The sequence below is a fragment of the Helianthus annuus genome, chromosome 7, assembly GCF_002127325.2.
Source record: "Helianthus annuus cultivar XRQ/B chromosome 7, HanXRQr2.0-SUNRISE, whole genome shotgun sequence".
NCBI lineage: Eukaryota > Viridiplantae > Streptophyta > Magnoliopsida > Asterales > Asteraceae > Helianthus > Helianthus annuus.
Window position 1 is genome coordinate 117,953,980 of NC_035439.2, and position 144,179 is coordinate 118,098,158.

At 36.8% G+C, this 144,179-nt stretch overlaps 9 protein-coding genes, 3 long non-coding RNA genes and 2 pseudogenes across 22 annotated transcripts; 8 read left to right on the top strand and 6 right to left on the bottom strand.

Moving 5' to 3' along the window:
- Positions 1-48,359: 48,359 nt before the first annotated feature.
- On the top strand, positions 48,360-50,664 carry LOC110868274 (O-methyltransferase MdmC). Of its 2 annotated transcripts, XR_002552331.2 has the most exons (11): positions 48,360-48,500; positions 48,618-48,908; positions 48,983-49,036; positions 49,113-49,196; positions 49,283-49,408; positions 49,489-49,556; positions 49,787-49,856; positions 49,932-49,997; positions 50,071-50,148; positions 50,292-50,452; positions 50,487-50,664. XR_002552331.2 is itself a non-coding variant. In XM_022117401.2 (10 exons), the coding sequence occupies exons 2-10, from the start codon at positions 48,636-48,638 to the stop codon at positions 50,331-50,333; spliced, it is 861 nt and encodes a 286-aa protein (XP_021973093.1). In that variant the 5' UTR covers positions 48,360-48,500; positions 48,618-48,635; the 3' UTR covers positions 50,334-50,664. The 2 variants fall into 2 exon arrangements, 1 of the variants encoding a protein (XP_021973093.1); XM_022117401.2 differs by having other exon boundaries at positions 50,292-50,664.
- Positions 50,560-52,894, bottom strand: LOC110868275. Of its 3 annotated transcripts, none has more exons than XM_022117403.2 (5): positions 52,829-52,894; positions 51,380-51,445; positions 51,134-51,274; positions 50,944-51,017; positions 50,560-50,854 (listed from the first exon to the last, which is right to left on the bottom strand). In XM_022117403.2, the coding sequence occupies exons 2-5, from the start codon at positions 51,422-51,424 to the stop codon at positions 50,719-50,721; spliced, it is 396 nt and encodes a 131-aa protein (XP_021973095.1). In that variant the 5' UTR covers positions 51,425-51,445; positions 52,829-52,894; the 3' UTR covers positions 50,560-50,718. The 3 variants fall into 3 exon arrangements, with proteins under 3 accessions (XP_021973095.1, XP_021973094.1, XP_021973096.1); XM_022117402.2 differs by having other exon boundaries at positions 52,779-52,885; XM_022117404.2 differs by lacking the exon at positions 52,829-52,894 and adding an exon at positions 52,631-52,703.
- Positions 52,895-54,239: 1,345 nt separating this feature from the next.
- LOC110868276 (protease Do-like 10, mitochondrial) lies at positions 54,240-65,213 on the bottom strand. Of its 3 annotated transcripts, XM_022117406.2 has the most exons (12): positions 64,896-65,213; positions 63,220-63,433; positions 63,048-63,131; positions 62,734-62,802; positions 62,528-62,611; positions 62,305-62,454; positions 62,134-62,220; positions 61,965-62,069; positions 61,768-61,890; positions 61,537-61,689; positions 61,396-61,461; positions 61,010-61,316 (listed from the first exon to the last, which is right to left on the bottom strand). In XM_022117406.2, the coding sequence occupies exons 1-12, from the start codon at positions 65,138-65,140 to the stop codon at positions 61,233-61,235; spliced, it is 1,464 nt and encodes a 487-aa protein (XP_021973098.1). In that variant the 5' UTR covers positions 65,141-65,213; the 3' UTR covers positions 61,010-61,232. The 3 variants fall into 3 exon arrangements, with proteins under 3 accessions (XP_021973099.1, XP_021973097.1, XP_021973098.1); XM_022117407.2 differs by lacking the exons at positions 61,010-61,316; positions 61,396-61,461; positions 61,537-61,689; ... (5 more) ...; positions 63,048-63,131; positions 63,220-63,433 and adding exons at positions 54,240-54,659; positions 54,743-54,793; positions 55,636-55,839; ... (3 more) ...; positions 57,701-57,946; positions 58,950-59,057 and having other exon boundaries at positions 61,860-61,890; positions 64,991-65,157; XM_022117405.2 differs by lacking the exons at positions 61,010-61,316; positions 61,396-61,461; positions 61,537-61,689; ... (7 more) ...; positions 63,220-63,433; positions 64,896-65,213 and adding exons at positions 54,240-54,659; positions 54,743-54,793; positions 55,636-55,839; ... (3 more) ...; positions 57,701-57,946; positions 58,950-59,388.
- Positions 65,214-66,902: 1,689 nt separating this feature from the next.
- LOC110868277 lies at positions 66,903-68,617 on the top strand. Its single transcript, XR_002552332.2, has 2 exons — positions 66,903-67,115; positions 68,174-68,617. It is a non-coding gene; the product is annotated as an uncharacterized LOC110868277 (long non-coding RNA).
- Positions 68,618-69,013: 396 nt separating this feature from the next.
- LOC110868279 lies at positions 69,014-70,659 on the bottom strand. The gene is made up of 2 exons (XR_004862484.1): positions 70,480-70,659; positions 69,014-69,956 (listed from the first exon to the last, which is right to left on the bottom strand). It is a non-coding gene; the product is annotated as an uncharacterized LOC110868279 (long non-coding RNA).
- Positions 70,660-71,929: 1,270 nt separating this feature from the next.
- On the top strand, positions 71,930-73,878 carry LOC110866896 (tubulin beta-1 chain-like). The gene is made up of 6 exons (XM_035974988.1): positions 71,930-71,960; positions 72,111-72,304; positions 72,422-72,437; positions 72,558-72,762; positions 73,462-73,566; positions 73,854-73,878. Exons 1-6 carry the CDS (start codon positions 71,930-71,932, stop codon positions 73,876-73,878), a joined length of 576 nt encoding a protein of 191 aa, XP_035830881.1.
- A 2,940-nt stretch (positions 73,879-76,818) lies between these two features.
- LOC110868280 (multifunctional methyltransferase subunit TRM112 homolog A) lies at positions 76,819-77,536 on the bottom strand. The gene has a single exon (XM_022117408.2). It carries the CDS (start codon positions 77,408-77,410, stop codon positions 77,039-77,041), a length of 372 nt encoding a protein of 123 aa, XP_021973100.1. The 5' UTR covers positions 77,411-77,536; the 3' UTR covers positions 76,819-77,038.
- Positions 77,537-82,639: 5,103 nt separating this feature from the next.
- On the bottom strand, positions 82,640-88,128 carry LOC110868281 (mitochondrial proton/calcium exchanger protein). Its single transcript, XM_022117409.2, has 15 exons — positions 87,970-88,128; positions 87,235-87,813; positions 86,840-87,152; positions 86,003-86,149; positions 85,834-85,922; positions 85,654-85,746; positions 85,391-85,517; positions 85,247-85,311; positions 84,548-84,722; positions 84,273-84,458; positions 83,618-83,665; positions 83,371-83,517; positions 83,183-83,265; positions 82,997-83,112; positions 82,640-82,912 (listed from the first exon to the last, which is right to left on the bottom strand). The coding sequence occupies exons 2-15, from the start codon at positions 87,717-87,719 to the stop codon at positions 82,839-82,841; spliced, it is 2,148 nt and encodes a 715-aa protein (XP_021973101.1). The 5' UTR covers positions 87,720-87,813; positions 87,970-88,128; the 3' UTR covers positions 82,640-82,838.
- A 4,121-nt stretch (positions 88,129-92,249) lies between these two features.
- LOC110868282 lies at positions 92,250-95,111 on the top strand. Its single transcript, XM_022117411.2, has 5 exons — positions 92,250-92,388; positions 93,782-93,954; positions 94,386-94,473; positions 94,653-94,719; positions 94,793-95,111. Exons 2-5 carry the CDS (start codon positions 93,831-93,833, stop codon positions 94,844-94,846), a joined length of 333 nt encoding a protein of 110 aa, XP_021973103.1. The 5' UTR covers positions 92,250-92,388; positions 93,782-93,830; the 3' UTR covers positions 94,847-95,111.
- Positions 95,112-96,425: 1,314 nt separating this feature from the next.
- LOC110868284 lies at positions 96,426-101,253 on the top strand (annotated as a pseudogene).
- An 894-nt stretch (positions 101,254-102,147) lies between these two features.
- On the top strand, positions 102,148-108,699 carry LOC110866794 (annotated as a pseudogene).
- Positions 108,700-113,336: 4,637 nt separating this feature from the next.
- LOC110868283 (pentatricopeptide repeat-containing protein At3g22470, mitochondrial) lies at positions 113,337-116,188 on the top strand. 3 transcript variants are annotated; one of them, XM_022117414.2, is made up of 4 exons: positions 113,337-113,555; positions 113,788-115,479; positions 115,572-115,656; positions 115,804-116,188. In XM_022117414.2, the coding sequence occupies exon 2, from the start codon at positions 113,828-113,830 to the stop codon at positions 115,346-115,348; it is 1,521 nt and encodes a 506-aa protein (XP_021973106.1). In that variant the 5' UTR covers positions 113,337-113,555; positions 113,788-113,827; the 3' UTR covers positions 115,349-115,479; positions 115,572-115,656; positions 115,804-116,188. The 3 variants fall into 3 exon arrangements, with proteins under 3 accessions (XP_021973106.1, XP_021973104.1, XP_035831106.1); XM_035975213.1 differs by having other exon boundaries at positions 113,339-115,010; positions 115,100-115,479; XM_022117412.2 differs by having other exon boundaries at positions 113,338-115,479.
- A 3,745-nt stretch (positions 116,189-119,933) lies between these two features.
- LOC110868285 (S-adenosylmethionine synthase 2) lies at positions 119,934-122,520 on the bottom strand. Its single transcript, XM_022117415.2, has 2 exons — positions 122,402-122,520; positions 119,934-121,423 (listed from the first exon to the last, which is right to left on the bottom strand). The coding sequence occupies exon 2, from the start codon at positions 121,416-121,418 to the stop codon at positions 120,246-120,248; it is 1,173 nt and encodes a 390-aa protein (XP_021973107.1). The 5' UTR covers positions 121,419-121,423; positions 122,402-122,520; the 3' UTR covers positions 119,934-120,245.
- Positions 122,521-132,787: 10,267 nt separating this feature from the next.
- On the top strand, positions 132,788-135,336 carry LOC110868286. 4 transcript variants are annotated; one of them, XR_002552335.2, is made up of 3 exons: positions 132,788-133,245; positions 134,046-134,125; positions 135,018-135,336. It is a non-coding gene; the product is annotated as an uncharacterized LOC110868286 (long non-coding RNA). The 4 variants fall into 4 exon arrangements; XR_002552336.2 differs by having other exon boundaries at positions 135,034-135,336; XR_002552337.2 differs by lacking the exon at positions 135,018-135,336 and adding an exon at positions 134,881-135,011.
- The last annotated feature ends 8,843 nt before the right edge of the window (positions 135,337-144,179 follow it).

Here is a 144,179-nt window from a genome sequence, read left to right on the forward strand (position 1 = left end):
TTCGATTCGATTTTCGATTGATTTGCTTGAATGCCACACCAAACATAAAGTAAACACGCACAAGTAACACATAAGGCACACACACACGTATAATAATACCACAATTCGCGTAATTCGAGTCTCGAGTGTGATGATTGTTAGATCGGTTTGATTATTGATTGGTTATCTTTATCGCATTGTTACTTCCTATCATTCGCAGTCGTAGATCGGCTCGCGTTAACATACATTGATTACTTCGGTTCTTGCTGATTACAACACTTACTCCACATAATACAACTAAAACACAAAATCGACTATCTACAGTCAAAGAAAGTCAAAGTTGACTTGGACTTTGACTTTGACTTTGACATTCGAAAACACGGGGTGTTACAGCCTCCCCTTGTTTAGGGAATTTCGTCCCAAAATTAGGCTCGCAGGCTACACGACACCGGGATTTACCAATTTGATGCTTCAGATCTATTTATTTAAACAATTGCGGGTACTTGGCCTTCATGTCGCTTTCGAGTTCCCAAGTGAACTCCGCGCCTCGTTTGCCTTCCCATCGGACCTTCACGATCGGGATGCGAGAGCGCCTGAGCTGCTTGGTTTGGTGATCCATGATTTCGACAGGCTTTTCCACGAAGTGTAACGTTTCGTTGACCTGAAGATCGTCGAGTGGTACGATTAGATCATGATCAGCAAGGCATTTTCGGAGGTTAGAGACGTGGAAAGTCGGGTGGACGTTACCAAGTTCTTCCGGTAATTCGAGTCTGTAGGCGACTTTTCCGATTCTTTCCAGAATCCTAAAAGGTCCAACATATCGAGGCGCGAGTTTCCCTTTCTTGCCGAATCGGACTACACCCTTCCAAGGTGATACCTTTAGGAGTACGTAGTCACCAACTTTAAATTCAAGGGGCTTGCGTCTTTTATCGGCGTAACTTTTCTGTCTGTTCCGAGCTTTTACCAAGTTATCTCTTATTTGGTGGATTTTGTCAGTCGTTTCTTGTAGAATCTCGGGACCGGTTAGTTGCGAATGACCGATATCGTGCCACTCAATAGGCGATCGACATCTTCTACCATACAAAGCCTCGAAAGGTGCCATTTGGATGCTGGCATGATAGCTGTTATTGTACGCGAATTCGACCAATGGCAGGTGTTTGTTCCAACTACCACCAAAATCTATAACACACGCTCTGAGCATGTCTTCAAGAGTACGGATCGTTCTTTCAGTCTGTCCGTCGGTTTGATGATGGAATGCAGTACTTAGATTAAGCGACGTACCAAGGGCCGCTTGAAATGTTTCCCACAATCGCGAAGTGAACCGAGCGTCGCGGTCTGAAATGATGTCACGAGGCATACCATGATTGCGAATGATCTCGTCGGTGTAGATTTGGGCTAGTCGTTCCACCTTGTAGTCCTCTCGTATAGGCAAAAAGTGGGCTGACTTCATTAGACGATCAACTATGTCCCAAATGCTGTCGTGACCTGATGGCGTGGGCGGGAGCTTTGTTATGAAATCCATAGCTATACTCTCCCACTTCCATATAGGTATCGGCGGTTGTTCGAGTAAGCCAGAAGGTCTTTGATGTTCAGCCTTGACTCTTGCACAAGTTAAACAGCTTCCAACGTACAGAGCGATATCCCTTTTCATACCCGGCCACCAGTATTTATAACGCAGGTCCTGGTACATCTTATCTGCACCGGGATGAATAGAATACCGGGATTTGTGGGCTTCGTTCATGATAATCTTTCGCAAATCGGTCCGCTTAGGGATCCAGATTCGGTCCAGATAATAGAATATCCTATCTGGTTTGCTTACTAACTGAGCTCCATCGTGATCGATCCTTTCTCTCTTCAATGTACGCTCGATAAAGCAAGCATGTTGAGCTTCTCGGATGAGGGTTTTGAGGTTGTGCTGTGCTTGGATGTTTCGAGTACTGAGCACGTAACTCTTTCTGCTGAGAGCGTCAGCAACCACATTCGCCTTGCCTGGGTGATAACGAATCTCACAGTCGTAATCATTGAGAAGTTCTACCCATCGGCGTTGATGCATATTAAGCTCTCTCTGATTAAAGATGTGTTGTAAACTCCTGTGATTAGTGTAGATTGTACACCTAGTGCCATACAGGTAGTGTCGCCAAATCTTCAATGCAAAGACAACCGCGCCTAGCTCGAGGTCATGGGTTGTATAGTTCTTCTCGTGGATCTTGAGCTGACGAGATGCGTAGGCTATAACCTTGTCTTGCTGCATGAGAACACAGCCGAGACCAAGGTTAGAAGCATCACAGTAGATAGTGAAGTTGTCGCTTCCGTTGGGCAGTGTAAGAATCGGTGCGTTGCACAGCATATGTTTAAGGGTTTGAAAGGCAGTCTCTTGTGCGTTTCCTATAACAACCCTCGGTAAAACCGACACCCTCATAATATTTCTGACACCCTAATATATCTTTAAATATATCAATATGTCTTTATATGCAACCCGTATGTGAAAACCGAGCCCAAATTAGAATATAATATATAAAATAAATTAAAAACAATAATTATTAAGCTGAGGCGGGTCGCGTAGGACCTCACCTCAACTTAACGCGGGCCGTATGAAGGTGTAACCGGACTCCGCTGAATTCTTTAGTTGACGCGGGCCGCATAAGAGATTCCATTAGTTAACGCGGGACGCGAGTGTCGCAAATGGTGGCGCAGCCTGGTGATGACACGTGTCATCATCGTGGCGGACCTATACGCTGACCCAGCCAAGCTACGCGTTGACCCAGCGTTGACGCGGGCCACGTAAGCTTGGTCTGTTCTTCACGCGGGCCGCGAGAAAGTGCGATTACAGCCCTATAAATAGAAGGCAACGGCCTTCAGTCCGTCTCGCTTAAATCTTTCTTTCTTTCTTAATTTTCTGTAGTGGCGTTACTATACCCGGGCATTATACCCCCTAAAATAGCGAGGTTCTGCTACGATGTAAGTATTATAACCCCTGGAGACGTATTAGATACGCTGCCCGATTGATCTAGGGTTCCGTAACGGCTGTCGTGGTTCTGCCCGACGTAGTCGTTGGAATACCGTCTCGGGGAGGGTATTACTAATGTTAAAATGGGTTATTATACTAACACACGTGCATTTGTGTAAATTATAGATATTCACCAGGAAACCCTAAAGAATAACCTAAAACAGCAATGTGAGTGATCCATCTTTTTATATGCTCATTTTTGTGAGTAATCTCCTTTTTGTTAACTGTTTTTACAAAACCTTACATACTTTTCCATGCGAATGACAGTTATTGAGTATTTGTAAGAATACAATTATCGTGGGTATGTTGGGGTTTTGTATACAAAATTTGTTACAACCTGGTTAAGGAGTAACATTTCCACAAGTCGGGTGTCGACAGTACCAACGGGTGATAATTGATATAACTTGGAAACAAATGTAATTGCGGGATCGCCCTCAATACTGTTCACTGTGAATTTTATTTAAATTTGATTAAACTGGGATTCACTCACCAGTATTTCCCACTGACAAAATGTTTTAAAATGCGTTTCAGGTAACAAAATGTGAAAGCCAAATAGAAGCCAGCTGGACAGCACTGGAGGCTTGGAAAAGTGGCAATAAAGTTACCTAAGAAGAAAATGGATGTTTTATTAAATAACTAGGATTTATTCCTATGAAACGTGTGTATTGAAAACTTGGGTTTTTACCCATATGTTTAATGTTATAAAACATGGTGGTTTACTCTGATTAAATATTTCCTAACTACGGTCCTGATGAAAATTTACGCTGCCAAATTGGATAAATAAATGTGATACCACCGAAACTGGCTCACGGCCGCCCGTTCCCGGGAACTAGGGACCGGGGGTTGTGACAGAAGGTGGTATCAGAGCTATGCCACTGATTCAGCCACAGAAGTGTTCTGCTGACATCGAAATACAAAAGTGTTAGGAAATAAATTATGGAAATACGTGTATAATTGTATTTCTTGCTATGTGTTATCTGACTATTTGTTAGTTTACAGTATGAGCGACCAAGGACCTTCTGACGCCTATCGTCAACTGTCTGGTTCGCCTAGGAGCGAAGGCACCTCCTCTTCTCAGCTTGCCCTCTCGGGGTATTCTGCTGACACAAAAGAAGGAATCTTTGTGTTTAAGGCTCAGTCTGAAGAGCCATTTCCTCAGAAAAAGAGGGGATGGTTCAGTAGGGGAGCGCACGAGCGTAGGAAAAGAATGAAAAAGTTGCAGGAACAGCGAGTGTTAGCCGCAGCAAAAAGAGAGACTGATGCTTATAATCAGGACATGCTCAATAGGGGTATCGCTAATATCCATATTTTAGCAACCACTGCTGCTGACCCAAACCTGGAACAAATGCTAGCACCACAACCACAAAATCGTGACCAACCCATGGAAGTAGAAAACCAGATAGAAATGCCTGATTACAACCCGGAGGAGATACCTAGGGTACCTGCACCAGATCCCCTAGACCCAAACAATTACGACCCCTGGTGGGACGATGTTAGGGACTACGTGCAACAAAACCCAATACAGGAAAATGTGCCAATGCCCAACTTAGGAGCTTACCCAGGGTTAGATCCTCAAGATCCCTACAACATTAGTGATGCATATGTTAGGGAAATTTTAGAGAATCCATACCCGTACCAAGCCCCTATGCCTCCGTATCAGGAACCCGTACCCCAGTTTCCAAACCCAGTCCTAGAACCTGCACCCCCAATGAGTGCAGAAAATGTCCAAGAACTTAGGACTTTTGGGGAGGAAATTTTAGAAAGCAGTGATCGAATACGACAGGTGGGGGAACGCCTCGTATGGAAATACGATGAGCGTAATATGGATTTTTGGATAAATCCATATCAGTGAAGGTGAAGGCAGAAACGGTAGTAGTAATAATAATAATAATAAAATAAAATATATGTATGTATGTGTTAGAAAAAAAAAACAATACGGATGTCTACTATTAGTATCGTAGCTTTACATTTCAGTCAGTATTGTAATTTAAATTTCAGTACTAGTGTGTAATGATGCATACTATATAAATAGAGTAAAAGTCGCAACGCTCGACGCTTTTGGTTAAAAGTGCGTGTCGTATGATTGGCTATATTCAAATATTAATTGTGATATTAATATTTGGTAAATTATTTAAAATTCAGATGGCCGACGAGGAAAATCAGGATAATCTGAATAACGATAACCAGAGTAACATTAACGTGGTTAATGAGAATCCGGACAACAATAACAATGGAAACCAAATGGATAACAGTGTCGTTCAACATATAGTGGCACAAGGAATTATAGATGCAATGCCATTTATTATTCAAACAGTTCAAGAAGCGAATAATAAAAGTAAGCATAGCAGTAAACGACCAAGTGAACTGGAAAACAGCGTGAACAATGGACCCGTACTTCAAGCGCCCATTCCCCAAAGAAGAAGAACCATGCCATATGGTTGTTCTTACAAAGAATTCTGGTCCTGTAAACCAATAGAATTCTCGGGCAATGAAGGACCCATTGCAGCCCTACGCTGGATAGAGAAAACTGAGGCCGTTTTAAAAATAAGCAAATGTGCTGAAGAAGATAAGATAATGTTTGCTTCAAATCTGTTTAAAAACGCAGCCTTAGAATGGTGGAACACTATCCTCCAGTCAAGAGGAAGTGATAAGATTTATAACATGGAATGGGAGGAATTTAAAAATATGGTAGAAAGGAAATTCTGCCATCCCAATGAAAAGGAACAGATAGCAAATAAGTTTCTGAATCTTAGAATGACCGGGGTAGACAGTAAAGGTTACACTACCACATTCTTTGAGTATGCTAGGATAGTACCAACCCTTGCATCACCTGAACCGGTATTAATCTCCCGTTATATCTGGGGATTAATTGGAGAGATTAGACATGTAGTCAAGGCAGCTAGACCCCAAACTATAGAAGAAGCTGTAGAACTAGCCAATACCTTGACAGATGAGTTAATCCGTACTAGAGAAGAAGACCAGAGGAGAAACCTAACCCAAAGGCTTACCCAAGAATTCCGTTCTGGGAATTCCAACCGTAGAAATATAGGTTCTACCTCTGCACCATACTGCAGGAACTGCAAGAAGAAGCATTCTGGAAGATGCTCTACTTACTGCAATTACTGTAAGGCGCCAGGACACAAGGAAGAAAATTGCAGAAGAAAAGCCAGTAATGGAATGTGCTACAACTGTGGAGAAAAAGGTCATATTAAGACAAACTGCCCAAAATTGACTCCAGCTGCAAACAACAAGAATACTAAAAATGCTAGAGCATTCGTTTTAACTGCAGATGAAGCCAGGATGTTTCCAGATGTAATTGCTGGTACGTTTTTAGTTAATGATATTTTTGCTAAAGTATTATTTGACTCTGGTGCCAACCAAAGTTTTATTAATACTTCATTTTGCAAACTCCTAAATCATTCATTAACTAAACTACCACAAGAATGTTTAGTAGAAACCGCAAATGGAGAAACCGTTAGAATTTCTGAAATCTTGCAGGGAGCAAGAATAGAAATTTTTAATCAAAAATTTATTGCAAACCTTTACTCAATGAATCTGGTAGGATTTGATGTCGTATTAGGAATGGATTGGTTAATAGCCAATAAAGCAAATATCTTATGTGATCAAAAGTCAATACAGATAAAATCACCAAGAGGTGAAAAGATCACAATTAAAGGAGATAAGCCATCTAGACCCACTAAATTCATCTCTGTGATGAAAACTGCAAGTTGTATAAGGAAAGGATCTATAGTGTATTTGATTTCTATAATCATTAACACTAAAGGAAAAGAGCTAAAAGACATTCCAGTAGTGTCCCAATTTCAGATGTCTTTCCAGAAGAATTGCCAGGACTACCGCCAGACAGGGAAGTTGAATTCAGAATTCACCTGTTACCAGGGACAACACCGATTGCCAAAGCACCTTATCGTTTGGCACCCGCTGAAATGCAAGAACTAAAGAAACAATTAGACGAATTGTTGGAGAAAGGATTTATACAACCAAGCTCATCGCCATGGGGAGCACCAATTTTATTTGTCAAAAAGAAGGACGGATCAATGCGTATGTGCATTGACTACCGTGAATTGAACAAAGTCACGATTAAGAACCGGTATCCATTACCAAGAATCGATGATTTGTTTGATCAACTTCAAGGAGCTCGATTTTTCTCTAAAATCGATTTAAGATCAGGATATCATCAATTAAAGGTACAGGAAGAGGACATTCCTAAAACCGCATTCAGAACAAGGTATGGTCATTATGAATTTGCTGTCATGCCATTTGGTTTAACCAATGCCCCAGCCGCATTTATGGACATGATGAACCGAATATGTAAGCCATATTTGGATAAATTCATAATTGTTTTTATAGATGATATTCTAATTTACTCTAAAAGTAAAGAAGAGCATGCAAAACACTTGCACTTACTTTTAAGTTTATTGAGAAAGGAAAAGCTTTATGCTAAATTTTCAAAATGTGAGTTTTGGATAGAACAAGTACAATTTTTCGGACATTTAGTTAACCATGAAGGAATTCATGTAGACCCAACAAAAATCGAGGCAATTACCAAATGGAAAACCCCAGAGTTACCAACTGAGGTTAGAAGTTTCTTAGGATTGGCCGGTTATTATAGAAGATTTATCCGAGATTTTTCTAGAATAGCCATTCCTTTAACTAAGTTAACCTGTAAATCTGTTAAGTTTGAATGGGGACCAAAACAAGAAGAAGCCTTTAGAATTCTTAAGCAAAGATTAACCCATACACCGATACTAGCGTTACCAGAAGGAACTGAAGACTTTGTAGTCTTTTGTGACGCTTCTAAGTTAGATTATGGATGCGTATTAATGCAACGCCAAAAGGTTATAGCTTATGCATCTAGACAGCTTAAGAGTCATGAAGAAAATTATTCGACCCATGATTTGGAATTAGGAGCCATAATTTTTGCCCTTAAGATTTGGAGACATTATCTTTATGGTAGTAAGTTTACCATATTCACGGATCATAAGAGTTTAAGATAATGTCTTCGGGCAAAAAGAGTTGAATATGAGACAGAGACGCTGGATGGAGTTACTTAGTGATTATGATTGTGATATCCAGTATCATGCAGGAAAAGCCAATGTGGTGGCTGATGCTTTAAGTCGAAAGTATCATGAAAAGCCAAAAAGGGTACATTCTCTTAAATTAAATCTACAAGTAGATTTAAACAATCAGATTAGAAAAGCACAAGAATCAGTAATCAAGGAGGATACTGAAAAATTAAAGGGAATGATTAAGGAATTAGAACAAGGAACAGATGGAATTTGGAGGTTCCATAAAAAGAGAATGTGGATACCTAAATTAGGAAATTTACGTCACCATATATTAGAAGAAGCTCATAAGTCTAAATATACGATGCATCCAGGAAGTGATAAAATGTACCAGGATTTAAGGAAAAATTTCTGGTGGATAGGAATGAAAAAGGATGTAGCAGCTTATGTTTCTAAATGTTTAACTTGCTCACAAGTTAAAGCTGAACATCAGAAACCCTCAGGTTTGTTACAACAATTAGAAATACCAGTTTGGAAATGGGAATTGATAACAATGGATTTTGTTACCAAATTGCCTAAAACAAGGAAAGGTAATGATACAATCTGGGTGATTGTAGATAGGTTAACCAAGTCAGCTCATTTCTTACCAATGAAGGAAACCTTTAGTATGGAACAATTAGCTAAATTGTATGTAAATGAAATCGTTTCTTTACATGGCATTCCTTTATCAATTGTTTCCGATAGAGATAGCCGTTTTACTTCTCATTTTTGGTCAAGTTTCCAAAAAGCAATGGGAACCAGGATAAATCTAAGCACAACTTATCATCCTCAAACGGACGGACAAAGCGAAAGGACAATTCAGACAATGGAGGACATGCTTAGAGCTTGTGTAATTGATTTTGGAGGTAATTGGGACGAACACTTACCTTTAATAGAATTTTCTTATAATAACAGTTATCACACAAGTATCAATGCTGCACCATTCGAAGCACTTTATGGACGAAAGTGCAGAACCCCAGTCTGTTGGGCAGAAATTGGGGAAAAACAATTATCTGGACCCGAGATAGTACAAGAAACAACTGATAAAATCATTCAAGTCAAGGAACGACTGAAAACAGCACGTGATCGACAAAAGAGTTATGCCGATAACAGACGCAAACCATTAGAATTTCAAGTGGGAGATAAAGTATTATTGAAAGTCTCTCCCTGGAAAGGTATGGTAAGATTCATCAAAAGAGGAAAGTTAAGTCCCAGGTATATTGGACCTTTCAAAATTCTTAAAAGAATAGGACCTGTAGCCTATCAGCTACAACTGCCAGAGGAAATGGTAGGAATACATGATGTATTTCATGTATCTAATCTCAAAAAGTGCCTAGCTGATGAATCACTCGTAGTACCTCTCAAAGATATAGAGGTTAATGAACAACTCAAATTTGTAGAGAGGCCTCTACAGATTGAAGATAGAAAAATTAAAAATCTCAAGCATAAGAGATTAGTTCTGGTCAAAGTGAAATGGGACTCCAAAAGAGGACCTGAATATACATGGGAACTTGAATCAGAAATGCAAAAGAAATATCCACACTTGTTCCAGTAGATCTCGAGGACGAGCTCTAAAACAAGGTGGGGAGGATATAACAACCCTCGGTAAAACCGACACCCTCATAATATTTCTGACACCCTAATATATCTTTAAATATATCAATATGTCTTTATATGCAACCCGTATGTGAAAACCGAGCCCAAATTAGAATATAATATATAAAATAAATTAAAAACAATAATTATTAAGCTGAGGCGGGTAGCGTAGGACCTCACCTCAACTTAACGCGGGCCGTATGAAGGTGTAACCGGACTCCGCTGAATTCTTTAGTTGACGCGAGCCGCATAAGAGATTCCATTAGTTAACGCGGGCCGCGAGTGTCTCAAATGGTGGCGCAGCCCGGTGATGACACGTGTCATCATCGTGGCGGACCTATACGCTGACCCAGCCAAGCTACGCGTTGACCCAACGTTGACGCGGGCCGCGTAAGCTTGGCCTGTTCTTCACGCGGGCCGCGAGAAAGTGCGATTACAGCCCTATAAATAGAAGGCAACGGCCTTCAGTCCGTCTCGCTTAAATCTTTCTTTCTTTCTTAATTTTCTGTAGTGGCGTTACTATACCCGGGCATTATACCCCCTAAAATAGCGAGGTTCTGCTACGATGTAAGTATTATAACCCCTGGAGACGTATTAGATACGCTGCCCGATTGATCTAGGGTTCCGTAACGGCTGTCGTGGTTCTGCCCGACGTAGTCGTTGGAATACCGTCTCGGGGAGGGTATTACTAATGTTAAAATGGGTTATTATACTAACACACGTGCATTTGTGTAAATTATAGATATTCACCAGGAAACCCTAAAGAATAACCTAAAACAGCAATGTGAGTGATCCATCTTTTTATATGCTCATTTTTGTGAGTAATCTCCTTTTTGTTAACTGTTTTTACAAAACCTTACATACTTTTCCATGCGAATGATAGTTATTGAGTATTTGTAAGAATACAATTATCGTGGGTATGTTGGGGTTTTGTATACAAAATTTGTTACAACCTGGTTAAGGAGTAACATTTCCACAAGTCGGGTGTCGACAGTACCAACGGGTGATAATTGATATAACTTGGAAACAAATGTAATTGCGGGATCGCCCTCAATACTGTTCACTGTGAATTTTATTTAAACTTGATTAAACTGGGATTCACTCACCAGTATTTCCCACTGACAAAATGTTTTAAAACGCGTTTCAGGTAACAAAATGTGAAAGCCAAATAGAAGCCAGCTGGACAACACTGGAGGCTTGGAAAAGTGGCAATAAAGTTACCTAAGAAGAAAACGGATGTTTTATTAAATAAATAGGATTTATTCCTATGAAACGTGTGTATTTAAAACTTGGGTTTTTACCCATATGTTTAATGTTATAAAACATGGTGGTTTACTCTGATTAAATATTTCCTAACTACGGTCCTGATGAAAATTTCCGCTGCCAAATTGGATAAATAAATGTGATACCACCGAAACTGGCTCACGGCCGCCCGTTCCCGGGAACTAGGGACCGGGGGTTGTGACATTTCCCCACACAAAAGGCTTGTTCTTATGGGTAAGAGCGGTAAGCGGCACAGCGATCTTGGAGAATCCTTCGATGAATCATCGATAATAGCCCGCTAGTCCGAGAAAAGAACGAACTTCTGACGGGTTCTTAGGCGTAATCCAGCTTTTGACAGCTTCAATCTTCGCAGGATTGACATGGATACCCCGACTATTCACTATGTGACCCAGAAACTGAACCTCCTCCAACCAGAATTCGCACTTGGAGAATTTGGCATAGAGTTGGTTCCACTGAAGTAACTCGAGAACCAAACGTAGATGTTGCGCGTGTTCGGCTTTCAATTTGGAATAGATCAATACATCGTCGATGAACACGATGACGAAACGGTCAAGGTATGGCTTACACACGCGATTCATCAGATCCATAAAAACCGCGGGTGCGTTGGTTAAACCAAAGGGCATGACAACAAATTCGTAATGGCCATAACGGGTTCGAAAAGCGGTTTTAGGAATGTCTTCCTCTTGAATCCGCAGCTGATGGTATCCTGAACGTAGATCGATCTTAGAGAAGCATGCTGCACCTTGTAGTTGATCAAACAAATCGTCAATTCGTGGCAAGGGGTATCGGTTCTTGATGGTTAGCTTATTCAATTCCCGATAGTCGATGCACATCTGGAACGACCCATCCTTCTTTTTGACAAAAAGGACTGGCGCACCCCAAGGAGAGGTGCTTGGGCGAATAAAGCCTTTTTCGGGTAATTCCTGGAGTTGGTTCGAGAGTTCCTGCATTTCGGATGGAGCGAGTCGATAAGGGGCTTTGGCAACGGGGTTGGCTCCAGGAATGAGGTCGATACGAAAGTCGATATCACGACTTGGTGGTAGTCTGGGAAGATCATCAGGGAACACCTGAGGAAATTCACGAACCACTGGAACATCTATGACTTCAACTTTCTTTTTCTTTCCCTTCTCCGCTACTACAATGTTGGCCAAGAAGGCTCGGTATTCCTTGCGAAGATACTTGCTGGCTTGAATACATGACATAAGCTTGAGACCCTTCGATGCTGTTTCACCATATACACATAGGAGATCACCATTCGCGAGCGAGAATCGAAACATCTTTTCAAAGCACACAACTTCAGCATGGTTTTCACGAAGAAAGTCCATGCCGATTATGACATCAAAACTTCCAAGTTGCATCGGAATAAGGTTGATTGGAAATATGTGGTTGTTGAGTTCGAGAGTACAATCACGGAGTACTGAGTTAACGGCGATAGTTCTCCCTGTAGCAACTTCGACTTCGAATGACGAGGATAGATAAGAGCGCTGACGACTAAGGAGCTTCTCGAATTCAAATGACACAAAGCAGTTATCGGCTCCAGTATCAAACAAACATGATGCATAAATACCATTCACAAGGAACGTACCATTAACCACGTTGTTATCCGCCTGAGCCTGGCGGGCATTGAGGTTGAAAGTTCGGGCATGGGTTGCTTGCTGCTGCTGCTGAGGCTGCTGTTGTTGCTGTTGCTGCTGGGGCTCTTGCTTGACTACCCTGTTCGGGCATCTGTTGGCAAAGTGGTTAGGGTCACCACATGCATAGCAGACTCGAGCATTGACTGCCGGTGCTGGAGCTGCTGGTTGGCCTTGAGGAGCCGGGAGTAGAGCTTGGTTGACAGTAGCTTGAGCTGGGACTTGGCGAGGACCATAGCGGCAGTTCGCAGTGAAATGACCGTAGAGGTTGCAGTGAGCGCAAAAGCGACAAGCTAGACCCACTGGATGATGATACGAACATGTCGGGCAGAGTGGGTGAGGGCCTGTGTATGCACGCTTTGCTGGCGGTGCATTGATCACTGGAGCTGAACGCTGGTGCTGCTGCTGTTGAGCTGGTACAGATTGTAGGGGAGCAGCGGTGGTTGCGGCAGCACAGCTCTTGTTGCCGGAGCTGTTGTTGTTGTTCTTCTTCTTTCTTCTTGAAGACTTGGAGGATTGGGCAGATGAGTCGGTGGGTGTTGCAGTGGCTTGATGCAGAGACTTGGTTTGCTTATCCCAAAAACCAGACTTGACTCGCTTATCGTTGATCTCAGCGGCGAGTAGGTAGGTTTCCTCGATCGTTGCAGGCTTGGCGGCGTGAACAAAGTCGGCTACACAGTCGGGTAGAGCTCGGATGTACTTCTTGATGGCTTGATCTGAGGTCTTGACTTGATCAGGACAGATAATGCTAAGCTGCTTGAAGCGAGCAGTGAGAGCAGCGTTGTCTCCGTCCTTCTGCTTGATTCCCCAAAACTCGTCCTCCAGCTTTTGGCGCTCATGAGGAGGGCAGAATTCTTCGATCATAATCGCTTTCAACTCCTTCCATGATAGCCCGTAAGCTGCATCATTTCCACGCTTGTTTCGTTCGGCCGTCCACCAGTCTAGAGCACGGGACTGGAAGACGCCTGTTGCATTGAGAGTACGGAGATGCTTAGGACATCCGCTCTGGCGCAGAGTGACTTCGACCGAGTCGAACCAGTGAAACATGGCTGTCGGACCATCTTCGCCAGTAAACTCTTTTGGCCCGCATGCTTTGAACTGCTTGAAGCTGAAAGCAGCCTTGCTTGAATCCTTAGGGATTTCAGCTCGTGATTCTTCAGACGACTTGCTGGCGTTCTCATACACCTCACTCACAGCTTTCGCCACAGTTTTGGAGATGATAGCAGCGAGACGTCTGTCCCTCTTTTCCTGGCGGGTAAGTGGGGCTCGGGGTCGGGATCCAGACGACGACATGGTCTGCATTAGACATCGTCACGAGTCTCAACACAACGAAATCGAATCTCGCCTCGCACGTCTACTACTATCTAAAGCTTAGAATCACGTTGAACCACATATCACGTAAACACATATGCACAAAACCACAGATGCACGTAAGCACAGAAGCACATAAGCACAGAGTCACGTAAACACGAAAACACGTAACCATTTAATCACAGAAGCAGTCAGAAAACAGAAACCTATCCTTCAAAGTTCGAGTGTCGTTCGAATATTGTATCGAATAACCTAACTTAGTCGTATAGCACAGTATAGTATGATATTGTCTAGATTTGCGATAGCTGGGTGTCGATTAGGGATAGAATAACAGTACGAGTCGCGTGGTGTGGATTAAAATGATAGGAGAATCGAATATCATCCCAAAATAAAACAGAGAAGCAAATATAAACACAAAACAGAGAAAGCACACATAAACACATAAAATCAACAAGTGTACCTGATGATTTGTCAAATTCGAAACATATAAAACCGAGAGATAGATTGTCTGCGGCTACTAGACATCGACTAACCAAGGCAACTCGACTATTCACAGTAGACTTGTCATCATTTCCGACTCTAGAGGTTGTGTTTCTGCCTCGATTCTCGGGCATTCCACACGCGCCTCCTAGGTCATACTGGTGAGTTAAGGTCGATGGAGTCCGTCGTAGCCTTGGTGAGATAAATAAAATCCAGAACAAATTGCCAAGATCAGGGTTTCACCCCTTGGCTTAGCAATTTCTTCCTTGTTTTTAATAAAATAAAGGAGGTTATTCGTCAAAATATGGATTTCACTCCTGATTTGGCATAACCCCCTTGGTTTGTTGGTGAAAATAATGGGATGAGCATGAATAAGCGAATAGAATCGGCATAAGTCAGGCAGCTTGGTCAGGAGTTTGCGGCTTTCACACCTACTCCCAACTAAACCTACCGACTTTTATTTGAAAACTCGAGTGCAGTGATAGGGAAGAGTTACAGAGTAAGGCACACAAACTGGGTCTGATGGTTCCTAACTATAGTCTAGGTCTCTAAGACATCGACCCGGACTAGGTCGTGTCTGCCTAATTCCCTATAGTTATGGCTCTGATACCAATCTGTCACACCCCAACCGATGGCGGAATCATCGGGGCGCGGCACTGAGCGAAACAGATTGTCCAGAAGTTTCCACAACAACTATTATTACAAATTCAGTTAAGTGATACGTCCCATACCGTATCCCAAATAAATAAATAAGTTATCATAGAATACAACTAAACAAACAGTACTGTTTCGACAACTCAGATTCAATTTATTACAAACCAAATGTTTAAAAGTACTGCCCAGAGTCATTAAGACTCGTCCGGACAAGATCTGCAGACAACTAATGCCATAGATGCTTGATCGAACAACTCCAACGGCTCCATGGCTATAGTTTATTCGCTTCTAGAGACCCCTAGGTAGGCTACGACCTACAACTGCTAGATGGGCGCTAAAGCTTTATTATTGCCTCGCTTTCCTAGCAAGCTAACACCTTAAACACCTGTCACATACGTTAAAATAAAGTCAATACATGAAATGTAAAGGTGAGCACACAAGTTTAGTAATAGCATATAGAGTTCGAATAGTTTACGCATAACCAGGCACGTACACAGAGGAAAACGATGCATGTTAATTATCGACGTGGGACCATTGATACCAACGACTGCGGGTTGACCGTCCGAGACGGTTCGCAATACATGATTACCACCGTAATCCATGCAAGTATTTGTCCTTAACAACCCCCGTGTGGACGGGTGCTGAGTCCAAACTATAGTACTATGTAACTAAGGCAGGTAGATAGCATTCCACGTGTAAACATAATAAACAGCATTCATTTAGTCAAATAGCACATGCAAATGGTTACCGTTCAAATAGTTTGTGTTTGATTGTGATTTGATAGGTAACGTATGTAACACCCAAAAGTGCTAACAACAAAAAGGGATCGAGTATACTCACAGTGATTGATTGTGGATTGAAGGGAGCGCTGAGAGTAAGATTAGCCTGAATAGTTCGATAGCATAACGATAAGTAACGCGGAAAAGTAAACAAATATGGATGGATCGAATGGGCTGGTCGATCGAACGGCAGGTTCGATCGGACGGCCTGTTCGATCGGCTAGTATATCCGATTGGACAGTCCTGTTCGATCGGCCGGTTGGCTCGATCGGCTGGACCATTCGAGTGGATTGTTTCTTCCTCTGGTGTGTTTGTGTTAGAGGATTTGAACTCTTGAAGTTTTTGTTGCAGTATTTGAGAACACTGAAGTGTTCCTACCTTTCAAGTCGGTCGATCGAGCGGTTCGCTCGATCGGCTAGCTCACTCGATCGGCTAGGAGTTTCAGGATTAGTCCTCAACTGAATGTCACTCGATCGAATAGTCTGTTCGATCGGCTGGCATTCCCTACTACGAACAAGTTGTGAAAACGATTAAGTGTTGAAGCATAGTATCTCATGATCCGAACAGTAATGTTTACCCATCGAGTGACCCATTCGATTGATCATTACTTCGTCAATACTATACTTCGAAAGTTTGGAAGTGTGGGACCATATGCTAACCGATCGGCTGGCCCGGTCGATCGGCTGGCATGTCCGGTCGGCTAGGCTGTTCGAACAGCCTAGCCGTTCGGCCAGCATTTCTGACCTGGTCGGCCTTTCGTCTAACACTTGGTTGTTTGTTTATTTGTCATTCTTTTAAGGCATCTTGGCAACGGTTTGGAATGTCGGTTTAGAGTTTAACCCGAAATCGGTGAACCTTGTTCATAGAACCCGAATCTTGAACCTTTTAATCTATTTGAATGATTAGAAAGTCGGAAATCCTTCTTTCAATCCTTCACATCATGAAAATGTTTAGATCTATGATGGATCTTAACTTGTTTATGTGGAAATCGGTTAGATCTAAGCTAATCATAGTGGAATGAGGTCAAAACATGATGTTCTTCAAGAACACCATGATGACATCACCCAAGAACACTTAGATCTTGGTGATTTCACGGTTAGAATCCAAGTTTTGAAAGATAGAAAGGTGTAGAATCAAGTAATGATCAAGAACGTACAAGAATTGAAGTGAAAACTTACCGGGATTGAGAGAAATCTGAGAAAAGGTGAAGAAGATAGCTGGTTCGGTCAGAGCTTTCCAAAAATGGAAAGTATGACAATGACAGCCCTATTTATAGGCTTCCAAAAGAGGAAAGTGGCAGCCGATCAGCTGGGAGATCCGATCGAGTGGGCTGCTCGATCGGCTGGCAAGGTGCTAGCCGATCGGCTGGCCTGTTCGATCAGGATGCTTCATGTTCGATCCGCCACGCACTTCGAGTATTTTGCGACGATTTTCGACGTTTCGATTCCGATGTACGATGATACGATTTCGATGGAGTTCTTAGTCAAATTACTTTTAATCCCAACCACTATATCTAACATACAATCTTCTATAAGTCACGCTTCGATGTCGGTTTCGATTGAGTTCGATTGCTTTTTGAGTTTCGATTTGATTTTCGATTGATTTGCTTGAATGCCACACCAAACATAAAGTAAACACGCACAAGTAACACATAAGGCACACACACACGTATAATAATACCACAATTCGCGTAATTCGAGTCTCGAGTTTGATGATTGTTAGATCGGTTTGATTATTGATTGGTTATCTTTATCGCATTGTTACTTCCTATCATTCTCAGTCGTAGATCGGCTCGCGTTAACATACATTGATTACTTCGGTTCTTGCTGATTACAACACTTACTCCACATAATACAACTAAAACACAAAATCGACTATCTACAGTCAAAGAAAGTCAAAGTTGACTTGGACTTTGACTTTGACTTTGACATTCGAAAACACGGGGTGTTACGGCCTCCCCTTGTTTAGGGAATTTTGTCCCGAAATTAGGCTCAAAGGCTACACGACACCGGGATTTACCAATTTGATGCTTCAGATCTATTTATTTAAACAATTGCGGGTACTTGGCCTTCATGTCGCTTTCGAGTTCCCAAGTGAACTCCGTGCCTCGTTTGCCTTCCCATCGGACCTTCACGATTGGGATGCGAGAGCGCCTGAGCTGCTTGGTTTGGCGACCCATGATTTCGACAGGCTTTTCCACGAAGTGTAACGTTTCGTTGACCTGAAGATCGTCGAGTGGTACGATTAGATCATGATCAGCAAGGCATTTTCGGAGGTTAGAGACGTGGAAAGTCGGGTGGACGTTACCGAGTTCTTCCGGTAATTCGAGTCTGTAGGCGACTTTTCCGATTCTTTCCAGAATCCTAAAAGGTCCAACATATCGAGGCGCGAGTTTCCCTTTCTTGCCGAATCGGACTACACCCTTCCAAGGTGATACCTTTACGAGTACGTAGTCACCAACTTCAAATTCAAGGGGCTTGCGTCTTTTATCGGCGTAACTTTTCTGTCTGTTCCGAGCTTTTACCAAGTTGTCTCTTATTTGGTGGATTTTGTCAGTCGTTTCTTGTAGAATCTCGGGACCGGTTAGTTGCGAATGACCGATATTGTGCCACACAATAGGCGATCGACATCTTCTACCATACAAAGCCTCGAAAGGTGCCATTTGGATGCTGGCATGATAGCTGTTATTGTACGCGAATTCGACCAATGGCAGGTGTTTGTTCCAACTACCACCAAAATCTATAACACACGCTCAGAGCATGTCTTCAAGAGTACGGATCGTTCTTTCAGTCTGTCCGTCGGTTTGAGGATGGAATGCAGTACTTAGATTAAGCGACGTACCAATGGCCGCTTGAAATGTTTCCCACAATCGCGAAGTGAACCAAGCGTCGCGGTCTGAAATGATGTCACGAGGCATACCATGATTGCGAATGATCTCGTCGGTGTAGATTTGGGCTAGTCGTTCCACCTTGTAGTCCTCTCGTATAGGCAAAAAGTGGGCTGACTTCGTTAGACGATCAACTATGACCCAAATGCTGTCGTGACCTGATGGCGTGGGCGGGAGCTTCGTTATGAAATCCATAGCTATACTCTCCCACTTCCATATAGGTATCGGCGGTTGTTCGAGTAAGCCAGAAGGTCTTTGATGTTCAGCCTTGACTCTTGCACAAGTTAAACAGCTTCCAACGTACAGAGCGATATCCCTTTTCATACCCGGCCACCAGTACTTATAACGCAGGTCCTGGTACATCTTATCTGCACCGGGATGAATAGAATACCGGGATTTGTGGGCTTCGTTCATGATAATCTTTCGCAAATCGGTCCGCTTAGGGATCCAGATTCGGTCCAGATAATAGAATATCCCATCTGGTTTGCTTACTAACTGAGCTCCATCGTGATAGATCCTTTCTCTCTTCAATGTACGCTCGTTAAAGCAAGCATGTTGAGCTTCTCGGATGAGGGTTTCGAGGTTGTGCTGTGCTTGGATGTTTCGAGTACTGAGCACGTAACTCTTTCTGCTGAGAGCGTCAGCAACCACATTCACCTTGCCTGGGTGATAACGAATCTCACAGTCGTAATCATTGAGAAGTTCTACCCATCGGCGTTGACGCATATTAAGCTCTCTCTGATTAAAGATGTGTTGTAAACTCCTGTGATTAGTGTAGATTGTACACCTACGGAACGGAAAAAGCATGAGAAAAGAGGTCCCAGGTATGTTTCTTGGACACTTAGAAAAAATTTTGTGGGTTTTGGATGGTTTGGGAAAAAGTTGAAAAATTTTCTAAGGCTTGAACCAAGAAATTTTCCGCAACCTTCTGTGAAAAACGGCCCTTGGCGTGACGCCAAGGGCCTTCGCGTAACACGAGGCCTTAAGGTTCAAAATCAATTAAAATCGACCCCGCCGCGTTACGCGAGGCCTTCCACCTGACCCCTGGCGTCACGCGACGCCCTGCTGAACCGACTTAATTTGTTTAAACTTGAACCTGTTGCTGAAATGCTTGCCTTTTCACATCTACAAACCCTAACTCGCGAATTTCACACAAATCACCATAACTCACTCGTTTTTCCACCAAATCACTCCATTCTTCTTCCTAAATCACCACAATCACATTCCCCACAATCTTAACCATCAATTTCACCCGAATTCGCACTCCATTCTCGCGTTTTTGGACAAATTCGTGCACCACAAGTTCAAGGCTTCATTTTTCTTGCTAAATCCGAATCCAAGGTATGATTTCTGTGATTTCTCGCTAGTAGGTAACTTTATTGCTTAGTTGTAGTGTCGGGTCAGTCATGTTTTAGATCTAGGGTTTGTGTAGGTTGATAAAGTTAGGATTTTTGAGCCTTTATTCATGTTAGTGGTATGCGGGTGGTTATGTTTGGGATGTTTACATACAATGGGGCTTGCGGATGGTTCGGGTTGGTTTGCTTGAGGTTGTTTAAGACTTGTGGGGTATGTTTGGACAACTAGACAACATGTTTGAGCTTTACGGGTTTGTTTGGCTATAACTAATGAATTTTTGCTAAAAAAAATAGGTTTTTGAACTGATTTTTGCAAATGTGATTAGTTTTCTAAACGGATTTTGTTGCCACAAACGTTGCGTTAAGGTTTAAAAAGTCAAACTCTCACGTGTTTCGCCTCAAGTGTGGGGATATTTTGGCACTTATGCTTAATTGAGGACAATTAAAGTGCCGGGTGGAGATAGTGTACATTGAGTCTTAGGTCGTTCGAGTCATTGAGTCTAGTAGTTTCTTTAGAGTAGTATTTCGAGTTTAGTGTCGGGTTTACTTATATGCATGTACAAGTTCACAACATTTTGCCCGTACTCAATCTCCATTCGGGTAGAATGATGTGTAACTTAAGCTTTTGTAAACGGTAACCCATGTTTTCGAAATTAGCCGCGAATGAAATGCTATACGGCTATTTCATGTTTTTTTTTTAAAAAAAATTAAAAAAATTAAAAAATTAAAAACACCAAAAATAGCTTGTGATTACTAACAGTTTGCATTGTTTTTATTGTCAAATCTTTCTTGTTTTGCAGAACATGTCGGGCGAAGGTTCATCGTCAAACCCAAGGAAAAGGAAGATCAAGTATCGCGGGAACGATAGGAGAGTGTATTCCCGAATTGAGAGGTTGGTCGATCACCCGATTTTGGATTTTGAAGAGGATACTGAAGAGAGGGTAAAGCTCAAGAAATATGTGGTAACTCAAACATTGGAGCATCGTACTATTGATTGGGAGTGGTTACAAGGTATGGGAGCAAGTGAGCGTGTGGCAGAATTATTGGGGCCGAGGTTGAGAGCGGCAATGGATTGTGATTGGCCGCAGTATACTGAACTTACAATTGAGTTCCATTGTACCTTTCATCATAAAGAGGATACTTTTGCTAAAAAGGATGCGGTATCGTTCTCATTGGGCAGAAATCTGTATGAAATGAGTATTGCTCAGTTTGGAGTGGCTCTGGGTTTTTACACATCGGACGAAGTGCAGACAGAGGAGTTTGTCAATGGTTTAAGGGGTGTGTACAATCATCCTCGGCCGAAGTGTTTGGATCCGGCGGATTTGGAAAGATTTTGGGACACAATTGCGACTCAGCCGTTCGCCTAAACGAACCTTATCACATCGGTTCGTGATCCGATATATAGGTATATTTTGAAGTCATTGGCGACTATGATTATGGCTAGGAAGTCGGGCGAGAATAAAGCGAATTGGTTGGAGATTTTTGCATTGATGTGTATGGTTGAAAAGCGGAATTGGAACTTGGCAAGTTTCTTTGCATGGTCGTGCAATAGGCCTCGTCGGGGAGGAAAACGGGCTGCTATGGATCTTGGGCCTTACATAGCTAGATTGGCAGGGAATATTCGGGCCCTTACAAAATATAAGCTTGAGCAGATGCATGAGGGTATGCCAACGGTTCATTGGGATGTTGCGGATCTACAGTCAGCGGGTATTCTCACACATTCAGACCCGCCGGAGTGGAACTTCGCACATGGCACTCCTCCGCCACGACAGCCGGCACCTCAACAGAGGCGTGCAGTCCCAGCGCCACAGCAGCCAGTTAGACAGCCGAGACCCGACCCGTTCACTCCTGAGGCTGCTTTTGACTACACGCAGCAGAGGTTTGCTCAGATTGAAGATAGGATGCGGGTTGACCACCAGTGGACGATGCAGAGCCACTCCCGACAGGACGACATGCTCAGATACATGATGTCGGGTATGTCACTAGATGCTCAGATACCTCCACCCTTTGCGGGATTATTACCTCTACCAGTTTATGGAGGCGAGCAGCAGACCCCATATGTTTATTGTCACACCCCAACCAACGGCGGAAACATCGGGATGAGACGAAGTGTGAAGATTGCTAGAGACTTCATAACACTATTTGCGTCGATATTTAATAAACCGATTTCATTTCATAAACTAAATTGTCAACAATACAAGGAATTCAAATAACCACAAGTTCAAAAGGAATACATAACAACATAATCAAAATTGATACAACATTTAAACCTAAACGTCTATATGTGTATCTAGGCATCAACGCTACTTCGTTTCATAGCGTCATCATGATCAACCTGTAACATGTTAAAATAAAATTCAATGCAAAAGCAAAGGCGAGTACACAAGGTTTAAATAGTATAGCATAAGTAAAAAAGCATTTTACTCGAATCCACATGGCAATTTGTATACACGGTAACTAGCATGCATAACATTACGTCTAAACCCAAAGTGTCCACTAGTATTTAGCATCCCTCGCCACAAATGTGACGAGACCGTTTAGTATATTGACTTAACAAACCCCCGTTGGGTGGTGTGCTACTCCTATAGCGCTATAATTGTTAAGCGAGGGTATAACATAGTAATGGCATAAAGCATGTATTATCTAGCATAACAAGTAGCATGTATAACGGATTGAGTTCACAAAGTATGTTTAAGTGTGTGTAAGTGTAATTTTTGTATGGTAACATGTTACAACCCAAAAGTGGTTTAAAATGTAAATGGGTCGAGAGTACTCACAAAGTTTGCATATGCTTTCCGATTATCCAATTGTTGACGAGTAGAGATTTAGAGTCCGAATGTATAAGGGTTAAAGTTCAAGTATGTTTAGAGTCGAGATTCGGAATAAAACAACATGAAAATAACATATGAGAATAACGTGTGAAAATAATCATCTAATACATATGATACTTGTTTTTGACACTATGTACTCCAAGGAGTTTATATGGTTTCATGGAACAAGGTTCCATTAGAATCGTAACAAGTTATCATACTATAGGATGATATAATCTAGTACTTGGACATATGAACACTAATTCATCATCTAAGATTCGATTATTTGGATTATGTGTTTATATATTACATATATTATATACATATTATTAAGTCCAATATTTCAAGCATGAGGTAGAAGATTAGGATCTTCATTTAGGTACCTCTAAGTATCATGGAAATCATGTAGGAGGTAGGAAGAACAAGCTTCCATTTAGGTACCTCTAAGTGTTCACCACTACACTTGTTGTAAAAACATACAAGGAGGGTCATGAACTAACATCAATACAAGAATAAGAAACATCTACACTATGAGAAATCATCAAGGGATGTGGGGATTTTATGTTGGACAACCCAAGTTAGTCCTAAATCACACCTACATCAAGTCTTGAACTTGAACATCACTTATGGGTTAAACCCTTGAACAAAACAGAAAGTTTGTGAGGATTAATCCTCTAATTTTGAATGTCTCAACCTTGTTTTTAAGCCTAACTAACCATAGAAGTGGTTATAAGCATAAGGACATAGGTTTGAGATGAGTTTTCTCAAGTTTACACAAGTTTAGCAAAGATTAAATGAAAACAAAAATGAACAGCCTACTTTGGAGCCTTTTTGGCGACGTTCCAGGGACTAATTTACTGTGAAAAAACCCATGGAATCGAAGTTAAGGTCAAACCAAGCATGTAGGAAAAAGAATCGAGTAAATCGGACAAGAAATGAGAAAGTTATGCTTGTTTTAGTGAAGGATGGTAATTCTACTCGAACTTCATATTGGCAGCTGCTTGGAGACGGATTTGAGGGAGCTTGGAGTGATTTGTAAAGTATAAGGAGGCTGATTATAAGTGGTATTTATAGGGAAGGAATTAGGGTTTAAGTGGTTGGGTTATTAATGCAATTAGTTGGGAGCTTTTGTAATAAAAACAAAACCAAAACAGCAATATTACTTGCGGCCATAGTTGCTGTCTTTCTTGTCTGTATTTTTCTTTGTTTTATTAACATAGAATTTATTCGTTTGTAGTGTAATCACAAAATGTATTATTTATTAACATGAAGGAAGGCCAACATGCAACTAATCACAAAATAAGAATGGATTTGATGCCTTCTGTTAAAGTCCGACCACTAGCTGTGAATTTTTAATTCTTTTCCTTTTTTTTTAAATAAAATAGCTATTTGAATATTACATCAACTTTACGTTGATGTTAGATGTTAACATATTTTGTTTTTTTTTATTATAGTATATTATTACTATTATTATTATTATTATTATTATTATTATTATTATTATTATTATTATTATTATTACTAGATTTATTATTATTATTTAATCACACATTTAATAGCTAACAAGTACGTATAACTTATGAGTATCAGTATGTCGAGTATCGGTTGCACGTATGTGTTAAAGATTGGTAACGTATAACCCGAGTATTGTAACACGTACAAGCTTGTATAAAAAAAATAGAATTTCATTACGATCGAATTCTCGGATTTACAATGGTTTGAAACTAATACGAAAGATAAAAGGAACAGCTTCTAAAAATAGAAATACGAACAAGACTTGCTATAAATGGAAAGTACAAAGAAGCAGGGCGTTACAGTCTCCCCTCCTTTAGGAAATTTCGTCCCGAAATTTGTTCAAGAGGAAGGTTTGAAAAGGTTTTAGCACAAAGGTGGTTATTTAAATTTGAGACTTGAAACTTTTTTGAAACGTAAAAAGTACGAAATTTTTGAAGAATCGACAAAATAGGTTTGTAAGAGAATTTATTTTGCTAAAATGGTTTTGAGGCATAAGCATGAGTAAAACGTGTAGGTAAAACGATTTTTTTTTAAAGCAAGGTTTGAATACTAAAGTGGAGACGTATTAAAATGTGTTGTATTAGGAAGGAAATTTTTTTTGTATAGAAGACGGTTTGTATTTAATGAAAAGTGAGGTAGTTTGTAGGGGAAGTTTGAAGAATAGCCAGGTAGTTTTGAAAGTAAGGAATAGGTTAGGATCCGAACGTTCAAACAGACTAGATTGTAAACAGGGTTCGAATAAGGACAAGGATAATGGAGAATAATAGGAGTATGGGGCGAACGATTTGCTCTTAATGAATGTAAGTATATGAATGATATAAGTATTAGATAGACGAAAGTAGCATGTTAAGAATGAAGTCTCGTCGTGGATAATCGGATATAATGCGTTTGTGAGTTGTTTAAAGTTCATATTAGGTCTAAATAGGTCTGCAAAACACTGAATTTTCCTAGCACGTCTTACGAAAGTTTGGTAACATGGTGAAAACACTTATGTATAGGAAGTACCAGCGGTGTATCCACCATGTTTTGACCACATTACGTCCCTTTCGTATTCGGTGTCATGTTACGTTCCGTGTCTTACCATACACAAGAGTACACTCTATGGTTTTCACACGCCTATCACTATAACCCCGTGTGCACCCACGATTATTTTGATCGTCGCATGATCCGCATAGCGTGTAATAGTTGTGTATGAATCAGGGTATACATAATTTAAAGAAAATGTAAGAATGTGTACGTATAAGAATATAGTAAATAAGCAAGTCCATGCTTAAGTATGTATGGGACCCACGTAAGCGAATCCCTCGGATCACGCTCACGTACGGGTACGAATGTATGAATCATGTGTATGAATATGCAAGTAAGTATGAGTATAAACATAAACGTATGAGTGGTATGAGTATACGTATAAGCATGAAACGTATAAATATAAGTATAAGCATAAAACGCATGAGTATAAGTATGAATACGATTATAAGTATGAGCACAAAATGTATTGTTATGAATATGAACGTGAGTGTGAGTACGAATACTAATGATTGCGTATATAGTATTTATTGACACATAACAAAGTTAAGCATGTAAAAGTGCTCGAAAGGTTGAGCATGTAAATACGAATGATATAATTGAAATTGTTGCGATGCAATGACTAAAACGTGTATGATGATATGCATGTATAGTTGCTTAAACGAAATGTTGAGTTTATCGAATCAAAATTAGATTGAGTTTGGTTTCAATTAAGAATGGAAGTCTCTAGAATGACAATATAATGCGAGCATATTTTAGTGATTAAGTCGAAGATGAAGTTCATGGGCAAGAGTTTCATTGGACCGATTAAATTGATAGGTAGCATTTCGTAAGGTTTGGAAATTTGTGTAGTAAAACGTTTAAGATATGTTTAAGAATCTCGTGTATATGAGTAAGTGAAAGTAGGTTGTAGGATAAGAAATACGCTTGATAACACAATGAAATTTTGAATTTAATATAGGTAGGTATTTCGATAAATGATAAATGACTTAGGTATAAAACATGATCGGATTTGCATAATAGGCAGGGAATCACCCCTAACTCGTCGGTGAGGTCGTTTTAAGAAAAGAAGGGGTGGAGCTAATCGTCAAGGTAAGGAAATCACTCCTATCTCGAAGATATGCCTCCATTTTGGTGTTACAAAGAATGTAAACAAAATTGAGTGACGTTTTGAAATCATGCATATGTATAAATGTATGAAAGGGATTTAATATGTTGTGTGTGTGAGAGGAGTAAATATCGAAAGTAAATTCGAATTCGAAAGATTGCATCGTATAAAATAAATAGTAGAACACATGTTTGATTAAAATTTGGGATGGTTCCAAAACGGAACTTTGACTAACCAAAGTGGTCGAAAAGTCTTTTGAGTTTGAGGAGCATGCTTTGGCCTAATAGGTGAAATACTCTCGCCTACAAGTCGGTTAACGGTATTTACCCTTTCGGTTACTACTTGTCCCCAAATCAATTGAAATTTCGAGACTTGGCGGGATTAATGAAAATCAAGGAGTGGAACTAGTCGACAAGGTGCAGGTTTCACCCCTAACTTGGCGATTTAGTATCCTAAGTGTGGTTGGTACTCGTCGGGTCAAAAGTTAATTTCGACACTTTGACGAGGGTCCACTAGAATTTGAAATTTGAATTTCTCCATCAAGGTGAGGATTTCACTCCTAACTTGATGGTGAATTTCGTGTAAGAAAAGAAAAGTAGATTGAGAGTCGTTCACCAAATTGTGGGTTTCACGCCTATCTTGGTGAAGTTGTCCCGTTTGTGTATTACAAGTGGTTTCAATTTTATTATAAAAGAGTAAAAGACGTATGTTCAAAATAATAATAAGTATAAGCACATAAAGCATCTTAAGAAAAATAACACGTAATAGACATTTCAAAAATAATATGTAAAGATATTTCATAAAAGTAGCATGTGAAGCAAGTATGGTCGAATTTTGGTGCTTAACTATAGACTAGGTCAAAAGCATGGCAATTTTTCCTAATTCCCTATAGTTATGGCTCTGATACCAATCCGTCACACCCCAACCAATGGCGGAAACATCGGGATGAGACGAAGTGTGAAGATTGCTAAAGACTTCATAACACTATTTGCGTCAATATTTAATAAACCGATTTCATTTCATAAACTAAATTGTCAACAATACAAGGAATTCAAATAACCACAAGTTCAAAAGGAATACATAAGAACATAATCAAAATTGATACAACATTTAAACCTAAACGTCTATATGTGTATCTAGGCATCAACGCTACTTCATTTCATAGCGTCATCATCATCAACCTGTAACATGTTAAAATAAAATTCAATGCAAAAGCAAAGGCGAGTACACAAGGTTTAAATAGTATAGCATAAGTAAAAAGCATTTTACTTGAATCCACATGGCAATTTGTATACATGGTAACTAGCATGCATAACATTACGTCTAAACCCAAAGTGTCCACTAGTATTTAGCATCCCTCGCCACAAATGTGACGAGACCGTTTAGTATTTTGACTTAACAAACCCCCGTCGGGTGGTGTGCTACTCCTATAGAGCTATAATTGTTAAGCGAGGGTATAACATAGTAATGGCATAAAGCATGTATTATCTAGCATAACAAGTAGCATGTATAACGGATTGAGTTCACAAAGTATGTTTAAGTGTGTGTAAGTGTAATTTTTGTATGGTAACATGTTACAACCCAAAAGTGGTTTAAAATGTAAATGGGTCGAGAGTACTCACTAAGTTTGCATATGCTTTCCGATTATCCAATTGTTGACGAGTAGAGATTTAGAGTCCGAATGTATAAGGGTTAAAGTTCAAGTATGTTTAGAGTCGAGATTCGGAATAAAACAACATGAAAATAACATATGAGAATAACGTGTGAAAATAATCATCTAATACATATGATACTTGTTTTTGACACTATGTACTCCAAGGAGTTTATATGGTTTCATGGAACAAGGTTCCATTAGAATCGTAACAAGTTATCATACTATAGGGTGATATAATCTAGTACTTGGACATATGAACACTAATTCATCATCTAAGATTCGATTATTTGGATTATGTGTTTATATATTACATATATTATATACATATTATTAAGTCCAATATTTCAAGCATGAGGTAGAAGATTAGGATCTTCATTTAGGTACCTCTAAGTATCATGGAAATCATGTAGGAGGTATGAAGAACAAGCTTCCATTTAGGTACCTCTAAGTGTTCACCACTACACTTGTTGTAAAAACATACAAGGAGGGTCATGAACTAACATCAATACAAGAATAAGAAACATCTACACTATGAGAAATCATCAAGGGATGTGGGGATTTTATGTTGGACAACCCAAGTTAGTCCTAAATCACACCTACATCAAGTCTTGAACTTGAACATCACTTGTGGGTTAAACCCTTGAACAAAACAGAAAGTTTGTGAGGATTAATCCTCTGATTTTGAATGTCTCAACCTTGTTTTTAAGCCTAACTAACCATAGAAGTGGTTATAAGCATAAGGACATAGGTTTGAGATGAGTTTCCTCAAGGTTACACAAGTTTAGCAAAGATTAAATGAAAACAAAAATGAACAGCCTACTTTGGAGCCTTTTTGGCGACGTTCCAGGGACTAATTTACTGTGAAAAAACCCATGGAATCGAGGCTAAGGTCAAACCAAGCATGTAGGAAAAAGAATCGAGTAAATCGGACAAGAAATGAGAAAGTTATGCTTGTTTTAGTGAAGGATGGTAATTCTACTCGAACTTCATATTGGCAGCTGCTTGGAGACGGATTTGAGGGAGCTTGGAGTGATTTGTAAAGTGTAAGGAGGCTGATTATAAGTGGTATTTATAGGGAAGGAATTAGGGTTTAAGTGGTTGGGTTATTAATGCAATTAGTTGGGAGCTTTTGTAATAAAAACAAAACCAAAACAGCAATATTACTTGCGGCCATAGCTGCTGTCTTTCTTGTCTGTATTTTTCTTTGTTTTATTAACATAGAATTTATTCGTTTGTAGTGTAATCACAAAATGTATTATTTATTAACATGAAGGAAGGCCAACATGCAACTAATCACAAAATAAGAATGGATTTGATGCCTTCTGTTAAAGTCCGACCACTAGCTGTGAATTTTTAGTTCTTTTCCTTTTTTTTAAATAAAATAGCTATTCGAATATTACATCAACTTTACGTTGATGTTAGATGTTAACATATATTTTTTTATTATAGTATATTATTACTATTATTATTATTATTACTAGATTTATTATTATTATTTAGTCACGCATTTAATAGCTAACAAGCACGTATAACTTATGAGTATCAGTATGTCGAGTATCGGTTGCACGTATGTGTTAAAGATTGGTAACGTATAACCCGAGTATTGTAACACGTACAAGCTTGTATAAAAAAATAGAATTTCATTACGATCAAATTCTCGGATTTACAATGGTTTGAAACTAATACGAAAGATAAAAGGAACAGCTTCTAAAAATAGAAATACGAACAAGACTTGCTATAAATGGAAAGTACAAAGAAGCAGGGCGTTACATTTATGGTCAGTATCCGAGGTATGACCAGGGGGCAAAGTGGTTATGCGTATAGTGGTCAGTTCGGGTGGCAGCAGGCTGGAGGTTCAGGGACCCAGCAGATGGAGGAAGATTCAGAGGACGAGTGATGTAGCAGACTGCAGCAGCATATATATCCTTTCATGTTTTATTTTATTTATGCTATTTCAGTAGTTCGATGTGGTTGTATCCGTAGGACATATATTTTATTTTTCATTTGAACTCTGGATGATGGTATGTTGAAGTACTCGTATGTTTGGTATGGTACTTATGTTTTAGGTTGATGATGTGGAGCCGCTTTCCGTTCGTATGTGAAAGAGTTTGGTATTGTTTGCTGAGTTATGTTTTAGGTTGATGATGTGGAGCCGCTTTCCGTTCGTATGTGAGAGAGTTTGGTATTGTTTGCTGGCACTTTGACAGTCTCACATATTCAAGTTTTCCTTTTTGTTGTTGTTGTATATTTTTTTATTTATTTCGTTGGTAGTTTTTATTTTTAGGTAGTTGTCGAGTCGTGTTTTCGTTCTTGCATTAGGGACAATGCAATCTCTAAGTGTGGGGATGGGATACATGTAAATAATCGAGTCTTTATTATTAAAAACAATACAAAAAAATTAAAAATTGAAAAAATTCCAAAAAAAAATTGAAAAAATCAGAAAATGTCTTTCGAATAAAAAAGAAGTTTGCATTTTTGAACGGAAAATGATAGAAAAGACAAATTCTTGCTCGGGTTTGAATAATAATAATATGAGAGTTAAATAAATCGAGCTTGCGTCTAGTTAGGGATATGTGGATAGGCCCGGGTTTGGTTTTAAGTCCCTTTGAATTAATATACCTTAATTGTCGGTCTGTTAGTGGGTTTTCGCCTGGGAGATATGGGAAACTAAAACCGCAAATAATAGTATAAGGGGCACTGTTATAAGTTAAAACCGTTAGAGTTTGTGATCATGAAAAAAAATAGAATAAAAAGTGAGCTAGAAACTAAATGAAAGTAATGCATTCCTATGTAGTTTGGGTTGGGGATAGCGACTCTACAGCTGAATTCCCGCTAGGGTGTGTGAAATCAACTATGCTGAAAAGAAATAATAAATAAATAAGTACCGAAACCTAAGTAATATGTGGTTGGGGATAGCGACTCTACAGCCGGATTGCCTCTTGGTTAGGGAAAGCATCGTCTAGACTCACGAATGAAAAAAAAAAAAGCGGAACAAATGGAAAAGAAAAAAAAATTGATTGTAAACTCTATTGGTTTTGATATAAAACGGTTGGGAATTGGTCAAGTGATCGTTCTTTTAGCCCTATAAGCTTGAGGCGGGAGTAGGTGTGTGACAACTCGAACTTTCGACTTTCACTTTCGCATTAAATGCACGTTGACTTTGACTGTTTGATAGTTGACTTGTTGACTTGTAACTGTACATGTTATGTGTTAATGAAACGTATTGTATTGTGCATATATGTGATTACTGTCATGATGTGAGAATTAGTATAAAACACTTAGACTTATTCACCAATCAAACCATCTCGACGAATCAGAGTTGTGATTCGCCAAGGACCACTCAACGAAACAGAAGCACTGTTTCGTCAACCCATTCTCGACGAAACACAATGTGATTCGCCGGCCCATTAATTCGCCAAGCCCATTACGGGCCCAAACCGTCTGTATGTGTTTAAAACATGAAACGACCTCCTGTTTCACAACTTTGACAAAACTGAAACCCTAGAAGCTTTCCTGTGCACGTCGGCAGCCCCTCTTATCCGAGAATTCACCCTTTTCGTCCGTATTAATCGTTTAATTCTCCGGTTAGTCATTGCTAATGTTTATTGGTCTACGTATTTTTGATGAATATCATGATGATCTGTGAATGCATGAATTGTATGATTTATTGTTAACCGTTAGGATGAACTAGGGTTGATTATGAATGTTGTGATCTTATTTTCGGTATGCAATGTGAAATATGGTGTTGATTTAGGGATATCAATAAACTGATCGGATTGATGTGATTACGTGATGGGTAGATCTAGAACTAACGATGCTCATGTCGGTTTAATGTTGTTAAACTTTGTTGATTTTGATTTCTGAGTTACGACAGTTGTACGTTGATCTGATGATGATAGTATGATGATTGTTCTTGATGGTGTTCTAGGCGGCTGCTAGAATGATTAGGGTTTCCATAATCGACTGCATGATTTTTGTAACTGACATGTTGACGTAACTGATGCCTTGACGAAATAGAATGCTTGACGAATTAGAATGCTTGACGAAATGGAACTCTTGACGAATCAAGATGTGTTTCACCAAGGAGAAATCGACGAAACAGAAAGTGTTTCGCCAAGGACAGCTTGACGAAATAGAACCTTGTTTCGCCGAAGGTAGTTGACGAAACAGAATGTGTTTCGTCAACACGTGTTTCGCCGACTTGAATATTTTGCACAGTAAACTGACTTAACTCTGTTAGAAGTTAACTGAGATATGTAACTGCTGTTAGGTGATATGCATGACTTATGTGATAATGGTTACATGCTAGTACTTCTATGATTATACCTATACGTGAATAACTTGGATAAAAACTGATTATGCATACGTACGTATTTAGGACGTGATTGATTTACTTCGAGCACATACTTAGCATACCGAGCAAACCCAAGGTGAGTTCACACAGCCAAGGCATGGGGTTCCCGGGTGGGAATGGGATTTGATGAATTATTGTGTATACTCGGATGATAGAACCTAACGATAAGACACGGCTAGACTAGTAACACTTATTGAACTGATCTTCGCACACCTGCCAAGGGTTGGCCGCGATATTATGACTGACTTCGCACACCTGCCTTAGAAAGGCCGCGAACTAAATTTACTAATCTTCGCACACCCGCCTGGGAGGCCGCGATACAAATAAACCTAGTCTAGAATACTTGGGAAAAACATCCCCTAGTATCTTTGCATACCTGCCTGGGAGGCCGCGATGGGAAACTAATACGATACTTGACATAACGAACGAACATACTACTACTCACACTATACTATTACTGAACTATTAACTGTGAACTCGCTCAACTAGTTGTTGACTCTCTGCTGCATGCCTTGCAGGACCTTAGGTACTTTTGGAGCTTGCACTAGGAAGGAGCAGGTCGTTGTGGAGCACAGATCATGAATACTATGTTTAACGTTTCGAATATTTGAACTTATGATTTATTTTGGGTTTACAAACTTATGCTTCCGCTACTTAACTATGTTTGGTTTGAACATCAATTGTATTGAATTGGGTTTTACGAACTTCTTTGATTATTATATACTACGTTCAATATGATTGATGGCTTGATCCTGGTCATGTCACGCCTCCAAGCGGTGGTACTCCGCGTGTGGTTTTTTTGGGGGGGTGTGACAGATTGGTATCAGAGCCATTGGTTATAGAGAACTTGGTTTTAATATGGGAAAAACGTTTTTATTAAAACCAGACTATAACCAGAACAGTGCTCTCAACGATCCACAACGACGCTTCGCTCCACGTGCAAGACTCAACACCCTAGGTAATAAGGTTTACGTTTATTACCTGCTTGCTAGAACTATATAGAACTTTGCTCGTAGTATGCTCGATTACATTGCTTACTAAACGTCGTTACATGAGAATACCTATGTGCTTACACTCTTCTGTCATCGCACTACTCGCGAACCTTTCTCACTCACTCTACTTTTACTATGAAGATCATGTCTGGACGCGTGAACATGACTCAAGCCCAGTTAACGGCTCTTATCAATGAACGAGTAGCTACGGCACTTGCAGCTGCACCAGCAGGTAGTATACCCTGCAGTTGGGATACACACTAGGATCTTTGAATTCTACATTCCTAAATCAACCCTTGTATTTAACATTGTCCTATTCTATGCACAATAGGTCAAAACGCTCCGTAACCTGTCTGCACTTTCAGTGGCACCGAGGGGGCAGTGGGACTCCTCCATTGGTTTGAAAAGCTCGAGTCGGTATTTGAGATGTGTGAATGCCCTGAGGCTCGCAGGGTCAAGTATGCCACTGGCACGCTGAAAGGGATTGCGCTAACTTGGTGGAACGCGCAAGTTCAGATCCTAGGGTTGGCAGCTGCTAACGCCACACCCTGGGAAGATTTCAAAGAACTGATCAAACGAGAATACTGCACGTGAGACGACATCCACAAGTTGGAGGATGAGTTATACCACTTGAAGATGACGGGGTCAGAGATTGAGGCTTACACGAAACGGTCAAACGAACTGGCCATCCCGTGTCCAACGATGGTGGACCCTCCAGTTAAGCGCATTGAGTTATATCTCAAGGGGCTTGCACCAGAGATTCAGAGCCACGTGACGTCTGCTAACCTCAACAACATCCAAGACATTCAGCGTCTTGCTCATCGACTCACCGATCAGGCAGTGGAACAGAATAAGCTGCCAAAACGTATCAGTGCTACCACTACTGTTGTCACCACTTCTGCTACTCCCAGTGACAACAAGAGAAAATGGGAGGGGGATTCCAGCAAGGGATCAGTTTCTGTTCAGTCTCAAGCACAGCAGCGCAAGACTAATGACTACCAGAGTCCGAATCAGCAATCATCAGGCAGTCAGGGGCAGAGTGGATATCGGGGAACTCACCCATGGTGTAGCAGGTGCAACAAACACCACAGTGGAAGATGTCGCAGGGAACGTTGTCAAAGATGCCTCAAGATGGGTTATGAGGCTAAGGATTGTAGAAGCTCACGGCCAGCAAACCAGAACCAGCAACTCCCACCGCCAGCTCCACAGAACCAGCAGCAGCAGCCACAGCGTGGAAACCGGGGATGTTTCCAGTGTGGGGCTGAAGGCCACTACAAACGTGATTGCCCTCAATTGAACCAGAACCAGAATCGCAACAACAACAATAACCAGGGCAACGGGAACAACAATAACAGGGGAAACAACAACAACAATGGCAACGAAGCTCGGGGTCGTGCTTTTGTGCTGGGTCGGGGTGACGCAATGAATGACCCCAATGTGGTTATGGGTAAGTTTCTTCTCGACGATATTTATGTTACTGTCTTATTTGATTCGGGTGCTGATACAAGTTATATGTCCTTGAAAATGAGTAAATTGTTAAAACGTACACCAACACCCCTAAACACCAAACATGTCGTAGAGTTAGCAAATGGTAAAAGTGTAGAAACCGCACATGTAATCAAGGGTTGTAGCATCGTTTTAGCTGGTCAGACCTTCTCGATTGATCTTATACCCATAGTTCTGGGTAGCTTCGACGTTGTCATCGGTATGGGTTGGTTATCCCAACATCACGCAGAGATTTTATGCAAGGAAAAGATCATTCGTATTCCTCGCTCTAGTCAAGAACCTCTCGAAGTTCAAGGCGACAAGAGTGGTGCTGTGGTTGGCATCATCTCTTTCTTAAAGGCGCAGAAATGTTTACGAAAGGGGCACACTGCAATTCTGGCACTTGTCACTGACGCATCAGCAAAGGAAAAGAAGCTGGAGGATATTCCAGTTGTACGTGACTTCCCTCAGGTGTTTCCTGAAGATTTACCCGGTTTACCGCCTCACCGCCAAGTCGAATTCCAGATTGAGTTAGCTCTTGGAGCCGCACCAATAGCCCGCGCACCGTATCGTTTAGCTCCAACCGAACTGGAAGAACTGTCGAAGCAGTTACAAGAGCTCTTGGAAAAGGGCTTTATTCGTCCAAGCTCATCGCCTTGGGGAGCTCCAGTACTTTTCGTGAAAAAGAAGGATGGCACTTTCAGGATGTGCATCGACTACCGTGAACTGAACAAGGTGACGGTGAAGAACCGTTATCCTCTTCCGCGTATAGACGACTTATTCGACCAGTTGCAGGGGTCGAGTTACTACTCCAAGATAGAATTGAGGTCAGGGTATCATCAGCTGAGAGTCCGGGATGAGGACGTCTCCAAAACCGCATTCAGAACTCGTTACGGTCACTACGAGTTTCTTGTCATGCCATTTGGGTTAACGAATGCGCCTGCCGTATTTATGGATCTGATGAACAAGGTGTGCAAGCCGTACTTAGACAAGTTTGTGATTGTCTTCATCGACGACATTCTGATTTACTCCAAGAGTCAAGAGGAACACGAACAGCACCTACGATTGATCTTGGAACTTCTTAGAAAGGAGCAATTGTACGCCAAGTTTTCTAAATGCGACTTCTGGCTTCGTGAAGTCCACTTCTTAGGCCATGTGGTGAACAGGGATGGGATTCATGTCGACCCATCCAAGGTAGATTCGATCAGGAACTGGCCTGCGCCGCGTACACCGACAGAAATACGCCAATTCTTGGGTTTGGCGGGTTACTACAGGCGATTTATCAAAGACTTCTCGAAGATCGCACAGCCGCTCACACTGCTGACACAGAAAGGTGTCACCTACCGCTGGGGAGATTCCCAGGAAACCGCTTTTCAGTACCTAAAGGATAGGCTTTGCAGCGCACCTATTCTCTCACTGCCAGAGGGCACGGATGATTTTGTGGTTTATTGTGACGCATCGATACAGGGGCTTGGTTGTGTATTGATGCAACGGGATAAAGTTATTGCTTACGCTTCTCGTCAACTCAAGGTTCACGAACGGAACTACACGACGCACGATTTAGAGCTGGGAGCTGTTGTTTTCGCGCTTAAGATATGGCGACACTACCTGTACGGTACCAGGTGCACGATTTACACCGATCACAGGAGTCTCGAGCATATCCTTAAGCAAAAGGATTTGAACATGCGTCAACGAAGATGGGTTGAACTTCTGAACGATTACAAATGCGCTATCAAGTACCATCCAGGCAAAGCCAATGTTGTGGCTGACGCTCTCAGTCGAAAGGACACTCTACCTAGACGCGTACGAGCCTTGCAGCTCACTATTCAGTCCAGTCTTCCTGCACAGATACGAACTGCTCAGATGGAAGCACTAAAACCAAAAAACGTCAAGGCTGAAGCCTTACGCGGCTCAAGGCAACGATTAGAACAGAAGGAAGACGGTGCTTACTATGTAACGGGGCGTATTTGGGTCCCACTTTATGGCGGTTTACGAGAGCTTGTGATGGATGAAGCACACAAGTCTCGCTACACGGTACATCCAGGTTCGGATAAAATGTACCATGACATCAGAACCACGTATTGGTGGCCTAGCATGAAGGCCCACATCGCTACTTACGTCGGCAAGTGTTTGACATGTGCAAAAGTCAAAGTGGAATATCAGAAACCAGCGGGTCTACTTCAGCAACCCAAGATACCGCAATGGAAATGGGAAGAAATTTCCATGGATTTCGTTACAGGCCTACCCAGATCCCAGCGTGGGAATGACACCATATGGGTGATCGTGGATCGACTCACCAAGTCTGCACACTTCCTGGCTATAAAGGAAACGGATAAGTTCTCCACTCTCGCAGACATCTATCTCAAAGAAGTTGTTTCAAGGCACGGGGTGCCCACCTCCATCATTTCGGATCGGGATGCACGATTCACGTCAGAGCTATGGCAAGCGATGCACAAAGCTTTTGGCTCTCGTTTAGACATGAGCACAGCTTATCACCCTCAGACGGATGGGCAGTCTGAGCGCACTATTCAAACCCTGGAAGACATGCTTCGGGCGTGTGTTATTGATTTCGGCAACGGCTGGGAAAAGCATCTCCCTTTGGTGGAGTTCTCATACAATAACAGCTATCACACCAGCATACAAGCCACTCCATTCGAGGCATTGTACGGACGTAAATGCCGGTCACCTCTCTGTTGGGCAGAGGTGGGGGATAGTCAGATCACGGGTCCAGAGATTGTAGTGGACGCCACAGAAAAGATTGCACAAATACGACAACGCATGGCGGCAGCACGCGACCGTCAGAAAGCCTACGCGGATAAGCGTAGGAAGCCTTTGGAATTTCAGGTCGGGGACCGGGTTTTACTTAAAGTCTCACCCTAGAAGGGTGTGGTACGTTTTGGCAAACGGGTCAAACTAAATCCGCGGTACGTCGGACCATTTGAAATCATTGAGAAAATAGGCAAAGTGGCCTACAAGCTAAACCTACCAGCTGAACTCGGTGCAGTTCACAATGTATTTCACGTGTCGAATCTGAAGAAGTGCCTATCAGATGAGACCCTCATAGTTCCTTTTAAGGAACTCACTATCGACGAGCGGTTGCAGTTCGTTGAAGAACCAGTTGAAATCACGGACCGGGATGTAAAGGTCCTCAAAAACAAGAGAATCCCTCTTGTTCGAGTTCGTTGGAACTCCCGTCGTGGCCCACAGTACACCTGGGAACGCGAAGACCAGATGACAGAAAAGTATCCCCAGTTATTCGAAACCAATACAACCACTGCTGAGGCTGAAGCTACTACCACGGAATTTCGGGACGAAATTCCAGATCAACGGGGGGAGGATGTGACACCCCAGGAAAACCAGTGAACGATGCAACCTATCTAGCTTCCTCAGTGGGTACGTACCAAATTTCGGGACGAAATTTCTTTTAAGTTGGGGATAATGTGACAACTCGAACTTTCGACTTTCACTTTCGCATTAAATGCACGTTGACTTTGACTGTTTGATAGTTGACTTGTTGACTTGTAACTGTACATGTTTTGTGTTAATGAAACGTATTGTATTGTGCATATATGTGATTACTGTCATGATGTGAGAATTAGTATAAAACACTTAGACTTATTCACCAATCAAACCATCTCGACGAATCAGAGTTGTGATTCGCCAAGGACCACTCAACGAAACAGAAGCACTGTTTCGTCAACCCATTCTCGACGAAACACAATGTGATTCGCCGGCCCATTAATTCGCCAAGCCCATTACGGGCCCAAACCGTCTGTATGTGTTTAAAATATGAAACGACCTCCTGTTTCACAACTTTGACAAAACTGAAACCCTAGAAGCTTTCCTGTGCACGTCGGCAGCCCCTGTTATCCGAGAATTCACCCGTTCCGTCCGTATTAATCGTTTAATTCTCCGGTTAGTCATTGCTAATGTTTATTGGTCTACGTATTGTTGATGAATATCATGATGATCTGTGAATGCATGAATTGTATGATTTATTGTTAATCGTTAGGATGAACTAGGGTTGATTATGAATGTTGTGATCTTGTTTTCGGTATGCAATGTGAAATATGGTGTTGATTTAGGGATATCAATTAGCTGATCGGATTGATGTGATTACGTGATGGGTAGATCTAGAACTAACGATGCTCATGTCGGTTTAATGTTGTTAAACTTTGTTGATTTTGATTTCTGGGTTACGACAGTTGTATGTTGATCTGATGATGATAGTATGATGATTGTTCTTGATGGTGTTCTAGGCGGCTGCTAGAATGATTAGGGTTTCCATAATCGATTGCATGATTTTTGTAACTGACATGTTGACGTAACTGATGCCTTGACGAAATAGAATGCTTGACGAAATGGAATTCTTGACGAATCAAGATGTGTTTCGCCAAGGAGAAATCGACGAAACAGAAAGTGTTTCGCCAAGGACAGTTTGACGAAATAGAACCTTGTTTCGCCGAAGGTAGTTGACGAAACAGAATGTGTTTCGTCAACACGTGTTTCGCCGACTTGAATATTTTGCACAGTAACCTGACTTAACTCTGTTAGAAGTTAACTGAGATATGTAACTGTTGTTAGGTGATATGCATGACTTATGTGATAATGGTTACATGCTAGTACTTCTATGATTATACCTATACGTGAATAACTTGGATAAAAACTGATTATGCATACGTACGTATTTAGGACGTGATTGATTTACTTCGAGCACATACTTAGCATACCGAGCAAACCCAAGGTGAGTTCACACAGCCAAGGCATGGGGTTCCCGGGTGGGAATGGGATTTGATGAATTATTGTGTATACTCGGATGATAGAACCTAACGATAAGACACGGCTAGACTAGTAACACTTATTGAACTGATCTTCGCACACCTGCCAAGGGTTGGCCGCGATATTATGACTGACTTCGCACACCTGCCTTAGAAAGGCCGCGAACTAAATTTACTAATCTTCGCACACCCGCCTGGGCGGCCGCGATACAAATAAACCTAGTCTAGAATACTTGGGAAAAACATCCCCTAATATCTTCGCATACCTGCCTGGGAGGCCGCGATGGGAAACTAATACGATACTTGACATAACGAACGAACATACTACTACTCACACTATACTATTGCTGAACTATTAACTGGGAACTCGCTCAACTAGTTGTTGACTCTCTGCTGCATGCCTTGCAGGACCTTAGGTACTTTTGGAGCTTGCACTAGGAAGGAGCAGGTCGTTGTGGAGCACAGATCATGAATACTATGTTTAACGTTTTGAATATTTGAACTTATGATTTATTTTGGGTTTACATACTTATGCTTCCGCTACTTAACTATGTTTGGTTTGAACATCAATTGTATTGAATTGGGTTTTACGAACTTCTTTGATTATTATATACTACGTTCAATATGATTGATGGCTTGATCCTGGTCATGTCACGCCTCCAAGCGGTGGTACTCCGCGTGTGGTTTTTTTGGGGGGGTGTGACAAGGTGGACTGTTGATTCTAGTGGGAGACCCTAGGTGGATTGACCGCACTTAAATTAAAATCACATGATAAGGGCTTAGGATTGAGTTCGGGTTTAAAGGGATAAGTATATTCGCAATCGCAGCTAACGCAAGCTTTGGTTTTAATTAAGTATATCTATGTTGTCGGTCCGAGTGATTATTTGTCTATGATTCCGTTGCATAATTCTTTTTCGAGGACGAAAAAAGAGTAAGTGTGGGGATGTTTGATGTACTGCAAAGTACATATGTTTATAGTGTATATTTTGGTCAGTTTTCAGTTGTTTTGAGTCTAGTTTAGGTTAGAATTTCGATACTGCTGACGTTAAGCTTTGATTTCAGGTCCCGTAGCTTAAAGCAATGAAAAACGAGTAAAAACGAGCAGTTTAGAAGAAAACCGGGATTCGTACGCGCGTCGGATAATCTGGAAATCGAAATTGAATACAAAAATAATAAAATCAAGGCTTGGAGGTGCCGCGCGACGCGACACCCCCTTGCCGTCGCGCGAGGGGTCTAATTTCCTGGAAAAGTTGTTCCCAGCTAGGGTTTTGATAAGGATTTTCCAAGAAACTTAACAGACAACTCTGATTACGAATCAAGAAACCCTAGGCGACTTTGGAGAGGAGATTTTGAGTATTTTGGAGTGCTTTAGCTCACGGGAATCATTCGGTTGAAGCTTGAAGCGTGGAAGTGAAGATTGTTTGGGTTTTATCTCCTGGTGTTCTTTAATTTCGTGTTTTTGATCTTTTCCGATGAATTCTTGTTTTGAACTTAATTTGTTTATTATGAACAACATGTTTCTTGGCTAAACCCTAGATACTACCTAGACAAGATGATAGTTTGATTAACGTTTGGATCTTTTAACGGTTTATTGTTTGATTATGGATTGATTTCTGAAAGTAAAGAGTTCTAGTATTCTTGATTTGGTGCATGTGCGTATTTACTTTTGGTTGTTGATTATTTACTGTTTCACATAGATTTTGGTGAATGTCTTTCACATAATAAATTTGTGTTGATTATTTGCATCCTTGCGGGTTCGGGTGATCTTTGGGTAAATCGGCCGATAGCCTTAGAAACAGTAATTAAAATACAATTGGAAGTAAATATTCTGCTTAACTTATCGCTGAGAGGCTTGAGTTAGTTATTAGGTCTCGGTGCAATACATAGCTAAGATAGATTTTGAGAGAAGTCGGTTTTAGTTCCCTAATTGCATTTGTGTCTAGTAAACCAAGTCAGAACCTAGAATTGCCTTAGATTGTCGCGCTGAGAGGTAGATAGTCGTACTAGGGCACTTTTAGAGTCGTTAGAGGACTGAGAGGAAGTCTAACAGTCGGTATACACAACAGCCTTGTAGGGTTTCCTAGGTTTCTTCCTGAGAAGGGTCGATAAGTCTTAGCATTGAAATACCTTAAGGTTCAGTACTTTACGATCCCGGCTCCATACAACAATAATTAGAAGTCCATTCATAGTTAAACTGGATTCAAGTCTAGGTAGTCGTTAATCTCATCTGAATCAAACCCTAGTCTTCGTTCGTGTCTTAGTTTAATTTCATTTTAATTGCAATTTTAGGATTTTAGTAAAAACCCCCCTTAAAACACAACAATCGTTTAGTCGTGTCAGTGTCTAGTCTAAATAGAGTCGTTAACGTAATTCATTAGAGTCCTTGTGGGTTCGACATCCGGACTTACTTTTCTGTGCTAGAGTCGACCGGCTCACTTGCTGGTGAGTAGTTTAGCCAGGTTAGAGAGTCTAGATTTTTATTACTTGAGTCTTAATGTAGGGTAATTTTAGTTTATTTAGTTGAACTACTTTTTCCACATCACCGAGCGAACAACCCATCCGATCGAACCTGCTGTTCGATCGACCAGGCTGTTCGACCCTCCATCATTTGTTTCCATTCTACGTGTTACTCATCGTTATGATATCGAACTATTCAGGCTAACCCTGCTCTCAAGCGCTCCCTTCAATCCATCAATCAATCGCTGTGAGTATACTCGAACCCTTTTTGCTTTAGTACTTTTGGGTGTTACATACGTTACTTATCTAAAACACAATCGAACACACTACTCAATTACTTTATACGCTAACCAATATGCATGTATTACGAGACTAAATGAATGCTTGTTGATTGTGTTTACACGTGGAATGCTGTCTACCTGCCTTAACGACGTAGTACTATAGTTTGGACTCGGCACCCGTTCACACGGGGGTTGTTAAGGACAATTACTTGCATGGATTACGGTGGTAATCATGTATTGCGAACTGTCTCGGACAGTCAACCCGCAGTCATTGGTATCGATAGATCCATGTCGATAATTAACATGCTTCGTTTTCCTCTGTGTACGTGCTGGTTATGCGTAAACTATTTCGAACTCTATATGCTATTATCAAACTTGTATGCTCACCTTTACATTTATGTATTGACTGTATTTTAACGTATGTGACAGGTGTTTAAGATGTTTGCTTGCTAGGAAAGCAAGGCTAGAATAAAGCTCTAGAGCCCCCCAACAAATAGTTGTCTGTCAGGAACAAGCATCTATAGCATAGTTGTCTGTAGATCTTGTCAGACCGGGTCCCTAGAAGCATTTGAACAATATTTATTTGTTTCATTTAAATCTGAGTTGTCGGAACAGAAATTACTTGACTAGTTGTTGTCTGTAATAATATATTGTATTATTTGGGATACGGTATGAGACGTATCATTTAACTGAATAGTATTAGTAGTTGTTGTGGAAACTTCTGGACAATCTGTTTCGCTCAGTGCCATGCCCCGATGATTCCGCCATCGGTTGGGGTGTGACAATGATGGTGGTGGTTGGTGTCTATCACACCCTGGCTTTGCGGAAGCGTGGGTTTATTTGGTGTGACTTCTTAATACCATAGCTTAATCACAACAAAGCTATATGAAAGTAAAACCATGATGATCATCCATTGATTCAAGTTTTAAAATAAAAACACGACAACATTGTTTTAAGAGTTGACACATGCAACGGGATTACAACACAACATAATAAAAACATTGTTCATAAGACACTACCATAAAACACGAAACAAACACAGTTCAAATCTTGTGACTCGTCCAGGCAAAAGTCACAATCCCTAAACTTGGATGACATCACTTCTCCTACGCAGCATGAAGACATAGCATACCTTGCCAGATCCCCAATTCCCTGAAATACATGTAATTTGAAAAGTCAACAAAAGTTGAGCGAGTTCATGTAAAAGTGAGTATGTAAAAACCTTTGTAACATGTTTGTATGTATGAAAATCCCTGGTATGTAGCAAATAAGGAAAAAGAAATCACCATTGGGTTGCAAAGCCAATGATATGTGTGAAGTGCTGTAGGAAGACTCAAACCTAGCAGATTTTTGCGTCGGGCTCAAAGTCACCCCAAGGTCCGTACAGTGGGCCTGGAGTTGGGCTCGCTACACCCAGATAGATCTACCACTACTGACCCTCGGTCCTACTATGAGGATTAATGGCCTCAAGTTCCCGCCTACCCACTCACATGATCTAAGTAGTAACCCTCCTTAAGCTAACCATACCATGTATAAAAGTATCCGTAATTACTGTAACATGTATTCCACCCCCGAAGTATAAAAACTGAAAACAGCTAAGAGAAAAGGGGGACATGAACTCACAGAAGTGCGTCTCGAAATAGTCAATCCCAATCAACCTGCTGCGTAACGACCTACACGTACTAACTTCTATTAGACGGACGGCTGTGCCTTGGCTTAAGGTTTAACGTTTTTGGGAAATAGTTAGACAACTATTTCATATTTACACTTCTTAATTATTTTTATAAATATATTCCTTCCCAAGGATGGGGGTCTTAATACATGTGTGTTTTATAATTCCGAAAATATATTTTTAAGTCTCACTTGAAAATATATTTTAATTACTTGGTCTAAAATGTTTTAATTTCCAATATATATATATTTTTCCCAAAAATATTATATTTTATTCCATACAATTTCCAAAATAATACTTTATCAAAATACACATTTAAGAGTATTTTCCGAAAATACATAAGTTACATTTTAAAGTTCGCGTTGTAATAACAATACCGATGTAACTTAAATATTTATTTGTGAGGGCGTTGGTATTATTTTGGAGTCGTAGTTTCGTGATATTTTCAAGTTATATTATTTTTACCCTAAAAATAATATATCTAGTTCACAAAATAATCACATAATCACACAAGCGTTTTATTATGAAATATATATTCTAAATATATATTTAACAAGTTTTATTTACGAAAATCCACCTCCGGTACTTGGTTATTTTGTAATAAAAATCATGGCGAAGTTTATTTTGAAAACCAAGTCAAAAACACATTTATAAACATTTGTTACAAAAAAATATTCCTAAGTGTTATATTTCTAGAAAAATTTCGCCAGAGTTTCCTCTGTAACTGGAGATGGCCACGCTTACAAGCGTATCATTTTCTTTTTAAAAATGAAATCAAACAATTTAACAATCATCAATCAACAATATTTAAACATCGAACTTGACAAAACAAGCCTAAATCACAACCTCATGAACTTGAAAGTTTTGTAAAAACATGTAGTAAGTTGCTAGCGTATTTAGTAGGTTTTGTTATCTTTAAAAATACAATTAGTTTCTTAAAAACTTTATTTTTAAAGAACTTGAAGTTTAACAACTTCTTGTCATAATTTACAAAAATATTTCTTTATGAAATTTCATTGTTACACAAGTGTTTACACACTAGTTTAGTTACTAAAATGCTTTTAGTTTATGTAAGATTCGGGTTTTAACAAAACTAGCATTTTCCGCTTGGTTCTTCCGAAAAACCACTTGTAGATCTTTAGATCTACTAGTTTAGAACCTTATTTTACAAGAAAAATTACATTTACTCAAGTTCATGTTTCATGGATGGAAGGTTTCATCATCTTTTACATTCCTAGCACTAACATACTACTAGTTCATGTTCTTGAACATGATCTAGTAGGTCTAGATGATGATCCATCCCACTTTTAACAACAAACAACATGAAATAATCACAACTAAACAAGATTTGCATGATTTACATAACTAGCTTCTCTTTATCCAACTTGTTCATCTTATGTTCAAGACTTTATGTTATGTTCTTTAGTGTTTCAAATTTTCAACAATTAAATCACTTATTAACCACCTTAAACAAGATCAAGATGATGTTTAGATGCACTTACTACTAGCTCGAGGCTAGAGAAGAAACAAGACGTAAACGAGGTGGATAAAAGAAATCTAGAGAGGTTCTTGAGCTTCCGAGTGCACCGGGCTTGTTTGTATGTCACCTTGCACCTTTGAGTGTATGTGGATCGCCTAGAATGAAGCTTGATGGTGGATGTATGGTGGTTGGTGGTTTCGGCCGGACTCAAGCAAGAGGGAAGGAGGAGAGCAAGTTTGGTGTTGTGTTTGAAGTGAGAGACTAGTTAACCTATGAGTTTATTTATAATCCCCATTCCACCATTAACCATCATATAATATGTCATCTAGATACCAAGCATCAACTAATAAAATAATCAAGAAATGAGGGTGTGTCCCCACCCATGGGAACCGTCGCAAGAGAGGGGGGTAAGGGTTGGTTTGCAATGGTTAGTTAAGTTCTAGTTAGGATTAGAATGATAAAGTTAGTGTATTTTAGTGTGTGTTACAATATAAAGGGTGTTAGGGTGTTCGGGGACCCTAACTAGTTCAGAAAAGTAAAAACAATGTCTTTGGCAATATTTTCATGTTCCGGGTAAAGTCCGGTTGTTCGGTTGGATATTGATCTGTTAAAGTGTTGAGTAAAGCTTTAAAGTGTCTTTTGTAGTGTTTTTAGTGACACAATAAATTACCAACACTTTGGAAAGTGTCTAGAATTGTTTTACCAAATTATTGCACTTTACTAGTTATGTTAAATGCTGAATTTTTGTATAAAGTGCAGAATTTTGTGATTAAAGTATGTTTTAGGCACATCCGGTCACTATAACTACCACCTAGTGACGCAGTTTTATAATCCTCATCTCCCTACACTCCCTACTAGTGTAGTAATCTATTCCCGGCTCATACTGGCCTCAGAGACAATGTCTGTCTAGTGCTGGCAATGTCAGCATGTTTACTGGGTTATCCGCTCACTGTGCTAACTGTGCTTTTGTGCATCAAGTTTGTCACTATAGTTTTGTGTGTAATAAATGGAGTGACAGTAATACAGTATGATGCATGGATATGTATGTATCAGAAATCAAGAAGCAGTTTAACCACAATTGTAAGCAAGCACAGTAATTAAGCACTAATTAAATATTAATTAATTTGTACGGATATCTGGTTTGATGAGGGTTGCCACAGTGTCTTTGATGGTGGCCACTGGCCAGTGGTTGATGATGGTGATGTTAAGTAAATAAGGGATAGAAATTGTATAGATTTGAAATTTGGAATGGGCTGTAATAATTGGACAAATCACAATAACGAAAATAGCAGTTAACTCAATTAAAAATATACAATGACGTTTTTACCACTCATTAAACAGAGAAAATTAACAACTAACCCTAAAAATAAAATATGTTTCTACTTGCTTTTTCCAACTAACCGCCTAGCTTTTATTTTCTTGGCTTATGCTTATATTTTAAAGTAGCTTATGGTTATTTTCTTTCATTTGATAAGCTATTTTAAAGTGTTTGGATTAGCTTATGTTCTACAAGTTGATAATTAATAATTAATCTTTAGTTGTTTGTTAAGTTATTTTGTATTATGAGGAGGGGTATAATATCATTGTGTGTAATGAGTAAAAAAACCATCTTCTTCAAATAAGCTAAAAAACTATGTTCCCATAAGCTTATTGGAATTAGCTTATATAAGCTAATAAGCATAAGCTTAGGGGCTGTTTGGTAGTCTCTTAATGACCATTCAGATGCAACCTCTTAATGGTTTAAAACCTCTGAATGAATAAGAGGTAACCTCAAGTCTGAATGGTTAAGAGGTAACATCTAAATGGTAAATCATCACATGTCACATTCTTCTACCTTCTCATTGATAAAATTCTTAATGGTTCCATTAAGAGGTAGCCTCTTAATGACCTTCAGAGGCTACCAAACAGCCCCTTAAAAAGCTAAACCAAACACCATTGGTGCTTATTTTGTAAAAATAGGGTAAAGTTCTTGTACAAATAATCTTAACATACTAAACATACAAATTGAAGGAAAACTCAAAAAGACAAGGTGGCATTTTTGTAATTATCAATAACTATCAAAGTTACTCTACAAATATACCTAAAAAAACCTAACCACTCCCCCCACCCTCAAAAAAACCTAAACCCCCACCCCCCAAAAACCTAAAAAAAACCTACCCCCCACCCCCCACCCCCCAAAAACCTAAAAAAACCTAACCCCCCCCCCCACCCCCAAAAACCTAAAAAATATCTAACCCCCCCCCCCAAAAAAAAAAAACCTAAAAAAACCTAACCCCCCCCCACCCCCACCCCCAAAAACCTAAAAAAAACCTACCCCCCCCCCCCCCACCAAGCTAAAATGCTAAAAACTAAACCCCCCAAAAAACCTAAAAAAATCTAAAAAAAAACACACAAATTATTTTATTTTGTTTTTTTAACATTTTTTATTAAAAAATCGCTACTTTTAGTAGCAGCCAAAAAAAAAATTTTTTTTTTTTTTGCTAACGAAATGTAGCGATTTTTTAATAAAAAATGTTAAAAAAAATTTGTGTTTTTTTAGGTATTTTTGGTTGTAACTTTGATAGTTGGTGGTAATTACAAAAATGCCACCTTGTCTTTTTGGGTTTTCCTTCAATTTGTATGTTTAGTATGTTAAGATTATTTGTATTTGATCTTTTGCCAGCAAAAATAATAAGCTAAAAAAGATATAAGTTTAGATAAAAAAGCTAGGCCAAACACCCCCTAAAAATAAAAAAATCCAGAGACCGAAGCTTGCATCCGTTCGTTCATCTAAAACCCCAACGAAACCTGCAACTTTGAAGTTTCCTCTCTTTCAATTTGCTATCATTCATCCAACTATTTGATTATTTCAACTTTCAAGAGGTAATTAAGTAGTGAATAAAACCCTTAAGATGTAATTTTTCTCAAATCATTCAACACAATTGTATGAATTACATGAAACTAACCACAATATGTTTTTTTAATTTCACTTAAATGCAGTTGTTTGGTGTGTAATTAATGACTGCTTCAGTGATTTATGCTGGGTGGATGTTTCCACCGTTATCCACCTTTGTCCCTAACAGACTGTGCTGCACTCATTGCACTACCTTTGTTAAACCACCTAATTTCCGGCCATTTGGTCAACAAAAGTCAGCCCCTTTGACCACCAGTTGTTTGAGTGACAAGGCTTTGACCACTGCAGCCAGTGACCACAACTATGGCAATAAGCAGGTGATCAGTCTTACACCGCGGATATACGACTACTTGCTCGCTAATGTTAGAGAACCACCGGTAAGAGACCGAAACTCATTTATGAATTTTGGTTTTTGGTTTATTGAATGTGAGTGAATTTGTGTGATTTGCAGATTCTAAGAGAACTTAGAGAGGAGACTGCGACCATGCGTGGTAGTCAAATGCAGGTGGTATTTTGGTTCTGTTTACAGTTTGTTTCTGTGGTGTTTGGTCTTACATCATATTTATATTGTCTGTTACTAGGTATCCCCTGATCAAGCACAACTACTTGCGATGCTTGTCCAGATTCTCGGGGCAAAGAGATGCATAGAAGTTGGAGTCTACACCGTACGTGTGTATGTATATACATGTTATTTTCTTTGTGACCATGAGAATGCCTATTACCAATATCAGTTGTTATTCTTATGTTGTAGGGATACTCATCATTGGCTGTTGCTCTAGTCCTACCAGATTCAGGGATCCTAGTCGCTTGCGAGAGGGACAAGAACTCACTCGAGGTTGCAAAGAAGTATTATGACCGCGCAGGTGTTTCACACAAGGTGACACGTCTTTCATTTCACATGTTTACATTTTTATTCTTACCTTATATTATTGACTCAGATGTATCTTTAAATATTAGGTGGATGCAAGACATGGACTAGCCGAGGATACTCTAAACTCAATGATAGAGAACGGAGAAGGTTGCAGGTGAATTTTATTTTTATAAACTTATAAATGACAATCTATTTTGGATAGCCATCAGAACCCGTTCGTTAGGCAACTTACAGGCCCAGTGGGACCAGGTAAAGGCATGTGCCTTCAAGGGGATAAATAATGTTTCAAGATATTTTGATCATCCAACACCATTGTTAGTTAACACATTAAAACTAGCAAATGAAGCTTGATGGAGTAATTACATTTCGCTCTCCTTTGTGTAGCTATGATTTTGCTTTTGTTGATGCCGAGAAAAGAATGTATCAAGAATACTTTGAACTGCTGCTAAAACTGGTTAGCAACATCTCACAATTATTTGATGCAGGGTTTTGGAATGTGATCTTATGTATCACTTGTTTGATTTTGCAGGTGAGACCAGGTGGTGTTATAGTAATTGATAATGTGCTTTGGCATGGAAAAGTTGCTGACCCACTGGTAAATAAACAAACATGGTTGCACATCATGAATCTATTTGAAGTTCAAAAAGATAACGGGTTCCTTTTTACAGGTTGATGACGAAAAAACCAAGAGCATCAGAAGTTTTAACAGAGCTTTAATGGACGACGTACGTGTTAGCATTAGTATGGTATGTTTCCTCACTATCAAACCTGCTACACTCGATAAAAAGATGCAATGTTTGACTTGTAACATAGTTTCGACGGTTAGGCATTTTAATTAATCGTTTTACACGCATATAATCTAATTAGTGAAATCATGTTAAATTGCTAGGTACCAGTTGGTGATGGTATGACAATATGTCGTAAGAGGTGATTTCTTCACATGCTTAAAGAAACTATCATCAAATTTCAAAGGGTCTGGGCATAAGGAAAATATACTTGTTGAAGTTCTGTTGACTCCGCAAACTCATCGGTCATTGGGTTTCATGCCTCGAGTGTATTACCACTTACCAGCAACTGAAATACTGAATGTGCTTCAGTTCGAGTTTGGTGACCGAAGTCGGGTAAATTGGAAAATAGACAAGAATAGGAGATGGTCATTAAACACGACTAGAAACATTGTAATGTATTTGAACATGAAGTTGTATCAACCCATCTTTTGTTAACCATCAGTTTTTGTAAGTAAATTCTTATAGTATAGCATTGCAAAAGGAAGTCTTGAAGCATATGATTTCAAACAAGTGAAATAATTTCTACCTTCATGGATCATTATGGACATTGTGAAGTACAAGCTGAGCGTTGTGCAGCATGGCATTGATCTCCTCATTTGAAGCATCAAGGAAGCGAAGTTCCTTGATCTCATCCTGCCACTTCTCCATCTGTTCCTTGTGTATCCTGTGTGAGCATGAAGTTTCATTATAATTAGCGAACAATTTTAGATCTGTAAATGTTCAAGTTTACTCGGATCACATGGTCTAACTCACGCTATCACCCGTTCTTCAAATTCAGTACTCAGTTCTCTGAAGTATGTTTTCCCAGATTCAAGCAGTTCAGACACCTTCATAATAGAACAAGAACAAACTTATAAACTTTTCAAGTTCAATTAATCTAGATGAACTCAATACAAGTTTACAATCGAGATTATATTGGATGAGAAGAACTGGATATGATTACCTGCTGAGTAAAGTTATCAATCTTTTCAAGAATTTGATTCATGTAAACCTCCATCTGTTCAGATACAGGTGGATTTGCTTCAGCATCTTCTTCTGCTACCTCCACTATTGCTCCTTCTGTCAGTGTTACCTTTTCTTCAACCTGAAAATTGAATAATATATCAGTAATACCTAAAAGCAAATAATGCATCTTCTTTGCTTTGGTAAATAATGGAAATGATCAAAGTTAAGATCCAAGAAGACGTACTAGTTTGGTACGCTTCCTCGTGGATTCCGTCTTTTCATCTTCCATTGATTATGTACCTGTCAAAGACTACATAACCACAGTACAAACATGAGATCAAGAGCATATGAATTCATCAACAATGAAATATCACATTAAAGGAATCTATAGCAGTAACATATGATTTACAGCAGCATGAAACTAGAAGGTGAAAATGGAGGCATCTATAGTATAAATTTCTCACCAGAATCCACCTCTAGATCATTGAAGACTAATTGCTATGATGAATGTAACAAACCTAGTATATAATCAATTGCCAGATGAATCCGTAATGGTTACTCAGATTCCATGTAACACAATGACAAACAAAACACTCCATGCGTATGCACACGATCCGTTCTACATGTATTCTTTAATGAGTGATTAAGAACTCATCTCTACCACATTTTCAAATCAGTACACATACATCTATACGAATCAGCATAAGAATATCTGAACTTTTAAAAACTTTCTGCTCTTCAATCAACGGTTAACTTCTGATCCGTTTAGAGTTTCACACCAGAAAACAATACACAAGCATTACATCACAATATACATAGATTATGTACAATACGAATACGAATCTGAAATTAGACATTAATTTCACGATATGAGTAGAAAATTACACAGGAAAACAATATACAAGCATCACGTGCGTCACAATACACAGACTATGTATGTATAATACGGATCTGCTATTAGGCGTTAATTTCACAACATAAGTAGAAGTTTACACCAGAGAACAATATACAAGCATTACAACACAATATACATAGATTATGTACAATAGGAATCTTTATTAGGCGTTAATTTCACGATATAAACCAGAAAACGAACACAAGCATCACGTCACTATACACATGGATTATGTACACTGCAAATCTGCTATCAGGCGTTAATTTGACGACCTAAGTAGAATTTTACACCAGAAAACAATATACAAGCATTACATCACAATACACACAGATTATGTACAACATGAATCTGATATTAGGCGTTAATATGACGACCTAAGTAGAATTTTACACCAGAAAACAATATACAAGCCTTACAGCACACTACACACAGATTATGTACAACACGAACACCAGAAAACAATATACAAGCACTACATCACAATACGCATAGGTTATGTACAATACGGATCTGATAATAGGCCTACGCAAGTAGAATTTGACAGCAGAAAAGAATATACAAGCATTATTATATCACAAATCACAATACACACACACGGACCTGATAATAAGCGTTAATTTCAGAATTTTACACCGGAAATCAATATTAGGCGTTGATTTGACGTAATAAGTAGAGATGATGAGAAAGCAAGGATTCCGGTGAGTGACATGAAGAGAATATAAAGAGAATGAGAGTGACGATGCTTCACCTTCAATGGAGTCGATAATCGGAGAAGTGAAGGTTGCAGTTAGGACGTACCTCCTCGCAGAATACAGAAATTGGAGTGAAGGCGGGAGAGCAAGTTGGTTTTCGCATTCCTATTTTGGGTCTTTATATACGGAAAAATAATCATTTTTGAGTTTCTTTTACCTTAAGTCGCCAAATCAGACAAAAAAGTAAACATAAGGGTTACGTTGTATTTTTAGTAATACTTCAAGGAAAGAAAGTAAAAATTACTGATACTTTAAAGGAAGAAAATTTAAGTTACCTATAGTAAGAGAGCGAACCGAGTCACCGACATAGAGGAAGTATATTGATATAAAACAAGGTGACGTTAACCCGTGCGTTGTAACAGGATGTTGATTATGAATTTCTTTGGTATTACTATATAAGATACAGAATTGTTACCTTAAAAAATATAGTCATACATATATTTGAATCGTTTTTTTTTATCAAATTTTAGTTACATAATAAAAAGCTAAAAATCATTTTCAAAAGCAACGAAAAGCTATTTATTTTCAAGTTAAACCAATTAAATAATAATATGGTAAACAGACTCTAATATTTAAAATTTCGTGAACCCTAAGATTCAGATTTAGAGAGTAATTACATAATTCTCAGACCGATGTAATTTTACATTTGTCATTACATATGATATTAGAAGAATGGTGGATAATACTTATTATCTTTATATATCACTAAATTATACATCATTAAGTTCTAAACTATCACATTTGGAGAACAATTACATAATTATAAGAACAACTTAATTTCACATTTGTCTTTACAACTAATATTAGAACGGTGTGCAATAGCTATTATCTTTATATATCACTATTGGTGTTTTCATTATTTGTATACGTGAAGAAATATAAAATTCAACCATGTATGGTGAAATGTGCTCTTAAGTTGTATTATGTCAACTACAAATCAATTTGTATATGTTTATAGATTTAGTCATATAAAATGCTAAACAATTGAACATTTTTGAATTTAAGAAGTAGCAAATACATGCATGGATAGAACAAACTACCCACAATCAAAATTACTAAACTCTTCCTCTTGTTTACGGTGGCCGAGAAGATATTTTGCAAATGTTCAGTCTGGTGATACCATGGCCAGAATCATAGCCTAATTTATATACGTGTTTTGTTGATTTTGCTTTGTATGCTTTATTTCTAGTTTATGTTTATGAATGGTATTATATATTATATACAGTTATTATATTATGACTGGATATTGTATAAATTCATTGTGTTCTAAGAGTTTCATGTCAAAAGTTCTGTTTGGATTTTGGAAGGCCTAATAAGCACAAACCACAAAACAAACAATCATAACGATTTGGTTTGATTCGGTTTAAGTTTCCCAATGATTTGCAAAGACTAAAAACATTTACAAACGTTTCGACTCGAAAATTATTAACCTAAAACAATCAAAAGAAGACCGTATACACGTCTTTAAAATCGGCTTGAACCCAAGAGGGGCCCAACCTCAACTATTTCTGTAATTAGAACCACTTTCCACTACCATCTCCATACATTATTACAGTAGCAAAAATTGTTATCTAAAACTATGGATGACTAAGTTTTACAATGTGAAAAAAAAATCCAAAAATAAAAAGCAATGGAAACTCAGCTCAACCGGAAGTCACCTGAGATGATGTATCAGGGGTTAATATGTCATTTGACATGGCAGAAGGTATTCTATGGCGCTTTAAGATATGAGAAGTAGCCGTTTTCGCCCTACTATAATTCAAAACTATTACTCTTTCATCGTCCAAATCAAACCGCACGTTATCTTCTTTGCAGTCTTCAACTAATTGGCACATATGCTTCAAGTTGTTAATTTCAATGCCATTCACCTTCTTAACCTGCTCACAATAACAAATGGATCATAAATCATGTTAAGGTTCACCTACAAGAAAATGTATTAGTCAAAATGTCCAAAACGTACCTGTAACTCTGCAAGACGCTCATATCCCACGTTGATATCATCCATCAAAACCTAACCATACAATGTAAAGTAACTTTAATATACGCTAACCGGGATCTTAAGTCGTAAAACCCAAATTTTATATAAAAAAGGGAACATTTCAACTGAACTGTGACTTCCTAAAATAAAATTTTGCAATAAAAGAATATATAACTGACAAAAGCTTGATTTTACCTTATTTATAAAAAGAATGGTTGGTGGCAAACTTTACTATATTCTAAACTCAAACTTTACTATAATGTCCAATTCTACCATAAAACTTTACTATAATGTCAAAGTAACCCTTCAACTTTATAAATGTCACTTTGACCCCCTCAAGTTTTCAAGTTTCAAGTTTACCCTAAAACTAAATTTCTAAATTTTTATTTTTACGTGCGTGTCGGTATAAATTCGAGTTCGTATACGCTTTTACGTAATTGTTGTACGTTTTAAGTTGGACTACGTGTTGACGTAAATTTTGTTTGGAAACAAATGGGGTCAAATATAATACGTTTTGAGTTACTATACATTTCAACGTAAATTTAATTTGGAAATGAGTTGGGTCGATTGTAGTCCATACTTTATCACGTCGCGTACGACACCACCTCACGTGTTTATTTTATGTACGTTTTGAGTTCGTCTACGTTTCGGCATAAATTTTATCTGGAAACAATTCGGGTCAAATATAATACATTTTCATTCAACGGTATGAATTCGGAATTTCGGATTACTCTACGTTTCAATGTAAATTTAGTTCGGAAACGACTCGGGTTGATTGTAGTCTATAATTTATCAACGGCGCCGCCGCAACGCGCGGTGGGTAATAAAACTAGTTCTATAATAAGAACAAGTAAAAGTAGAAGAAGATGAAGTACCTGAGATAAAATAACAAGCTCTTGACCGGGCTTTTGGGGTAATTCTTTCAATGCCCGTTCGCAAAGTCGGCGTGGAGAGGTATTGTACCAATCTTCACCGTATTCGTGAAGGTACGGCTGGCTCAACGGAACAAATACAAGACCGGCAAATACATAATAACTAGGAGCCTTATCAAACTGTTGAATAGGTACAAGAGGCTTCAACTGCAAAGTAAAAGACATTTTTTAGAAACCATACACAATATGACGATAATAAGAATACCATGAAGATGACTTACCGGACGAAGAGTAACTGTTAACTCAAGCTCTTCACCGTCTCTTAAGATTCTAACTAAAGCGGTTTCATTTGGCTTCTTCATGGAAACCAAATGATCAAAGGTTATTCGCTCCCGGTTCCGGAAAGGAACTGCAAAATTTTATAAATAATAAATACATATCATAATATTCATATATGTAGTGGAAAGTGAAAAATCACCTGTTCCGTCATTTGCTATAGGAACACCATCAAACGCAAGGACAATATCGTCTTTCTTTAAGACATTATATGCATCAGAAAGTGGATTAATCCTACTCACAAGCACACCGGTTAACTCAGGACGCATGCCAAAGTATTCACGAAGTTGAACGTTTTCAGTAGGTTGGCATGACAAGCCAAGAGAACAGAAACCAGAATAATTCCCACTAGCTTCAACACCATCAACAAAATGTTTTATCACGGGGACAGGAATTATGTAACTGCAACACAATTACACAAGTTTGTCATCATATGTTTTACCCCAAAAAAAAACAAGAACTCAAATATATGGAATATGGCTTGGGACTAGAAGTGCAAACGAGCCGAGCGGCTCGCGAGCTGCTCGAGATCGGCTCGAGAAAAAACTCAAAACGAGCCGAGCCTTATCGAGCCCGAGCCGATCTTGAGCCTAAAATAAAGCTCGTTCATTAATCGAGCTCGAGCCTGGCATGTGAAGCTCACTAGGCTCATCGAGCCTAAGTGTAATATTAGTTTTTATTAATATTTAATAACATTTACCCCTTATTTAAAGGTGTAGTAAACGAGCCGAGCTTCACTTGTCGAGCTCGCGAGCCTAAACGAGTCTATTATTTATGCTATTTTTATTTAATACATTAACTAATAGATAATGAATGAGCCGAGCTCGAGAAAAAACCAACGAGCTAAGCTAGAGCTTTGAAAACAAAGCTCAAACCGAGCCCTCATAAGTTAATCGAGCTCGGCTCGGCTCGTTTGCACCCCTACTCGGGACTCACCCTATATTTTCTGCCCCGGAGAGGTTTTGAAATGCTACTCCGGCAACCTTATCCCCCATGATCGCTGGCCCGCCACTATTGCCGGGATTTATGGCTGCATCTATCTGTATTGCCAACAGCTGAGTGGCTCCATGTACATATTGTGTCGGTTCAACTCTTGAGACTACTCCTTTTGTAACAGATATATTATCACCACCTAATAACAGTTTTTCGGGTTAAATCAACATTTATATCAAGTACATATGATGTTACAGCTAGGGATGTTCTTCGGGTTAGATTTGATTTTTTCAGGTTGGACTGTTCAGGTTTTTCATTTTTAGCAGAGAAAAGTTAAACGATAACCAACCCACTTAAAGCACAGGTTCGGGTTAATTCAGGTTCGGGTTGAGCTGTAAAATGAAAAAGAAAATGTTTCTTTCATAAAAAATATCATCGAAATTCATCATGCTACTAAACGTGGGGACTCAAAATGTTTGGAATCTTAAACCATTCTTAATGCATTCCAGTTAATATGTTATTCTACGAAACGATGTTGCGAATGTGTCATTAACTAAACAACTAATTAGGTTAATTCATGTCGGGTTTTATCAGGTTTCGGGTTTTTTCGTGTCGGGCTGTTTGGTTTTTGGCTGGGAAAAAGTGAGCTGATAACTGACCCATTTAAAGCTCGAGTAGTTCGGATTCGGGTTTCTCTAGTTTGGGTTCGGGTGGCCACGATTTCGAGTCGGGTTCTGGGTTTCGGTTAAAAATGACGGCCCTAGACTAGATACAGCCAAACAAACATTAATATTTATACCTTGAGGATATCCAACAACAGCAACTGCTTCTTGCATAAATGGAATGTCTCCAAGCTCCAAGAACTTCATACCCTCCCAAAACTCATCACTTTCAATGGTGAGAATAGCAAGGTCACATTCATGACCAACAGCTTTAACTTCTGCTCTGTACTTGGTAGGAGAACCGTGTTTTCTCACAAGTACAAATGTATGATCAGCCACTACATGAGCATTTGTCACAATCCTCTTACCAGAAATAACAAACCCTACATGTTTCACAAGCATTCAATTTCAGTTATGCACAAAAACAGGGGAAAACGTATCTCAATTTATAAACATTATGCAATTAACCACATTAGGACTGTAAACGAACCGAACCGGACAAAGCCTGTTCATGATCATTAAGAATTTAACTTGTTCACAAACGCTTCACGACACAAACGAACATATACCATTTAAAAAAATTAAATAACAACATTCTTAATCCCAAACATTAGACATAATCACCTAGTAGACGTCATTGGCCATTGGCAGTCCCACTTTTTTTTATTCCCACTGGCAATCATACCTTTCAAATATTTTGCCTCCACCGGTCCTCAGTTAGAAAAACTTAACGGAGTTAAGTTTTTTCCCGATACAAACTAATATTTTAGGGGTTTTGATTAAAACGAGGATACGAGTCGATTGATGTAAAACTTACCTCGAAACGGTGCTCCATACGGCTTGATTTTTGTTAATCAGAAATTTAAACACCCGAATTGAAGCACAGTTTTCGTTGTTTGGAGCACAGTTTCAACGTAAGTTTTACATCAATCGACTTGTATCCCCATTCTAATCAAAAGCCCTAAAACATTAGTTTGTAACTCGGAAAAAAAACTTAGCTCCGTTAAGTTTTTTGAACACCGGTGGAGGCAACATATTTGAAAGGTGGGACTGCCAATGGCCAATGACGTCTACTAGAGATTATTGGAATCCAATTTCCCTAATCGTTAACATAGTTATCCCAAAATAAAGGCACAAGTTAGACATAATTATCCCAAAATAATGTTTCAAAGATCTGTGTTTCTAAAGACCGAACATAAGCTAAACAATGAAGGGGCCTAAACTAACATATTACCGAACGTTCACGAAGGCAATTGACCGAACACAGACTTTTGTTCGTGTTAGTTCATTAATTAAGAAGGAAATTCCTTGTTCATGTTTGTTCATTTACTAAACATTCTGTTGATTTACAGGTCTGCATTCATTAGGTTAATAAAGGTACAAAACCTGAACCCATGGATTCACGCTGTGACTTGTTCTGCCATGGAAGAAAGTAATTAGGGCTACTGGAGACTGTAAATATCTTAACAACAGAATCAAGTGCCAGCTCTATTGCTGAATAAGCGTCAATCGTATCCACAACGGCGGTACTCCGGCCGTTCAACTGCTCGACGGCGACTGCGACAGTGGCGGTGGAGGCTGCGGCGGCAGTGGTGACGTATCTGCATTGATTTGAATTGAAACTTGATAAAGAAGTTAGAAGTGAAGAGCATGTGCGTAGGTTTTGATGTAAGTGGTTGAGAGGACGGAAAGGGATGACGTGGCTGCCGGAGTAAGCTAGCCGGCGGACATTGTGGTGGCAGAAAGAGGAAGAAACCTGGCGAAGACTGCGGCTGATTGGTCGGAGCATAGTTTCGTTGCAAACAAGTAAAAACTTGATAGAGAATTGGGCTTTAAACCTACTTTTTTTTTTTAATTCTAATTTTAATTTTACAAGAAAATAGGTGTGCTTCTAGAAAATTGTTTAAAATAATAGAAAATATTTTAAGTAAGTTTAAATTTTGTACAAAAGAAACTACAGAGAACTGAATGTATTATACCGGAGAAATTACAGAAAATTGTCTATAAATTTGTATTTAAATTTATTTATTACTGAATCTTAGAGTAATGAGATTACTCAGTATAATCTTTGTCCCACACGACACCATGCGGTGTGTGGAAGTGGAGTGGGCGTGGAGTTAAGGTGGTTAATATCCACGTGGAATATCGCATCGTCCATGCGTGGTTCATGGTGGTGCGGCGTTGGTGTCAAAAAGGTATGCAATTTCAAATTTTTTTAATAAAGAATTAATTTAGCACTTCATTTGATTTTTCGTTAAATTACACTCGTTAATTCAAAAACATAAATATCTAAATACACAGTATTGTTTATTTTTTAAGAACATTTCAATATAAATTTAATTATAAACATTGTTAGTTTCAAAACAAATTATTTATTGAAAATCGAGCGAGTTTGAAAATAAATTATTTTTTATGATGTGACGCTAATGCGACAACGGAAATTTAGTAGAGAGTAAAAACCACGTCCCATGGTCTAAGAACAAGATAAATGAAACAGGAAATTGATATATAAGTGACAAGTGAACCTGATTATCGAATCAATAATTAACAAAACACCTATAGTTTTATGTGCACATGCCATGAGTGTGATCGCAAAGCGATGGGCATAATGTTTGTTTTGATGGCGCACCAAAAACCGGTTGGGCATCACACAAGTTCATGTGTGGTCCATTTCATGGTTTCGGTTCCATGGTCTTAGTGAACGGTCGCCTATCAGCGACAGTTGTTATGAACTTAACCAACATGTCTATTGGAATGGTGATCAATTTGTAGGGGGGTAACTGTTCACAAAGTGACCCAATTGGCCTATCAACAATTTTGCCATTTGTATTTTGTACGACTGGAATCCCCTTATTCTTCACATATGTTCCAACTCTTTTGTGACAGCATAATCTCTTCACTAGATTACAGTCCTGTTAACACAATCATCCGTTGGCGAGATAGCAGATTGTCATAGATTCGGCAACACTTCAAGAGTTTGCTGACTCTGTTAACAAACTTGACATTCAATTAGTTTTGTCGAGCATTCATGCAATGCGATATTGGGATCCCGCTGATGCTGTGTGGATGATGTTCAGCTGACCCGCTTTCACATAAACGGGTCATGCTATATTGCTATTGCAGGCTTTGAGCACCCTCTGTGTGGATGAGCTGTCATAGCCATCTGAGGCAAACATGGTTATGTTTTCAGGCGACTTTATCGTCGTCTTGGTGTGAAGATGTCCGTGATAACGAAGTTATGTTGGTGGTTGAAGTGAGGGGCAGCTATACAACAGAGTAAGTCGCAGAGTTCACGTGTGTCATAACCACAGCTTGTCGCACAAGTCTTTTCCTACGGGGCAGAAACCTGAAAATTCGACAAGTGAACATGCAAATGTACTTCACAGGTCTGATATCAAATGGTTGACTCGTTCACGTGATGTTGTTGACCATTTACAAGTTCTTCATACCTGTCGAAACTTTTCACAATATGAGAAGTTCTTTATACCCATTACTCGAAAGTCGAAACTGTCTTTATTACATTAAGTTAAGTAAGAACAACAAAAAGTATAACTGTTACACTTTCATGCCACATGGCACAACATAAAAGAAGCCCACCAGAAAGGTGACCCTAGCAACCATTGGCGCTACAAGACATGAAACAAGTGGAATTGTGCGTCGTTGCTTTTATTACAACGGCAAAGAGTACCCACGTAGATACGTAGAATCGACTCCCGACTCTCTCACCAATGCCACTCGACCAGTCCTCGCCACCTACAAATAATAACGCAACCAGACACTGTTAGTGGCGGAACCAACAAACAATTTATGCCGTAATTAGTCTGTCACAAACCTCACAAATTCCATAGGACTCCAATAACGTTTGCAGCGCGAATAGCTTATTAAAGTCTCCCGTAAGCTGGAACACAGAACATGGAAGATATCAGAAACACGAAAAAAAAAGTAAAAGAAACGAAGATCGAGAAAAACTTACCTCAAGTGTAATAGTATGATCGGAAACATCAACAGGCTTGGCGCGAAAGATGGTGGCGATGTCCAGTACATCCCTTCGAGCAGCAGCATTTGCAGCAACTTTGATCAGCATTAACTCACGTTCCGAAAATGGTAAGTAGGTGATATCTTTGACCTGCGTATTTCACTTCATTAGATCACAAGTTTTCCATACTAACAAAACGATATCGGTCGGTTTTGTAGAATAAGTTACCTCGTGAACATCCACCAATTTGTAGAACTGCTGAACCAACTTGCTGATAGACTCATCTGTGCCGGCAATCACAGTAGTAATGCGTGATAAACCTTCCATTTCTGCGGGACCTACAGCCAAACTCTGTAAACAAACAACCCATTGTCAATACTATATAAACGTCGTACTTACTTAAAAGTTAAGACAAGTTAATTTACCTGAACGTTATAACCTCTTCTGGATATAACTCCAGTGACCATGTTAAGAACTCCAGGAGCGTTATTCACGAGAATGTTCAAAGTGTGAGATTGACGGCCCGTTGCCTGCAGCGTTAATTTGGGTGTCAGAATTGAAATGTAAATATCGAGACGAGAAATGATATCTTACATCTTCATCATAGAGCACACCCCAATTGGCATCGAGAACTTGATCCATTATGTAGCTATCGTAGGAATCCACAGGATACACATCGCCCTTCATTCAAATAAAATAATATATGAAATTAGAGAACGATGATTGCAAATGAAGCCTGCAAAGATCTAACAACTTACAACCTACCCCTGATATTGTACTAGGATTCTCGTCAACAATTTGAGGAATACTAGAAACGGCAGCAATAGGACGTGGGGCTTCTAGATCTGGATAAGAAGCTGCAGAGAAGTTCCAAAATGGAGCAGTTTCACCGAGCTTTTCCCGTCTTAAAGCAATCTACAAGTTGCCGAAAATTCAGTCACAAGATTTAAATCATTTAATCTTCGTGTACGGTCTTTTAAACAATTACCTTTCCTGTTCTTGTAAGCTCTTTGATTCCAAACTTAGATAAATTCCTCTGAACAGCAGCTATCTTCCCGGGATCGCCAGTAACCTAAATTTACCAGATTACCGACATAAATACCAAAATCACTTGGTTCGTATGAACATGCATATATTATGACTCGGTGAGTCGGTGGTAATATGCAATAGCAGACTTGATGAATAGGAAGTCACCTCTATAGTCAACGAGTGATCCGATGCATCTATCACATTGCCTCTAAAGATGTCTACTAGCCACATAATCTGCAAGTAAAAGTAAGTGTGTATCAATTTAAATAAATTACTCTTTTTAAGATACCACGCGGTACTTATTTACGTAATGTCCAAATGGAGTCTATTGACGAGCAATGCATCAACAATGAAAGATGTAATTGTTTCTATCATATTTAATCAAGTATGTTTTTAAGTTATATCAGATCGCTTTGTGTTATTGATAATTGGATAATAAATTACAAGAAACGTCATAGATGTATGCAAATTTCGAACACCTCGGCTTTGGTGCTTGGATCAACATTGAGCTTCACAAGCACCAATTCGCGTTCAACTTGCGGATCCCGAGAAAGATCTTCCACCTAGAACATCAAACAGAATTAAATAACTCAAACAACACATCAAAAACAACATTCTTAAATAATGATAACTTAGATCACAGGCAATAACCTTCAAGACATTAACAAGCTTGTTAAGTTGCTCTACAACTTGCTGCAACACCTTCTCAGTTCCAGATACAACAATAGTAAACAAAGCCTTATCCTTATTCAAACCAACAGCGAGCGACTCGATATTATAACCTCTTCTAGCAAAAACCCCCGCAATCCGATTTATAATACCACTTTCATCTCCAACAAACACTGAGATCGTGTGACGCTTCACCCTGCTCATCAATAGTAGATTTGAGTAACTAATCTAGAGAGAGAATGTGTGATGATTTTATTACTAAAACAACCCTAACTGATCAGGAGCAGTTCGAAGAGCTACCCGTTCCTACATAGACCAGCTAGATAAGAGGAAACAGTGCAGAAAAGGCCCAAAATTTAAATGGGCATAACTCAGGCTACGATTGGAGTTACAGGCCCCACAAGTAAGTAACGAACAAAAAGGTCTTGACGAGCCGGATCTTGTGGTAAACCACCCAGCTGTTAGACCCAGTTTCATTAATTTAGGGCGCTCCGATTTCACCAATCAAGATTTTCCACCAATTTTGTCAAATTTCAGCACTTTAATTGAATCAATTCACGCACTTGGTTTAAAAAAGCGCAGCGACAAGGTCTAAAATCAAAGCGCAAATCGCAAAAGCGGAAGACTTTTCGTACGCGAGGCGCAAGGTGGTTATATATATTTTTTATATATCCTATAGGTTTTAAGCATCCCTTACCCAAAATATAGTTATGAATAAGGTTTAAATATGATTTACTGTAAAAATCACTTAAATGTACAACCATTTTAGCTACATGTATAACCGTTTAAAGCACAAAAACACCTTCCGTACAAGAAGCGCGTGCCTCAGTGGGATTTTTTTTTTCCAAAAAAAAAACTCACTTTTTATGCGCTTTTCGTACGTAGTTCGCCTTATGTCACACAAGAGACAGCTCTTTGCGCCTAGGGTTGCTTTGCGCTTAAGGCGCGCTTTTTTAAACCAAGTTCACGCGTCTATTTTGGTCCTTAATTTTAGTATTCCTTTTTACTTGGTAATTTCGAAAATTTGGCAACCCTGCCAATTTAGAACAAATGGCCATTGGCTCCTCTTGTAAGGGGGGTAGGGGCGCTCCACTAGTGATGATGGAGTTCCATTACTCACAACATCCAATCAAGTTCCACCACGTCATCGAGCTTTATTCCATCACTAGTGATGGATTTTAGTGGAAATGTCCATCACCCACCACATAAACATCTACCATTGAAAAACAACCGAGCACCACAAACATCTTCACGTGTGATCATGGCCACGCGTTAACCAATCCACGCGTAATAACTTGCAGTGGTGGTGGTGTATCACGCCATTGCACGCGTGATAGTTGGACGACAACGGGGCGTCCCGTCCCCCTAATGGTTTATTCATTCGGTTTTTAATCCAACTTTTTCGAGAAAGTATTCTCGATTATTTGTGCTTCTGCTCTGCATCACTAACCATGTATTTATATTTTATACTAGTTACAACAACTAACAAGTAACAACCGTCTGACAAACTCAACTAACACTAACTACCATATCCTTTATCAGTTTACCATAGGTCAGTCCATTGAAATCAACAAGATAACTCAAATTAATTACAAACTGATAAACAAAAACTTTTGATAACAACAATTAACTGATTAATCAACAAAGAGGAGTATTACTTGGAAGCAATTGGCGTGGAAGCTCCATTAACCGTACGAACAGGTGGCAATGTCGCCGGAGATCTGTCGCCGGCGTCGGAGATAGCATTCACTACTTTCAGACTATAACGAGCTGCTGCGCATTTTCGATTTGATAGTTTCAGATTTGTGAGTGGTGCAGCCAGTGGTTCCGGTTTGCAAAGGTTATTGTAGGTTATCGGCGTTTCCGCCGTCGTGAAGAGAGAGCGTACGGTGGCTGTTTTCATGATTGCGGTGGATAAAGGTTAGAAGTGGAGCGGCGGTAGAGTGTGTGTGTCGGGTAGAGCAAGTGTTAGATTAATGGTCCACGTGACATGTTATTAGGAACGTGTGACAACTGACATGTTTTTTTTTTGTTTTTGTTTTTTAATCAAAAATAGAATCATATTCAATATATTTCACTGTAGCTAACATGTTTTTTCATCTTTAGATTTTTTTCTTTTCTTACATGTTTTTCTTTTTCTACACTTAACTTTCAGCATATTGTTACTTACAATCGGAAGAACCCTAAATGAAATCTTTGACTGAAACTGGTCTACATCGATAAATTCAGACCAACCCTACATAGATCAAAAAGAACGAACCCTATCTTTTGCAGAAATCGAACAGAACCTACATCGATCGTTTAAGATTAGATGGCAGTGTCGATGATGATTTGAAGTTCTAGAGGGTAGATGATTGCCGTGTTTAGACCCAAACAAATAGAGAGAGAGTGTGTGAAGTTTGGAGATTAACACGCAAGAGAGATAGCGAGAGAATACGAACAGAGAGATGATAGTGAGAGAAGAATCACCGGCCGGACTTCATGGCTTTTTGTTCTCATCTTTTGCGGCGTTTCAAATCATTATAACCCTAACCAGCCCCCAAACTGATTATAACGTTAATTCGATTAAAAAAACCTTCAAATCAGTCGCCCTAATGAGATCACAAATTGAGTTGTCGGACCTACAGTTCTAGTTCTTCATTTGTATAGCCTTCTTCATTAATAACCCAGGTTTGTCTTTTTTTAGATTAATTAAATTTTTTTATGCAAATATTAGTAGTAATCGAAAGTTGAGCAAAAAAAGAGATTTTGATTTTGATGATGTAATGTTGAACTCTGCATATTATGGTTTTCTTCGATCGTGGGGTTCGGGTTTAGGTATATGCATTTAGCATCTCTGATCAGGTGCTGGCGAAGAGAGTATGTTTCTACTTTCAGAGATTTAAATTAATTATATATATAACAAGTAAACAAGTTGTTCAAAGATTAATACATAGAGATTGATGTTCTCTAGTTACTTAAAGTGCACTATTAACATCATCAGCAATTCAGCATGAAGCATAAAACTATATGTTTTATTCAAGTTATCCAAATCTTGGTCACCATACCAATGTGTCTTTTATTTTTGTTTTGTTCGCTATCCAATAACAAGACAAACAAGAGGCTTTATATGTTTTATATTATTATACTCTTGAACGGTGTTTACATTGTTCAAATAAAATTGAGAGAATCTGTTAAGATCAAGCCTCAACCCCTGGCCTTTAACCCAACTACTGACCTAAAGATGAATACCATTAACCCAATGTGAAAGCCCAGCACAAGAATGAAGAAGCCAGACCCCGACTAGCAAATAGGGTGAATTTATTGGATTTGTTTTTTTAGTTGATTTTATTTTCTTTTTAGATTGTTGATGTTAATGTAGTTTGATAGATCCAATCACTTAATGGTCCATTAACAGCTAATGACCAACCTTGGTGCATGTAAGACCCATGTTTATCTTAATAGAAATTTATAAAAGATTTGCTATCTTATAAGGATAAAGCAAATCAGCATTCATTTATATTTTCGGTAGAGGGGCAATTCTGACCCAAATGCATAAACATGGGTCGTTTTGGACCCTAATTTAATTATTATGGGTTAAATTGTGTTTCCTTGTAATAATTCGCGGGTCTAATTGGGTCATTCTAAAATGAGGAAATAAGTTAACGGGTCAATTTGGGTTTAGAAGGAAAAATGAACGGGTTGAACGGGTTATCAAGTTTATAGAAGAAAAAGGAACGGGTTAGAATCTAGGGTTTCTTCTCAGTTCTCACTTTCAGAGAATCAAAGACTCTGCAAGCTTTTCTCCAGTGATCCATCAAACAACCGACAATAGTTCAGCGACCGTTCTCCGACGGCGACGACAGTGGAGACGGTGACGAATTCAACAAGAAATCTCCGTAATTTCTCTAACCTTCTCTTTCTATTGATTGTTTGTTCATCTGAATTTAATCTTCCTTAAGCAATTCCTGTTGTTCGAGCGCCTTAGGGTTTAATAACTCATTTAATTCAGCATAAAATGTATGGAATTGAATTAGAATGGTGCGTTATTTTACTGTAAATTGCTAACGAAAGCTTGTTGATTCGAGGCAGTTGTGATGTAATAAGAAATATGAAGTTTTGTTGCCTAGGGTTTCCTCTGTTCTTACCATTGTCTAGTTTTGTTGATTTGGGTATTTTTCGTATTTCACTATTGGGGGTTTCACATTCTTGCATTTGTTTAAAAAAACTTCAACTTTGTGCATAATCTATACAAAATCCGTTATTTGTGAAATCTAATAGCTGTATAAACTATTGAAATTGAGTCAGTAATGATGCAATCAAGCAACTACCGTTAAATAAAATAAAATAGATAACTGAGAGAAGTGGGTGTGGTTGAGGCTGATAGACTTAAAAATTCAGCCGATTCGGTGTAATCAAGGAGAATGGCCTTTGGATGCCTATAGAGAAAGACACCAGGAAAACTCGAGGTTATTGCTTTATCGAGTACAACACTCCTCAGTTCCAGAGGCTCGAGAGTTACTCGTTATCGGCTCGGTTAAAAGCTCGAACGAGCCGAGCTTTAACGAGCCCGAGTCCGAGCTCGAGCCTGAATTAGAGCTCGTTTAGTTATCGAGCCCGAGCTCGAGCTTGGAACACAAAGCTCGTTTAGGCTCACGAGCCTAAACTAGCCCAAACAAAAATTTCTTTGTTTTTTATATAATATATTAATAATGATGATAACATTGGTGAGCCGAACTCTAGCCGAGCTTTGGCTCGTTCAAGCAATATTAAAGCGAGCTCAAGTCGAGCTTTTATCTCGTTTGAGGTTGAATTTTAGAATTTATTGTATATCAGGCTTCTGTATTGTATAAGTAAATGTTATATGTAAAAGAAAACATAGCATACTAGTATTGTTTGGATTTACATGTTTTTATCAAAAACTTCTGTTGTCTTTTGATGACGATTGTTAATATAGGAAGCTGAGCTTGCTAAGGAAAGTACTAATGGACGCAAGCTAGGCGAAGAACATATTTTAGCTGTCATAATGTTTTGCTGAGAAATATGGAGGGATAGTTTAGCTGTCAAAATGTTTAAGCGAGCAGGAGTACGAAAAAAGGAAGCGGTCGAAGGAAGAATGGGAAAGGTGGGTAAACAAGGGGAAGAGAGATCACGAAGAACAAATGCTGAGAGATAGAGAAGCAAGTGATGTTGAAGAAGCCGAACAAGTGGAAGTGGAAGAATTGTTGGACGTTATTGAAGAAATCCTTCCTGATGTCAGCATCTTTTTGATTCGATCCGTTGTGTCATAGAGTTGGCTAGTCAAAAACAATGATACAATAACTTTTTGTTATGATGCACATGTTTGTTAAACTGATACACCATTTTTTTGTAATTATAAATATATGCTTTCTGTTTGATAGCTGCCAAATGTTAATCGAAAGAAATAGTACCCAAATTTAACAAATCTTTACATCATTTAATGTACTTTAGTGAACTGATGTATTAATATGGATTAAGAGGTTTCTTGGTACCTGACATGATGGCTTTTATATCATTTAGTGTGTCTAATTTTGTGTTAAAAAAACCTGACCCGACCCGACCCGAAACCCGTTCTGACCCGGACCCGTTCCGACCCGAACCCGTTCTGACCCGAAACCCGTTCTGACCCGAACCCGTTTCGACCCGAACCAAAACAACCCTTTTTTATAATTGACCCGTTTTGACCCGAACCCGTTTTGACCCATGACCCGACCCGACCCGACCCAACCCGTTTGCCAGGTCTATATTTTTCGGGTTTCATAGAACATTTATAACATGACTTTACAAAACTTAGTATTTCATAAAACTTCATAAGATATCCGAACATTTCATTATATTAACATAGTTTGTTTTGTAAAACAACTATACAAAAGCGGAACTTAAATCATCGATCGTGTCCGATTCGTACAAAATGCTTGATCTTCATCCATATCATCATGGTTATCACCTAAACATCAAAAATCATCTCATAAATTAGATATAAGATGATTAAAAGGTAAACTTAATATTCATGACCATCAAAACATGAAACAAAATAGCTTCAAAGAACCCGGCGTAGGCTATGGTGAGTATACCGTAGCCTACGGCACCCGAAACATTTTTTTCACAGCAATCCTCTACCGTAACCTACGGTCCTCAACCAACCGTTGGTTATGGTTTCACTATTCTAGATTTTCCATCGTTGCCGTAGCCTACGGCCTTTAGCCGTAGGTTACGGTTCTGCTCAGTTGTTTGCTGTTTTCCAATTTTGCCATCCGACACACAATTTTGCATAACTCTTTATATACTTATCCGTTTTACCCCAAGTTTGTTTCTACGTGATCGTAATTTAATCACCCACATTATAGACTCAAAATCCGCTATCCGGGATTATGAATTCTTATACTTAATGCTTTCGGCTTAAGATTTATTCATAAAATTGTTTGACCCGTTTGCATATTTGGGCAAACAAATTTATGAAACTATATCTTTTCGCATGAATGCCATTTTAATGAATGTACCCTGTTACTCGTGTTACTTTCCTTGTGTGTTGTGCATCCGATATCGGGTATGCATTCACACTTACTCGATCCGTTCAACCGTATAACTTAGTTGAACTTAACTATTCCAAATTCTTTTCACCAATTCACTATCTTTTGGTTATGACTCGTTGTCCGAGTCTTTTTCCTTCAAACGTGCGTTCGCTCCGGCTTGACTTCCTGAAGCTTCACACGAGTTACCTAAAGAGTGTAACCCATTTACGATTAGGACCTCATTATTCACTTCCATGGCATATAAATTTGCCCATCTTTCAATCATATGTTCTTATAAAAAATTCTCGTTCTTCATTCACATTTGATAATTCCTTTAGGCGTTTCTTCGAACACCTTGTGGGCATAAATTTATATATTACTTTCATGGGTTCTACTAATCAACATTAGGCCATTTAATCTATATCTAATGAATTTAACATGATTAAATGCTCAATTAGCAACTAAGATTAAATGGAAATTTCGATCGAACATATAATTTTACTTCCATCATCCAAGTATTTCATAATTTCTTAAAACCCACTTACATGTTCATGATTAATTCCCCAAATACTTAATTTATAGCATTTGCTTCACAATTTTAGTCAAGGGTTTGTTCCTAATCATGAATACACTTCGAATTTCATACTAACACTCACAATTCATACTTGAATTGAAATTGTTAGAGTTATCAAAAACCTTTACATCACTATTATCAAGTTTCTCAACATACCTTATGATCCTTTTGCTTAGATGATCATTATTTTCAGTTCATGCATCAGTTTTAAGCCCGATTTCCTTTCTGATTTTGATGAATTGCTGATTTAGGGTTTGAGGAACTTTTCCCTCCTGTTGCTCTCGTTTTCGTCGACCAAGACACACACATCAGTGTGTGTTTTGAGTCTTCCTTTTATTACTATTAGTTTCTAAGTTGTCCATTTCAGCCTCTCATGCTTTATTAATTAGAAAAAAGGGACACTTTCAAGTGTTTTATTAATTATCAACAAGCATCTAACCAATTTAAATCTTTAATAGTATATATATTTACCATTTAGGTAAATATTAATGTTAAATATTAAGTATTTTTAGGGGTGTTACAGTGCATTACCTTTACAAGTTTTGATAAACTAAATATGGCAGTCCATTTGTTGTATTTTTTTTAGTGTGGCTGTCCTTTTATTTAAAGGGTTTATATACATTCATTTTCTTTAGCACTTTTTAAAGTCAGTGTGTTGTTTATTTAGTTAAGTAATTGAATCTCACCAAAGGACTTGTAACCTAGCGGTTCAAGATGTGTAGTAATAGCGTTTCTTTACAAGTGATAGAGTTAAATCTAAATAGATAGACATTGGTGTAGGTTTTGGAGTAGGTATAATAGGTGTATAAGTTAGCCGTTTAAAAAAGAAAAGTAATTGAATCTCATTTGACATTACTTGTAATAATAGTTCACCTTACAATGAATTTGAATAGACATTAGACACTTTTTTACCCTTGTCTAATGTTTGTCGGTCAGCCACAAGTAGGGGTGTAAACGAGCCGAGCCGAGCCCGAGCCCGACTATGCTCGAGCTCGGCTCGTTATGTTTTTATGAAGCTCGAGCTCGAGCTCGGCTCGGTTCGAGCCTACTTCTCTGAGCTCGAGCTCGGCTTGCGAGTAAAACCCAAAGCTCGAGCTCGGCTCGACTCGGCTCGAGCTATTTCGAGAGCAACCTCAAATGAGCTAAAAGCTTGGCTTGAGCTCGTTTCAACAGCGATTAAGCTAGCCAAAGCTGGGCTCGAGCTCGGCTCACCAATGTTATCATCATCATTATTATATTATATACAAAAAACTAAAATTTTGTTTAGGCTCGTTTGGGCTCGCGAGCCTAAACGAGCTTTGTATTTCAGGCTCGAGCTCGGGCTCGGTAACTAAACGAGCTCTATTTCAGGCACGGGCTCGGGCTCGTTAAGACTCGACTCGTTCGATCTTTTAACCGAGCCGATCACGAGTAGCTCTCGAGCCTCTGGGCTTGTTTACACCCCTAGCCACAAGTTTATTAGAATACTTACAACTCAAGAGACAAAGAGACTGTTTTTATTGAGACCTTTTAGCTCCAATATTTTTTTTTATATTTTTGGAAGTTGGTATGTTTAAACTAAATAGACATGTAGGAAGATCCATATGAGGAAAATAGTCTAAGAAACATGTATTGGTTTGATCTTAATGCTCTTGGCGGTGCCGTTAACTTGAAGTAAACACTAAGTTACCCTTTCAACACTTAGTTTTACAAATAAATTCCATGTTACATTGCTCTGCTTTACGTATATTACAAATATGTAATAATGTAACTAATGAGAGGTGTTATTTTCATGTGATGTTTTGTAGTTGTAAGATCAAAAGACGAATTGGAGGACAAAGACAAGAAGCATAAAAAGCACAAAGACAAAACTAAGGAGAAAAATGAAGAACACAACACAAAACATTATCATCAGGATAAGAAAAACAAGAATAAGAAAAACAAGAATGATAAAAGTCATCGTGGCTCTAGTTTTGAGCATTTGAAGAAACCCCATGAAAAGGTTAGATTCTTCTGTTGTATTTTACTGTTTTTGTTTTGATATGTATTAAGAAAATTAAGTAATATATTAATTCGCACACATGTTTAAACCACACAATTAATTTTATTTCTTTCAAAGGTGCCAGAAAAAGATGGTTGATGAAGATTAGGACCCCAGTGCCATTCACAAGCACCCGAATACCAAGGTAAATTTGATCAACTTATTTTCCAACTTAAAGTGTTATACCCTTTGAGTTACCTATTTGTATTTATAGTGACCAGTGTTGCTAAGGTGTTTCCGAGAATTGATCACAAGCTTGATTTGATGTATGCGAAGAGGGCGTTTGTACATTGGTATGTTGGTGAGGGTGTAGAAGAAGGGGAATTCTCGGAGGCGAGAGAGGATTTGGCTCCTTTTGAGAAGGAATATGAAGAGGACGGGTTCGATTCTGCTAATAACGAGGAAGACGATGGTGAAGAGTAATAGTTTGATTAGCATTAAGTATGGTTTTTATGTTTCCTAAGTATAAAAACCAATGTGTTTAAAAGAAGGTACAAGCAGGTACTACTCTTATTATGAAGAGATTTCAAGTGGAATAACATGAAACAGTAAAGGCTACAAATCTGATCAAATGCACATCTGTGATGTTTCTTTTCTACCCTCTTGCCCGCGCTGCAACGCGCGCGGGTCAACCATCTAGTTATATTCACGCATGAAACAATCCATGTACACAATTTATGTATAAGATGAAATTAACTATTCACAATATAATAGTGCGGGTCGAGTATGCTTCAGACAATGCCATTTTAAAAAGTAGATCCTTTAAAAACAAATTCAAATGCCATAGTAAAATGTTCATGCAACCACATTGCTCGGCTATACCAAAACGGTAATAAGTCAATAAGTCATTTCCAAAAGGCAGGATTTGGGCATGTTTGGCTTAGCTTATTTTCAACTTTTGCAAAAGGACTTTTACCCAAAATAAGTCAGGAAATCCTGACTTTTGGCAAATCCAAAGGACTTTTGCCCTTCAAAAGGAAAGCCAAACACTTTTCAAGAGTCTTTTTGCCCTTCAAAAGTCCTTTTACCCTCAAAATAAGGAACCAATAAGTCATTTGGAAAAACTCAAATCCTGCCTTTTGAAAATGACTTATTGACTTATTACCGTTTTGGTATAGCCGAGCAATGTGGTTGCATGAGGTGGAGCAAGCGAACGCCAGTGGTGTGGGAGAGAAGGCGGAATTGTGGTCTGGAAATGCGGATGGGGTTGCGGACAAGAGATGGTCTCTCTCTCTGACACACACATATAATATCTTTTAAAAGTGTTTGCGGGGGTTTGTTGTGAGAAAACTAGAAAAGTGAGTGTGTTTAAAGTTTGAAATGAGATGTGACTGTTGAGATGGAAGAAAAGTGAGTTTGTTTTAAAAAAGTTTGAAATCGTGACTGTTAAGATGGAAGATGTTGAAAGTTTGTTGATGTAGATACTCTTATAATTACTAGTGGGAAACCCGCGCGTTGCAGCGGGGTCGTAAATTTTCGTTAGTTTATTAACTGTATCGTTTTATGTTAGGTTAGCTTATGAATCGCTTAAATAAATTAGCAATGCTATAGGTAATAATCCAATAGAAATAAAAAAGGTAAAACACCAACTTGAAATGAAAAAGGATCGGTCTTGAGTTAACATGTTTCAATAGGTGAACAGTATAGAACTCATAGATATATGTTTTGAACCTTTTAAACGGAAACATCACAGCGATTATGAATCATGAGATAGTAAAATAAAAGTCACCAAATGAGCCAAATAATATGAATAAATCAATAAACTTATATTTGTGATCTTGCCTACTGACCATCTTGGTTTTTTTTTTTTTTTCTTTTTTGGATAAATGAGCATATGCCCGGCAAAATATATACCAAAAAGACGTGTTACAGGTTTTAGGGGGACATACCCCCCGAAACTCCTAAAAGACGAGAGACGGATATAAAACTAACTAAGCTAATTTAATACAACTTGCCTAGTTTGAAAAATATCCGAACCTACCAACAAACACAAACAACAAAAAACTAAAAAATAGAAACCCACAACCCCTAAAGGGCCTTCAGCTTCCTTCAACCACACCGGCCTAAAGGGCCTTCAAACTGGCCCAATTTAACAATAGACAAGACGGAAACAGGGCCCAACAATGGTCACCGGCCTAACTACACTTCAAATGAAAAATTGGCTCCCTTCCAGCGACAAAAAAAAAAAAAAAAAAAAAAAAAAACATAGCAGAAAATAATACTTGGGCTTTTAAAACCCCACTGGTCTTCTGAATCACGTTTGGCCTGGACCAAAAAAACCTCAGCCAAATTAAAAGCACCTCATCCGCATTAAACCAAGCAAAATACCCACAAGCCCAAAGCACCCTCATCCGATTAAACCAATCAAAACAAGAAGCTGTGAACCGGCTATTGGCGAGATTATTGGCTGGAACAAAGGTAAACAGTTTCAGGCCCCAAAAATTAATCACCCCACCATCCCATATCGGTAAAAACAACTGGGAAGACACCAGATAAAACCAACGAAAAAAGACCGAACTGGGCAAGCAACCAAAAACTCAGCGGAACGCTGAATAAAAACAGCTCCCAAAAATCAAATAACATTAAACTAAAATTGCCATGTAATCGGAGACAACCAAAAAACAATCCGGGAGAAAATAACCCCAACAACAGAGCACCACAAGCGGAAGATGGACCGACACATAATTATTTGCGTTTAGAGGGTTTCGGAATGACGGGATCAAAATACTTACCCGCCCTTGGACTGACCCATCTTAGTTGAAGCCACCCAAACTCAATTTGTTCAACACATCTGCAAATTTTTCTAACCACCTGTAGTAGTAGTAGTAGTAGTTGAGAATTCACAAACTTACACATAATAATAAGTCATATGTAACTGAAATAGAGGATATTGATGCAGTAGGCTTCTTTTGGTTTTTTTGAGGTTTGAAGTTACAAAGAGTAACAAATCATAGATCTAAAATGAGTAAAAAAGTAATAATAATAAAAAAAGAAAACTTGTAACATAACCAAGCCATTTACCTCAGAGCGATCTATAAGACCGCCATGACCAAGAATCAACAATAAATGTAAATGGGTCAAACAAATCTAGTTAATATAAAGATATGGTTAAGTACCTCAATGTAGCGCCTGCTGAAGAAGCGACAATATACATCATAGATTTCAACCCTAACCCACACACATATAAATGCGGGGCAACACGAACCTGACCCGTCTAATCTGTATTTTTATATGATCAAACAAGGCTCTAGCTATCTCAACATTATCTGATCAAACAAGGCCCTAGCTATCTCAATATTACCACATTTTCCATATACAATTTTCAAGAGAAAGCATTACTTTCCAGTTACATGTATACCAACAAAGACAACCTGGTTTATAACTACATTTCACATAGACAAACCAACAAGTTTTGTAATTATAACATTTATTTATAAAATAACAGCTCAAACTGACAATTTGTATTCAACTAAGACCTCACCTATAAAACAAATTTAAGACCATACATACAAAATTCATACACATACAACAACAAATTAACCAGTACAATTACACATCTGAAATTTTATAAGCACTAATTTGAAACTTAATTCAGGGTTAGAAGCTATTATGATACCGGCTGAAAGTTAACAATAAACACCTCATATTGACAATCTCTAGTCCTAATAATGAAACAAATTATACATAAATAACACCAGGACATATGTCTGGATAACTAACCTGTGACGGTAACGGTGGCTCTGCCTCCTTCAAGATTGCAGTTGTGATGTTTAGTAGACGAAAGATGCAATTAGGTGGATGACGAGGTTCTCCCACCGCCACCGTCTTTGCTACCATTTATACCCATTGAACATAAAAAATGGAATCGAACCATTTGCCATTTGAAGCGTCGCCGGTGATTTAAGGTCGCATTGAGGGTGATGGTACAATGAAGAGTTTTCTCTAATCTGTGTGAGGTCGGTGTTAGGGGAGAGGGGGCAAGAATGGAAAAAAATGGCAAAAAGTTGGGGATTTTAACTGACTTTTCACATGCCATCTTAAAATTATGGTAGAAATTATTATGTCCACACGAGATGTATTATATAGATATATAGATATTGCTTTAAAATTTGTTCGAAAATTATACAGGCTCCTCGAACGTTTTTTTTTAAACGAGTTTCAAATGACCTATTTGAACACACAGCTTACATACCTTTAACATTTCAAGGCCATGGTTTCCCCTATTACGTTGTTACTAAAATAATCAAATTTATAAACAAACCGAATATTGAGTGAGACTTATAAACAAACCGAATATTCAGTGAATCGTTTGTTTATTTGATAAACAAAATAAACAAACACGAACACATTCTTTTACATAACAAATGAACACAAACTTACAAAAAAGCTGGCATATTTGAACATTTGTGTTCTCAATCAAACAAACAAACATGAACAAACCTCGTTCATTTTCGATTCATTCACACATTCACATAACCACACATAATAGCTTGCAGGTTTTAACTAATCCATATCCAAATTGATTGTCCATTACTACAATACCAAAGGTTGCAATTTCTAAAATCCAAATTGAAACAAGAGTGCCTCTTGATATTCATTCATAATTCCAAACACATTAACAAAATCCCCAACATAAAACCCTAATCCCAAAAACCTTAAAAAAACATCCAACCACATATTACATTAACCAAAACCTCACACCTCATCTTCATGAAGCAACATATTCGGTATCCCCTTATTAACCGGAAACCGGCGACCGGTCTCCGGGCAAACAAGTGCACCCTCTTCAAGATGAACCTCAAGAAGCGCGTGATGAAACTTCCTCAAAAACTCATCGGATTCAACCACTGTCTGCTCGGGTACCTCGTCGGGTAGTTCAGCGTACCCCATGATCTTGGAAGCGTCCGCTAGGGCTTTCCAGTCGATCTTTGAGAACATGTTTTTGAGGAAATCGGGGTTGAAATCGACTGGCTTTTCGATGATCTTTTCTGGCTCGATTCGGAGTGGGAAGCCGTTGGTTACTCCCTTGATGTTTGATGCGAGCATGTTGTGGGTTAGTAGCCTCATCGTTGGTTCTACGGTGGTGGACTGGTGGTGTTTTTGGGTGGCGGTGGCGGTGGCGGCGGCGATGAGAGAAAGAGGGGTGGTTTGAGGGTTTGATAAAGAGTTTGTGTGTTATGGGATCAGGGTTTTTGTTTTTGTAGTATTTTGGGATTAAATAATTGAATGTTTTTTTCTCGGTAATTATGTATTGCTAAATTAAAATTAATTTTCACATATTTCTATATATCTTAAAACCCAAAGTCTGGTGGGTTTCCACTTGCTTTGATTTCGTTGGACCTTTCATTTTTTACGACTTTTCATATTTATCCTCTTGCTTTTCCACGTTGATATACCTTTGCTACAATTATTTCAATTTTCATGCCTCTCCAACTTTTCTTTTCATTGTCGACTCATGTTTGATTTTTGTTTGGTTCGTGCTAACAACTTAAGTTTCACAAAACATTATTTTCAAAGTCGGTGGGGTTTCCACCGGCTTTGGTTGGACCTTTCATTTTTTAAGTTGTCTATTTTAGTCCCTTCTATGTTTCTACTATCCCTCTACTTTGGCATTTGGCGTTTTTAACTTACGTGTATATTTTTAAGTACGTATCAATATAAATTTGAGTGTGTCTACGTTTTGACGTAATTTTTTTTTTAGACAAGTCAGGTCAAATATAATACGTTTTCGTTTAAAACCATTTTTACGTGCATATTTTTATGTATGTATCTGTATTAATTTGAGTTGGTCTACAGCCAAATATAATAAGTTTTCATGCTTATTTTTATGTATGTTTTCGTAAATTTTGTTCAGAAATGGTTAGAGTCAAATTGTATTTTTTTTTCCTTTTTTAAACCTCTAATATATCCCATATAATATGTATATAGGGAAAAGATCAAATAGGAAGTTAATTTTCGCTAGGAAGGATAGGAAGCCATAGGATTATGACATGTGGCAAATTTTAAAATAAAGAGAAAGGGTATTTTAGTCAATCCAACTACTTCTTCTTCCTTTTTCAAAACCCAGTAAATTCAAAAACCCACCATTTTCAAAACCCACCATCTTCAACTATTTCTTCACTTTCTATCTCAATAATCACTACATTATAGTGCGATTTTCATCACCAATCAATGATTCAGAACCCGATCAACGTGTTCTTTAGCTTTTTTTGAAGAAAACCCAGTTTAATTTCATAAAAAAATCTCGTTTTTTCCGGTGATTTTGGAGATAATCACTCGATTCGTTCGATTCGAGCGTTGATAAGTGTTTCTATCATTCAAAATTTGTCAATTGATGAAGAAATCGGCTTCGATCCATGTAAGAAATTCTTTAATTTCATTTTCATGATCTGGGTTTTTGATTTAGTCATTGCGTTTTACAATCTTTGCGGGGGTCCGGGGGCGGCAGCCCCCGGTAGCGGGGTCCCAGGGGCGGCAGCCCCTGGCGGGGTCCAAGGGGCAGAGCCCCTGGCTGGGGTTGAGCTGTACTAAAAACGCATCAGAAAAATTAATTTTCCATAAATTGGCTCATTTCGAAGACAGTAATTCGTAGACAATTCAGACAGTTCACAGTGACACATTTTTTAGGTGTTTTCAGTCCATTGCGTTTTAGAATGAGTCATTTTTAAGTGTTTTCTGGCCATTGCGTTTTACATATAAGACATTTCTTTGTGTTTTTGGTGCATTGCGTTTTAGGTAAAACACATTTTTATGTGTTTTCTGGCCATTGCGTTTTACAAATAAGACATTTCTGTGTGTTTTCTGGCCATTGCGTTTTACAAATAAGTCATTTCTTTGTGTTTTTGGTGCATTGCGTTTTAGGTAGAACACATTTTTATGTGTTTTCTGGCCATTGCGTTTTACAAATAAGACATTTCTGTGTGTTTTCTGGCCATTGCGTTTTACAAATAAGTCATTTCTTTGTGTTTTTGGTGCATTGCGTTTTAGGTAGAACACATTTTTATGTGTTTTCTGGCCATTGCGTTTTACAAATAAGACATTTCTGTGTGTTTTCTGGCCATTGCGTTTTACAAATAAGTCATTTCTTTGTGTTTTTGGTGCATTGCGTTTTAGAAAAATGTCATTTTTTAGGTTTTTTTTTCATTGCGTTTTACGTAACTGGTGGTTTTTCTATTGCGTTTTACGCAACTGGGTTTTAATTTTTTTTTTTTTAAATATAGCAATAGTATACTCGTTTTAAAGAAAAAAAAACGCTCGTTTTTTTGGTGCAATTTTTATAAAAAAATAATGTCGTATGAAAGAGTTATTAACGTTTAAAAAATGGGGGGGAATTGGAGGAGAGAGAAACTATTGGCTTGGATTGACTAGAATGCCCTTGAACAAACTCACGCGCCTCTTTTATTCTTTTCAATTTCCCTGATTTAATCTTAGCCCTTGATTAACTTAATGAATGGTCAAGATCACTTCCTATCCTTCCTAGCCAAATAAACTTCCTATTGTATCTCCACCCTATGTATATAATACATTATTATTATATGGTATTAATTCGATTTACTATATATTTTGATCCAATCGCAATGCTTATACAGGTTATACTGAGTTCAATCGAATACGTCGAACACACACGTTTTCGTATGGTTAACACATCACATAATGTTTGGACTAATCCATTCGATATTTGCGACGTGGTCGCGCCGCAACGCGCGCGGGCTTATTGCTAGTATTATATTAAAATTAAAATAGTTGCAATTTTAAATTTACTGTTTTTTTTATAATACAACTAGTAGAATTCGTCCTAGTGTTGAGGTTATAAAGTAATACACAGAATTGCTTCATCTACTAGTGAGATTTTAAAATGAGTTTTGTTATATCTGTTGTACCTCCCATTATATTCTTATACATGACAAGGGGTTTCAAAAGAATATTATCGGTATAGAAATATTATTTTGTGAGATCTTCTGTCTAAAGTATAAAATATATAGAAAATAAATTTTAAAATGTTATCTTTTTTTAGATGTTAATCATTAACGAATAAAGCACGTGTCTATTTTTAAAATGGATATTAAACTAGTTATTCATAGTACTAAAAGTTATTTTAAATGGAAAACATGAAACTTGGAAAAAACACACCTAACACTTGTACCAAGAGAAAAAAATACATCAAACACCAAGCTTATTTATCACATCTCGTGATCTTATTTCTAACTTTTACTTCTGAATAATCTTGGGTATGGTTCTGCAAGTTTTTGTTAACGTGAGGCCTACACTTCTACCACCCAAAGTGAACTTTAACTCTGCCACCACCAGTGGCAGATCTAGAAAATCCGCATAAGGGTAACGTTTTAAAAAAAAGGTAAGAAATCGAAAAACCTCAAAATTTTTCAAAATTACACTATCATCGGAGCGTCAAGGGGCAATGGAGGTTACCCCTTGTAACACTATAGGCCCGCCCCTACCACCAAGTCACCAACAATGGACCTTTAACTCTCCCAATATGCCATTATCTGATCAAGGGCCGGGGCACAAGGGTCCTAGTACTATCGAGGTGCGAAAAAGCCCGGAAGGTGACTGTAATGAGTAGAAATCTCACCCACCGGCATAAACAACGACTCAACGAATGAACGAGCTCAAAGAAGGAGGAGAGAGGGGCAAGAACCATGTTTTTAGAAAAGTGGCGGTCCGAATCTTATCTGAATTGCAAGAATAACTAAGTTGTGCCATAAGGGGTCATTCTCCAAATGGGACGCCTTTAGGTTGTTAAAGTAGATTGGGTGGGAGATCGGCTATAGGAGTACTTCAGGATATAAACCAGGACAACAAAAGTGGAGCATACGACGATTCCGCTTGTTTTCATCTCGTAGAAGTCCCTGGCAGTAGAAAGGGTTGTAGGTGAGGTCTAGCGCCCCATCTACAAAGAGCAATAGAACAAAGTGGGAATAAGATCTAAGGTAGGACAACCAAGGGCAATTCAATAGCTTTATGGGAGAATCCTTGGACTTTATGCGTAGGCAAGCCCAGCGGTATCCAATCAATATAGTCGGCGGAACAAAGGAAAGAGGAATGGGAGACGTTTTAGAGGAAAATCTAAGTACCGAGAGGGAAATGGATAGGGGTGCAAACGAGTCGAGCAGCTCGCGGGCTACTCGAGAAAAGGCTCGAAACGAGCCGAGCCTTATCGAGCCCGAGCCGAGCTTGAGCCTAAAATAAAGCTCGTTTGTTTATCGAGCCCGAGCCCGAGCGTCGCATGTGAAGCTCGTTAGGCTCATCGAGCCTTGGTGTAAACGAGCCGAGTCGAGCCGAGCTTATTTAAACTTGTTTACAAGCCGACCTCAAACCTAAAAATAGGCTTATATAGTAAATGGGCCCGAGCCCAAGCTTCACTTATTGAGCTCACGAGCCGAGCTCGAGATTGAGAAAATACCAACGAGTCGAGCTTGAGCTTTGAAAACAAAGATCGAATCGAGCCGAGCTCAAGCCCGAGATCTCATAAGTTAATCTAGCTCGAGCTCGAGCCTGGTCGAGATCGGGCTCTGCTGGGCTCGTCTCGTTTGCACCTTTAGAAATGGAGCTTGAATCCATAGCATTCTCCACGCACCCACCATTCATTAGCAGCGGCCTTACCCCGCTTACCACAAGCCATTTCACTCGAATCAGTAGTAAGCAGTATCCTTCGCAACTAGAGGAGAAATCCTCTTGTCTTGTTTATCTTTCTTGGAATCAATGTGCCACCAACCAAGGAGGAGATTGGAGATACAACGATTGGATGTAGTGACCATACCCGAGATAGATTTGAACCACCAACAATGGACGTTAACTCTCCCAATAAGAGACCCACACAGTTAGCATGGAATCTAAAACACGTTATTCCAACTTCAAAAAAATCATAAAGCATCCAAAAAAACTTTCCTTGAATGTAAGTCAACCCAAAAACATTTAAAAACATGTTCTGCTGAAACTGTTTGCTTACTTTCCCGAATTTGTATGCTACACTCAGGCTGATCCACTTCTGTCCTGACAAACTGTCGATAACTGCAGCTGCCACCTACCGATCTTATTAACTTGTTGAACATCTCTTAAGAACATCTCAAAACGTAATGGGTTTGTTTTATAATAAAGTTCTGTCCGTATGAAACAACCCTAAGGATGGAGGGAAAACAAAAATGGATAATCACATTGCTTGCTTGAATTCAACTAACTATTAAAGATTTGACACGACGATTGTAAGGAAAATATCCGCTTGCTTGCAAACGATAAATAAAAGTGTATGCCGCTCCAGGTTTTTCCAGAATCAAACCATGAGTCTCTCCAACATGTATATTATATATTATACAAATTATCAAAAAAAAAAAAGCAATTTATTGTTTCATATTTGTGACCATCTTTATATAGAACTTTGATGTATCAAATCATAAAATGAATACCAGAATGTGTTGGTGTTGTATATATAGTCGAAAGACCCTTTTACACTGCAGGCAAGTTTCCAACATCACCTCATCTATATTCTTCCTTCTTCACTTTCATCCTTCTGACTGCCTAATTTAATGATGTCTTCCACATTAATTTTCCCATCTAAGACACATACATTATCATTAAAACAAAACTCCATTTTATTACAAAACAAAAGCGCGTATATTATTCAAATATGTTGCAAACCTCTATCTTTAGAAAGATTGTTGATAAGTTCTTGAAGCCCCTCCTTGCCCAACGTGTCTTTTAAGTACATAGCCGCAGACGCAACCTCTTCAGGTGTTACCTTCCCATCATAGTCCCTGTGCATAAATAACCGCATTATTTGCATTCAATTATTCAAATAGCCCGAACAGATCATACAAAACATACCTATCGAGCAGCCGCCATCGATCCCCGATTTTAGCATCCACGTCATCGATTTCCTTCTCTAGCTTTTGGATCATAGCGTCAACCTTAAAAACGAATACCACGGGCACAGAGTAATTAACGAGTCAATAAAGACTGAAGAATCGCCTGTAGAAAATATATGAAAGTTGAAAACTAAAGGGGGACCGTACCTTTTCTATAAGAGATGAAGATAGTTTATGACCAATTGCCATCTCGGCAGCGTGGTCTGTATTTGTTCTCGCAGCTCTATATGCTTTCTTCGATTCTTCTTCACCGTCGGTACCCTCTTTTTCCACCATGCTATTGTACAACTCTATCTACAATCATATTTTAAACAAAATGTATACTTGTAACTTGTTACACAAGTTTAGATGATTAGAATTTTGGAATGTGGTTATAACTTATAATTTTATATACCTCCTTATTGACGAGTCTCAAGAACTCTTCACGTTCCCTGCTGACAGACTAAAACGAAGCTAATTATAATCAAGTCAAATTTAAGCAGCTAAAAATAGGGTTGTAATCGAACCGAGCCACGTTGAGCTCGAACTTAAACAAGCCAGCTTGGCTCGGCTCGTTTATAAATATAGAGCTGAAAAGTCGAGCTCGAGCTCGGCTCGTAAAATGTTCGAGCCAGCTCGTTATTTTTTTAATACTTTTACAAATATTTTTAACATAAAAAACAGGAAAAAAATAAAAATTACACATATTTTAAAGATCGAAAGGCATATCGAAAGTGTTATATGTGTAATTTTTGTTTATTTTCCCACATTTTTATATGTTATTGATCAATTAAACTTAGAATGTTAACACTTCAACTCCCTCCTACATATTTTTTATTTTAAAACATTTAAAATTAAAAGTATTCTAAATTAAATAAATAATTCGAGCTGGCTCGCGAGCACACGAGCTGAGCCAGGCCTGGCTTGAGCTTGGCTTGTTTACAAATCGAGCCAAGCCGAGCCATGGTTCGTTTACATCCGAGCTTTTTTCGAGCGAGCCACGAGCTGCAAGCTTTTTGAACACCCCTAGCTAAAAGCAGTCATATAAAAATTTAAGCAACATTCCATACAGATGCTGATGCTAAAACCGCCAAAGCGCGACTAAGCTCGCTAAGCTGCTCTTGTTTATTCGATTTTCTAGAATGTTCTTTCGCTTCTTCGGTGGTAGGAGTGACCATTTCCTCTAACGCGACGTCCTTTTGTTTCTCAACAGAGTCCTTCATCCTGACTTGCTCTGCTTCTTCTTTCTCCTCTTCCTGCAATTGACGATATTCCGTTATTCACGATAACGAAATGGTAATTTTGTTCTTATACAATGTTAATGGTATCTAATAGACATAAAAACCTTGATTAATTCTTCTTGCATTTCTAAGAACTCCAACTTCCGCCTCTTTTCCGCAACCGGATCTTCAGATGGCAAGGCTGTAACTCCAACGGTATCAACCACCTCATCCGGCAATGAAGATAGCGTAGCTTGAACAGCTTCCTCCGGCTTGATCTTACCCGACACACTAAATGCTCTACAACACGAAATCCAAACAAAGAGCGATACTATAGATGACCCAGAAAATAAAATTGAAAAAAGAGTAAAATGCCATTTTCGTCCCTGAGGTTTGGCCACTTTTACGACTTTCGTTCAAAGGTTTGTTTTTTCCGCATCTGTATCCAAAAGGTTTAAAATCTTGCCATTTTTATCCAGCTCGTTAAATCCATCCATTTTTCTCCGTTAAATCAGGGGTAATTCTGTCTTTTTTGTTAACTTAAAGGACAATTCGGTCCTTTTCACCTTACGTAAAAAGATCGAATACCCCTGAAAAAACCGAATTGCCCTTTTAAGTTGACAAAAAGACGAAAATACCCCCCGACTTAACAGAGAAAAATGGATGGAGTTAACGAGCCGGATTAAAATGGCAAGATTTCAAACCTTTTGGAACCCCAGATACGGAAAAACAAACCTTTGGACGAAAGTCGCAAAACTGGCCAAACCTTAGGGACGAAAATGGCATTTTACTCTTGAAAAAAAAAAACAGAATTAGTATTTTACCTAGAAAGAATCAATAATGAAGATGGTACTGAATGGTTAAGGGACAAGTCCAACCAATCACGAATCTGCAATAGTTAGTATCAACTCTTTAAGTTTTGTTATGATAATCCAAATATTTAAGTTTATTTGTTATTGTGAAATAACCTGTTGCCGCATTTCATCAACTGAGCGCAATCCAAGTAAGCCACGATCCCGACACGCTTGACGAAGCTCCTCTTCAGAAAGTGACTCCACACCCTCCGCTTGGATCATCTTGTCATCATCTTTTATTCTACAACATGTATAAAAAGAAATATGACATTTACTAATTAATTATTTCTTCTTCAAATTTCAAATAATACCTTTTTTCAACTTTTATGATCCTACAGAGCTGTAAAAATATGGATTATGGTATTATGGTAACTTACTCTTGCAGCCTCTTGCGAAGCATATAACGTAAATATGTGTCTGTTCCAAACGGGCTGATGCCCATATATTTGCACATATTCACCAACCGAGATCTGCGGTAAAAATAGAAGTAGACGCTTATGAGAGAAAAATATAAAATGCATCCAACAAAGAAAAAATAAATACTGGCGACAACCAACCTACTGATGTTATCTAAGGTGAGCTCATCATTGAACAACTTTGCAAATCCCAGAATTTCATCATTGGAAACACGTGAACCACGCCTAACCTGAATATTTGTCACATAACGTATATCAATGTTACTACTTTCTCTGAAAGTGTATGAATGATAACTAAGACCAAGATTACCTTGTTCATAAATTCATCAAGATCTTTTGCTGTTCTCTTTATGTCCCCGCTTCGCGAGTTTTGAACTTCTTTAGCCATTTCTTGCACCGTTTCTTGGAGAAATTTTGCGTACTCCATCCTTGCATTCAGTCGTTTTTTCAACGCCTCCTAATAAACCAAGTTATGTCAGAAGAAATAGTAGAATAAGTTTTTAACACAAGACTCCTAGGGCTGCAAACGAACCGAACATTCAGCAAACAGTTTGTGAACCGTTCGGTGGGAAGTTCGTTTGCGATCGTTCGTTTAGTAAATGAACGAACACAAACTAATAATTCCGTTTGTTTACATTTCTGTTCGTGAACGTTCGGTAACATGTTCGTTTATGTGTGTGTTCTTTTATGTTTGTTTGTATTCGATAGTTCATTAGGGTTTTTACTTTTTAATTTTTATATTTTTATTTAAATACTTCAAATTTCCCACTAATAAATATTTAATAAAAATTAGTGTATTGCATAATACATACCTTTTAATATATGTTAGTTTCTGGTCATTAACGTTTGTTTGTATTCGATTTTGTTCGTTTGTGTTCATGAACGTCTGTTTGTGTTCACTACCTAAAATTAACAAACGAACATGAACACGTTCATTTCCTTAATGAACGAACACGAACATAAAATCTCGTTCGGTAAGTGTTCATGAACAGTTCGTGAACACCATTATTTACTTAACAAACGAACATGAACTAGGCCTTGTTCGTGTTCGTTTGGTTCGTTTGAAGCCCTTAGACTCCTATATATAAATGACTTGAGATCATGACCGTGAAAAATCCAAACAAACACCCCTACAGTTAATCATTACCTGTTCTTTCATCTTGTCCTGGAACGTCGAAGGCAGCATATTCGGAAACAATTTCAGGAACACCGGTAACAAGAATTCCATAAACGGCACAATAATAAAAACCGCAAAAGGAACTAGCCTGAATATATCCGCAGTAGTTCGAGTAAGTTGTTGTCTTTCCCTTCTAGTAAGACTTCTTCCACTACTAAGCTTCAACAGCAATCTCGAGCTAATCCTGACATCGGCCCAAAGAAGTCGCATACCCAACCAGTAGTGTTGAAGCGTCGTCTTCAACTCATCCTTCCAGTGATGCAACTTTACCACCCAATCCTTCCTGCGTTTGTAAACCGAGTTAACCGAATAGCTGACGTTAAATGACGAAAAAACGAAAGAAAGACAAACAGACAATCTTGAACCTGCTCATTGACGCAATGGCTTTTATCGCTTGGCCGATCCATAAAAGCATACCCTTTACTTTATTCACGATAAATTTAACGTCTTTTCCGGATTCTTGAACCTGCTTAGATTTTGCTTTCGCTTTTACCACACTCAAATCTTCAACCGCATCATCACAGTCTGCAGGGGAAGCCTCCTTTACTTGCTTTTGTGGCTGCTGTGGTTGCCGTTCGTCCAAGTTTGGAACTACGGATGAATATCTCGCCGATTCTGCGCCCCGAAACGGCGTCTGAACGTTCCAGAAACTAGTATAGTGTATCCTGCACGCGTTCTGCGCGATATACTCTCTCACCGAAAAACCTCTAAACTCATTATTAGTTATATCTACAGTTGGAGGAGTATGTGGTGATCCCCTAAGCTCAGGATGTATAAATCCTTGGAGAAAGTAAGTATTTTGCTTTAGGGAATTAAGGGTATATCTTTTCCTTATTAATCCAGAAGCCATATCTAAAACCCTAATTACAATAGTTTACACAATCACAAGCAACTAGAGTGTTTAACCATCATAATAATATCCTTGAATTCTAGTATGTCCAAATCTGAAATTAAAACATAGACAATAAGTCGAAACAATGCTAGAACTCATCATTCAATATCATTTGAAGGGTCCAATATCCAAACACATATGTAAATATAAGTATAATATAACAAACAGAGTGATTAAATGGGTTATATGTAGATGAAAGTATACATACACGAATGATTATGAAGGGATTATGTTGTGGGATTTCATTGGGAATTTGTTGAAAATGATAGATAGATGGTTTAAGAAGATACTCGAGGATTCCAGATCGTTTGAAGTTCGAGCTGAGCAATTGAGCATATGCTCCTTGCCAATTACCGAGTGAGGAGGAAAAAATAGAAAATAACAATTTTATCATTATACCCTTCAAACATAAAATATTTTAATTAGATTGGAGGGTAATTTAGTAATTTATAGGATTTTCTCTTCTAATTTCTTCAATTTGAAAGGATGAATATATGGATAAAGTTTCTTCCTTTTCCCCCCTTTTTCCCTCCCCTCCCTCTGTTAAATGAAACTCGAGAACATGATTTTTCATATTTTCGTCTTTTTTCCCTCCCCCCCCTGTTAAATGAGACTCGGGAACAGAGTGTTAGCGAATAATGTGAAATTGATGTCACACGGATGTTTGTATTAGGGATGTGCACGGTATCCGTCGGTGCCGAATCGGTACCAGTACTGAAAAAAGGAAAAAGTGGTTACTGGTACAGTATCGGTATTTACCAGTGTTTTACCCGTAAATACTGGTACCGTACTGTTACCGGTACCGAAAACAGAGAAAGTGGGTACCGATACCGAATATATCCGGTATGGTTTGATACCGGTACCCGATACCAAATGATCATCCCAAGTAGGTATGATCAGTTTTACTTTTAGTTTAGAGTGTTATAGTTAGTGAAATATGAGTTGTGTGATTTCATTAGCTAATTGTTAAAAATAAAAAAAGAGTAAAATATCAAAATGGTTATTGAGTTTAGGTTACTTTTGTTACTTCAGTTTAAAAATAAAAGTTTTTGTATTTGGGTCTCTGATGTTTCATTTTTGTTGTCATTTTCATCCAATTGGCAAACTGGGTAAGAATTTTCTGTTAACTTCTTCCATTTTTATCGTTTTCCTCGTTTAATTAAAATATATTACAACAAAATATGACGATCATACCCTTCATTTAAAGGAACCATTTTGTCATTTTACTCATAAAAAATGAAAAATATCATGCTTCACGTCTTCTCCTTCATGCCCATATAGTTCTAACCATATTTTCCCTTTCACATTCACACCACGTAGGAGGAACGTAGTGTTTTTTTAATATGAATCTTAGGTGACATCTCCCTTTTCGCGACTACTAACTATAACACGTGATCTTAACACTACAATAGTAAGATTATTAAAGAACAAGAAAACTTAATATATAAATTACAAAACAAAATAATCATATAAATCATCTTTCTATTCATCAACTCGCAACACATTATTTTAAACTCATTAACCTAACTTGACATGAGATAACATGTACTTTTATGTTTCGTAATATTTAATTACATATCTGGAATCAAATATTTAAATGATAATTAAAAGTTAAATATGTACAAATTTTAGTTAATCTATGTCAAATTATGGCGGTTGTATGATATGCACTTCTACATTAATATTTTTCGATTTGACTAAAAAATCACAAGGAAAATATATGGGTTTGGTATTTGAAATGAATTTTATAGGATCACTCAAATTATTGCTCTCGACGATTTGTGATTGAGAACTTATTGAGATGAACCTGAACTCAATTTGAAGTTGATATAGAAACAACTTTAATTCAATATTTTTTATATAGAAACAACTTTCATTCGATATTTTTTATATAGAAACAATTTTAAGTCGAAGATTTGAGCACGATTCCCAAGTTTGCATCAAAGCATCTATTACTAAAAAACAAGATTAATCACAGAATACCATTAGACGTCAATGTGGGGCTAGCTCATTTGATAGAGACTTATGCTTTTTAAAGGAGAGAATTGGTGTAATAAAATAAGAGTAAGCGTTGCCATTAAAAAAAAAAACATTAGGCAAAGCAAGATTAATAACAAAAAAAAAAAAAAGAAAAAAATCCTCAAAGCTATATGTAAAATCATGTTTAAACTCAATAAGATCAAACATGTTTTAAGCCAGAATCAAAGTGATTAGAATTCTATTTTATGGCATAAATTCAAAACCCTAAAAATCTAAAAGCACTATTTTTTTGCATTAACTTGAGTCTGCTAATTAATAATAGCTCAGTATAATGTTGAAAAAGTTAAAATAAAGACATAAGGCTTATACCCTAACATGAAGTCGTTTACATTATAACAAGAAGATATCAGTTTGGGACCTGGGTTTGCCTATATAATTTCTTATTTATTTATTTTCAAATGATGTTTGTTCTACCATTATTATTATATATTATATATATTGTTAGTGATGGACGATGAATAGTAATTTTAATTTTATAATAATGCATAGCTTTTTGTTATTTTTTTATTTTTAATAACATATTTTTAATTTTTTTCCTTTTTTAAAACCATATATTTCCTATACCATTTTTAATGATTTCTTTTTCTTTTTTTTTAGAACATATATTATCGATTAATTTGATACTTCTTTAATAATTTACGTTTATAACTTTTCCTAAAAACTTAACTACGTAGTTATGCTTGATTTTTTCCTGGACATTCCGTTATAAGTTTTGTTAAAAACGAAATTGTACTTATAATATAGTATTTATTTGGTATCATAAAACAATACGATGATAAATAAACAGTTCTAATGGTTTGGCTTTCTAAGCAACATGTTTTATTTTCAAATCACGTTTGTTTTACATTATCATTTACTCGGTTTCGTCGCAACGCGTGACGACAAAAAAACTAGTATGTTATAAAAGTGATATGCTTAAAGAAAGTCGCAATGTATTTAAGGTGTTGCCTTGTAAAATAGCCGAATGAGGTTCGAATCCCATTACTGATAACATACCGAGTTAATACCAGATGATTATAAAAAAGTCAGGTTTACCAACCTTGATTGATCCAGCTGTCACAATTAAACTATAAGGGTTTGCAATTTTGAAGGAAAGTGGTAAAATTGTCGGTTCATTAAAATTAGGTACATATGATATTTCTATTCTTGGTTGGATATATATGATATTTTCGTTGTTTATAAGCGTATATATGAAATTAATCATAAAAGAAGTCACACAACAATTTACAAAAAAACACTTTATTTTAAAACTCAAACTACACCAATGGTCTAAAAGAATATTATTTATCCAACAATGTTGTGTCCCTTTGGTTCGATAAAGCAGTATGCATGTCGCATGTTCGGCGTAGACGAATGAGACTTAACTCCCAATAATTCGTTGGAAAAACATACGGATGATCGATTATAAGACAAATATTCAAGATTATCGAGTTAGAATGGTCTAGTTTTGTTGGGTATCAAACCATACACCTAAATTAATAGCAACACAAATAAAAACATAACAATTTGTATAGAACTAGGGTATAGAACTTTGGTTCGATAAAGCAGTATGCATGTCGCATGTTCGGCGTAGACGAATGAGACTTAACTCCCAATAATTCGTTGGAAAAACATACGGATGATCGATTATAAGACAAATATTCAAGATTATCGAGTTAGAATGGTCTAGTTTTGTTGGGTATCAAACCATACACCTAAATTAATAGCAACACAAATAAAAACATAACAATTTGTATAGAACTAGGGTATTTGTCCGTGCGTTGCGGCGGTATGTTACCGTAGACATTCAACAGGTATTAGTTCGGTTCGTTACAACACTCATACGATCAGTGGCGGAGCTTGACCAAGTTCTGGGGGGCGGAAAGTCATGTGACCCAAGTTATATATTATATAAATATTTAGGCTAAATAATTGGGGGAGATCCTTTATAATTTTAAAATTTTTCGATTAAAAATCAGAATTTTACACTTATAACCGAAACATTGCGGGGGGGGGGGGGGGGGGGGTTGTGCACCCGCGGGTATCAACTAAGCTACGCCCCTGCATACGGTACATGCACTTGGTATATATATGAACACGTGATTTCATTGACCGAAAAACAACAAAAACGAACATCAACACCAACATCCACGTTGTTCAGATTGTCACGATAAATCCATTTATCATCACAAACCAAAGTTATAAATGAAAAATTATCAAAAATGAATACATGTACCAATACCATTGTTGTTCGTACGGTATCGATACGGTGTCTGTTCAGTCTATCTCAGTTTGGTTTCATACGATAATGGCACAATATCTGTTTTCAACAAATTTTTTATCGCAATGGTGAAAAAAAACATAAAACGCAAGTTATTATGATGATTAAAATGTTATTAAAAATAAATAAATTAAAAATAAAAAAAACCCTTCATCTTAAAACTCAAAGAAAGGTCCAAGAAACTATATTATCCACTATGAATATAAATACTATACAATCGCACCCCTATATGATTAGTGGAGATCGTCAACACTACAAACAATCCCTTCCAAATCTTTCTCTTGTCGAACAAATCTCCGGTTTCCGCCATTAAAGCTTGAAAAAGAGGTAAAAGATTCAATCTTTTTTGTATTCAAATGCCCGCACTGCACTTGCTAATTGAACCCACAAGTTTATGTTTTTGTACCCTAGTTAACATTACCACTTAAAGATCTACTGGTAACCACTTTTCATCTAACAAGAATGGCTGCTTCTGATAGGATTTTAGATACTCTAACTCATGTTGACCAATGCTTGTTTAGTTTTATGTGTTCATAATGTTTTTATGCTACATGTCGTTAATGTTATTATATAAAAAGGGTTTGTTCTTTCTTTGTTGAATTTGAAGTTGAAAGATACAGTTTGACCTTTAAGATTCAAGCTTTGACTATTTGTGTGTGATGGTGGTAGTAGTATTTGATAATGGTTGTTGTAAGTCCCACATCGGTTGAGGAGGAGAACGAAACCCTTCTAAGGGGTCCGTTTCACCTTGGGCGAGTAATTCGTTGGGTGAAAACAAAACCGTGAGTTCTTGGATAGGCAACCATTGGGGGCAAAGCGCACGGTATTTTGGCACGGTTTATTTGAGTTGTTGCATTTTACTTTAATTTATTTTATGCAAGTATTTTTTAGGATTTTCCGGAAATTGTGGGCTTTACGGTATTTTATAGACTGGAGGTTGATCACTTAGGTGAACATGGTTTCTTTTTGGTTTTATTTTGTGTTATTTTTCAGTGGAATTTAGGTTATACAATAACATAGGACAACAGTCATTAGTTTCTATAGCTTGATGTTTTGCCGGTTTAGTTTGCGTTAAATGGCATCTGTGGTGGGCCATTGGCAAAGGCAAAACCTTTAAACACCTTGGGAGAGGGGGGGGGGGTCTTGGGTTCAAGTCCCACAGATGACAGAAATTAAAAAGAAATTAGCCGTTCAAAAAAAACAAACATGTTGAACTGCGTTTTGAATCCCGTTTGCCATTCTTGCATAGTTTGAATTGGTTAGATCAATGAACAATGTACATGCATATGGACTGGTTGAGCTAGTGGGTTTACTATTTGGTATTTGATTTGACTTCTGCTGCAAAACTGAAAAAACCCAATTTTTTTTTTCGAAATAGCTTTAACGGTCGTTGTTATTTGGTTTTACCCTTTGAAAAACTCAGTTATAGCTTACATGATTCAAAGAAATTTGCAAAAAATTAGGAAATTGTGTTCATACTTTGAGGAAATGGAGTAATTTTTGAGTTGACAATAAGATATGTTGGTTCGGGTCTAGACCATTTGCATAAAAAAACCTACAAGTAGAAAATGTTAATGAGGCGTTGAGCTGCAAGAAGGTCAAGTAACAAACAAATTGTATGATAAGATCATTGAAGGCACAATCGCTACAAGTAATTATGGTTGTCACGTATAACTTTTATAAATTCTCACGATGCTTTCTTTCTCTGTCATTGATGCAGATAGCTGTTGTCCGCGTTGGGTGCTTACGGTTTCTTTTAACCATCAAAGATGGATATTGATAAAAGCAAATCTCTCATTAACAATAACCAGAGTTCAAAGGGTTCTAAAACAGTCAACGACGAAAAGAAGTCTACGAAAAGAGATGATTCAAATCCTCTCTTTGTTAACCATGGTTTGTCTTTTAACCACTTCACTGGGTAGAATCTTCATTTTATATTATTTTAATCATCTATTTTGTAAGAGAACATTCTGCTTTTACCATTTGTAAATTTGCTTCTTAATTCCACTTCTTCATCGAAGAACTCATAGGGTTTATTTTTTCAAAATACACGCGAAGACGACTACATTAAACTTGTAATTTTTTTTTGGTAATAATTTGGTAATATAATCCGTATGAAGTGTAAATCTAATATTCCTAAATTTGACATGAAAAATCAATTTGTGTCTTTTCTTGTTTCCTCTTACCATATCGGCATATCCTTTTGTCATTTATTTTATTTTTTTAAGAAATTTTGGTTATAAAACAGTTATTTCTAAATTCTCTAAATATGCCTATTTGATTTTAAGTTCCTATTACTAATTTTTTTTTTACGTAACACATAGCGGAGATGGCTTGGCATGAGATGAGAAGAGCTTGGGTTGGTGACCGATCTCAAAAATCACACACCAAGTTTAGACAGCCAATTCTGAGGTTTGACTTTTTTATTTGACTTTCAATTTCAAGGCGTAGTTTTCAAATTATCTAGGTTGGTAGGTCCCGCTTTTTTCATACGAGAAGAAGAGAAATGGGCGCACGATAAAACTAAGATATTTGCATAAACGAGTTGTTTAGTTTAATCCGTTGACAGTTTGTTATACTCTATGTTACAGTTGGACCACAAGTTTTGAAGATTTGCTCTCAACTGGTGAACCATTCCCAGAGCCGATTCCATTAACTGTAAATTATTTTTGTTCTATACGTGCTTCTTCTAACAAGCATGTGTCGGCTAATTGGCGGTTGTTTTTTGCAGGATGTCGTGGATCTTTTAGTTGACATTTGGGCCGAAGAAGGTTTTTACAATTAGATGCAAGACCGCGTACATTTTGACTCCAGGAGCATTGGCAAGATGATTGATCATATCGTTCTTTGCTTCAACAATAGATTCAAACAATATCTTTTTGATCAAATATAATCTGATTATATATGTAGCTTATGTGAAAGTATCAAATACAGTTGCTATAACATCTATATAATATACTTTTGATGTGGTACAACAATTTGTGGTAAATGACTTGTTGGCTCTACCCATTTTGTATTAGTGATGATAATCAGTGGTAAATTACAGGTTACATTTTATTTTCAACGAGTCAAAGTAAAAGAAAGTAGCTAAAAGGGAAATGAGTTGTCGATGGCGTCTTGGCCTAGTGGCATCAGGTGTTTATTCCTAGCAAAGTGGTGTGGGTTCTAGGCCCACATGGTGGGCAATAGATGGATTTAAGAGGGGGGGGGGGGGGTTGTCGAAAAAAGAAATGGGTTATTCAATGTGTTCATTCTAATGCCTAAACAATATAATGCTGTAGTCATGTTTGACGTGTTAATTATTCGTAGAGAATTATGTGTTTCGAGTCAAGCCAATGTTTGAAGACCAGTTTTGATTTGTTATTCCACTTGCTCATTTCTACCTTTAGCAGCTTTGATGTGTTTTTGAAGACCAGTTTTGATTTGTTATTCCACTTGCTCATTTCTACCTTTAACAACTTTGATACATTAGTTGTACAACGTAAACTTGTTAAGGCGATTTATAAATATGGTTTACAGGTGATGCGACATCTAAGACAAATTTGATATCATTTTGCCTACAATAGAGATATCAAATTACTAATCACAAGAACTGTCTTACCTTAAACAACGTGTTGTCAGTACACTACACTAGCTGATGATATGTTGGAAAGCCATGCAACAACGGAACCAAAACTTCTTTATTAGCGGGTCATTATAACACAAGGCTCCTTCTCTACCGGGCACTGGCTACCACCACACTATCAGATCATGTTCTTTTCTAGAAAAATCTCCGACTTTATATATAAAAATCCAACAAATTCTCGTGGGCAAATACCAGTAGAGCAGACCCTCTTGACTCCACTGGTTTCCCAAGGCCCCGATGTTGCGTAATAAAACCATTAAACTAAGATGCATTTATTAGACAAAAAAATGGAATTAAACCAAAAGTTTATCTCATCAATTTAACATTATTTGATGTTTGATAAGTAAGAGCATTCACATTCAATCCACCATATTTTCACCCTAAATTACACTAAAAAACACTATTTTTTCTCTCCTTTTCAATTAAATAATATTTTTTATACCTTTATCATTATCTTTTCTCTCTCCTCCACTCACAATCACTTCCAAAATATATTAAAAAATTATAGGGGGTGAACAGTGTCCCGCAAATATAGAGATGAACAGTAACATTTTCTCTCTCCTCCACTCACAACAATTTTTTATCTATATATATAATAAACAAATAAGGTTTGGGACACGTGTCGCGTTGTGGTGCAACCACACTAGATTTTAGGCGGGAAAATGTATGGGTCGAAGTTATATTGTTAATGGGTTAAGCGGGATCCGACTTTTAACCCGGTTATATAAACATTCTAAAATACCCGATCCTAATTTCATTCGATCAGAACTCCTTCGTCACCCTCGAAACCCTAGCCGCGCATACGCATCTTCTTCAGCAAATCCACAGATCTGGCCGCTACAATCGTTTCTTCAAAGATCCAGCCGCTACAATCATTCCGGTATATATTTTTCTTTCGCTAATTCATATTCTGATTGTTAATTTCATATATCTTTGATCGTTCTTTCCAATTTCTAACCACAAATCACTTCTTTTCTAAAAACCCTAGGTATCAAGAAGCGTTTTCCTTCTGATTGAATCAATACAACCCAGACAATACAAGCAATCAGGTATGAAATCTCACTTTAATCATTGTATGTTACATCTCGTCTCCGTTTAGCATCGAATACATATACTCTATTAACCTAATTTCATTCGACACCGGATTCTCTTCTACATCTCTGTCACAAACCCTAAAATTGACCTGTTTCATCTTACCGCGTTGCCTTTTTAATCGTTCATCTGAAATCCTAATATCGATCTATTCACAATTGGTGAAGTGTTTCCTTTTCAATCATTTATTGCAAACCCCAATCGCAATATCTTTACAATCAAGAAATCTATGTGGTTAAGAATTAATAGAAAAAAATGATTGTGGCATTTGATCGAAGATGGGATCTGGATATGTAGCTCAAACTAATCGCTCAAACGTTAGACATTCTTGCCGGGTAAGTTTATTACTCTATTTCACTTCAGATTTCAAACATAAATCTAGGGTTTAAATTATGAACTTCTTCGCTCATGTCTTGTCTTTGTTTTATATATCTCCACGGCTTTTGGTTCAAATACGATAATCAAATCAACTATGGTCCAGACCCAGTACTCTGAGAAGTATGTTGATACGTTTGAGCTCAAGTTATAGTTTCACTTTTTTTTGCTTAATATTACTTCGACTGTTGTTTTGTCTGTAATCGGTTTTTTGGTTGTTAAGATTTTGAATAATTTGTGATATTGCTTTGGATTGTGATTTCTAGGAATGTTGTTATTAAGTTGGTTGTTTTCTACATTAAATCATTGAATGTTTGTGATTTAAGTTTGTTGTTGCTTTATGTTGCTGACACTGCAACTATGCACCTCTTTTGGTGAATGGGTCCAAATCACCACCTCTAATTTCAATATTTGGGACATGTTTTATATAAATTATTTGTTTTTGTGATTCAGGTGGGAAAAAAAGAGGGGAAGGATGATCAGTAACACGCAAGACACTCAGCCTAGGAAAATGGACCAAGCCGAGCAAAATGGCTCAGTCGCGTAAGAAAAAAAAAAGATAAGTTTTATACATGTATTAATTGTGTCAGAGGTGATCAGTTTGAGCCAGTTCAAAACTGAATTGAAAAGTTAAGTTTTTGTTATGGTTATCACTTCGATGCCAATAGAACCACCATGTGCACACCCTTAAAATTACCAACACGTCTTTATTTCATATTTTTATTACAAGCAAGTTGACATTTTTAAATACACTTTTGTCTAATTTGAAATAACTAGAAAACATATCCCTCCAATAATAGTTGAACTTTTGGCAACTTTTGACCGTCTAACCAGTTTAAATTGTTTCCTTTTAAACTTCTTCGATTTCAGACATAGCCCTCCAGACAAATGTTTTTACTTTAGGTATTAGTGTATTACCTAGCTGCTCTATTTCATAATCAGTGTTGATCAGAAGAGTTAGTAAGGAGGGGTATTATGGTTAATAATATAAATTGTCCGTGTTGTGATTAAATGCAACAGACCGTTGATCATGTTTTACTTACTTCATGAACGCTAAAGCAATTTTGTGGAATCTATGCGCCTGGCTGAAAATACCTGATGTTGCCTCATGCCATTCGGTAAAAGATCTGATGTTGAAAATAGAAAAACTACAATCCCATAAGAAGAGAAAGAATGCAATAAGGTCTGTTATAACAACTTTGTGGAAAATCTTGAGCTATAGAGATAGAAAACAATTAGGAGTACCGGGAGAACAATTGTAGAGAGGGTAAAAGAAACTATATATTTGTGGCTTAGGTGTAGAGCCAAAATGGTGAACCTAAACTTATGAGATTGGATGATGATTGGAACAAATGTCATAGGTGTTTAGTTCTCATCTAGCATCTAGCTGCTGACGGCTAGATAGGGTAATGTTTGTATGGTACAGAATTGGCTTGCATTTCTGTTTAAAAAAACATTTCTTAGAATTGAATCAAAATGAATTTAGTCGAATTTATCCTAAAAATTCTTTGAAGATAAAAACTCTAAACGGGACTTTAATCTTATATGTGCACACCTTAGACCAAATAGGGTATATTTAATATGTCATACTTTTTGTATGATTTTAATTATGTATTAATCATAAGCTAGAAGGGCATCTTAGCTTGAGCTATAAGTTGATCGGACATCTAAGCTAGAAGGAACCCTTCTACAACAGGTTGGCATTTTTAGATTTTAGACCAATCTACCTATAAATGTGTCGAGATCTGTGTTATGCTTTATCTTTTACGAATGGGCTCAATAGGTGAAATGGTTAGGCTAAAAGAAATTTGACCATAAATGATGAAATTAGTCAAAACTTTTAGGCAAACTTTTTGTTAACCAGCGGATTTTGACATGCTATATGTTTATAACATCTGTTTTTGAATATATTATAGTTTTTTAAGAAGAGACGTGTAAGTGCATACTATATGTTTTGAATATATTCTAGATTTTTAAGAAGAGACATGTAAGTGCATGTGCCAATTTCTTTAGGTACTTTGGTGTTTCTATGTCAAGGGTGTATTAGATGTAATTCAAACTTTGTGGCCAGCCTCCCGTTGGTCGCTTTTTATTATCTATTTAAAAATTTTTGTTATTCAAACTTGTCATTATACACAAGAATTAGAATTTGAGCTGATATATCATGAAGTCATGAACTATAGTTATTAGTGCTGATATATTTGATTCTGTGTATTTTATTGGTAGTTGGAAAGGATGGCATTCTTGCTTTACTCAAGATTCTCATTCGGCTACTGCGTTGTAGGGGTGTTCATTGGGGTTTTTCTTCGGGTTTCGGGTTTTTCGGGTCGGGTTGTTCGGGTTTTTCTCTGGGAAAAATTGACCCGATAACCAACCCATTTAAAGTTCGGGTTAGTAGGGTTTGGGTTATTCGGGTTCGGGTTAGTTCGGGTCGGGTTATTCGGTTTTCGGGTTTAGATGTAAAATGAAAATAAATGTTTTTTTTACAAAATATCATCAAAATTCATATTGTTACTTTGTAAATATCATCAAAGTTAAAAGATTAATTGACAATATGCTATTATAATATTTAAAAAACCCAAAACTTAGTGTTCCATCTATTAAAGACTCTAAATCTAAACACTTTTATAAGAAAAAAAACAATAAATGTTCGGGTTTTTCGGGTCGGGTTTTTCGGTTTTTTGGCCTGGAAAAAGTGACCCGATAACCGAACCATTTAAAGTTTGGGTTGGTCGGGTTCGGGTTTCTCGGGTATTCGCTAATTCAGGTTCGGGTGGCTTTGAATTCGGGTCGGGTTTCGAGTTTTGAATAAAAATGAACAGCCCTACTGCGTTGGATGTTAAGTTGATGCCTGTTCATGCCAGAGTTCTTCCGCACAAGAGTGAGTTGCTTCTTCTTCCTTTTGTCATTATTGTAGTTAAAGTGATGGTTATATGATATATATCTGAAATTTAGATCGAGCAATTAAGGCATTTGTTTGAAATTATACATGATCTTCACATTTAAATTACTAACAAATGTTGTATTATAATGTAGGGGTTTACAAGAAAAGTGGTTACTTAGTGGTTTCATGTAATGGAGGACTGAATCAAATGCGTTCGGCTGTGAGTGCTATCCCTTTTAACTTAAACTCATAAGTTCATTATTATGTAAATAAACGTTTTTACTGTTTTTTCACCGTGCAGATTTGTGATATGGTCGCGATTGCTAGATATTTAAATGTTACTCTAATAGTTCCCGAGCTGGATAAAACTTCTTTCTGGGCTGATCCAAGGTATGTTAAAGTTTTTAAATCTCACTATGTGTTGAAGTTTATGGCTTTTGATTATTCTGATTCATGAATTACAGTGACTTTGAGGACATTTTTGATGCTGATCATTTCATTACATCCTTGAGAGATGAAGTCCTCATACTTAAACAACTTCCTCCAAGGCTTAAAAAGAGAGTTGAATTGGGAATCGTGCATACCATGCCTCCCATTAGCCGGTCTGATATTTTTACTATCATAACCAGGTACCGTTTATATTCTTTCTTTAACTAAAAAATGTATGTCTGTATGTATGCATACACTGTGATTCATAGTTTTTAAATGCATATGCAGATTCTTCCTCTTATTCAGAAATATAAAGTTGTGCATTTGAACAGAACAGATGCTCGTCTTGCCAATAATGGTCAACCCTTTGAGCTTCAAAAACTTAGATGTCGAGTAAATTTTCATGCTCTGAGATTCACCAATCAAATAGAGGAATTGGGTAGACGTGTTGTTAAACTTTTGAGACAAAACAGGCCATTTTTGGTGCTTCATCTCAGATATGAAATGGATATGTTACCATTTTCCGACTGTACACAAGGATGCAACGCTGAAGAGGTTGAAGACTTGACGAGAATGAGGTTTGTGAGTGGAGTTTTATTTTTATTTTTTAAGTCAAGTATTTGAAGATCAATGAAAAGAAACATGGTATGATTAAGATGTCTGTGGTAGTTGTTGAATGTTTCATGTAAGAAGTGTTATTTTAGGTATCAGATTGGAAAGTTAGCTGCAGTTAATGTATATATAAGGGCTTGAAGATAATTTTTGATTCAAGAAATATTTTTTTATAGTATTGTTTAGCTGTAAGTGATTTGGGATATGGATTATTGTAGCAGTGTATTGTTAGGTTAAAATGTCATTGTTGACCTGGTCAAGAAGTCGAAGTTGACTTTGTTTAGAAGTCAACGCCACTCAAATGGGCTGAAGTGAGGTTACCATGTAGACTCAAGCATCTCATTGACTCAAGTATAATGAGGTCTTAGAATGGGTCGGGCTGAGTAGCGGTGGGTCGGGCTGAATAGCGGGTCGAAACGTTATGTTTGTATTTATTTTAGAATTAGACATAACTGTTAGATGATAAAAAAATTGCGAAAACGACAAGAAAATGTAACTCCTATCGCAAATGTTAAAAATGGTGTTAATACCATGGGTGATAAAAGTTGTCTACAGTTTTCTGAATAATAAATAAACAAGCGTAAACTGGTTGATAAAAACTAAAATAACTTAAATCCCAACAAAAATAACTTAAATCTCAACAAAAATGATGAAACGGAACAAATAAATTATTGTGGGAAGGGAAAAAAAGATACTAACGAGTTTCAAAATGTTGTTTATGTCCTTTTTGTTTTTGAAAACTAAATTTTCCTAACCCGGGATGTTCCCGGGTGATAGCCTAGTACCTTTATATTTTAAAAACATCACACACATAATTTGGTTATTTGGATGTGAATGCTCTAAGAAGAGGATCCCCAAAACAGAGATACTAGACGTAACGATCCACAACAAAATTTGGTTTCAACTTTCAAAACCCTCTTGACTCCACAACAAAACCTTTTCGAGATCACAACCCAATTTTCAAACCAAAATTTGGACTTTTCACCCCCTTTGATTGATTAATCTTTGTTCAATAACCCATTTCATATGATCTTCTGTTTCTTGAATTGGGTTTCAAAACAACTTGTAGATGGAGATGGATAAAGCTATTAGAGATTGTGATGATCGGAGGAGGTTGAAGATTAAGTATAAGAACGACATTTATGTTATTCAAAGAGCTCTTCAACTCTACTCGTAAGTTCAGATTAATTATTTGTTTGATATGGTGTTGTTGGTTTTGATTTTAGTTGGATTGTGTGATGATGATGTTTTATGTTGTTGGTGAATGGTGATGTTGAGTTTGTTAATAGGTTTGATTTGAGTGGAATGGAAGTGATTTGGGGTTTTGGAAAGTTGTTGGCTTGTGAGTTTAGTGTGATCAGTTATTTTGTTGTGATGGGTATTCGAGAATAAGACCGATATAGGTTAGGAGGTGTGGAGTGAGTGTGCACTTGTAAAAACTGAACTGAATCGCCGACCCGAATGGCAGGACTTAATAAGGTTGCAATGAAGTTTTGAGCTATACTTAGAAATGTTAGTGTTTGTGAAAGTTGATCATTTGTTGGTCCGATTGGGCACCGGTGAGTGTAAACGGCTTTATAAAGGCAAATAATTTTATGATTTGCAACTTTTATGAAAATCTACACAAGTTTTTCTAGATATATATATATATATATATATATATATATATATATATATATATATATATATATATATACTGAATATTGATCTATACACAGAATGCTCGATATACGATTATGAATCCTCTGCAACCAAAAATTCACATACAAACATACTTACACTTCTCTGTGTTCATGCTCCAGTTTTGTGCCTTAAACATCAGTTTTTTTTTTCATGGGTTATCTCCTAGAGGATTTTGTGACACCCAATGCATTTTAATATGCGGGACTCAATCGATTATCTTTACCCTGAACAACAAATTTCCCAACATTAGATGTTACAATGAATGTTGGCACATTGGGTATGCATACAGTCTGTATCAATTCTTTATTCTGTGTTTTAATCTATGTTATATGGATGTCTCTTGTTGAGTGTGTGGATTTGTGTCTAACAGGTAAAGGGTACGCTTGTTAAATATCATTTAGTGGAGTTCATACTATTTCATTATGTTGATTGTAGTTAAGATCTCCTAAAAGTGTGAATTTTTAACTGTGCTTTAGAATTATTACATTTGTTTCAACATTAAGCTGCATATTATTATATTAGAAATTGAGGATTTTCTATGTAAAGATTCCCTATTGCGGCTTTATCAAAGAGATTGATAGGTTATATTTGACCTTTTTTTCGGCTTCTTGAGATTTTGGAACTTAATTATACTGTTTCTTCCCTTTAATGATTTTACTTTCAGCTTTTGTTATTTAAACATCTATGCTGTTTGTTTACCTCTTAATGAGGCTCTTAATGGTTCAGACCTCTTACTGGTTCAGCACTTAATGGTTCAGACTGTTTGTTTCACGAACAAATGTCTGAATGGTTCAGACATTTGTCTCTGAATGGTTAAGCATTATACTGAGTCTGAATGGTTAAGACCTCTAATCTGAATTGGTCAAACATTTGCCTCTGAACGGTTAAACATTGTACTGGCTCTTAATGGTTCAAATCTCTTAATGGTTCAGCACTTAATGGTTCAGACCTCTTACTGGTTCAGCACTTAACCATTCAGCAGTGTGTATATTTGTTGAAAACAATAAAATGGCTGATATAATTTTTATAATGGAGTTTTTAACGTCATCATATGGTTGTAATCATATCTCAATCAACTTAACATGCATTAAACTTATTACACATGTATACATTAAGTTAAAATATGAGACTCAAGGTTCTCTCATCAGTATCGAAGAGGTCGCGTTCAACTTCAACGGAGGAAAAGATTCAACCGTAAGTATTTGTCCTCACATGAAACCGAAAAAAGTAATCTCATTTTCTAAATAAGTTCTAACCGTTATTCCCCGTGTAGGTTTTGTTGCACTTGCTTAGAGCATGATACTTTTTGCATCAAGTGAAACATGGACATTCAAACGAGAGTCTATCTGACGGTAGATTTACATTTCCAATACAGACAATATATTTTGAAACCCCTTCTGTCTTCCCCGAAATCAATTCATTCACTTACGAAACCGCTGCTAGGTGGGATATAATTTCTTTCTTATATTGCTTAGCTTATACCACATTTGTCTCATTTATTTTTTGATATAATACTACTAACTCCATCCGTTAAATAAATTCAAAGTTTGATGATCAGTCTAATATCTTAAATACTCGTCGCTAATGACGGGACCAAAATCAAAGTTATTTGAAACTTTGCCAAATGAGGAAACCGTGGGGAACACTAAAAAGTGGGGAACCGACTCAAACGAACTCCGATCGGACTCATTCCAGCGGCGTTGGAACCGGCTCATCGAACCCTATAATATATATATATAGAGGCCAGTTAACGTACAAAATGGCTTAACGTACATTGCGTACGCGATTGTATTTTCAACGTGCGATTTAATTCTTCAACATGCGATTTGTAAAAATAAATACAACATGCGAAATTGTTATACACTCCATGCGATTTCTAAAATATATCCAATATGCAAACTATGTTTCACCCCAACATGCCATGCGATTTGTTCAGATACACCAACATGCGAATTTGCAGATTATATGCAGCGCCTTTTTTTATAACATGCGATTTCAAAGTCGCGTACGATCGTACGATAAGACCTATTGTACGTTACACTTTTTCTGTATATATATATATATGTATATATTTAGGGTTTAGCTTTTAGGGTTTTGCTTTAGGGTTTATCATCAGGATTTAGGATGTAGATTTTACGGTTTAGCTTAGGTTTTAGTCTTATGGTTTAGCTTTAGGGTTTAGAGTTTCTAGCTAGGGTTCGACGAGCCGGTTTCAATGCCGCTAGAATGAGTCCAATCGGAGTTCGTTTGAGTCGGTTCCCCACTATCTTAGTGTTCCCCATTGAACCCAACCCTATGTATATATATTATCGAAAATCTTCGCTAGCCGTTAATATAAAGAAAATTACATAAGAATGGCAGATAAACGGGCAACAACGAGAATAACACATTGCATGTATTTGAATTCGTAACATTTGATTATTAACATTTACTTTATTTCGATGTTTCAGTTATGGCGTGCAGTTAGATATCATTCGGGAAGATTTCAAGTCTGGTTTGGAGGCTCTTTTAAAGGCAAGACCAACCAGAGCTATTTTTCTTGGTGTTCGAATCGGTGACCCTACTGCTGTAAGCAGTTTTCTTTTACGTTTTAAGAACTTCATAACAATTTGATTCAAATTGTCAATTACCATGGCATGTATTTGTCTTTTAATATATTAACAAAAGGGTGGTAAAAACGTCAATTTTTTGCAGGTCGGTCAAGAACAATTCTCTCCAAGCTCGCCCGGATGGCCCGCTTTCATGAGAGTGAACCCAATATTGGATTGGTCATATAGGTGTGTTCTAATGCTTGTTTTCGAATAGAGAAATTAACATGGGCTTTCCTTTTATCTCTGAAATAGATGTTGTATGTACTACTTCAGTGGTTATTCTTAGGGGTGAGCGGAAAACCGAAAAAATCGAACTTAAATTTACGGTTCGGTTATGGTTTTACATTTTTTGAAGATAAAAAAAACCGAACCAAACCGAATAACCTAAAAATGTTTTTTTAAATGTTTGCAATATATTGATTTAGGAATTTACGCCCCACTTGCGGTGTGCACATATAATGCATATATGTGTGGGCCCTCGGGGGGGCAAAAGTGAAATTGGACTAATTTTAACGTTATTTTACTAATTTCGTGAAAATAACGTTAAAAACGGCAGACGGTTAATCATGCATCATGTGGTGTAATCGGACTTTGTCCCAAGTGTTCAGTGTAAAGTGCCTTATGTTTAAGGCTTGATGCAAAACTACTATCGAGGCAGGGGTCTCACTAGAAGCAGTCTCTCTATTCCTACGGGGTAGAGGTAAGGCTGTCTACATCTTACCCTCCTCGGACCCTACCTTAGTGTTGCTATTGGTGGGATTTACCGAGTATGATGATGATATTGATTTAGGAATTATTAGTTTTATTTTTTAATATCAAGTATTCATAATAAAAACATTAACATGTGTATCTATCTTTGAAATGATTTAAACATTGCCTACAAGAAATAACAAAATTTAACATATAAATTAAATGATTTTCAAAGTATTATAAAAGAAAATGTTATAATAAAAACTTTGGAGAAACATAAAAATAGATTAGAAGGTTAGGTTTATGTGAAGAATATTAATTAAAAAGGTTAAATATAATACCTTAAATGTAACATCTAAGAAAGATTCTTGAATCATGGATTATACTTTTTAATTTTGAAAAATACGTAATTTTGTTTCAAAAACGAAGAAACCGAACCATTGCTAAAAACGAAACCGAATGGTTTTCAATAACCGAAAACCGAACATTTCGGTTACGGTTTTGGTTTTTACCATAAAACCGAATCGAACTGAACCGTGCACACCCCTAGTTATTCCTACAACATAAGTAATCTTTTCCTTTTTCTCATAGCATTTTTATGAAGCTCTGATTTCTGTATACTTCTTTAATCTCTAACAGGGACGTCTGGACGTCTGGGCTTTCCTTTTGACGTGCACGGTTCAGTACTGCGGTCTCTACGATCAAGGGTAATTCATTGTGACATTAATTCCGTTTCACATTTGTTACTTTTTTTTTATAAAGGGGTATTTGTCAAGACACTTAATCTGATTCCATGTGATAAGTTTTGTCACCGATATAACTTTTCTGGTCTACGCAGTTACACTTCAATCGAATAAACATGTACATCATCTCTGTACCTTATGCATTATGAACATGTACTTTAGTTAAAAATACTAAAATACCCTTCAAGTTAACAGAATAAACAAACAGAGTTAGTTGGGTGGATGAAAATGGCAAGATTTCAAACCTTTTGTATCCAGATGCGGAAAAACAAACCTTTGGACGAAAGTCGCAAAAGTGGCCAAACCTCAGGGACGGAAATGACATTTTACTCTTTATTCAATATACTTTTGTTTACTGAATTTGGTTATTCCGTCCAGGTAGACTCTGTTGCTGAAGAAGTCGAAAGGCTAAAGTCTATGAGTGATTTGGTATGTCATTTTCCGTTGCGACTTTCAGACATACTCTTGATGCACTATGGTGACCCTTTTTGATGTTATATACTTAAAAATTGTCAATATAGGTGTTCATATACGGAGGGGTTGGCCCGTTACATTCAGACGTTACCGTGGGAGGAGTTGCCAAAGCGTTTGGCGTCCGTTTGGTATATTTTATGTTTTGCCGCAATGTTCTCATTTCGCCATTCGTTAAAAAAATTACAATCACGAGGGAATTGAGGTTGTTGCTAGTGCTTTGCATCCCTAAATTTTGTTGGCGTATGTTCGTAGCGATGTGTTTTCCGAGGTTTCGTAATTTATATTTTTAATTACAGGCTCCGGATGAAGAATACGAAGAATATCTTAGCCATGTGTTTGGTGATAAGTGCACTGGCGACCGCAATGAGGTAACTCTGCTTACTTAGAAACTTCTGAAAAAAACAAAAAACTATATATGTGGTTTAAATATATATATATATATTTATCATATTCCAGATGGCCCAGCTGCCTGAAGGCATTACAGAACTGCTACAACATGAAAAGCTTCGTGTTCCATTGGTATGTTTCCTCGGGTTCTAATAATCTGCTAGCATCATCGGGATCATTTGTATCAAAGCATTTGACAACCTCACTCTCAGATGTACGTATTTGTCTATGTGTTGTGTATTTGATTAACCTAAGTTACCAATTTGCAAATTGCTTTCATCACAACGAAATATTAACATTAATTTCGGTTATATAAAATGTGTAACATATTGTAACAAATGGAATTTTTGTAATGAAATCTATATGGATTTAGAATTTTGAATAGTGTTGGGAAGTCAAACTTGGATTGTTATCTGATCCCGAAACGTTTTATGTTGCGATTTCACTGCAGTTAGAAGTAGCTCAGCCTCTATCCAAGATTTCTATCGAATTTCCTGATATCTACACCGGTAACAATTGCATTTCAATCAAGTTATGACAGTTGACTTTCATCTATAGTCTCCCTAACTTTTTTTCTTGATTTTTCTGTAAATAAAATCAAGGGTGTTATCGTAAATCCAGATCCGGGCCTCTCGTTACAACCCTTGAAGGGAAGGTAATGGATTGTTTTGGTGTTGAATAACATCTGAAAAGTTCCGACAGAATTCTCTTAATCGCTTGCTGAACTTGTTTGCAGGATCAAGAAACCGTAGAAACGGCCATGGAAGCACTTTCCAAGAAGCTATCATCTGGTGTTAAACGAATATCGGCTTGAGGGTTCAGTTTCATTGTGATCTGCTTCATGGTTGCACTCTAAGTCAAGTGCTGAGACGATGATGCAAGAAAAAGTTCCATGAAAAAGGAGGTAAATTTTACATGAAAAAGGGTTTAGGGACCAAATGATGTTTATAAACACTAAATCTATAGCATCATTGAAGGACAATTAGTTATGGGATGATATTAATGTAAGTTTTGTTTTTCTTTCACTAGGTATGCTAATTTTGGGTTGCATGATATTTTCATTTTTTTATTATGCAAATGTGGGTATTATTAATATGAGTTAAATGCCGTTTTAGTCCCTGTGGTTTGGGCCATTTTGCTAGTTTAGTCCAAAGGTTTCATTTTTCGCCTGTGGGTCCAAAAAGGTTTCACCGTTGCCATTTTAGTCCACTGGGTTAACTTCATCCATATTTTGTTATCTTTCATATTATAACAATAAAAAAGGTAATAAGTGATTAACATCCATTTTTACGCCCCGCTTGCGGTAATGTATATAATATGTGTGGGCGCTCGGGGGGCAAAAGTGAAAGTATACTAATTTTAACGTTATTTTACTAATTTCGTGAAAATAACGTTAAAAGAGGGGATGGTTAATCATGCATCATGTGGTGGCGTTGATAGCCGAAAGACAAGGGGTACATGCACTAATCGGCAGTTGTCTCAATTGTTGGGTGTTATGTGCCTTATGTCCAAGGCTTGATGCAAAACTACAATCGAGTCGGGGGTCTCATTGGAAGCAGCCTCTTTATTCTACATCTCAACCTCCTCAGACTCTATTTTAGCTTTGCTATTGGTGGGATTTACTGAGTATGATGATGATGATGGAATCCTGAACAAATCTTTCAAGTCAAATTTGGACACTGACATCTTCATACATTTAAGTAACTGAGACATGATAGGAATTTTGAATGATCACTAGAAAATATATATTTTTAAAACTAACTTTTGAACAAGAATTATGTCAGTGACATCTAAAGTTGTATATTTTTGCTTATAATCCTAAATTTGATATAAGAAAACAATCTTTTTAAGTATATTTTATACATGCTTTCTATGTTGGTTGATATGGTTCTTAAAACACCTAGTGCATGAGCATGCCCAAAAATTTGGTCTTGAACTATCATAATGTTCATAATTCTGAAATATTTTTGTGTAATAAATTTTTACACTTCTTATATACTAAGATTCAAGAGATGAGGTGAGTTATGAGGATTGATGTATTAAATCTTTAACTTAGTTTTTTTTTTTTTTTTTTTTTGAATGACAACAAAAACGACAAAAGCTCTAGCAAGGAGCTAGAGCGAGAGAGTATAAGGAATAAGAAACGAACATCAAATGAACACCAATCATTCCAATCCAAGAGATGAATATTTAACCTGTTTTAGATATGCAAAAGTATTTACGTCCTAATCTCGTCAAAAATCTTGTCTGGACTCTATGGATATTGAAAATTTTATCGTTTCTTGCCTTCCATATGAACCATAAGGTGGCCAGAATAAGAATAATGGCTTTTAACTCTTAGTTGTAGTGTTACATGTGATTTCCACTTTGATTCCCCCCCCCCCCCCCCAACGAAGATTTGGAAGAAATAGTTAACGTGATATGATATCTACCTTGATTCGTGAGATTAAGAGTGATCCATACCAATGTTAGGGAGAAGTTGTAAAGATGAATTATCCAACTTTGAGAGAAAACTTGATTGAAACCAAGATTCTTGCATTAACCAAACCTTATTATTACTTCGCAAGCCAAAAACTTATTGTTACGTCCAAGATTATTACATAAACTAATGATCTCTTACAATTAAAACTAATTTTATATATGAAGTTAACTTATTTATAAAAGGGTCTTGAATTTCTCTTTTAGTTATTCTTAAGAAAACTAAATTTCACAAACAATTGATTAATATAAACAAAATATATTCTGACGAGGATTTCCCCGTCGCACACACTTTCTCTCTCTGTAGCTGTTTCAACATTTAAAAAAAAGAACAAAACATGGCCAATGAGACGCGTTTGAATAAACCATTTGTCACTCACCCACCAACCTATAAAAGTTTGTACACGATGCATAAAATCACGTAAATTACTATACTACTAAGTTTTGGGTCTGAATCAAGAGAACTGGAACAATTTCACAAGGCTAGGTTTTGGCCAATACGTGTGGGTTTCTTTTTTTTTTTTCTTGTTGTATGGTCTTTTTTTGTTGGTTTGGCTCTGTCTTTTGTTGTTTTGGTGTACCGCACCCCTTAACAACTGGGTTGTTTCCTGTGGTAATAAAGTGGTTCTCTTGGCTTGCCAAATAATTTAAAAAAAAGAATGATTGAAGCAGAGGTTGGAAAGTACAGATTGGGGTCATAGTTAATGGGTTTTTTTAGAGTAAATTACGTTTTTGGCCCCTGTGGTTATATCACTTTTACTATATTAGCCCAAAATAAGAATTTTTAACAGCTCTGCTCCCATGGTCTCTATAACTAACCATTTTGACCCCTAAGTCTAACCAAACCCCCCAACTCTGGTTAATTAATTGGCACATGACTTGCACATGATGTCTAAAAATGTAATTTCCCCTCCCCTTTGATTACTAATCGATTTAGACGAGTTTCGATTACTTTCGGGGAAATCGAATCGAATTTCTGTTGAATTCAAATTGAATCAGTCTGTTTTCGGATCAAAGTTTGTTCATTTCAAACGTGTTTCAGTGTCTTTTGGAGTGTCGATTAAGAATTTCAGTTTGTTTCGACCGGTTTCGGTTTAAATTCGGTGTGTCATCTGATGATTTCGAACTGATTTCAGTTAAGATTGGTGATGTACAGATCAATATCTGATCATTCTTAACTGTGTTCAATTTCTACGGTGCTTTTAGACAGTTTATATTGTTTTACAAATAGATTTCTTGAATAAAAATTGGATTTGAAACAATCTAAATCGTTTGATGTTAACGACTGATAATCTACCTAATCATAGATTACTTCGTTTCTGAATTAAAGTTTAGATTGTTTGATTCGAAGCTGTGAAAAAACAGATCTGAATCAACATTCGAGTGAAAATTGATCTTCAGTTTGATTCAATGAACTTTTGACTAAATCAGTTGATTTTAGTTTCGGACTGATTCATTGAATTTTGATTAAAGTGTCTACAGTTTCGGATTGGTTCATTTTGAGTTTCAGACTGATTTGATAAACTCCGATTTATATCGGTGAAAATTTTCAAACTTTTCGACATTTCGAACGTATTTCAGGTTAAAACTTGATGAAAACCGAATGATTGTTCTATTGTTCTTGTTTTAAGAAGTTTGTTTATTGAATCTTGATTGAATCAGATTCGAAATTTGTGAATTAAGGAAGAAGATGAAGTGAAAAAAAATAATCTAGGGTTTTATTTATAGTCATAAAAGGGGGAGGGAAAATTACATTTTTAGACATCATGTGCAAGTCATGTGCCAATTAATTAACCAGAGTTGGGGGTTTGGTTAGACTTAGGGGCCAAAATGGTTAGTTATAGAGACCATGGGGGGCAGATCTGTTAAAAATTCTAATTTTGGGCTAATATAGTAAAAGTGATATAACCACAGGGGCCAAAAACGTAACTTACTTTTTTTATTATGTGTTTTCTATTATATGTTTTTAATTTTAATAGGCTTATATATTTTAGTAGTTTTAAGCATTGTAAGTTTTGTAATATTTTTATGAACAATCGATGTTATTATATGTATTGTATTCATCATTACTATAGAACAAATATCATGTTCTCAATTTAAATTACATAAACTGTTTACATAACTCAACTTTGATAGTCAAACAAACAAGCTGCAGCTATGTAGGTAATTAAAAGCATTACACCGCTCGATTTCATTCTTTTATTTGCGTTAACCATAAGCAATAGTCAAAATTTCAATATTTTGTTTTCATCAATATTATTTGTTCTGTTCCGTGAAATTCACGAGAATTAACACTAGTATAAGAATAAATAAATTGACATTGAGTTGATCATAAATAAATAAATTAAATGAAAATCTTTTTTTGGACACGTGTCATTTCCTGGTACATTCTCACCTTATTTTCTTATTTATCTCATATTAAATAATAATATTAATTTTAAACAAATATATTAGATAAGAATAAATATGTAGATAAGGATAAACATTTGTTTTAATTATAATCATATTAAATAATAATAACAATAATTTTAAACAAAAAATTGGATAAGAATATAAACACTTATTTTTATTATGATCATATTAAATAATAATAATTATTATTTTTTACAAAAAATTAGTGAAGAATACATATTTAACAAAGTAAAATGTTATAATAAGTAAATAGTACATTAAAGTTCATTTTTAAAAGATAAATTTTGATGATTGTATGTGTTAACATATGACATTATATCTTATTAAACACGTGCAATATACGAGTTTTTTAAGTATATATATTTTTATTATTTATTAAATTACATTTATGCAAAATTAAAAAAATAAAATGTTATAATAAGTAAATAGTACATCAATGTTCATTTTCTAAAAGATAAATCTTGATGACTGTTTGTATTAACATATGACATTATATTTTATTCAACATATGCAATATACGCATTTTTAAAACTATATCTTTTTATTATTTATTATATAAAATTATATTTATATAACCCATGTAATACACGGGGTTTTAACTTAGTAAGGATAATACAAAAGAAGGTTAATATGCTCGTTTAAGAAGAGAATACAAATAAAAAATTAAATAGGAAACACTATTTTGTTAAATAATTTTTAAAAAAATATCATTTTAATAAATATTTTCTCCCTCAACACTACTTTGCTTAAAAACTCTTGAACAATTAATAATAATAAAAACCATGATTTTCAGACCAAATGAGTCTTGACACAATTAGGTTTAAGTTCAAGAAAATCCAAAATTTCTTGGTCCAAAAGGTTGAAAATTTAGGTAGTTACATCAAGCAGTTTAGTGAATTCAGCCAATTGTTCATGATGGACCAACCACTCAATTTAAGGGTTTAAATGAGGCCCCAATTTAGGGTTTAACAACACAGCCATGTTAATGAGACAGGCTGCTTTTGTTCTCAATCGAACCTGTAAGTTTCTCCCATTTTTCTTGTTTGAAAATCATAACATTATTGCTGCTTCACTAAACCCCCAAATCAATTTCCCATCAAGAAACTTAATTCTCAACAAAATCTGCCAACTCAGAGACTCTTTAATCCCGTTCAGTAGGGTATTTGAAAGTACATATATTGCCCCAATTCATCAAATTTGTCAAATTCCTGAATCAAAATTAATGTTTCAATCTGATATAACAACTCTTAGGAGGCTCTGTAAGTCAGGTGACACTCAAGCTGCTGTCTTTATGCTCAGAGAGATGGAAAAAAACAAGAAATGTAAGCCCGGTGTATCGCATTATAATGTCGTAATCAATCGCCTTTGCAAAGAAGACCGTATTTCGGAGGCGGTGGATATGTATTGTGAGATGATTGTGCAAGGTGTTGGACCGGATGTTTGGACATTCAACTGTTTGATTAGAGGCTTGTGTAATTTGGGTTTGCGGAAAGATGCACGCCAGTTGTTCGATGAAATGCTTGAGAGAAACGTTCCGCCAAATGTGGTGACGTTTAATGTTTTAATTCATTCACTTTGTAAAGATGGGAGAATTAGCGAGGCGGTTGATACGGTTGGTGTTATGAGGTCGTACCGGTGTGTGCCGGATGTTGTGACGTATAACATATTGATTAACGGGTACTGCAGGGTCAAACGGATAGATGAAGCGTTGTGTCTGTTCACGGAAATGTCGGGAAAGAGAATACGCCCTGATATTGTGACGTACACGACTCTTATTAACGGTTTGTGTCAAGTTGGTAGGCTTGAAGAAGCACTTCGTCGTTTTGACGAAATTCAAGATCGTGGTTTGGTTCCGGATGTTGTTGCGTACTCCACTTTGATTGATTTCTTGTTTAAAAACGGTAAATTCGATGAAGCAGTCGCATTGTTTAGGGCTATGGAAGCGATTAGAGTGGTCCCCAATATTGATCTATACAATATTCTTATCGATGGTATGTGCAAAGCGGGAAAAGTTGAAGTCGGTGAGGAACTTTTTCGGAAACTTCCCGCGTTGGGGTTGGACCCCGGTTTTTATACGTATAATATTCTGATAAACGGTTATTGCAAGAGCAGAATGATAGTTGACGCCTTGAGACTACTTAAGGAAATGTATACAAAAAGCGTTAATCCCACCATTGTGACGTACAATACTCTCATCAACGGTTTGTGCCATGTTGGCAGACTTAAGGACGCACTACTTATTCTCGACGACATTCAAAACCGTGACCTAGTTCCGAACATCGTTACTTACTCTACTTTGGTAAATTCTTTATTTAAAAGCGAAATGTTTGATGAGGCGTTAGCGCTGTTAAGAACTATGGAAGGTGTTGGAGTAAGCTCGAATATCGTTCTTTGGAATATCGTCATTGATGGCGTGTGCAAAGCAGGGAAAATCGATGTTGGTCGGGAACTTTTTCGGGATCTCACTTCTAAAGGTTTGCAGGCTAATATACGTACGTATAATATTTTGATGAATGGATTAATTAAAAATGGTAAACTTAAGGATGCAAATCACTTGCTCCAGGATATGATGATCGCAGGCTGCATGCCAGATGCGTTTACGTTTAATATACTTATTCAGGGATTTCTTCGATGGAATGAGACGGAAATGGCAATTCAGTTTGTTAGACGAATGCTCGATGCTGGTTTTTCTGCAGATGCACACACGTCAACAAACCTTGTGAAGTTGTTGACCACAAAAAAGTTGGACGATGCGTCCAAAGAAGTGCTTAAAAAGTTTTTCCGGCTTACATTAGAAAATAAAATAACATAAAACTTATATAATGATCTAGGAACAACCTAGAAGGGATTTTTTCAGAAATACCATATAATCTTATGAAGAAAAAGATTCTTCTGCGGAGCTGTTTTCAATCAGATCCATATGTTTGACTCATTTATACCGATGTAAGCAATAATCCGTTTAAAATTTCATTAACGATGCTATCTTTTTGTGGATTGAAAAGCGTCAAAGATCTAATATTTTGCGTCGTGTGCAGGATGGTCAAGAGTGGTTCTTTCTACGATTGTTTAGATGACCACTTTTCACGAGAATTCATTGGATTTTGGACAGGTCATCCCAAGGTATGCTCATGTGCTTGATCAATTGGGCTATCGCATGTCTGCTAGATATATATAGTTCCATAGTAGTTTTTTTTAAACAGATGTTGTATAGGTTTTTAAGCCATAGAAACGATTTTGAATTTGTACAAAATGTTAATTTTCCTGCAGGATCAGTGTGAGCTGTGAAGATGATAAGGTCTTAGCTAGCCCTTAAAAGCTGAACTCAAGTTAAAATATGTACAACTTCAACTGCATGGGGCACGCGTCATTATAGCACCTTGCTCTCAGTTTTGAGTATTGTTGTTCCAGACATTGCTTTAGAAGAAGTTTGTCAAAAGGTTAAAGCGAATTTGATTTGAGGATGATCATATCTTTTTACCAATATATGAGTGTTCGATCCAAATTCAAAGCGGCTTGACGAATTTTAAAAGGGGAAGGAGATCATTATCAATATCAATATCTAATCCTGCTGTGGGCTTTCTGGATATTGCAGAGAGGAGAGTTTAGCCCTGTTGTCATTTTTGTGTTGAAAAGCACGAAGTTATTGATCTGATTTTGTAGGGGGGGGGGGGGGGGTGTTCTTGATGTGGGTCATGCACTCATCTATATCTATATCTGTAGTACGTGAAGTGTGTAAATATGTTTGATACAAACATGTGTCAAAGCCGCTTACAAGAACAAAAAGAAAGTTTATTTTGAAACCAACTTGAATTTCAATAAAGTGTTAATTGGAAATGTTAATAAGAAAACCAAACATTGTGTATATAGATTCTTTAAGTTAACAAACACAAGTTATTAGAGAAAAAATAAATTAAATGATAAATGACATATTGTGAAATAATGAAACACCCCTCCATCTCGTGACCAACTCCAAGCAATCAACTCACACGAGAGCCACATCAGACCATGCAGAACCTACAGTGTTCATTATGTGGCCACGTTGCCACATCGGCTCACGCAAGAGGCCGGGAGAAAGGCGCTACATGGTCTAAGGGAGCTTGCAAGTGATTTTTTGAAGTCTCTTTTGAGGTGAGGTGATGCACCCCAGGTGTGGAGGAGCGGGCTATCTTGTATTTGGAGGCCCAAGACCGTGTAACAAAAAGGGCTTCACTAAAATGACTCTAGCTTGGGCTACGGGGGTCCGTTTTGGGCGTTCGACCAGGCGAATCAATCGTGGGAAAGAGCTCCATCTTGCTGCAAACACCTAAGGCGGTTTGGGTCATCGTCCGGGCCAAAAAAGGCTTATTTCTATTAGTTATTTACCTTTTTATGTTTTTTTTTTGGTGTTTTGGACATTTTGTTTTTGGGTTTGTGTTTGGCCCATGGCCTTTTTGTGGCCCATTTCGAATGTCTGTCCTTATTTATATGTTTCTCTTGTAAGTAAAAAGTTCAGACTTGAATTTCGAAATTACTCAACTTTCACTTCAAATTTTGTGCCTTTTGGGTTGAATTTTGAGGGTTTGTGGAAGATCAACACGAGTATTCGCAGAATCAACGTGTTTTGTTCTTCGTTATCATAACACACGCTACATCATGAGCTCATTGTACAAATATCTTGCATCCTCTCAACTTTTAACTTTCAAAAGTCAAATGAAATGAAAGGTAATGAGGAAGGGTAAACGACAATTTTCTCAACTCGAACTTTCTCAACTTTCCGTCTACATACATACAGATGCATCCTCTCGACTCTTAAACTTTGTAAAGTCAAAGTAAATGACAAAACTGATAGTGATGCTACCATATATTTAAGACATTTTTTTGGTACTTATAGCATTCTATGAACTTTCGGTTGATTTGTGTTAATCTTTTTAATTTCATTATATTACTTGATTTATTGACTTTTGAGATCAAATTGGATGCAAATGGCATACAAAGGTAACCATTTTTTGATGATAAAAAGAACCTCAAACAAGACCTGTTAATCATCAACAAATGGACACTTTTTTTCTTATTCGCAACCATGCACCAGCGTGATTATAAATCATTGACCGGTAATATAACATAATTTTAGTGTTTCTTTCTTGTAGCATTCATTGATTTCATTTTGATGGTGATACATTCATTGCCTAATGATATGCCATTGACTATATATAGGAGTTAAATCCTTAAATTTCAAAATACATTTTCAAACTTATAAATTATATATTTGATTTTGTGTACTTAAACGAACTAGTATCTTAGACCGTGGGGTATGGTGGGGCGGGGGTTTGGGGCATGGGTTGACACGTGGCTTGGGTGGGCTTCGCTGGGCTAACCCACATTGAAGACGGTATGGTGGGGTGGGGGTTTGGGGCGTGGCCAGCCCAAACTGCATATTTATATTTTTAAAACAAATTTAAATTTTTTAATAATGTTTTTTAAATAAAGAAAATTACATAAAAAAATTCCTAGTGCTTGTAATATTTTTTCTTAATCTCTTCTCTCGTCTCCAATAGGTGATTGATGGGCGTTTGTGGAATCGGGCTAGGTATAGAATTGTCAGTGTGAGGGAAGTTAGTATACAAACGATTCGAGAGAAACGATGCGTAACCGACCATATCCGGCATAGTGGAGTGTATTACAAAGGGAGCAATTGGACGATTGGATGGTGGGCTAGGATTTTCTTGTAATGCCCACGGGTTGTTCGGGTCAAAACCACGATTATAAGGATTCATTTTTCGTATTGTGGTTGGATGAGAATTTTTTTTAGAGTAAACTTCCGTTTTGCTCCCTGTGGTTTGCTCACTTTAACGGTTTTGCCCCAAACCTTTCAAAATAGCCATTTTACTCCCTGATCTTTGAAGGCCTTCATGATTTTGCTCCCCGCCCCTTAACCTTATCCATTTATGCAGTTAACCCATGTCACGTGCAAATCACCTAAGGGGCATTTATGTCTTTTCCCAACCCTGTTTAATGAATCATATTTAAAACCCTAACAACCATTATCGCCTACCCCATTTCATCTTCTTCCCATCAGCAAAGAAAAACCCTAAATTTAGGGATCTGAGATTGCAGTAACGTGCGAACCAGTCTTTGGTAATCCGTGCGATGTAGAATAACTGAAATATTAGCGGATGGACTTGTTCAACGAATGAACAACTTTCAGCGGATGAAGAAACAACGAATGGAGTTGAATCTGCTAGGTCTGTGCGAATCAGTAATACACTGATCAGTGAACAGTTCTTGATTAGTGCAAATTACAAACAAATAGCAACTTCTCAGTTGATCCGTAAAATGTGTTGTCAGTTCTTGGTCCGTAATTGTGCAAACAAATGATTAGATCCGTGGATTAGATTTAATGTTGAATCGTTCCTGTTGGTTCGTGAATACACAATCAAATAAGACTCTTCAATTTAATGTAGATGGATGATATATCAATCTGTGCAGATATGCAATTGTCAATTTGTGAATAAAGACTCTTGAATCTCCCAAGTGTGAACCCAGTTCAGAACAAAACCTGATGCGTAAACAACCAGCAACTTTAATTTCTTGACTGAAATCGTGCAGATCTACTAATTGCAGATCTATGTATAATCAAACTGAATTGTTAAGTGAGAATGTGCAGTTTCTAGATTCGTTCTTACACCAAATGATGAATCTCAGATCCGTAACAAATGTACACTGCCATGGATTTAGGGTTTTTCTTTGCTGATGGGAAAGAAAATGAAATGGGGTAGGCGATAATGGTTGTTAGGGTTTTAAATATGATTCATTAAACAAGATTGGGAAAAGACATAAATGCCCCTCAGGTGATTTGCACGTGACATGGGTTAACTGCATAAATGGATCAGGTTAAGAGGCAGGGAGTAAAATCATGAAGGCCTTCAAAGATCAGGGAGTAAAATGACTATTTTGAAAGGTTTGGGGCAAAACCATTAAAGTGAGTAAACCACAGGGAGCAAAACGGAAGTTTACTCTTTTTTTTTAATATAAGATAGAGATGATTATAGAAGAGATGGAGTAGTTGTGGTAAAAAAATGAATAGAAATGTGAATTTTTATAGTGAAATATTCATTTTTTTTACACATAGATGTTGGCCAACGGCTAGCCCAAACGGCTAGTTGTCTTGGCCAATCAGATCCCGCCATGTCACCTTGATAGCCCCGCCCAACTCCCGGGCTGAATCCCCCGCCCAAGGGGCCACGCCGAAACCCAAGCCCACCCGGGGTGGTGACTTGGGCGTATGTACCCAACCCACGCCCCATACCCCATAGTCTTATATACAAAGAATTCTTCCACACCTTTTTATCAATTTCCTTACCTGTTCAAGTTCTCAATAGATTTCATAACATAAGAAAGTCGATACATATCAAACTTAATTGATGTCAAGCATGTTGATAATTCGATAACTCAAGTAGATAAAATTTGTTCCAAGAGTACATATAACATAGGCATCTCCATATCAAATACGGAAAGACATAACAGACTCAAAAGACAGAAAGACAAAACAAACAAACACAACATTTGACCAGACAATCAAAAGCGTGTAATACTTCCTACGTATGTTTTCCACCATATGGCTTCAAAAAAAAAAAAAAACAACATAGCCAGCTTGTGATACAAAAGCTTGTTTATTCTCCGTGAGCCGACTTTCCGGGCAGCAAAGAATCATTCTCGTGAAACTGTTACATTCATGCTTTCGGCTTCAAATCCTTAACGGTCTCCCAGGTGAAGTCGGGATCATCACGTCCAAAGTGACCGTATGCAGCAGTCTTCTGGTACCTTTTGTTCCCACCCCTCTTCAAGTCGAGGTTGATAGCCATCATCCCGGGCCTAAAGTCGAAATTCTCCTTGATAAGCGCAAGGATGTCCTTATCCGGGATTGTTCCAGTCGTGTATGTGTCCACGAAAACAGAAAGCGGCTCAGCCACACCAATAGCGTAAGACACCTGAACAATGCACCTTCGTGCAAGTCCCGACGCCACAATACTCTTGGCGGCTTGCCTAACGATGTACGCACCACTCCTGTCCACTTTAGTTGGGTCTTTCCCGGAGAAAGCACCCCCACCATGAGCTCCCCATCCTCCGTAAGTGTCGATGATAATCTTCCTCCCAGTGAGACCTGCATCACCATGTGGACCACCGATCACGAACCGACCTGACGGGTTCAAGTGGAAGATGGTTTTCTCGTCAAGGTACTGAGCTGGGATAACGGGCTTGATCACGTGTTCCTTAAGATCAGCAGCGATTTGGTCGTTAGTCACGGTCTCGTCATGTTGAGTGGAGATAAGAACAGTGTGAACCCTGATTGGGACCATCGCGCCATTGTCGTTACGGTACTCAACGGTCACTTGGGTCTTACCGTCCGGCCTGAGCCATGGGCAAGTGTTGTTCTTTCTCACTTCAGTAAGCTTGGCACCGAGCTTAGTTGCAAGAACATGGGTAAGAGGCATAAGCTCCGGTGTCTCATCGGTAGCATAACCGAACATATGACCTTGGTCACCAGCACCGATCTCCTCCGGCTTCTTTGTAAGATGTCCGTGCACACCTTGAGCAATGTCGGGACTTTGTTGCTCGATGTTGACCAACACCTTGCAGTTGTCGGCATCAAGACCGACATCAGCAGATGTGAATCCAATTTCTCTGCAAGTGTCACGGACTATCTTCTCGTAGTCAACATTAGCCTTGGTGGTGATCTCACCGAAAACCATGACCATGTTGGTCTTGGTGCAGGTCTCGCAGGCGACCTTGCTATCGACATCCTGTTCTAGACAAGCATCGAGAATGGCGTCTGAGACTTGATCGCAGAGCTTGTCTGGGTGTCCTTCGTTGACTGACTCGGATGTAAATAGAAAGGTCTCCATCTCGACTGTAACAAGCAAGAAATAAAAGACTTCATTAGCATACTTAACACTAATAAGTTTTTACTTGACTAAAGATTACATAACTAGAAGATAATTCAAGCTATCAAGTTAGATTCTATGTGGTTCTAACAAATTTCAACTTTCAAAATCTTAAAAATCACAACTTGAAGATTTTCTTGATGCACTACAAAAAGATTACTAAGACAAGTGTTCATCACTATGTGTCAAGATCAATCCATTAATCTACTTTCATAGTTTCATAGATATATAACACAATATGAATGTGACAGTGATGTTAAACCATGTTGCATAATTGCATACCTATCATGTTAATTGGAATCTAAAACTTTACTCCACTAGAAATAAGAATAGAATCCACAGATCTAAATAAACTATGTTCCATATATTAAAGATAAGGAATCTTATTATTTTATACATATCTCATAACCAAAGTCTACATCAAAGCAATAAGATCCCACTATAAGTACACCCAATTGGATCTTTTGACACACCCAAATATTCACTAATGAGTTAAAGACCTAAAGATCTCCAATATTGTTCATACTTCAAGTTCATATGATGTTCACTAATGAGTTAAAGAACTAAAGATCTACAATTTACCAAAAAAAACAAAACCTAACCGTTATTTTTCAACTAACAGAGTATCAAACTATCAATCTACAAGGTTGACTTTGACTTATTAGTCCTAAACATCATTTTATTACTAATTTAAATCAACAACATGAAAAGGTTAAGACATGAACAACAAGATCTGTCAGATTTTAACCTAAATAGTACAAATTGATCAACTATTATGCACATTTAAAGGTTCAGGGCAACAGATCGAAGGCATATAATCCAGATCTAACATGTAATGCTTAAATTAAAGAGTTAAAAGAGGTTTAAGAGCAAGATCTGAGGTGTTTTAATAGCAGATCTGTAAGTTTGATGTGAAAATGCAACAGGAATGAAGTGGTTCGTACCTGTTGGATAGGGTAGGGAGGAAGATATGAAGGTGTAGAGAGAGAAGGATGAGAAAGAGTGAGACGATTTGGTTAGATGTAGGAGGTGTGTATATATAGGTGTGAATGGGTGCGTGTAGAAAAGAAGAAGGTTAGAAACCACCTACTCTTTGGATGTGGACCCCTCACCAACCCATTTTTGTGGGTCCCTTTCACCAACCCAACCCCAAATCTACCTTCGTATTGTGGCTTTTAGTTAACACTTAACACTTCAAAGGGTTTTTTTTTTTTTTTTTTTTTTAAGTTTAAACAAGAGTAAAATTAGGGGTTTCAAAAGATATCGGATATAAAAATGATCAAAAACTATAAATTAATTATGTTTAGTGGTAAAAAAACAAACTCAAATACATTCAAACGAAAAGAAAAAAATTCAGATACATTCAAAATAAAAAAAAAATGACACGTATATATAGTTTCCAGAAAACTTTTTGATCGAAACATTCATAAATATCTCTTTCTAATGTTTCAAATGTAGGCAAAAGATCAAATACAAATAATCTTAACATACTAAACATACAAATTGAAGGAAAACCCAAAAAGACAAGGTGGCATTTTTGTAATTACCACCAACTATCAAAGTTACAACCAAAAATACCTAAAAAAACACAAATTTATTTTTTAACATTTTTTATTAAAAAATCGCTACATTTCGTTAGCAAAAAAAAAAAAAAATTTTTTTTGGCTGCTACTAAAAGTAGCGATTTTTTAATAAAAAATGTTAAAAAAAAAATAAAATAATTTGTGTTTTTTTTTTATTTTTTTAGATTTTTTTAGGTTTTTTGGGGGGTTTAGTTTTTAGCATTTTAGCTTGGGTGGGTGGGTTAGGTTTTTTTTAGGTTTTTGGGGGTGGGGTGTGTGTGGGGGGGGTAGGTTTTTTTTAGGTTTTTGGGGGGTGGGGGGTTTAGGTTTTTTTTGGGGGTGGGGGGAGTGGTTAGGTTTTTTTAGGTATATTTGTAGAGTAACTTTGATAGTTATTGATAATTACAAAAATGCTACCTTGTCTTTTTGAGTTTTCCTTCAATTTGTATGTTTAGTATGTTAAGATTATTTGTACAAGAACTTTACCCTTCAAATGTAAGCATCTTTTATGTATTCGTCAACCATCTTATTACATAATTTCGTCTTCACATATAGTAAGTAAATAGATATCCAACATGTATGGGATCATTTTATAATCAGGTAGTGAACTTTCATTACCAATATCCACTCCAATTTCATCTCACTCCATCAATGTGCACCAAAGAAGAAAAAATCATGTACATTAAACTTCCAAACAAAAAAAAACATGGCATGTACACATGCAATATACTTACAAAATGAAGAAAGATACGCACGTATGCATTTTCAAGTTTCCTTGTAAGCAGGGAGGATTTTAGGGTGGAGGGAGTGGTTGCGGAGACTTGATCGGGGAGTGGGGTTTACCGAGTGGGGAAGGAGTGCCGGTGGTTGTTCGGTGATCGGGGAAGAGGAGAGAGGTGGTGTAATCGGTGAGTATTCACCGAGTCGGAGAAGAGGAGAAGAGTTGGGAGAGAGAGGGTTAATGGTGGGCCCCAACCCCTTTCAACCAATCATATTTTTTTAAATAGTTTACCACTCTCGATGTGTTTGACCATTGCTAGTGATTGAGTGCAAAATGAGAAGTGGAGTGGAACCTTGATATGGCATGACATTTATTGGTTAGAAAATAAGTTAAACACTCTCCAAATGGTGGAGTTTTTTCCCAAACTAGTGTAGATACAAAAAATATTTACCTATTTGGATACTTTGAAAAATATTTACCTATTTTGGTACTTTTCTATATCCCTTTAATTTTTTACCTAATTTATACATTTCTTTTTATTTTTCTACGCAAAGTTAAATTAGATTACTCATAGAATTAGAATCAGCAAAATATGAGTAATTATTTTTTGTAAAAAAAAAAATAAAAATTTCTACAAATATTCAAAAAAAATCTGCAAAAATTCAACAAAAAAAATCTGTGAAAAATCCACAAAAAATCTGCAAAAAAATATATTAAAAAATTCTACAATAAATCTACAAAGTTAAAAAAAATCTGCAAAAAATATTATAAAAAAACCATATAATCTATAGGGTAAAAAATTCTACAATAATTCTGCAAAGTTAAAAAAATCTGCAAAAAATATTATAAAAAAGCCATATAATCTATAGGGTAATAGTTGCAGATTTTTTTTTTAATATTTGCAGATTTTTTTTTAATATTTGCATATTTTTTTATTTTTTTTACAAAAAATAATTACTCATATTTTTGTTGATTCTAATTCTGTGAGTAATCTAATTTTACTTTGTGTAGAAAAATAAAAAGAAATGTATAAATTAGGTAAAAAATTAAAGAAATATAGAAAAGTACCCAAATAGGTAAATATTTTTCAAAGTACCCAAATAGGAAAATACTTTTTGTATCTACACTAGTTTGGGAAAAACTCCCAAATGGTGACCACTCCCTCCGCCTTTAGTTGGGGCTAAGGGGAGTTCTGTCTCCCCTGTTTTTTCGTTTCGAAGTGTAAATTTTATTGAAAATTTCCAAAAAAATTATATGTATTGAGTCTCGTCCCCTCTATTTTTTTCTTTAAAACTTTTGTCCCTCTATTTAAAAGTTTAAGATCTCCCAGTGCTTGTATGCCATAGCCATCATCATACTTAAGTACACATAGTAGTTGATTTAGTGAGCCAACATTCATTAGTATCATTTCCATCGATGGATACATAGAATACAACGGTCATGTGGTGTCATTGATACATACTCTCTAAAGTTCATTAGGGCCGGTTCAATCTTTATAAAAGCCTAAAACAAATACTAAAATGCGGGCCCTTTTGCAAAATTAAAAAAAAGAAACTATTTATAGGATACCATACAATTAATGTGTCTTAGGAACTATATATTAAAAACCAAATGAAATGAATAGTGTTTTTAATATATTTTAATTTAATAATATATATTTTTTAATACTTTAACTATTTTAATATAATAATAAAAATAATTTACTATTATTATTATTATTTTATTATTATTATTACTATTATTGTTATTGTTATTGTTATTATTACTATTATATTATATTATATTATAATAAACCAAATAAAATTAATAGTGTTATAGGATACCATACAATTAATGTGTCTTAGGAGATGTTGTATCAAGCATTAACCACAATTTGTAAGAATCAAATTCTAAATCCCCAAAATAGAATCCAAATGTAAATTAGAAATTGCATAATTAGACCTTGATTAAAAAAAAAAAAAAAAAAAAAAAAAAAAAAAAAAAAACCATATATAATTTCATTTTTCAATTTGGGGGCCCTATTTGATTGGAGGTCGAAGCCCTACCTTCAAAATACTCTCCTTGAGAGGGCCCGGAAGTTCATACTTCATACCATCGTTCTCCCTAGAGGTGCACAACTCGGTTATTTTGAGAAACTGGTTTGATTAACCGAACCAGCTACGGTTAAAAAAACCACAAACCAATTACTCCTCAATCGATTATTACTGGTTACGATTTCATTTAATAACCGATTTTGATTATTTAACCAATTATTTTGTGCATCTCTAATTCTCCAAGATCCACAATTTATAGGTGCCATAGAAGTAAACTAAACAAACAACAAAATTACGAAGAATGCAGATTTGCATGTTAGCTCAACTAGTTTAATAAACACCCAATTTGTCAGTAGCATATAATTAGGGTCTTCCCTGAGAATTTGGAGGCCTTGTGTGTGCGACAAGAAAAATAGGTCTCTAAAATATAATGTCATATATAAAAATTAAATAATACGGTGATAATTGGGATAGCAATGAATGAAAAAATCAGTCGTTTGTATGCCAATCAAAATCTTAATTCTTGATCAGAAATTCAAAATCCACCTAGTTTGAACTTTGAATGTCGGTCACTAGGGGTGTTCAAAAAATCCGGATCAGAAATCGAATCCGAAATATCCGAAAATTTGTATCCGAAATATCCAAAATTTTGGATATCCGAAAATTTGGATATCCGAAAACCGGATAATCCGAATTTTCGGATTCGGATTCGGATATGAATTTCCAAAAATTTCGGATAATCCGATTATCCGATACCCGAAAACGAATTATTTTTTATAAATATATATAGTATATGAGCATTATATTTAGTTTGAAGTATTGTAAAAAATAGTAAAAAAATAGTAAATAATTGTATTCGTGTGAATTTATGATTGTTTTAAATTTTAAATGTTGAAAGTTTGGAAAATCGAATATAAGTTTAGTTTTAATCTATATACGAAACAGATTTTTTGATTTCTTTTTATAAATTCAGATATCCGTTTGGATATCCGAATCCGTATCCGAAATTTCGGATATCCAAAATTTCGGATACGGATTTGGATATCAATATTCACTATCCGAAATTTTCAGATATCCAAAGGGCACGTTTCAAAATTCAGATAATACATAAAGGACAAAAAGTGAAATTTACTCATATTAAAGTTTACATCACCCATTTTTCCCAGAATAATTTTCTTTATAAAATTACTTATATACGTATAAATTTCACTTTTCCATATTCACCTTCATCTTCATCAGACATTGACTTTTTCTTGGAAACATCATTTTGGTGGAATTCCCCCCAAGCTTAAATCAAGATTATGATCCGATGTAGCGGTTGTGTTATTCGAACATTCTGAGAAGGAAAAAATTAAATCATATGTAAGTACGATCAGAAGGTGTAGAAGGTGTGTAAGTTAGTCCATAAAAACAATGTATATAGGTGGGTTTATTAGAAAATTTTTTTGGTTTCCTCTTTTACATGTTTTTTCAAGTTTTTGTGATAAAAATCTTCACATATTTTTTTAACAACTATTAACAGAAATTTTGTAAATTATTTTTGTTTTTATCGCTGATAAAAGTGTGTAAAAGCTTGAATAAAATAAACACAAATGTAACAAACAAAAAATATATGTTACCGGTGGAGTTGAACTCATTTTCATAAATTTTCGGATAAAAAATTGTAATAGCATCCTTCCGATTGCATTTAATTGCAGCTTTATCATATGCCCTAAAAGGTTTTTAAAAAATAATAAAAGAGTAAAAATATTATATTTCTTTTAAACCCATTGAACATTGTAATTTGATAGTGAAGGTCTCTCTAGAAAACCGACAATTACCTGGCAACTTCAACTTCAGTGTCAAAAAGACCAAATACACATTCCTATAATAAAATAATCCAAATTTGTCACATGCCATTATTAATTGAAGTAGGGGTGTTCAAAAAAATCCGGATCAGAAATCGAATCCGAAAATCCGTATCCGAAATATCCGAAATTTTGGATATCCGAAAACCGGATAATCCGAATTTTCGGATTCGGATATGAATTTCAAAAATTTCGGATAATCCGATTATCCGATATCCGAAAACTAATTATTTTTTATAAATATATATAGTATATGAGCATTATATTTAGTTTGAAGTATTGTAAAAATTAGTAAAAAAGTAGTAAATAATTGTATTCGTGTGAATTTATGATTGTTTTTAATTTTAAATGTTGAAAATTTGGAAAATCGAATATAAGTTTAGTTTTAATCTATATACGAAACAGATTTTTTTATTTCTTTTTATAAATTCAGATATCCGTTTGGATATCCGAATCCGTATCCGAAATTTCGGATATCAATATTCACTATCTGAAATTTTCGGATATCCAAAGGGCACGTTTCAAAATTCAGATAATACATAAAGGACAAAAAGTGAAATTTACTCATATTAAAGTTTACATCACCCATTTTTCCCAGAATAATTTTCTTTATAAAATTACTTATATACGTATACATTTCACTTTTCCATATTCAGCTTCATCTTTATCAGACATTGACTTTTTCTTGGAAACATCATTTTGGTGGAATTCCCCCCAAGCTTAAATCAAGATTATGATCCGATGTAGCGGTGGTGTTATTCGAACATTCTGAGAAGGAAAAAATTAAATCATATGTAAGTACGATCAGAAGGTGTATAAGTTAGTCCACAAAAACAATGTATATAGGTGGGTTTATTAGAAATGTTTTTTGGTTTCCTCTTTTACATGTTTATTCAAGTTTTTGTGATAAAAATCTTCACATATTTTTTTAACAACTATGAACAGAAATTCTGTAAATTATTTTTGTTTTGACAGCTGATAAAAGTGTGTAAAAGCTTGAATAAAATAAATACAAGTGTAACAAACATAAAATATATGTTACTAGTGGAGTTGAACTCATTTTCATAAATTTTCGAATCAAAATTTGTAATAGCATCCTTCCGATTGTATTTAATTGCAGCTTTATCATATGCCCTAGAAGGTTATTAAAAAATAATAATAATGTAAAAATATTATATTTCTTTTAAACCCGTTGAACATTGTAATTTGACAGTGAAGGTCCCTCTAGAAAACTGACAACTACCTGGCAGCTTCAACTTCAGTGTCAAAAAGACCCAAACACACATTCCTGTAATAAGATAATCCAAATTTGTCACATGCCATTATTAATTGAAGTAGGGGTGTTCAAAAAAATCCGGATCAGAAATCGAATCCGAAATATCCGAAATTTTGGATATCCGAAAATTTGGATCTCCGAAAACCGGATAATCCGAATTTTCGGATTCGGATATGAATTTCAAAAATTTCAGATAATCCGATTATCCGATATCTGAAAACTAATTATTTTTTTTATAAATATATATAGTATATGAGCATTATATTTAGTTTGAAGTATTGTAAAAATTAGTTAAAAAGTAGTAAATAATTGTATTCGTGTGAATTTATGATTGTTTTTAATTTTAAGTGTTGGAAATTTGGAAAATCGAATATAAGTTTAGTTTTAATCTATATGCGAAACTGATTTTTTGATTTCTTTTTATAAATTCAGATATCCGTTTGGATATCCGAATCCGTATCCGAAATTTCGGATATCCGAAAATCGGATATCCGCATATCCGAAATTTCGGATACGGATTGGATATCAATATTCACTATCCGAAATTTTCGGATATCCGGTTTTCGGATATCCGAAAACCGGATAATCCGATCTTGAACACCCCTATCGGTCACTACATGGGCCCTTGTCATTCTTTTCCTTTGCCGAATTGTTGACAAGTAACCCAGTCCTCATTAAAACCCAATCGATGATTAGAATAGGGCCCTTGTCGTTCTTTTTCTTTGCCGAATTGCTAATTGTCGCTGCCGCCTCTTGTATTTTACTATCTTTCAATTGGGTTTAAAAGTGACAAATTGGTTTAACTAGGATTGAGACCCGCCGCAATACGACGGGGATTCTTTAGTTATACTAAGTCAATTTAGGATCCGCACGTTATGTTAAACCTGTCAAACGGGAAAAAATAGACGATGTAAAAACGTTCACCCACACACGCACGTTGCATCGTGTTAACTCGCAAAATTTAGAACGAAAGGTAAAAACGTTAAACCAAAGACGCACGTTGCGATGTGTTAAGTCACAAAATTTAGAACCAAGCATAAAACAAAAAATTTGCGGAAAATGACAACTATAAAGGACCAAAGTTGAAAGTAACAAAAGTTGTGAGGATAGATTGCAAAAGATTAAAAGTTTTGGGTTAAAAATAGAAAAACAAATAGTTTTGGGTTAAAAGTAATTTATGAAATACTTTTTGGTGAAAAGTAAAAAAAATCAATTTTTTTGGGAAAACCCCCAAAGCCAAGGTCACGACAACCACATGCATAACCATTTTTCTTTATAAAACCCCCAAAGCTCACCCCGCGTTGCAGCGGGGTGTAAAATGGTGTCAAATAGTACTAATGTCACACAACCGTTATCGACCACCAACACTGATTCGACCTAGGATCTGCGTGTTGCGACGAAACTGTCAAACATGAAAAAATAGAGGTAAAAACGTTGAACTACAATACACGTTGCGCCGTGTTAACTTGCAAAATTTGAAACAAAACATAAAAAGTTGAACCACACTCGTACGTTTCATTGTATTAAGTCGAAAAATTTAGAACTATACGTAAAACGAAAATCTGCCAAAGATGAAAAGTATAAGTGACAAAAGTTGTAAAGTTAAATTGCAATTAATTAAAAGTTTTAGTTTAAAGTTAAAAACAAATTATTAAGGTTAACATTGCAAAAGCTAAAAACCTTTGAGTTAAAAGTAAAAAGTCAAGTTTAGTTTTGAGTTAAGGTTAAAAAAACAAATTATGTAGGGTTAAAACTCCAAAAGGTAAAAACCTTTATGTTAAAAGTAAAAAATCAAGTTTTTTTTTTTTTTTTTTTTTTTTTTTGAAAAACTCCCTAAACACAAAGTACAAGTAGTTATGCAGAAGAAACTTGCTTATTTATATATGGAATAATTAATTGTTTAAATGGCCAAGACTAAATAGGATGGTTAATGGATTTTAAAAACTTATTGGATTGTAATTGTTTTTTGGATTTGTTGAATAAATATATGTGTTTGGGACCTTTGGGTTTATATTGGAATGTTGGGCTGGAGCTTTTGTATATGTTTCTTGGATTTGGAGAATATGATGTTGGGCTATTTAGTTTAACGGGCTACATGCACACAATGGGTTGGTCGTACTTATCGTTATAGATTCAATGGCGAAGCTTGAGATTTCCGACCCGGGGGTGCGGAAGTCACCGGACCTAAAAATTTCTATAAAACCGAGGGGTCGAAAACGTATATACCCAAAAATTTCCATACGAAAACTACATACTCTCCACTAGTGAACGAAAAGTTCGGAGGGGTCGGCCGCCCCCTCCCGCCCCATGCTTATAGTTGTGCAAGGGTAAATTAAAGTTTCTAAAGAAAACACACATGACATAAACCAACAGTGCCATAAGCCCATAACCAACTAGTAGTACCCGATATGTATGTGCACCAATGGCAATTTGCATGCAATATTACCTAAAAGGCGATCCAAAAGTAGACTTTTAGCACATGTTGTAGTTGGATAAATAACAAGACGTCTATAGTCGGTATATATGCATTACTCATTAGGATGTTATTTGCACGTTTTGAACAAGCTTTCCATTCAAAACCGGTACCAGGTCAATAAAGTTAAGAACTTATTACGTATATTTTAGAGATTCTTTAGGTACAAAGACAATTACACCTTTCATTTTAAGTTTGAATAACTAACTACTCTAAACATCATTTATGTTAGTGTTTATTAACTATCACATGTTTTGTCATTTTCACTAACCAATGATAGATTTTTAGTTAAAAGTTTAAATATGATTATTGTACCCTTAGAAAAAACTAATAACTAATCTATACTATATTATAATGCATGAGTGATGGGTATCTTATAATGCATAAGATACCCGCCGCATGGACTTGCGGTCATGTTAAGTCATTCATACATTCATACATACATACTTGCGGACACGATGGTTTGACCAGTGAGATCACATGCCAGTAATGCGTTAATCTAGTTAACTAAAATATCTCATGTGGACTATTCAAAGAATTTAATCATACTCATACATATACTTACACCTTATGACCTCTCTCATACTTAAATACCAATCATACTTACATACTTAAAATTCTATACGCTATCATTATCACTCGTAATACAATAATGTACCCTGACCGTACACTACTAGTACAAACTATGCGGACCATGCACATACCAAGATGGTCGCGGATGCATACGGGATTCTATTGGTAGATGCATGAAAACCATAGTTGGTTCTACTGTGTATCATAACACGGAATGTAACATGACACCGAATAGCGAGACGGACGTAATATGCTATGAACATGGTGGATACGCCACTGGTACTTCCTATATATAAGTTATCCTACCATATTACCAAACTTTCGTAAAAACATGCCATGAGAAATTCGGTGTTTCCTCATACCTTATTGAATACAATCTTTGATCACTCACCACCTATTTCTCGGTTATACCAAAAGACACTTCGAAAATGCCATCTTTCCCCAAGATTTTCCTCTTGAATAAATTTCGGGACGAAATTTTCTAAAGAGGGGGAGACTGTAACGCCTCGTATTTCCGTATTACTATGCTATTAGAAAAAAAAAGAACTCGTGTTCCTTTACTATATTTAGAATCACAGTAAAAAAAAACGGATTAAGAAACGATAAACTAGACCTTACGCGATTTAATGCGACCGACGGGCATACATGTTTAATAACGACTTACGGCGCAAATTTGTAAGTGCATTCGACCCTAAAGCGATATTCTACCAAAAATTTCGATGATCGGGCTTTGAAAACTTATCGGGCCGCTCAAAACACGCTAACGGGCCTTGGGCCCAAGCCCACTTAACAACCTACTAATAAATACCCACTTATAATAAGATTAGAACCTAATATCTACAGCCGCATAAGTGATTTCCCCTCCTGCTCTTTTGTTTTCTTTGCTAAACAATGAGCACACACATACATGAAGCCCCTCTGTCATCTTCATCAAGTTCCTCACCCAAATCACAACACTGAACCTACATAATCACCCTCATCTTTCTCTCGATTACTCTCATTTTCTTACAAACAAAACGCAGGTGGTGGCGGCGTTTGGCGACTGCAACAGTGGCGGCAAACGAGCGGCGGTGGTGGTGTGGCTCGGTGGGTTTCACGGCGGCGACGAGACTAGAGTCCGCCGCGACGGCAGACGAGCGGCGGTGGTGGTGCTTGGTCCGACGAGTTCACGCTCGGGTCAGGTTACGGGTCTCGGGTCAGTCGTGGTTCGGGAGATTCGGAGTACACCGGGAGACCGCAACCATCGGAGACGAATTCGTCTCCGGAGTCGAGTCGGAAGTTCAGTGACTTCTGTTCGTTTTGGGTACATTCCTTTTTGTTTACTTATCTTTTATTCCTTGTCATTTTCATTCGTTTGTACACATGAGCCACACGAACATAACTAATGGTGAAACTAAGTTCTGTTAAATGTTTTAAAACGAAGAAGACGATGCCGGTTTTGCATATTATAAACTCACTTGTCAGAGTATAACGTCACTGAACAACAATCTAAGGTCAAAATAATAGTGGGGTATTAGAAATAATTATGGAATGCAACAACAGGATTGATCTCGATCCCTTACTTTGTTTCTTTTCGCTGCATATTTCTTTTTATATAAACAGTAAAGGAAGAGAACCAAATTTTTGTTCAAGTGTAATTAAGGGTCGAGTCATGGAGTATGATCCGTTAAGGAGAAGTTGAATTGGTAAAATGTCTCTAATAATTGACAATAATAGAAATTTATTATGGGGATGAAGTGGAATCATATGACAATTACAAAAGTTTTGAAACGAGAAGAAAATTTCCATTTGAATTAATTAAGGGTTTTCAATATACACCATACATTAAATGAAATCTACACTATATATCCCTACACTTTGCAATCTCAACAGTTTACATTTTTATAAATATTATTTTATTTATTTCTTTTACCTTTTACAATAAAAACCTTGAACTTTTAATTATAACACAAAATGTTTACTAAAATACTTTTATGACAATAAAAAAAACTAATAATGTGACCAATTTTAATACCCAAATAATTTACTTATAAACTATATATAGGGAATTATTATAACCAATAAATAATAACGAGTTCGTTATGTGTTATTTTAAATACCTAGGTTAATCATTTTGTTCGTTCCTTGGAATTTCTCAATCTTTACTCGTGCGTTAATTCAAGAAATTCTCATACGCAACCAAGGTGAGCATACTCGACTTCTTTTTACGCTTTATGCACTTTTTGGGCGTAACATGTATTAATTAACAAATCCACTTGCACACTCAAACCTACGCAACTATGCATTCCAACAAACACGTTATTCGTTATACTTAGGATGGTTATACATGATAGCTTCAACTTGTTTTTCCGTGCTATTCATCGTGTATAGATTGTTTATGCATGTCAGTTTTAATTTGTGTATTCATGCTATTCATTATGTTTAGATTGTCTATGTATGCTAGTTAGGACGTGAATACAAGTTGCCATGTTAGATTGAAACAAACTTTTGTACTTATACTTTATTCAAACTTGTATGCTCGCCAGTGCTTTCGTACTGATCCATGCTTTTAATACATGTTGCAGGATTGTGACAGATGAATCTAGTAGGATTGCCTAGAAACGCATTTAAACTTTATTGCTCATTGTATTGTAATTTACTTTCAATCCTGTTGTATTCTGGTTCCGATACTTGTAAGAATTCATTATTAATGAAATGAAATATAATTATTTGAATACTTATTGTGCATCATTTATTTTAAATTGTTATATTCTAGATCAAACCATGTAAAATGTAAACATCAAATACTTGACACAAATAGCGTTATGAAGTCTCGAGCAATCTACGCACTTCGTCTCATCCCGATGTTTCCGCCATCGGTTGGGGTGTGACATTATTTTTGCATATATATTTCATATTAACATGTTCGTTATGTTATTACATGTGTGTTTTATTGCAGGATGATGGTGATAAAAGTGTTGATATTATTTCTTATGATGCAATGTTTCGTCCATACAAGTCTAATCTTTAACGTGAATTTAGTGAAGATGTAATTTTAAGGTTTATTTAATCTTTTTTTTAACTTTTGTATACAAGTTTTGTCCTTTTTAAGGAGGGAAAGTTTGACACTCAAAGGAAAAGATCCAAGAGACTCTCTGAACGGAAATGGAGTGAGGTTATTAATTTAGACGATTCTGTGGACAATGACAAAGAAGAGGAATTAGAAAATACTGCCGATTCAAGCACAAACCAGAAAACCCAATTAAAAATACCTCCAGTGTCAATTCAGAAGCGGAACAGATTTCATACAGTCTAATATGAAACCTATCAAGTGTTTTTATGTTTTTTTTTTCATTTTCAGCCGTTATGTTTGATCTGGATATATGAATAAAGTTTATTTTATATTTGAACTTTATTTTTGGTGTTAATATAATGCAGTTATTGACCGTATTCATAAATTTCAAAATAAAGTTAGTATCCTCAATTTACAAGTCAGCTAAACTTTTATAAGTTAATATTCTAAAGTTGCGATAAATAGATATTGCAGTTAGATATAGTCAAGCTGAAATTATAAAATATTGCAGTTATTTTTGGATATTAATCTAATAATTTGTATTTCTAAATTAAAAAATAATAAAGTAATAAACTTTAAAGCAAAACAAAAAAAAGTGAACTTACTATGATATAAAGTTGCCAATGAGCTAGTGGTGGAGTGGTTAGGGAGAGACCTTGTGTTCCAAGTGACCCAAGTTCAATTCCTACCCCTAGCATTTAGTTTCTGCGGCACCTGGTGATGATGGGAGACTAGGCGAGTAGGCGGCGATCGCTAGTTCGATCCTTGAACTGAGCGGGTTTTACCTCACCGCACTGTCGTGCCTTCGGGCGAGTGTTCACGGGCTTCGGCCCTAGGTGAGGGTTTTCCCCGGTTCGGAAGGCGAGTGTATCCCGATGTGGTGAATTTCGCCAGTAGCCCATTTGGAGGATTCGTTGGCCGTTCAAAAAAAAAAACTATGATATAAAGTTAACAAAGATATAAACTCTTAAAATCCTATTTTTTACAAAAACTGTTTTTAAAATTTTATAAAAATATAAATTTTATATATATATAAAAACGAAATTTAACATTTAAAGTTAAAGGTGTAAAACGTAGTTAAGAGTCAACTATTATTTTTTATTTTTATAAAAACAAAAATTTTAAACTTAAAGTTTATTAGATGAGTACCATGTGGATATTTAAAAAAAGTTAAGAACTTTAAAGAATAAAATTATAAACTTTATTATTTAACCAACAAAATAAACTTACTTTACAACTATAACAACTTATCTTTTATTTTTTGTCTTTTAATTATCATTTTTTTTATAAAAAACGAACTTTACATGTGTAAAACAGTTTTTACTTTATTTATAAACAAAACATTTTTTTTTTGATAAAAAATAATTATTTTATAAACATTTTTGTAACAAGTAATATAAATAAAATACTCCAGAAATTTATAATCTTTACTAAATAAATACTAAATTGTGTTGCAATTTTTTAGGAATTATAAGTTCAACTATATTGTTATAGATAATATTAGTCAGTTTCAAAAAAATTATTTACCAACTTGACTAGATACATAGTAGATTGTGTTGCATATTTTTAGGGATTATAAGTTAAAAGTAGACTCATATAGATAAGATTAGTTAGGAACTAAAAATTTGAACTTAGTATAATATAAAGTTAATAAAGATATAAACTCTTAACATCCTATTTTTTATATCTGTAAAAAACCGAAAATTAACAATTTAAGCTCTAAAACGTACTTACGAGTCAAATAATATTTTTTATTTTTATAAAAACAAAAATTTTAAACTTAAAGTTTATTGGATGAGTACTATGTGGATATTTAAAAAAAGTTATGAACTTTAAAGAATAAAACTATACTTTATAATTTAACCAATAAAATAAACATACTTTACAGTTATAATAACTTAATTTTTTTTGTCTTTTGATTATTAATTTTTATAAAAAAACGAAACTTTACATATGTGTAACACTAATGACATATATTCACCACAATAATGTTATCATAAATATTATACGAATAAGAAAACTACAAAAAACGAGTGCCGCAATCCAAAATGTCGCCTCACCGCATCGCACGGGCACCCTACTAGTAAGGAAAACACATGACCAACATAGAAATAAAGACAAAATAACACACACAAAAAACCCACCTCATTTTCTTAGCTGAGCACCCAACCCCCACTCCACTTTCTCTTAGAGCATTGTCATCGGATTTTCTATACATGGACATTCTATATAATATAGAGGAAAAAGTAGATAAAACAACAAAAAAACCACTACATTTGAGCCTTTACAATAGAGAAAAATTTATAAAGACCAAAGGTACACCTCTATATTTAGAGGGTTGTATTCAACTCTTTATACTATTAATGTGAGTGTGTAGGTTAGAGAAAATAATAAAAAAAAAAAAGTGTTGTGAGTAAGATAGAGGTAGAGACAGAGGGTAAATGTAGGAGGTTTTATAAAAATTAACAAAATTTAGAGAAAAATATACTTTTTAATTAATATATATATATAAAGATGGAGGCTCCAATGTAAATGCTCTTAGTTTTCCATCACCACCTTCCAACCCCAAACTCATTGCATCGTTGTTTAGGAGGAGAATGTGATAGTATTACATGTTTTATGTGATTATGAAAATTATAATACAAAAGATTCGATTTACGATGAACTAAAGTAACGCTAGATTAAATTGCAACTAGACTAAGAAACAAAAGAAAAAACCTGATAACACAGCTAGCACATGTTGGATCGTCGTTGACCCTGAATGAGTCGATCAGAAGAGTCGTTTATCTAATTCAAAGGCGGAATCGATGAATCAGACGCTCAAACTAAATATAATGCTTCTTGTATTAATTCTGCCAATGTTTACAACCTGGAAGCAAATCGGCAGCACTTCGTTACACAATCAGGTCCGTGCCAAATGAACTAACACATGCACCTATTTATAGTGTATCAGGTTCGCTTATGTGGACTGTCCTAAAAGCGAACCTGTGTGATGAGTGTGGTTCGCTTTTATGGACAATGTCCATATAAGCGGACCTACATGCTAATTCACTACAAATCGTTTCTCGAACCTCGTGCACTGGTTATTCTAACCTATTCTATTCTATTACATGATGCAAGACAAAGTCAATAGACGTAGTGCACTAACAGCACAAAATCACAAGACAAGAAACACGCAATCACTTTTCAAGGTCTAATAAATCACATAAACATAGGGATGTCAATGGGTCAGGTATTGATAATACCAGTCCTAACCTTGTCGTAAAATCATGTGCCATACCCGACGAAAATCCGTTGGGTATCTGGTATACCCATTAGTTTCTTAAAAAATACTCACTGGTATTTCCAAATACAATTTTTCATACAATTATATACATATATATATATATATATATATATATTATAACTTTGCATTCTTAATTTTTTATTCAATTATATTTTTTATAACTTTATATTCTTAATAACTACAACTAGGATTGCGACTCGCCGAAATGCGGCGGAGATTCTTTAGTTATAACTAAGTCAATTTAGGAACCGCACGTTATGTTAAACCTGTCAAACGGGAAAAAATATACGATGTAAAAACGTTTACCCACACACGCATGTTGCGTCGTGTTAACTCGCAAAATTTAGAACGAAACGTAAAAACGTTAAACCAAAGACGCACTGTCACACCCCGATATTTCCACGTATTACCGGTGGGCCCGGTGGGGAGTATCGTGACGTAATTGATATCATCATAGTCAATATTCACAGTTTAATGCACAACAGAAGTTTTGGATGAAAATAATATTACAAACCGAAATTCAAAGTATAAATAAATATTATACAAACGGTTGTAAGTGGATCCACAGGCGGATCTTAAAACAGGAATATAAATATTGTTCAACAGACTTTAGACGTTTAGAACTTGCAAGATTCTTTATTAACGCCCCGAGCTCCCAGTCAATTACGTACGATACCTGTCACTTAGTCTTTTTGGAAAAATACGTCAGTTTACATTGGTAAATACAATTAACCGACTCATTTGAAAATATTTATGAAAATTGGTTTAAATGCACAAGGCACAAACATTTTATAACTTGGGACAATTATATTAACAACAATCTTGTATCAGATTTACATGTTTGTCCAACATTTAGGGCCGGTATAAAAGCCGAACAAGATTAATCGACACACCACAAATATAAACTCACAAGAAGTTTCCTCACGATTGAGTATATCTTTTACATACGCAACAGACAGGTGTATGCCTACACCACGTGCTTAAGTCGTGGCCATTCACGCTTTTTGAGTGAGCCAAGGATATCCAGGACACGGTCGTTAACCCCAATGTTATTTGTTATCAAGCAACACTGATTAAAACAAGATTATACAATTTAACCATATTCGATTAAAAGGTTTTTACACCCAACCAAGCAGTAATAATATACCGTATCCCAAGCCCGTATAAGGGAAAATAAGTTAAAAGTATTTACCTGAGCTTAAATGCAAATTTAGTATTCTCAGCCGTAAATCCTACTTAAACAAGTGCAAATACTTCTACCGGGGCAATTAATTTGGAACGAAGGTTTTATTAACATATTAGACTCCTAATGGGTCTTATTCAAGTTGTAACTTAGACCGGTTAGTTTTAACGAAAGGTTTACGGTACGAAATGCTAGATTAAGCGGTGACCGGATTGGAATGTGATTTAGACCCGACAAGTATGAAGACTTGTATATAATGGGTAAACTAAATACATTTGAAGTAAAAATGATAAGGTTTGACCCGTTTCGGCTAATTTATGCAATCTAGTTACACAAACCGTACTGAACGCGTATAAGCACAACGGGTAACCGGATGAGTCAAGAACAAGTTCCATAAGTTATTATGCTTAAAATATGTTGTGATATCAGTAGGATATCAACAATTATGCCACAAATGTATTTAAGACCAATTGAAGTCCCGAAAGGGTATTTTGGTAATTTTAAAGTTTATAAAAGAGATTTAATAGAAAACTGAGGTTCTGGTCTAAAACATTTAGTAAAAGTATTTATTTTATCAAGTTACATCAGAAAGATATCATACATATGCGAGGTTTATCATTTATGGCCAAACTATGCACCGTAGGGGCATTTTGGTCATTTCACATATGTTTTTAAGGTCAAATTTGGAAGTCTAAGTTCACAACTTGTACTTACTGTAAAAATATTAAAATTTATTTATAAAATCAGTAGGTAACAAGTCTTAGGTGCCAAATATGGTTTTAAACCATACTATGCGAGTAATTAGCGTAAAAGTCGATATTTGACGATATTTAAGATGTTTATGAATTTCTGAGATTCTTATCAGTCTTGAATGCTTAAAATATTTTATTTAATATATAACATCAGTAGGAAAAGGTTTGATATGTAAATGACGTGTAAAACTCATTTTATTAATGAAAAGGGCATTATCGTCAATTACCGAGTTCATGCAAGAACTCTATGTTATGGTCAGTATAAAATTTGACCAAAAATTCTAAAATTCCCTAAAAATTATATTAAAACACTAGGTAACAAGTTTGGTTCCAAAAATTGGGTTTAAATATGATTTATGCTAAAAATGCAATTTAATTAACAAAAAGTTTTGTTTTACGATATCTTGCATAACTTTTATTTGAGACCAGAAACTGAAGTCAAACTTCTTGGACATACTTATAAATCAGTAATAAAGCTTTTTGTCCTTTCACATTTTCAAAAATCTCGTTTTTATAACATAAGGGCATAATGGTCAACTTTTAAGCAAAATAACGGAATCATGCAAATAACTCGGATTTCTATGGGACCATGTAGTATAACTTCAGAGAGTTATACTAACATATAATATGGTCACAAGGTATCCTAAGGCATAACTAAACTAAGCTAAATCGGGTCAGAACAGAAAGTCAAAGCAAAAGTCTACTTTTGCGACTTTCGGTTGCGAAACGAGCCTAATACTCAGAATTGTCGGGTTGAACATGCCTAAACATGTTCTTATATTATTTACCAAGTTATTTAAGTGATAAAACTGTAACACCTCGAAATTTTGTGTCCAATAATGTGTTGACACGTGTCATGAGTTTACACGTTGTATGAAATACTAAATAAAGGACTAAAGTTGACAAACCTTGAAAGTATGTAAATTCGAGGGTTAAAAATGTCAACGAGGGGTAAATATACTGTATAGTAACCCTAAATGATGCTCGTACCTTCAAATAAATGAATCATGGATCGTACGGAGCGAAATGCAGGAGAAAGTGAGAGATTACAAGCTACAGGGGTCAATTGTGTCAACATGTTTAATTTATACCTCTGAGTGACCCTTTGATGAACCCGAGGCTTTGTAACAGTAAAATACGCTCACTAGAATATACGATATAAATTTCGCGAAGTTCCGTTTTAAAACGAGAAAGTTATGATCAAATTCGTATGCGAGGGGTTAAAAGCGTCAAACAATAAAAGTTAAGGCTTTTCGGATAGTAATTAAACTAACCGGGGACTTAGCAATGCGGGTAAAAGTCACGAGGCCCTTAATTGTAAATAATCGAGGGCCAAATCGCAAAGTTACCCCTTCAAAACCGAAAGGTCAGGTTAATGATTACAAAAGATTTGAAAATCTTGGAAATCAACCCTCAGGCGGGCCGCGTTAAGGAAACGGGTGAGCTAATGCGGGCTGCGCGCCAATTGAAGATTCGTTTACTGACTTAAGGATTCAGGCGGCCCGCGTCTGAGTTGCTTGAATCCTAAAGCGGGCCGCGTGAAGGTCCCAGATGCAGGAAGTTTGGACAGATTCAATGTTTGAGCTTGTGAACGATCATTGATGCATTAATTGAAGCATGGGCGCCCTCTACATGTCCCCTAGCACCCAGGGACACCTGCTAATCATCCATGAGCAATCCTAGAGTGAGTTGTAATGATCTTGTGCACCATAATTCACTATAAAAGGCAAGACATTGCACCAATGTGAAACACACCTCAAACCTGCCTTCTAGTTCATCTCTGGAGCTCTAAAGCATTCCTCTAACATCTTTAGTCGTGCACCAAGCTTCTGTAAGTATGCCTACCCTTTTGTGGCTTAGTTTATGCATAGTTTAGCTTAAAAGTCAATCCGTCGTAATTAACGATTGAATTTACGATAAATCACAAAGGGTCCAGTGGCTTGTCGAATCAAAGGTAGTTATATGTTGGTAATCATGTGGGCTTTAAACCCCTAAAAGGGCACCCTCTGATTCCCACTCTAACTAGTCCGAATGTCGAGTCAAACGTGCTTAGAAAAAGTCAACAGAAATGCCATTTTGCGATTTCATGCATAATCAGTAATGTAGATGATGTGTAACCTGTTTTAACACTCATAAAACATGATAATAAGTATATTAACTAGTCTAAGCTTGTTTGATCCGACCATTTACTGTTTTGACCCGGTTCGGAGCCAAAAGTCGTAAAACTTTGACTTTTGCTTTGACTTCAGTTCTGACCCGTTAAAGTATGAATTAGATATGACTTAGGACTCTCTTAGGACCAGGTTACATGATGGTATAACCCTCTGTGACCGGTTCGTTGTTTGTCCGAGTCTTTTAAACCTTTCCGTTAAATGCTTAAAAGTTGACCGTAACGCCCTTTTTAATTTAAAACGAGAATTTTGGACATGTGAAAGGATCATAACCTTAGTTACTGATTTCTAAGCATGTCCCTAAAATTTCACGTCAATCCGAGGTCCAGAATAGGAGTTATGCTAAATAGCGCAAATTACGGAAACTTTAGTAATTAAATAGCGCAATTAGCATAACGCCTATCTAAACCCAGATTTCGACATCAAACCTTTTACACACTGATGTAAAACAATATTTTGGGATTTTTAAAGATTTTTAATTATTTTTAACCTGCTCATAACCTGCGGTTATGGCATCGGTTCGGTAATTACCGAATATACCCTTTTCGGCCATAACTTGAGTTCTACAAGGTCTTTTGACCCGATTCCAGTTGCTACTGATTTTAAATAATAAATAAAGTATTTTGAACTTTATAAACTGTTCGGGAAACTCAGATTTCCAGTAGAACTCAGAAACCTCTTTTATAATCTTTAAAAATACCGAAATACCCCTACGGGGCATAAAATGGATTTAAACTCGTTACGGGCATTATGGAAGGTATCCTACTGATACCACAACCTCTTTAAAGCATATTGACTTAGGAAACCAGTGTAGGACTCTTACGGTTATCAGTTGTGCCTTTTGCGCGCACGGTTCGGCTTATGTAACTAGTTTACATAAACTAGCCGAAACGGGTCAAATCATATTGTTTTGACCCCAAAATCCAGTGTAACGCCTCGCGTTTTTGAACTTTCTATTTATAGCATGTTGACTTGTACTGTCCTATTTTATACAATTGTACTCTCGTTTATCCTCAATTTCACTTCGAGACTTGAATCGTAATGAAAAAGTGCATTATTTTGATCATATACTTGTTTAAATACTATGTTATGTTATTACACGTTGAAACACGTTGAAACTATGTTAAGCACGTAAAAACAGTGAAATTCCATCTAAATCTCAGCTCTTAAATTCATCGTTGCCAAGAGATTACCCTAAACCGAACAAAAATCGGGAATGCGTACGTTAATTCGGTTGAAATATCAAATTGGGGTTAAAATGATTTTTATATTATTTTATTAATATTTTAAATAATTAAATAAACTAATTAAGTAAATAAATTAGTATTATAAAAAAAATAAATAAATAAATAAATAAAAATATATATATATAACGAATTTTATTAGTTTTAGTTAGTTTAGACTAACTAAGTTAGATTCATCCTATTAACATTAGGCTAAACCAAGTTAAGCTTAACTTAGTTAAGGTTAGCAAAGGAAACAGCTAACTGAGTTAAGAAACTCAGTTAGCTCAGTTAGATGCCAAAAATAGAAGCAAAAAGGGGGTTCCTTGTATGAACCGCCCCTTATGGGACTCGAACTCGCGACCTCAACCTTCACAAACAACAACTTAACCAGTTTATCCTCCTTTCCGGAGCTGATAAACTTGGTTTTTAAATTCTTTTATACACGTTTTCGTTTAAACCATTTTCATTTCAAAATTAACCGCCAAAAAGTAACGCGTCTTTCCGGTCAACTTTCCATACTTACCGGCAATCAATCGATGATTGATTGCCAATCTCCGACCGGTTACC

Bases quoted from the DNA above. Each gene is read 5' to 3' on its own strand.
- LOC110868285 (XM_022117415.2), bottom strand. From the start codon at position 121,418: ATGGAGACCTTTCTATTTACATCCGAGTCAGTCAACGAAGGACACCCA.
- LOC110868274 (XM_022117401.2), top strand. From the start codon at position 48,636: ATGACTGCTTCAGTGATTTATGCTGGGTGGATGTTTCCACCGTTATCC. The intron at 49,998-50,070 runs GTAAATAAACAA...TCCTTTTTACAG, and splicing joins GAAAAGTTGCTGACCCACTG to GTTGATGACGAAAAAACCAA. The intron at 50,149-50,291 runs GTATGTTTCCTC...TTAAATTGCTAG, and splicing joins TACGTGTTAGCATTAGTATG to GTACCAGTTGGTGATGGTAT.
- LOC110868281 (XM_022117409.2), bottom strand. From the start codon at position 87,719: ATGGCTTCTGGATTAATAAGGAAAAGATATACCCTTAATTCCCTAAAG. The intron at 86,150-86,839 runs GTAATGATTAAC...TTGGTTTATTAG, and splicing joins AGGACAAGATGAAAGAACAG to GAGGCGTTGAAAAAACGACT. The intron at 85,518-85,653 runs GTAAGTTACCAT...TACATGTTGTAG, and splicing joins CTTCGCAAGAGGCTGCAAGA to AATAAAAGATGATGACAAGA.
- LOC110868282 (XM_022117411.2), top strand. From the start codon at position 93,831: ATGGATATTGATAAAAGCAAATCTCTCATTAACAATAACCAGAGTTCA. The intron at 93,955-94,385 runs GTTTGTCTTTTA...CGTAACACATAG, and splicing joins TCCTCTCTTTGTTAACCATG to CGGAGATGGCTTGGCATGAG. The intron at 94,720-94,792 runs GTAAATTATTTT...TGTTTTTTGCAG, and splicing joins CAGAGCCGATTCCATTAACT to GATGTCGTGGATCTTTTAGT.
- LOC110866896 (XM_035974988.1), top strand. From the start codon at position 71,930: ATGTATTGGTTTGATCTTAATGCTCTTGGCG. The intron at 72,763-73,461 runs GTAATAGTTTGA...GTTTTGGTATAG, and splicing joins GAGGAAGACGATGGTGAAGA to CCGAGCAATGTGGTTGCATG. The intron at 73,567-73,853 runs GTCTCTCTCTCT...GTTTTATGTTAG, and splicing joins GGGGTTGCGGACAAGAGATG to GTTAGCTTATGAATCGCTTA.
- LOC110868276 (XM_022117405.2), bottom strand. From the start codon at position 59,352: ATGCTCCGACCAATCAGCCGCAGTCTTCGCCAGGTTTCTTCCTCTTTC. The intron at 57,947-58,949 runs GTTTTGTACCTT...TGAAACATGTAG, and splicing joins GCGTGAATCCATGGGTTCAG to GGTTTGTTATTTCTGGTAAG. The intron at 56,042-56,110 runs GTGATTTTTCAC...AAAATTTTGCAG, and splicing joins TATAGCAAATGACGGAACAG to TTCCTTTCCGGAACCGGGAG.
- LOC110868275 (XM_022117403.2), bottom strand. From the start codon at position 51,424: ATGGAAGATGAAAAGACGGAATCCACGAGGAAGCGTACCAAACTA. The intron at 51,018-51,133 runs GTAATCATATCC...TCTATTATGAAG, and splicing joins TTGATAACTTTACTCAGCAG to GTGTCTGAACTGCTTGAATC. The intron at 50,855-50,943 runs GTGAGTTAGACC...ATGCTCACACAG, and splicing joins TTTGAAGAACGGGTGATAGC to GATACACAAGGAACAGATGG.
- LOC110868280 (XM_022117408.2), bottom strand. From the start codon at position 77,410: ATGAGGCTACTAACCCACAACATGCTCGCATCAAACATCAAGGGAGTA.
- LOC110868283 (XM_022117412.2), top strand. From the start codon at position 113,516: ATGTTAATGAGACAGGCTGCTTTTGTTCTCAATCGAACCTGTAAGTTT.